We start from the raw sequence: 133,538 nt of genomic DNA on the forward strand, positions 1-133,538 counted from the left end.
TTCTTCTTCTGAGAAGTTTCTTAGGGCTTGGATCACTTTTTACAGTTTCAGAGGGTCAGGGATGGGCAGGGGCAAGCCTTGGTGGCCCAAGGGGGTATTACCAGAGTTCTCACACTAAGCAGCTGCACACTGGCACGGCCTTGAGAAGCTGCCAGCAACGCTGCTATGAGGCTGCTCGCTATCAGGCCTGGGCCACCGTGGCACCCTTGGTGCTCCTCGTTATCCTGAGCTCAAGAGCCAAGACCATGTCACCAAGGGGACAGTCAGGCCAGGCCTGCCATCTAGCACCTGGGTGACCCAACAGGCAGTCCAGCTTGGGGCACCAGCAAGGTGGCAGCAACACACGTACACACACACACACACACACACACACACACACACACACACACACACACATATAAGCGGGAAGAAATACTGCTTCAATGAACTTATCCACAGTTTTGCAATTGAAAAATCCCAAAAGAAGTTGTTTTCATTTCAGCATACACGTAAGTATTATGCTTCATGGGTTACTATCATTTCTATTATGAATCATGTATGCGGAGTACTAGGACATCTAAATGTCTTAGTCTGGCCCAGGTGACTCCCATCCTGAGCTGCCCAGAGATTCCTCAGCAGCCCAGCTGACCCACTCAGAGCCACTCAGTCAAGCCTTGAGCCAGAAGAGGCTGGTTTGGTCATTCATTTATTCAGTAAACATTGTCCAATGCCAAATTGTGCCAGGCCCTGAGCTGGGCACTGAGAATGTAAAGATGAGGAAGACAAACTTTCTAAGGATACCAAGGAGGAAGGAAGCAGGGGGAAGGGATGGATTTTGTTTTTTCTGCCCAAAACCTTCCAGGGGCCTCTTGTTGCTCTTAGAATAAGTTAAGTTTCCTCACAGTGGCCCAAGAGGCATGGCCTGATGTCCCTGCCTATCACTCCGACAGAGCTCCAGCCACATGGCCTCCTTTGTGCTCCTAGAACACATTTCATGGTTTCTCCCACCCCAGGGCCTTTGCATATGCTATACCTACCACTTGAAAGGCTCTTCCCTGGTTATCTGCTTTGCTGGCTCCTCATCTTTTGATTGAAGCTCTGATGCCACCTCCTGCATACCCCTTGCCCTTCTGGACCATTTTCTATCACATTACCCTAATCCTTCCATAGTACCACTTCTCCCAATCTGAAATTATAGCACCTATTTCCTATTTATTGTCTGTTTCCCCCACTAGACTGTAAGCCTCTGAGGGTGAAAAAGGGTGATAGTCACTGACATTCATACCATTGCCTGGCATATGATATGAACTTCATAGCTAATGTTGAATGGATGAATGAATGAATGTGGAATTTAAGGTTCCCAGGTATCCAGGAAGCAGGTAGAACTAAAGCTCCGGCCCTTGGTGCCCCACCACAGACTGACCATATCTGCGTCTAGACCTGGGGGTGGAGGGAGGGTGTTGCATATGCAGGCCTGGGAAGGGGAGAGCCCCAGTGGTGTCCAGCCTCAGGGCATGCATATTGCAGGAGGCTCCTTCCTTGCATATCAACTTGCTGCTAGACTGGCAGCTCCAGCTGCTGCTGAGGTTTTCACTGTCAGGGCCAGTGGTTGATTGGAGATGAAGGCTACGTCTGCTTGAGTGTGAGAGTGTCACGTATAGCTATTTACGCAGGGGTTGGCTTCCATGTGGCCCCTGGGTGCTACCATGTGCAGCTGCATGTCTGAGCAGGTTCTGCCCTTAGCTGGCAGGCAGTGCACACAGGTGATTTATGTTTTACACACCATCACTTCCAAGCCCAACTGAGGGAAGGAAGGGCCATTAGAGACCATTGAGTTCCACTCCCCCCATTGTGCAGAGAGAAAAACTGAAACCCATAGAGGGGAGAGGTTGCAAAGTTACATCAGGAGTCCACGCGGGGTCAGGTCTAACGCTCAGTGGGCAGGGAGGATTTATGGAGAACCTATGGTGTACCTGGCACTGCTCTGGGCACTGGGGACTCATCACACTAGAGCAGCCCACAGTCCAGGAAACAGGGCTTGGGGAAGAGGGAGCCAGACCTGGACATGAGCAATAGGCCCCAGAGCAGGAGGGGTCTCCTCTGTCTTTGTGGGGAGGGTGTCAGGGAAGGCCACTTAAACAAGGCAACACTTGCACTGAGCTTTGAAGACTGAAAGCTCAGCAGGCAGAGAAAGGGGAAAGGGCACTCCCAGCAGAGGATGCCATGTAAGCAAAGGCGCGGAGGCATGAAACAACCTGGCAAGTTTGGAAAATTGCAAATCATATGGTTTGGGTGGAGAGGGGAGTGCGAGGAGGATGGGCTGCAGAGATGAGGCGGTGAGGGAGGCAGGTTCTGATCACAGTGGGCCTTGTGGGCTGCGGTAGGGGTTTGGATTTTATCCTGAGGGCTGCCGGCAAATCACTGGAACAGACTTGGGTTTTAGAAGGATTTCTGTAGCAACCGAGGATAAATGAATTCAACCAATACATTCTTTTTTTAAAGATTTCTTTTTAATGTGGACCATTTTTGAAGTCTTTATTGAATTTGTTATAATATCGCTTCTGTTTTATGTTTTGGTTTATTGGCCCTGAGCCATGTGGGATCTTACCTCCCTGACCAGGGATTGAACCTGCACCCCCTGCATTGGAAGGCAAAGTCTTAACCACTGGACCGCCAGGGAAGTCCTGCAAATACATTTTGAATGCATACTTACTATGCGCCAGGCACCATGCTGGGTCCTAAGGATTCAATTCTGAATGAGGCACACCTAGTCTCAGTCCTGCAGTGAGATACACAGACAGGTGGAGCAGGTGGGACTATTGGCACACAGACTCCAGAAACACACTATTTCTGTATTCTCATTAAATCAGCTCCAATCTGACTCTCACTCTAGCCCTTGCCTAGAAGTTGGCAGAAGATGCAATCTCAACCATCCCCGGGGCCGTCTGCCACTTTCTCGATAGGCTTGTGCAAGGACCTGCTGTCCCACCCAGGTCTAAGCATGGAGCCCTGATTCCGGCTACACTAGTTACACAGAGATAGATGCCCATTGTACTAGTCCGTGTGGTCCCTTGAGGTTCAGCAACTCAGCTGTTCCTCTGCCACCCGGAAGCATTGAGGCTAGTACCTCAGTGCTTGGGCTCCAGCCTCCCCAGGTGCTCCACCTGACCCCCAGCTCCCATGATCTGTCAGGGTAGGGGCTGCCGGCCACAGATCCCCACCATTCAGACGACCCCCACTTCTGGCTCCTCTGCAGCTAGCTGTGCTCTCTCCTTTCTCTGCCCACATTGGCTGCCCTCTTCTCCCCATCCCCTTGGGAACACCTAGCACAGTCATTTCCAGAAGGTTAGCTTTTTCAAAATCAGGATGCACCGTCAGACTTCAAGCAGCTTTTATGTTCAACCCTGCACAAGTTCCCAGAGGCTAGAAAAATCAAAGGGTTCAGATACCAGCTTGGAACTGGGAAGGGAGCAAAATAATTAACATTTCAATAAATTATCCTGCCACAAAAAGTGGATAGGTGATGAGAGACCCGGGCACTGGGTCCTGTGGGAGCTCAGACAAGGGGCACCTAACTCATGCCAGAAGGTTGGGAAAAGCCTCTCAAGGAGGGAAGTTTTTGCCAGATGAGTCCTGAAGACAGCAAGGAAAAGTGTTCCAGGAAGAGGGAACAGCAGGTATGAAGGCCTCAAGGTAAGAGCCAACAGGGGTGTGTGAGGAACTGACAACTGCCCTGTGAGAATAGCTGGGACTGAAGGAGGTGGGGCTGGGTGATGAAGAGCCTCCTAAATCCCAAGCGAAGGTTTGGAGTTAATCTGACCATAAGAAGCCACTGAAAAATTTTAATCAAAGAAGAGACCCCAGCAGATTTCTGGTTTAGAAACATTTAATTGGCTATTAGTAGAAAATGAATAGGGAGAGGGTAAAATTTGAGGCAGGGAAAGCAGTTGGCAGGAGCTGCAGGGATCCAGGCAAAGGATGGTGGCTGCCTGCACCCCTGGTGGTGGCAGTGATGGACAGAAGAGGGCATTATCCATAGATAATTATGAGGAAGAAGGGACAGGACTTGGGGGGAAGGGGGGAGGGCAGATCTTCCAATGACTATCTGGGGCGAATCCCTGAGATGGGGCAGAGCAGGATGGTGGTGTGAAGGTGTCAGCAGAACATCGAGGGAGAAGAAGGAAGGATTCGGGGTGCAATGGAACCCTCCCCCCACCCCATCTCTGCATCCCGCGATTCCCAAACTTCCCACTAGATGGAGGGCTGGTGCTGGGAGACAGGCTCCGCCTCTCATCCTCTGCCCCTCACCCCCAGTGGGAGGGGCCTCCACTTGGGCCTTTTCAAACCCCGTGTGCCTGAACTCGATAGAAGAGCGTCTGTATTTGGGGCCATCAGCTGCCCCCACTCCCCAGGACTGTGGCCTCAGCCTCTAGGGCGCAGTAGTAGGGGCATCAGGCCAGAGACCTCTGCCCAGGTCCCTCCGCGCGCAGCTCTGTGCCCGCGTATACAGGGGTGTTTCCGTGCTCCGGGCTCCCTCCACCACTTCAGCTTCCAAAACCGCCTGGCTCCCACAGATAGATATGTCCCCAGCCTAGAGGCCTCCCCGTCAATGGCGCCATTGTTGCCCCCCGACGCTCTCCTTCTCCCCGACCCCACGCTGGGGGAGGGAGAGGCCCCCATTCCTCTCACTTCTAACCCGGCCCCCAAAGGCAGGCTCAGCTCCAGTCCCAGGCTGTTAGACGCCCGGCATCTAGACCTCCCAGGACCTTTGGGACCGGATACAGGTTGGCTCCCGGCAGAGCCAGATAGGAGGCGGGGCCTAGGGTGGAGTCAGGGAAGCCACCGGGGCCGTGGGTGCGGCCCAAGGAGGGATAGGAGCGTGGCCTATGGCGGGGTGGGGTCGGGATCTCCCGAACCTGGAAGCGTCCTCCCCTCACTCCAACACTCCCCACCCCCGCCCCGCCCCGCCCCGCCCCATTCACTGCGGTCGCTCGGGAGCCCAGCCCGCTCTGGCCCTCAGTCCAATAGCCAGACAGACCAGCCGTCGGGAAGCTCCCGGCCCCACTTAACAGAGGTCGTTTCTTGGGAGGCCGCGCCCAGCTCCCTGGAACTGCCAGGCCTTGCGGAGCAGGCGGGGGAAAGGGGGATGCATTTTCTGGGCCTGCACCTCCCCCCACACCCCAAGTGTTTCCGTTCTTTTCTAGATAGAATAGCTGGAGGTCCTGGGGTTTAAGTCCCGAGCTGGAGGACCTGGTCAGGCGCCTGATCCCCACCAGCAACCCCTTCCCTGCCCCTCAACGCTCAGGCCTGGAGCCTGCTCTAAAAATAGACTGAGGCGCGGGAACGTGCCTACGCGGGAGTGGGTCTGGGAGGCCTGAGTCACCCTGCCGGCAGGGCCTTCCCCCCATCTCGGGAACCTAGGCCGCCTTGACGGCCTGGCGTCGCTCTGATCCTGCTGGCCCGACTCTGCGCTCTTGGCTGTGCCATGTCCCCCTCCCAGGCCCGGGAGCTGGCCAGGCGATGGCGGCCCAGGCTGAGTGAGCGGCAGCAGCCACAGCCGGGAAGGATTAGGAGTTCCCGGTCCTGATTTATTTAGTTGTTTTTGTGTGTCTGGCGGCAGCCCCCATCCCCCAGCCGCCCGCAAGACAGTCACGTCTACACCTGCCCTTCTCTCCCGCCCAGGCCCACGGAGATGTTCTAGGCTTCTGGGTGGGGACCTGGGCTCGGAGCAGCAAAAAGTCCCAACTTGGATCTTACAGGTTCCGGAGTTAGCATCCCCATTCAACAGATGAGAAAGCTGAGCCCAGGTGAGAGGAAGGGGCCTATCACACAGCAGATTGTGCTGTGATAGCCCTGGATTCAAATCGCAGCTCCGACTCTTAGCTAGCCACTTCTTAGGGCTCGTTTCCTTACTGTAAAGCGCTCAAGTTGAGGATGACACCCATTCACCTGTGAAATGGGAATAATGATAAATACTTAGGATCGTCCTGATGATTAAAATAATTTTTTTACGGGAATTACCTGGCGGTCCAGTGGTTAGGACTTGGTGCTCTCACTGCTGGGCCGGGTTCCATTCCTGGTCGGGGAACTAAGATCCCACAAGCTGGGTGGTGCGCCCTTGCCAAAAAATTAGTTTTTAACAAGCAGCAATGACATGTTGAGTGTTACACGTGGGTTCAGTCCCAGCTCAGGAAGTTAGTTATCATCTCTGGCACCTATTTTTCTCCCCTTCTGCAAGTACAGAGGAGGATTAATGGGTGTGGTGAGCTCGCCCTGCCCACCCTACGCCTGGGGCTCAGCTAAGGTGGTTGGAGCCTGGTCACAGGGGTACTTAGATGAACGTGGAACACATGGGCCAGAGCGGGGGGTGGGAGGAGGGGCAGCATCCTGGCTTTGCATGGGTATGGCTCACCTCACCCTGTTCCCCTTTCTGAGGAGGAGGCATGTTTGGGTCATTACAGGTTTAAGAGCCTCAGACTTGGGGAATGGAAGGGGCTCAAGAGTCCCTAAGATCAACTTTTCTTTGTTGGCAAAGGGCAGGGGCCTTCCTAAAGCCAAACAGTGCATCACGGTTGACCCTGGCCCTGAAGCCAGCTCCCCAGTCCCAGGCTTTTTCTCCCCACCTTCCAACCACCTGTCCTCTGTCTTCCAAACACCAGTATCTAGCCTTTTCTGAATGGTCAAGGCTGACAATACTCAAGTTAGTTATATTTCTTTACATATTATTTGTTATTTAGGCCACTTAATGGGGGGAAAAAAAAAGTCTGATATCTGTTGGAAATGTCATTGACCTTTCAGAGCTACCTGAAATCAGCTTTGTAAATAGGAAGGGGATGAGCATGGCTGTGAGGTGCAGGGCAAGAGTCCCTGGTGAATTATATAGCCCTCCCCAATAATAATAATGTTAATAATGCACAGTTTTGAGCGTTTACTATGGACTTAGCTTAGTTTCATGCATTATCGCATTTAATCCTCCAAACAATTCCATGTGGGTGGGTGTTATCATTATCACCCCATTTTACAGATATGGAAACTAAGGGTTCAGAGAGGTGAAGGAAGAGAACAAAACCAGGAAGTAGCAGAGCCAGGATCAAACCCTCTCTGAGCTTAGATTTTATTTTTTGCCTTGATGAAAAAGTTCGGTTTTCACCCTGAATTTTCCCTTGCCCTGCCCACTCCCTCAGCCTCCCTTTCCAGCTAGGTTGTCAGGCCTCCCAAGCCCAGCCCTGGGCACTACTGGGAGGAGGTGGGGCTGGGCAGCAGCCAGAGTTTCTCTCTACCAGAGATTCCAGGTTTCAAAGAATTTATGAGTCCAACTGTCTGAGGCTTTTGCATGCAGAGCTTGCAAAAAGAGAATCCGGAAGTCCCCGAGTGCTCCTCTCCCCACCACGCCTCACCCAGGAGACTCCTTGGCTTGCTCTCCACGGAAGGGAGTTTGTCCTGGGCCCTCTTTCATTCCTGCAGCCAGTATTTATAAAGTGCCTAGTCTCTGTCATAGGCTCTGGGGATAAAATGGTAGCAAAAACAGCACTTTCTATGGTTTACAGTCTAGCAGGATGATAACTGATTATACCCCTCCCGCTTCCAAGCCTCTGCTCAGATCTACGCCTTCTGGGAGACTGTTCCCAGCTGCCTTCCCCAGCCCCTATTGGGAAGGAAGGTGAAGATAGTCTCAAAGCTAAACATGTGAGGGACAGGTGGGAAGGGAAGGCAGCCAACAGATTGTGTTTGTAGTGGTGGTAAGGTTACACTCTCTCACCGCATGTATGGAATCCCTGGCATCTGTTGAGCTCCAGGAACTGTGCTCAGCACTTGAAATTTGTCGTCTCAGGTAACGCTCACAGCATCCCTGTGAGCTATGGACAATTCCATTTTACCAACAAGGAAACTGAAGCTCTCTCTAAGAGATGAAGGGATTTGCCAAAAGTCACACAGCTAGTAAGTGGCAGGAGTGGGGTTTGAACCCAGTTATTCTGGGGCTGGAGCCGCCACTGTTAACCACTATGCTGAGTTCTTGTTTGACTTTTAGGTAAAGAAACTAAGACTTAGAGAGGCCTAGCGATTGGCTAAAGGTTGCACAGCACAGCAGGACTGTGAGTTGAGTTGGTTGGTACCCAAAGGGTTGCTTGGGTAAGGGTATATAAACTATCCTACCAGGGCCTTGGGAGGCCAACTCTTGCCCCAAAAGGGATTATTGGGGATGGGGCAGGGCCTGGAGGAAGCCTAGGGGCCAGGTCCATCTGGGGGTCTTCAGCGCTGCCTGTGCTCCACCCTCACCCCTCTCCACAGGCCTTGTGCCATGGGGCAAAGGACACTTGGGATGCCTTGGCAGATGTGGGCTACATCCCACTGTCCCTGCTGTGTTTGTTCTGAGATGTCATCTCTGTGTCCTGCTCTGTGCAGACCTGGGAAGGTGGCTGGTAGACAGGAGAAAAGGAAGCTTTAGTCCTTTGCTTAGTCCTTCACCCCTGGGAGCTTCCAGTCTGTCTGGGGAGGAGGGACTTGCCTGTGTTGGGGATTGTTACGCTGGCGAGCATTTATGAGCATATTTACTAGGTGCCAGCAGCATGAGTGCACTTTTCTCTTTGCCATTCTCTCCCTTAATCCTTTCAGCAAACCCTAAGTGACAGATATTGCTGTATTTCTGATTTTCCGAGGAAGAGGTTAAGTGATACCACCAAGTTACAGAGCCAGGATTTGAACCCAGGTACAGGCGATCTAACACCATGCTCTACTGCAGGGGTTCTCGAATGTGATCCCTGGGCTGGCAGCACCAGCCTTGCTTGGGGACTTATTTGAAAAGCAAACGCTGCTGAATCAGAAATTCTGGGGGTGGGGCCCGACAGTCTGTGTTTAACAAGTCCTCCAAGCTCCAGAGCTTCTGCTCTCCTGCTTTATAGCACCTTGGCTGGGGGGGCAGGGGGCAAGGGGCAGGTGACCTGACTAAGATCATGGGCCCTGGAGTCAGGCAGAGCTGAATTCAAATCTCTGTCCCACCACTTCCCAGCCCTATGACCGTGAGACTTAAATCATGAATCTTTGCCTTTCTAGCCTGTGAAGTGGTGATAACGGTGTCTCACCTCCTAGAATTGTTGCCGGGTTAAATGAGAGAGTAGATCTCATTTGACAGATGAAAAAATGGCGGCCTAGAGAGGGAAAAGGACTTGCCCAGGCCCCTGCTGTGTGGGCTCCTTTCCAGAGAGGACTCTGCCCTGTGGGTCTGTCCCAAAGAGACCAGTTCACATCCAGCTCCATCCTGGCTAGCTGTGTAACCTTGAGCTGATTCCTCATGTTCTCTCTGCCTGTCTCCTCGGGCTTAGAATGGGGATCGTAACAGTGCCTGGGCCTCCTGCCCTTGTAGTGAGACTAAAATGAGTTTCTCTGTGTATGGTGCCGGCCAGCACTTCAAAAGGGCTCAGTAAATGTTAGCTGCTGTTATTAGAGGCAGAGGCAGGATCAATCCCTACTGTCTTCTAACAGCCCCCCACCCCTGGTCAGAGCATGATTAGGAGTTTAGTGCAGGTCAGAGAGCGTGGGAATTCTGAGGAGCAGAATCTTCCCCTCGGGGGAGAGCATTTTGGACCAGATAATTCTGTATTGTGCAAGACTGTTCTGTGCATTGCAGGATGTTTAGCAGCATCCCTGGCCTCTACCCTCTAGATGCTAAGAGGTGTCCCCCCACCAAGTTGTGATGACCCAGAATGTCTCCAGACATTGCCAAATGTTTCCTGGGGAGGAAAACTGCCCTGGTTGAGAGTTACTGAGGTAATCAGGCAAGGTGGTTTGAGGTGCTTTAACACACCAGGTGGGTTAACACGGGATCCTACGGTTTACCTCTTCGTATGGCGGGGAGGCTGGGGCCCAGGGGCACAGAGTGGGTAGAGATAGGTCTGGAATCCAGGGCTCTTGTGCCTGTCACCTCTCCACAGGTCCCTCAGAACAGGTGGGGAGAGCCCAGGGGACAACCAAGCTGGGGCCCAGGATGCCTGGAGCGTTCCCCCTTCCTTCCCCAGTGTCTACCTGCCTGACCATTGCCACATCCACTGCAAAGCCCATCAGAGTCTGGGCTTACCTCTCCAGAAGCTCCAAACAGGTGCCTGGTGTTATGTGCTACTGAAGTAAGACACCCTCGTCGCGCATCTAAGAATGCTGTTGCCAGGGCCAAAGTTGCCAGGGCTGGGGGTGTCAGTGTGGAGCTCGCCATGGCCCTGCGGGGGAGGAGGGCATCAGCAAAGTGGAGCACCGCCCCACCTGCTGGGACCATAAAGCTGCCACCAGAGGTGAAAGATGGGTCCCCCTGCCACGGGGATGCAGAGAGCCGTGGAGACATGGTGGCAGGGCTGATTTAGAGCAAGGAGAGGGAAGGAGGGAGAATGAGAGACACAGTCAGAGAGTCAGAGATACAGAGCCAGAAACAGAGACACAGCCAGAAACAGAGACACAACCAGAGAGAGGCAGAGGGAAAGAGACAGGGTGAAGAGAAGCAGAGAACACGGAAGCTCCAAGACAAAGAGAGATAGGAGATAAGGACATAAAGACGCAGAAAGTGTGAGAAACAGACCCGAGACACAGAGGGAGATGCAGAGTTAGAGACGCAGATCCAAAAACAGAGGGCAACAGCAGAGTCAGAAACAGAGACAAAGATGAGAGAGAGCTGGAGAGGGGGCCGGAGTCACAGAGAGGAAGGAAAGAGAGCTAGAGAACCAGATGCAGAGAAAGCAGGCCAGATTCAGTGAGGGAGATGTCATGGTCTGAGTGCGGGTTGGAAAAGAATTTCCAGACACAAGGCAGAATGTAAGGAAGATAGAGTTTATTAAAGAGAAGGGTTGCTGCAAGAACAGCGGGCCGACTTCCTGGTAGCCAGGGCAAGTCGACCCTGAGCATGGGTTGCTTGTCTGTTTTTATAGCCAGGGAAACTGCGTGGCATCTGCTGACTGGGCAGAGTATGTATACTTTCAGTGTGCTGAGCGGAGATAAACGGGGCAAATGTCTTTTCTTATATGGGATGGGAAAGGGACAGGGCATGCTGCTTGGGAGGGCTCTGGGACATTGCAATGGTCGCACTGTGACAGAGTGATAGGAGTGCTGTAACTCTTTGTTCCGGCAATATTTGCCCTTTGAGTTTATCTTGTTCTTTGTCCTTGGAGCACACCACAAGAGACAAGCCGGAGTCACAAAGAGACGGGACAGAGACACCCAGAGAAACCCAAGGAGGCAGAAGGAGACCTTGGTCCTCTGATCTCAGTCTCTCCTCTGGGACCCAGAAGCTGGGCATGTGTGTGTATCTCTGCCCACAGGAGCATTCATGTCTGTGCTCCTGTGGGGGCCGTCTGTGTCTGAGTGCCCAGATAGTGCTTGTGTGTGTTCATCTGCTAATTCACCACTGGCTGCCTGTGGGGTGCCAGGCTCCTCTGCAAGGCAGTGGGTACCAGCGGATAAGGCCCCTCCTGGAGACTCTTGCTTATTAGTAAAGAAAGACAGTACACAAACAAATGCCGGAGCTATGCAGAGATTTCAAACAGAGTCACGTGCTAGAGAGTGACTCAGGGCTCCTCTAGACCTGGTGGTCAGGGAAGGCCACTCTGAGGGGTGACTTATGAGGTGAGACCTGGATGTCAAAGAGCCAGCCTCGCAAAGATCAGGGACAAATCCTTCCAGAGGGATGACTTGGTACAAAAGCCCGGAGGAGAAAACCAACTTGGTGAATTCAGGACTGAGAAGGGAGGCCAGTGGGACCACAGCTTCTGGGGGTGAGGTGGCTGGACAGGAAGGCAGAGGCCAGATCATGAAGGACTTGGTAAGGCCAAGGGAAGGATTTGGGGGTTTCTTCTGGGTGAAATGAAAACTGGAAGATTGAAGCAGGAGAGTGAAGCCAGTGGATCCAGGTTTGGAAAGGTCTTGCTGGCTGCTGGGTGGGAAGTAGGGGGTTGGGAGGCTCCTGCAACAGTCCAGGCAAAAGAGGATGGTGGCTTGGGTGAGACCGGGGAGAAGTAGGTGGATGCGGGCTGCATTTTGGGTGTAGAATCAACAGGATAGCAGGGATGGCAGGGGAAAAGAAGGAGCCAAGGATGACTCCTAGGTTGTTTGCCTGAGCATCTGAATGAATTATGGTGGTGTTTATCAGAAGGAGGAAGACAGGGAGATGCAGCTCTGTGGGGAACAGTCAAGAGGTCTGTTTCGGCTAAGTGTGATACGCCTGTGTGTGTATGTGTGTGCACCCGTGTGCCCATATGCCGGGGCCCAGGTGTGCACGTGTGCCTGTGGCGGTTCAGCTCACCCCTGCTTGGCTGGGTGGGAGCTCCTGGGCTTGACCTGGGACCAGGCCCTGTCTTGGCTCTTCACTCTCGCCAGCCCCAGGTGCTGCCCCTGCCAGCTGGGGATTCCCCAATGGCCAGCAGGAACAATGGGGTGGGTGGCCCTTGGCACTGCCGACATCTGGGCACACAACCCCAGGCCCAGGAGGCCTGGGAGCCCCGCCCGGCAGCGGCAAGCAGGCTCCGGGGCAGCTGGTGGCGATTAGCAGCGTTGATTACCTAGTGGCGATGCCATCTGGGGTTAGGGCACTGAGCCCAGCCCCACGGGATACCCTGCTTGCTGGCATGCAGGGCTTTCTGGGGCTGAATGCATGTAAATGTGTCAGCATCGCTGCCTGCGTGTGTGTGGATGTGCATTGGTGTGTACGTGTCTGAGTCGGGGTTTCTGCAGGAGCTGAGTCTGTGTGGCTACCTGTGTCTGTGTGCACACATGTGTATGTGCTGTAGGTCTGCAGGTTTCTCTGTTTGCATATATGAAGAATTATGCCTGTGGGCACAGGTGTGTGTTTCTATGTGTATGTTTGTGCACACACATGTCTGCATGTGCATGCATATGTCTCATGTGTGCATATCCAAGTAAAAGCAGTGCCAAGTACATGCATTCTGAAAATTATGCACCTGTGTTTGAGTACATCCAGGAATATATTTCTGTGGCTTCATCTGTGCTCACACATGTGTCTCTGTGTGTCTGTTTACGTGAGGAGTATCAAGTGTGTGCATGTGTCTGTGTGAACCTAAGTGTCTACATATGCACGTGGAGTCTGTACACATGTGTCGTGAGAGAACGTATCTAACTGCATGCTTCTGGATGGGTGCACATATGTGTCAGGGGCAGGAAGGGGCATAGGCCCATTTCTAGACTGCATCCAGCCGTCCCCTCCTGCCCGGGAGGGTCTGGAATATGAATGGAGGAAGGATATAGGAGTTGCCCAGGATGGCACAGTGGTTAAGAGCGTGTGCTATGGGTCCAGCCTAGCTGGCATGGGCCCCTGCCCCACCATCCACTAACCATATGATCTTGGGCAAGTTGAGTTGTTCCTGGGCTCCAGTATTCCCCATCTGTAAAATGGGGGTAAGCATAGAATTCTCCTTCTGGGGCTGTTGTGAGGATGAAAGGAGCTAGCCTATGTGAAGTTCTTAGCACAGAGCCTGACCTTGGGTGTTGTCTATTCATTCCCAAGGGCCCGCCACTGGCGCAGCATCGTATGGGCAGGCGGAGCCGGTGCCTGCCCACTCCTCAGGCCAAAGCTCCCAGAAAGCCCCACCCCTCCACTTCCCGCCTGCTGAGCTCAGCGCTTCCCAGGCCCCACCACTGTCGTAGCCACATCTGGGCCAGTTCTGAGCAAGGACCACAGTGGCACGTCTCCGTGGCCGTGGTTGCGAGTTTCCGCTGACTCAGCGCCTCGGGTTCTGGAGGCGGGAAACCCCAGGCCTGCCACCCCTCTGGTTAAATGGGGCCACAGGGCTATGGCTCCACCATGTTGCTTCTCCAGGAAGCCCCCACCCCCCATCAGGGCGCTCCAGGTGCTCCCCCCACACGCATTCCTACCACTCAAGGGCCTCTTGAACCTACTTCTCTGTAGTTCCTCATCTTGGGGCCCAGAAATTTGTTTGCTGCCTCCAGGGGAGACCCTTGGGAGGGTCACCTTGATCATCCCCCTGCCTCTGGACAGAACTGGATACATTACCTGCTTCCTTCTCCTCAGAAGTCCAATCTCTCATCCAACCTCAATTCCTCTCGGTTCCTTGGATCCTGAGTATAAAGCAAAACCCTCTCTATCGCTGGGCTGGTCCAGTCTCACCCCCTCACCCCGTCCTTGGCCCTCACCTCCTGCCAGCGTTCACAATAATAATGATAATAATGGTGAATATTTATTGAGCTCCTCTTTTGTGCCCTTAGTAAGCACTTTTACAGACTAACTTGTTTCCTGCTCACAACCCTGTGAGGTATATGCGGTCATTATCCCATCTTACAGATGAGAAAGTGGAGTCATAGTTAAATAGTAAGTTCAAAACCACAAAGCTAGAGTGGAGGACAGGGATTTGAGCCCTTCTAACCTCATGGAGTCAGGAGGAATAAGGGGACCCGCTGGGTTCCACTTGTCTGGAATTGAGTCCAGAGTAGAAGGGGTTAATTTAGCACGCGCGCACCCACCCACGTGCGCACACACACCCCAACTCCTGGAGGGGGCCCCCTCCCCCCAGTTCAGACGGTCAGAGAACAGACTAACTGGGAATGTTAGGCTCAGAAACTGGAAAAAGCTGACCAAGGAGGCTTGGGCAGCAGCCACGTCACGGGTGCTGCGGAACTGGGGAGGAGGGTCTCCATCCCCCCCTCCCCTCAGCCCCACCACCCTTCTGGAGGCCCAGCGAGGGAAGGGGAAGGGGGTGGCACAGGGGAGGCCCTTCAAGCTCCAGGCCTGGCTCTTAAAGGGCCGGACTCCCCGCCCACCCGCCTGCCGCCAGAGCCCCTTGCAGGGCAACTCCGGGCACGCAGGGTCCTGCCTTGCTCGCTCGCTCACCTGGCGGGGCAAGTGGGAGGGATGGTCTTGGGAACGCAGCGAGGCCAGGAGCGGGCCTTGCGTCCCGCCGCCTCTGCCACCGCTGGAGCCCCCTCCCGGTCCTCCCTCCCTCCTCCTGCCTGGCGGGCGGGTCCAGCTGTGTTCCATTAGCGGCCCTGGCAAGTCCCCAGCCCCCTGGAGCCTCCCCCTCTTCTCCCACCCGGAGTGGCCGGCAGTCCCCGGCAGGCGAGCGGGCGTGCGAGCGGGGCAGCATTCAGCCCCAAAAGCTCAGGACAGGGGAAACTGGGGACCCGAGGCCGACCAGAAGTAATCGAGGACCTTCCAGCGGGTCTGAGGAACCCAGGCCCTGCCTCCCGCGGTTGGCTGCGTTGGGCTGCCTGGATTACTCAGTGAGGTGGCGGGGATTCCCAGCCACGGTAAGTAGGGGTGGAGCGGGTTGCCTCGGGGCTCTGGACTGAAGGGCCTCTTCTGCCCCTGACTTGCTGTGTGACCTGGGGCAAGAGGCATCCCCTCTCTGGACCTCAGTCCCCTTCTTTAAAGCAGGATGAGCTCTACCTCCATTGCAGTTCTGACTCTCCCTGCCCCCAGATCTGTGCCTTCGTATATGGATGGGGTCATCTCCTTGGAAGCTTCTCTCTTATCCCTGTAGCCCCCTGCTCTGGCTGGGGCTAGAGGAGTGAAGGCGAGAGGTCAGGAGCAGGAAGGGGACAGGGAACCATTGAAGTTCACGTGCATTCACATGTCTCTCACAGTTGGCAGTCCTTCCACTGACTGGCAGGAGGGGGAGGTCAGGATAGGGTTTGAGAGATAGGATGTGCATACCACCAGAATGGGGGATGAATAGGGTGGGGGAACGGTTCTGCCCCAGGAGGAAGGAGATTGGGGTCCTATCTCCAAATATATTGAGGCGAGGGGTCCTTCCTGCTCTCATTCCCTATCCAGAACTGAGGGAGGGGAAACAGAATTCCTTTACAGCTGGAGGGAATGAGGTCAGACTTGCATAAGAACTTCCCGACCGGAGGGCCTATGGAGGAGTAGTCATAGGCTGGCTGTGTGCACGTGTATATGTACTAGCTGGTGTGTCTAAGTGTACCGTGAACATGTGTCTCTGTGACCATGCCTGTGTGCAGGTAGGACTGTATGCACACATGGGCACAAATATGTCTCTGTGTATATGTGCCTGTGTATCTGTGCGTGTCATGCTGACACATGCATGACTGTGTGCGTGAGCGAGCTGCCTGTCTCGGGGGAGGCTGGATGATGTATGGCTCTGCTGGCCGCTTGCTGAGCCCGCATGGATTTATCTGGGCCCATCCATCGGGGTTTAATAAAACTAAAAGACGAGCTTCCATCAGCAGGGGAGGTTGGCAACAAGGTCCTGAGCCCGTTGACCTGTTCCCTCGCCCGCTGCACCCATGGGGGAGGCTTCCAGTCAACCCTGTGATGCCTTCCAGGAGACTCAGCCCAGTTGTCAGCCCCTGACCTTGTGGGTGCCAGACAGGGCCGCCAGGCTGAGCTGGGTGCGGCTGGCCAGGTACCAGGCTAGCATATACCAATACAGTGCACAGGTTGATAAAATATTGAAATACTTCCAAGTGTCTTGGCAAATAGCCTCTGCCTCAAGCTTCCTCGCTATCCCAAGTGACCTGGCCTTCTAGGACCCTCTAGATCTCTCCTCAATCCAGCAACTGTCCACTGGCACAGCCAGATGCCACCTGGACCTGGTTTCAGCGCTCCAGCCAGCATTCTGCTCTGGCTGCTCAGTGTCCGTGCCATACCGGTGGTTAAATATTTTGAATATCACCTCGGCCCAAATCCTAGCCCAAGGCCTGTGGTTGGGCCTCTGAGGGGGACTGACGCCTGGCTAGACCTCCTGCAACCCCAGTACCAGCGCCTGGGCCCCATGGGCTGGTTGCTGCTTGCCCACGCATGGAATTGTGCTCTGTGAGCTCAGGAATCCACCTTCCTGCTCTCTATGGTTTTCAGGTGCTGTGGCTGCGGCCGACTTCTCTGGACCAGGATGTGGGCATCTTGGGCTCCTGGCTTGTGGCTGCTCAGTCTCTGTGTTATCTGCAGCCATGAGGCAGATACAGGTGAGATGACGTGAGGATCAGAGTGCCATAGGCCTGCCACTGGCTCTCTGAGGTGTGGGGTCCTGTGCACGTATGTGACCACGGGCCTGGGTCACGTGGGCCTTTATAGGAGAGTCCAGAGGCTGGGCTCAGGGTAGCCTGAGGTGTTTGCACACATGAGCCAGTGTGAGGTGAGCTAGAGAGGATGTGTGTTTCTGTCTACATATTTGTGTGTCTCTGGGCCTCTCTGTGTTTACATCTCAGAGTTGCTGTGTGCATCTGTACGTACTCCTGTGTCTCTGTGTGTGAGAAGAACCACCCACCCTAATACATAAACCCAACCTGTGCCCCAAGTGCTGGTGGGGCCAGCGTGGTGGGCAGGAGCCGGCAGCAAGCTCTCCCTGCAGAGGGAAGCTGCATCCCCAAACAGGCCAGGCCTCTCCAGTCCTTTCCATGGTGGAGAATCCATCTTCCAGCCCACGTGCTCCTCCTCCTCCACGGCGATCTTGGATAAAGGGCCCGCCTCAAGGCCCAGACGCCGGATGGGACAAAGCGTGTAGCTTTCCAGGGCCCAAAGCCAGAGGAAGTTGACCAGGCAACTTGCCCTGCCCTGCTAGGTGCCCTCTGGCTGTGTGGCTGAGCAGGAATAGAATTCCTAGACCCCCAAATCCATCCAAAAGAGGCAGAAAAACCAAGATGCAGATGTGAGTGGGGTACATGTGACTGTGGGTTGTGTGTGTACATATGTGTTTTTGCATGTTTGCATATATGCCTTACTCTCTTCTCCCTCACCGGGTCCCCTGGGGATTGGGGCAGATAATTTCAACATCTGTAAGGAATTTGGGCCCGTTGCCAAGGGGTGAGTCACCCATTGCTGCTGCTGATGCTAAAGACAGTGATAGTTTTTCTGGACAAACCTGGGGGAGAAAGATTCCAGGGGGCTCACTGGGCCTAGGAATCCAGGATTCCTTCTTCCAGCCAGGCATCCAGGGAGTCCAATGCCCAGCTTCTAGGAGCTGTATCCACTGGCTTGTCCCAGCTACCCCATCTGCATTGATGAAAAGGTTTTTATTTTATTTTTTTATTCTAGCCTCCGTCTCTCCCATTGTAGCACTCTCTCATTACTTCTGCTCAATCAGCCCTAGAGAAGAGGCAGGCCCATGGCTGCCTACCTGTCCCTTAAGGGTTTTGGAGACCTGACTAAGCTATCCCCTTCTGCATGAGCCTTTACCCCCTTAATATACCCTGTCTGGAGCCCCAAGGTTCTGGTGGGTCCCTTGAGCTTGTGGTCCACTCAGGCCCTCAGTCTCTTCTCACAGTTTCATAAGGTAGTTATCCAGTTGAAAAGTCAATCTGTTGACTCAGACTTGTGTCTGGCCTGCTTGACTGTTTTGGCTGTGGGAAGTGGAACCCCACCCATTGCTGAGAACATGTGTACCAGCAGCACATGGCATCCCTGGTGGCACAGGCATCTACAACTCACACATGTGCAGACATGCGCATGCACTGGTATATAACACAGTGTGCATGGACCTGACATTTCCTTGCCCCTGAAGTGCTCCTCTGTCTCCCACTTGGGTGTATGTTGTGGAGGGAGCACATGTATATACACAGCTCCCCACCCCATCTGAGCTGTAGGGCTGCCCAGAGTTTCTTTCATTCTCTTGCTGGCCTGGCCCCTGACTTGGGGGTCCTAGGGAGATTTGGGTTCTAGGAGTTCTGATCTTGCTCTGCTGTGAACTTACTTAGTAGCCTTGGGCCAGGCCTCAGTCTTCCCATCTGTGCACTGGCTCCCAGGGTAGCCAGGGTCAGAAGGCAAAAGGTGAGAGCAGCCCCAAGGCAGAGCCTGGGTAAAGATGCGGTGTGGGGAACATGAACTTGCTCCGTCCCAGGTTCCCCAAGAGCCCGGCTGTGCAGTCACCTCAGCCTGAGCCCCCCAGATGCCCCAGTGCCAATTCTTTTCCAGGGGAGCGGTGCCCACCTTCACAGCAAGAAGGACTCAAGTTGGAACACAGAAGCGACTTATCGACCAACGTGACTGGTGAGTGCTCATCTCATCCTGTTGTCCCCCCTCCACCATCTTCCTGGAGTGGCCAGTACCCCACTCACCTGCCCAGCTGAGCTTGTCATCTGGTGTCTCCCCTAAAGGCTTCAATCTCATCCGCCGACTCAGCCTCATGAAGACATCTGCCATCAAGAAGATCCGAAACCCCAAGGGACCTCTCATCCTGCGACTGGGAGCGGTCTCAGTCACCCAGCCCATGCGGTAAAGGCCCCAGTGTGACCACTGGGAATCAGTACTGACCTCAGCCACACTCCCAGCAACTCTGCATGTGGGGCCGAAGCTCAGGGGCACTCGTGGGTCATTGTATCCTGCTTCCTGTCAGGAGTCAGCCTGGTCTCCACTCCTGGGCCTTGCAGGGCGTGCAGAGAGAAGGGGACCGGCAGGCCCACCCTGTGTCCTTTCCCCATCTCTGGCTAGCAGTGGGTGAGGACAGGTCTGCATCCTGTGGGCACCAGTCCTGAGGACTCCAGGATGGAGGAGGGAACCTTCAAGAATTGTGTGTGTGTGTGTGTCGGTGCACGCACGCACGCGCGTGCACCCACACGTGTGAAGTCCAAACTCCCACAGTCCCTGGGTGGTCTGGCACCTGTTTGCCTCTCCAGCCTCATCTTCCAAAATGTTCCCTTTCTTTCTTTCTTTTTTTTTTTTTTGTGTGTGTGTATTTATTTATTTGTGGCTGTGTTGGGTCTTCGTTTCTGTGCGAGGGCTTTCTCTAGTTGTGGCAAGCGGGGGCCACTCTTCATCGCGGTGCGCGGGCCTCTCACTATCGCGGCCTCTCTTGCTGCGGAGCACAGGCTCCAGACGCGCAGGCTCAGTAATCGTGGCTCACGGGCCCAGATGCTCCGCGGCATGTGGGATCTTCCCAGACCAGGGCTCGAACCCGTGTCCCCTGCATTGGCAGGCAGATTCTCAACCACTGCGCCACCAGGGAAGCCTCCCTTTCTTTCTTGCTGCTCCAGTCGTGCTGAACCTGTTCATCTTTTTTCAGTATTTCTTCCCTTCCCCCAGGCCCGGTTATTCTCCCCAAGGCATCCTGGATTCCTTGGAAGCACTTACCACAATCCTAATGAAATAGTGCAACAGTCATTCTGAGGATCCTTTGTTTATGGCCTTACCTCCCGCATCACCCCGTCAGACTTGAAGGCTCCCTGAGGACAGGCCTCTTCTCTGTGTTTTCACCCCTGTTACCCCCGGCAGCCAGACCCACCACTGGCACATAGCAGGCCCTCAATAAACATCTGTAGAATGAATGGATGTGTATATGTATGTGTGTGGCAGTTTGGAGGTGTGTGCCTGTGCGTGTCTCGTGTAGGTTCAACAGTCCTGAGGGCCCAGGGTGGGCAGCAGGTGGTCTCTTACCTGAGCCTCAAGGCACCCTCCCTGCTCTACCCACAGACGTGTATTCCCTCGGGGCCTCCCCAGTGAGTTTGCCCTGGTGCTGACACTATCGCTGAAGAAACACACCCACCAGAACACGTGGTATTTGTTTCAAGTGACCGATGGAAATGGGTACCCGCAGGTGAGCCCGACCCCCGGCTCCACCCCCATTGCTCTTGGCATTCGAGCAGTACCAGTCCATACCAGCTTCTGTCCCAGCTTGTGATTTCTGGGGCCTCCCTGCTCCATCCCAGTGCCCACCCTCAAGGCCATCCCCACTCCACCTATCCCATTCTCTTAGGAGGTATTGCTCTGTGACCCCAGCCAGCTTTCGTCCCTTTCTGGGCCTCAGTTTCCCCTCCTGTGAAATGAGCTTGAGAGCCCTTACCTTTGTCACGCTGTGGCTTGGGGGGCTCTGATTCTCTGTCCTTGCCTTTCCCAATTCCACACAGATTTCCCTGGAAGTCAACAGCCAAGAGCGGAGCCTGGAGCTCCGGGCCCGGGGCCAAGATGGCGACTTTGTGTCCTGCATCTTCTCAGTGCCCCAGCTCTTTGACCTGCGTTGGCACAAGCTGGTGCTGAGCGTGGCTGAACGCGTAGCCTCTGTGCATGTGGACTGCACATCAGTCTCCTCCCGGCCTCTGGGGCCCTGGCGACCCATGCGGCCTGTGGGCCATGTTTTTCTGGGCTTGGATGCTGAGCGGGGCAAACCTGTCTCGGTGAGTGCTAGGTCAGGCTTGGACTCTGCTCCTACTTTCTGGGAGCCTGAGTGAGCTCCCGGGAACCTATATCTGACCAGGGCTTTCCCTTGCTCAGAATTCTCTCATGGTTCCCCATTGACCTCCAGATGCAGCCTGAACATATTAACCTGGCATTCAAGGTCTTTCATGATCTGGTCCCTATAAATGACTGCAGCAGCATCTTCTGTTCCGTCTTTCCATGCAGCTTTTGCTCTGGTTGATTCCATCCCAGACATCCATCTCACCTAATACTTTCACACCTCCAGCCTTTGCCTATGCTGTTACCTCTACCTGGAATGCTTTTCCTTGCATACTTACCTGCTGAATATCTACTGGTCCTCAAGGCCCAGCTTGAATGAAATCTCCTCTTCCCCTCTTCCTCTGGGCCAAAGCGAACATTTCTCCCCCCTCTCCCTCTTTCTTTCGCGTATAGTTTTGTTTTGCTTTTTGTGACAGCTGTATTCTTGATGGTCTCCCAGGCCAGACTGGAAACCTTCTGAGGGCAAACTCTGGGATGGAGCCATCTCTGTGCCTCATTAGGGGCCAGGACTCAGAGCTCTTTGCTAAAATGAAGTGACACTTGTGTGTCCCCTGCAGTTTGACCTTCAGCAGGCACACATCTACTGTGACCCGGATCTTGTGCTGGAGGAGGGCTGCTGTGAGATTTCACCGGGAGGGGTGAGTGGCCTGGCCCCAGCACAGCTGGGAGGGGTTGGGGCACTGCCCAGGGACACAGTGTGCTGGAAGAGGAGGAGGACCAGGAAGGGGATGCCTAGAGATCTTAGGATGATGAGTGGGTGAAGTGGGGGGGGGGGGTCTGCCTTCTGTACTGACCCCAGCCCTTCCCCCACACTGGGCAGTGTCCCCCAGAGACCTCCAAGGCCCGCCGGGACACCCAGAGCAATGAGCTCATCGAGATCAATCCACAGACTGAGGGCAAGGTCTACACCCGCTGCTTCTGCCTGGAGGAGCCGCAAAACAGCAAGGTTTGTAGGCAGGGCAGGCAGACATGGGCACAGGCAGGCACAAGTGGGCCTGCCCCTCCTCTGACCTGACTGGGGCCTGCGCCCAGGGTCAGTTGACCATGTGCCCCGGGGCAGGGAGGGCACTGGAAGCCCTGCCTCTTTGCTTCCCACCCCTATTGGATTCTGGTAGGCAGAGAGACAGCCCACTGTACGACCCTGTGCCCGCCTGCCTGCTGGCATTGAGAGTTGTGCCCATCTAGCTCTGGTACTACCCAGACCCTCACTGGTACCGTCCCAGACCCTGGTGAGGGAAGGACCAGGCTGGCACCCAAAGGCAGTTTCTCCAGGACAGGGATATCTGGGGTCAGAGGCCAGGTGCCACACTGCTTGCTTTGGGGCTCACTCATTCTCCTGGGCTCAGCCCGGGCAAGTGCCAGGCTGGTTCCATGCCCAGCACCATGGCCAGCTGCCCTGCCTGCTTTAGGTTCTTTAGGGGTGGCAGGGAAGCCCAGTTCCTCCCATAGCCCCACACCCTGGCAGGGCAGCCTCCCTGCCTACCGGGCATCTTGCCCAGCTTTTGGCTGCAGGAACACAGGATCCCATTGATTCATGGTCTTGTTTTCTCCGACATCACGTGGGTGGGGTGAAAAGGAAGGGGGGTGCCTGTTGGGGTGCCAGGGGCCTGAGCAGGCTCTTGATGACCTGGGAGCTGCCAGATGTCAGGCTGAGGCATCCCAGGGGTCCATGCCCCTGCCTGGGGGCCCCTATCTAGTGTGGGCCCCAGAACTGCCCCCTCCTCAAGATTTCCCCCTTATTCTGTCTGCTCAGGTGGATGCCCAGCTGACGGGAAGAATCAGCCAGAAGGCAGAAAGGGGAACAAAGGTAGAGACAGTGCGTGGGCGGAGGAGCCCACAGTGTCCTCAGTCTGCCCTCCCTGTCCTCCGTAAACCCCTTGAGTAAGAGACTCTCCACCCATGCTCTTCCCACCTGCTCCCACTCTCCTGGACAGAGCTTAAGATTTGTAGGTGCCAGCTCTGAGAAAGAAGGATGAACGGGAGCGAGACAGACAGTACCTGGCACTATCTAGGGCACCCGCTCCTGGTGGTTCTTGGGTAGGGGTGTTGGAAGCAGTGCTTTGTCCCCTCCATTCCCCACCCATTCTCATGCCCTCCCTCTTCTCAGGCCCACCAGGAGACAGCAGTGGATGAGGTAAGCCTCCCATCTAGACTGGCAAAAAGAGCTTGGTTGGAAAGGTGCCAGCATGAGCCCTTCGGACAAGGCTTTGGGGCCCTGGAACCTGGGCATGGGGGTGTGGGATGACCACACAGCTCCCAGCATTCCTTGGGGACCTGATGCTGGACCCTGTCTGCCTGCTGCTTCTCCTTAGGAGCGGGGTGTTCAGCCCTGGACACTCCTGCTGAGTTGGCAGCAAATGGCCACGGGTATCTTGGAGAGAGCCCAGGCCTTGGCCATGGGACCCTGGATTCTGGGCCTCACTCTGCTCCAACATGCTGTGTGACCCAGGGCCCACTGCTATTCCTCTCTGGGCTTCAGTTTCCTCATCTGAGAAATGGCTTGGCTCTGGGTTGGTGGGAGTTGAGGGGCGAGCTTGATAGGATTTCCATCTTTATGCTCCTCAACTCCACCCAGACACCTGTGATGTTCTTGGTGTGTGTATGGGGGCCAGTGGGGTGGAGAGGGCTGGTCCTGGGCTCTCAGACCTGACCTCCAGGCCCATTCTTCCCTTTCAGTGCCCACCCTGTGTCCATGGTGCCCGGGAGAGCAACGTGAGTGAAGAGAGAGTGTGCTGGGTGGGGTGGACGGGGCCTGGGAGTGGGCGTTGCCTAGAGGTTGGCTTGGCGGCTTCCTGGTTCAGGACAAGGGGGTCTTTGTGCACTTTCACACTCTCTGCCTGCCCACCCCCCAGAGCTGGCTTTGACTCACACCCGCAGTCCCACCAAGCCAGGGCCCCAGGGAAGGAAGCCTCATGCAATGTATTGGGCTCCAGGGTGGAATGGGGACGGGGTGGCGGCTGGCAGAATCAGAGCCTTGGTTGCTGATCCCAGCTTGGCACTCCCCTCAAGGACTCAGGCCTGCTCTGCTTCCCATGTCATCTTCGAGGCAGAGAAGGGGAAGGGTTGGCTCAGGGTGACAGCCCAGCATGGCCCCCCAAACCACGTGTTGGCTCAGGGCCTCCCCTCCTATCCCTCTCTAGCTGGTCCTGGCCCATCCTCCCTCTGGGGTCCAGAAGGACAAGGGAAAGGGGCTCAGTGAGAGCCCAGCTGGTACCCAACTGTGTCTCTTCCGTGGGCAGTATGAGTCACCACTTTCCCGCAGCCTGACATTCTGAGTTGACATTCTGCATTGATCCACAAAGGGCACAACCCCCGCTCCCCTCGGCTCTAAGCCCCTGGCCTTGGGGGACATCAGGAAGTACCCCCTCTGCTGCCCTCCCCTGTTTCCGTCCGGTCCTCCACCAAATCCAGTAAGGCTGATGGTCCCCAGACATGCAGGGGTTACCATGGCAACCGAGCAGCCATATTATCCTAGCAACTGCAGGGTGGAGCTAGCCAAAGCCAGGCAGGTTAGAGAAGGAAGGTCAAACCCCTCAGTAAGTTTGACAGCTTTGGGATATAAAATCAGCATGCTGGTTGGCCTGGGAGACAGAGCAGGGGCTGGGGTTTGGGCTGTTGGTTCAGCCACCCCTGTGTGACCCTGACTAAATTGCTTGCCCTCTCTGGGCCTCTGTTTTCCACTCCCTCCCTGAGATGATTACATCCTCTCTCCTCTGTCCCCTCAGGTCACAATTGGTCCCTCTGGCCCCCAGGTGAGTCCCAGATGGAGAACAGGACACCCCTGCCCTCTTCAGTGGTGCTAGTCTATCTCACAGCATGTGGCCCCTTGGCTGAGTGTATATATCAGGGCTACCCAAGCCTGCATATATGTGGGGTGATTAGATGTGTGTGTGTGTGTGTGTGTGTGTGTGTGTGTTGGAGAGAGTAGGGGGTTGTGTGTATGTGAGGATGTTAAGAACTGCCCTTTTCTGAGGGCCTACTGTGCATCAGGCACTGGGCCACCCATTGGCATCATGACCTTCCTGAACCCCCTCAGGCATCTTGCCGGGTGGGTACTATCATTTTATTTCAGGGAAAACCGAGGTCCAGCTGTGCCCACGTGGGTGACTGGTGTGATTTTGTGTGTGTGTGTCTGTGTGTGTGTGTGTGTGACTACGTGCATTTCTGGACACATGTTTGCACATGTGCAGGGGGGTGAACCCATATACCTGTGGGCCTGACAGGATCGCAGAGCTTGTGGGTGATGTGCAAATGTGAGATTGCACACTTCTGTGTGCCTGTGGGTATATAATGTCATTCTTGGAGCCACCTCCATGTGCGTGCTAAGTGGTGCACACTTTACCTGCAGTGTCACATTTCTTCCTCACCGCAGCCCCTTGAGGTAGGTGCTGACATGAATCCCATTTTATTGATGAAGAAACTGAGGTTCAGGCAGTTCACATAACTTGCCCTGAGACACATGCTTGTAAGCGGTGGAGGTAGGATTTGAACTAGGGCAGCCTGACACTCACCATCATGGGTGTCTGCCACTCCACATGTGTGTGTCCACGCACATGTGTCCCTGTGCCCCTGGGTGTGCTGTGTGTGAGCTAGCATGCTTGGGTTGGAGTGTGGGAGAAGAGATACCTTCTGCCTGAAACTACGGATTTGCCAAATATGGTCTTTTGGGGTGGGAGGGACAGGCGGATGAATGCGTATGGAATCCATATGCTGTGTGCGTGGGGGCGGGGGGGTTGGGGCAGGGCTGTGCTCATTTACACACCCGTGTGTGGTGGATGCATGGAGACCAGGATGGGGAGAGCTTCTTCAAGGATCTCATGTGCTCCTCTGGTCCCAGCCCTTGTTTTGGTCTCATCCACAGAGAGGGAAAGGTGAGCAGGGCCTGCCTGGTCCATCAGGACCCAAGGGAGAGAAGGGAGCCCGGGTAAGTGCCCCGGCCATGCCCACGGCAGGACGTTCCCACCTGTGCCCTGGGGTTGGGCTGGAATGTGAGCCATCATCCCATCATCTCAGATGGAAATCTGCAGCCTGGTCCAAATAGGGGATGAGGACCAGGGTCTCTCTAGGGGTTAGTGTGTGGAAACATGTATCTTCTAGGGGCACCTGCGACTATGGGATTCTTGGGCCCATCCTCCTCAAAACAGGTCTAGGATGGCTCTCCTAGGAGGCTGATCCTTTGCTCCCTACCTCTAGGGCAATGACTGTGTTCGAATCTCGCCGGACGCCCCGCTTCAGGTAAGGCCTGGAGGAGAGGCCTGCTTTAGGGCCAATATGGGGTCAGCCCCTGAGGAAGGGGCTGTGCCCTCAGAGCCCATGGGGGTGACCCTGGGCCCCTCTCAACACCTTATCTCCCTGTTCAGTGTGCAGAAGGCCCAAAGGGAGAGAAGGGGGAGTCGGGAGCCTTGGTGAGTATGAGACCAGAGACAGGGCAGGGCAGCGGGGTCCTGGCCAGCCTCCCCCTCCTTTCCTCACCTCTCTTTTGTGTCCCCTCCTTATCTCAGGGACCCTCAGGACTCCCCGGCTCCACAGGCCAGAAGGTAATGGGCCAGGATTTTGAGGGGTGGGTGCCAGGGAGGTCTGCGAACCCTACAGACAGGAGGAGGGAGGTGTCCAAAGTCATCCTAGGGGATGGTGTCACTGGGCCCAGAGCTGGTAGTACTCCCGAAGCCTCCCAGTCCTCCTGCCTTGTCCAAATTCCTGCCAGACCTGGAGAGAAAAGTCACAGACTCCCTGAGCGAGTGGCCTGGCTGGTGGCAGTTCTTCCTGTTGTCTCCCCTCCTGTGAAGCCATTTAATCTCTGGGGAGGCTGCGACCACGGCTCTAGAAAGCAGTTGTCCGTCCCCAGATGCAGCTGTCCTGGCTCTTCCAGCCCCTCCTCTCAGCCCCAGCCACTTTGCCTCTTCCTTCTTCAGGGCCAGAAAGGCGAGAACGGAGACGGTGGCATCAAGGGCTCGCCAGGAAAGCCAGGCCGAGATGTACGGTGCTTGGGACCCTTCCTCAGCACGACCCCCCCCCATCCCTCAGCACGTGGTCCTGAAATGCTGGACTGTAATCTTGGGAATCTAACCCACTACTCTGCTCAGACAGAACAGAGACCCGGGGAGGGGAGAACTGCGCCCCAGGAGGGGGCAGAGAAGGGCCTGACCCTGGGCATCCTGACTCCCAGCCTAGGAGCCCCTGACCTCCAATGTCCTGATGTTGACATCTAATGACCTCGGGGCACTGGGTGAAGTCAGTCTTTGGGACAGGGCAGGGAGGGTGGGCAGCTGGGTACTTACACGTCCCAGTGGGGCTGCTGTCCCCGGGAGGTGCCAGGCCTCAGCCATTCTTAGACCCTCCCCCTGCCCACAGGGCCGGCCAGGAGAGATCTGTGTCATGGGGCCCAAAGGGCAGAAGGTGAGTTGTGGACGTCTGAGGGGTGAAGAGTGGGTGGTGGGGCTGAGGTGGTGGCTCTCTCATACCCACCTTATGTCTGTGCCAGGGAGACCCTGGCTTTGTTGGACCTGAGGGGCTGGCGGGAGAACCTGGGCCCCCAGGCTTCCCTGGGCCCCCTGGGATAGGACTTCCTGGGACCCCGGTGAGTACCCCTTGCCCCTCCTGCCCTCTTTTCCTCAGAGACCCTTCTCCCTCCTGGCCAGGGGTGGGGAGGTAAGGCTTGGTCCCAGGGCGCCTGGTTGGGGGAAAGAGCCAGAGTGGATCTCACTGTAGTGTGAGGGCCCTGGGAAGCCCCTGCCTGACCCTGTTTCTGCCCTCAGGGGGACCCAGGTGGCCCTCCAGGCCCCAAGGGAGACAAGGTAAGCACAAGCAGGAGCAGGGGCACATGCGGGAGACCCCTGCTTAGCGGGAGGAGAGAGGAGAGAGGAGAACGGGGCCGGGGTGGCCGGGGCAGCAGGGACAGCAGGGGGGAGGAGGGAGGTGGCCGGCATGTTGGGGAAGGGGCTAGGGGGCTGGGCCCCTCAGTGGGCAGTGTCCCCATCCCAGTGCTTGCTGACGTGGGAGCCTTGGCCTGGGTTGCAGGCACAGGGACGGACAGGCCTAAGTCTGGTAATGACCGGAGTGGCCTAATTGGAGGGCCCAAGCTCATTTTAGGGCCTTATGCCTTGACAAGCAGAAAGCCCTGGAAATGTCTTTCTGCTGTGGTTCCTCTGGGGTCACCCGTGTCACCTCCAAACGTGCTGCACTGGGGAAGGGGCACATAGAGGCCTCTTGTTCTCCATTCCTTTGCAACCAGAAGGACTCAGGTTAGACATGGAGAAGGACAGGCAACAGGAAGGGAGTGTTCGTTGACAAAACCGACCAAGAGGAGATGGGAGATTTGGCGAGATTGTCCTGCCATCCAGAGAGGGAACTGGATGGCAAAGGGATGCATGGGCTGAGGTCACGGCCAGAAGCCTCCCCCTTAACCCTTCTTCTGACCACAGGGCAGCTCCGGAGTGCCGGGAAAGGAAGGTCCTGGTGGGAAACCTGTGAGTGACCCCAATCTGGTGGGGGAGGGGAGCCGCTGCCCACCATGCCCAGGCCTCATCTACCAAGGCCTCCAGAGAGAGAGGGGCTAGGTCCTCGGGCCCTTTCTGCTGTGGCACTAATGCTCACTGCTTCTCCAACAGGGGAAGCCAGGGGTTCCAGGGCTGAAGGGAGAGAAGGTGAGTCCCAGGCTTGGTTACCCCAGGTTGGGATGGGAGGGCAAGCCTCTCTCTGAAGGTGACACTGAGCATCAAGGGCGCTGGGCCTGGGACCCTCCTCGGGGGACCCCCACCCCTTCTTTGTTCCTATGGTGTGCGTGTGATTACTAAATAAAGGGCCTGGCTTTGGAGTTACACAGACAGGTTCAAATCCCACCTCGACCACGCACATGAACAGAGCAAGTCAATGAGCTTTTCCCTTTGCCCAAGTTTCCCCACCTCTAAATGGGACACAGTGATTTCTTATGGCTTGTTGTGAGGATGTAGTTTTTTTTTTTTTTTTGAGGATGTAGTTTTTTGATGTCCAGGAATCGTAAGCTGAATGACTGAGTCGGTTGAACGGAAAGCCCCCTCAGTGTTCCTGCTGTCCACTTTGCCCTGGCCCACCCCATGCCTAGAGCTCCTTGTCTTCCCCAGGGTCTTAGCCCCAACTTGTCCACTCATGCTCTCTCCCTTCTGCTAGGGTGATGGCTGCGAAGTGTGCCCAACGCTGCCTAAAGGGTTCCAGAACTTTGTGGGGCTCCCTGGAAAGCCAGGGCCCAAGGGAGAACCGGGTGATCCTGCACCAGCCAGGGTGAGTGCCCAGGGTGGCCCTTGTGGGACTCCACCAAAAAACCTGGGGGCATAATCATGGAGAGGAGTTGGGCAGAGGGGCTGGAAACTTCTCATGGCCATAGAGACACTGTGGGCAGAGAGTCTAGGCTCTTAGCTCCATGGGGGGTGGGGGCTGAACCATAGAGTTTAGGGCTGGGCTAGAAGGCCACCCCAGGTCTCCATAGCAACCAACCCGGGTTCTCCTAGCCAAGGCCTAAGATGCCTTTTGGGCAAGCTGGGGTGGAGCCAACCCTTATAGTGAGTGAGATTGTGCCCTCCTCCTGGGATTGGGTGTTGGTTGGAGGTGGAGGAAAGGAGCGGGCAGGGCTGGGTTATGGTCCTGGGGTGGACTCTGTACCCCACTCCCTCACAGACCCTTTTTTTCAGGAGGGCCTGGGAGCTGTTGGACAAAAGGGTGATCGGGTATGTACCGGCACTTCTGGCGGGGTAGCTTAGCCTGGCCTCACTTCCTCCATCTGTCACATGGGTTGATGAGCCCCGGCTCTGGGGTGCTGACCTTGAATCCCCTGGGACCCCTGGGTGTTAAAAGGGTTTGTGGTGTGTGACATTGCTGTCCTCATATATGGCTAGGAAATTTGGGGTGTCCCAACATACCCAGTCTCTCAGCCCATAAACCTTTTCTCCCTGCAGGGAGACCCTGGCATCCAAGGCCTCAAAGGAGAAAAGGTGAGGGACACTATTCTCTGGCTGACCCCTTCTGACTACTGGAAGCCTTTCTGATCCCTTCTCTTCCTTCCGCAGGGGGAGTCCTGCTTGTCCTGCAGCTCAGCCATAGCAGCCCAACATCTTGGGCCCGCTATAGGGCCCAAAGGAGATGTGGGCCCTCCTGGCCTCGGTTTGCCTGGCCTTCCGGTGAGTGACTGCTTCCTCCTAGCCAGGCCAGGCCAGCCCAGCCCATCTTTGCCACACTGGTGGCCTCCCTGGCTCCTTAGGCTCTGAGTCTCAAGGCAGAGACCAGGAGGGAGGCCCTGAGGCAGGTTCTCCAGGCCTGTAGCCCGGTGTCTCCCTCCACCCTTGCACTGCCCTGGGACTCCCTCTTAGAACCTCTGAGTGCCCATCTGTATAACAGAGGTAGTTGTCCAGCTACCTGCAGGGTTGTGGGATTTGTAATTCTGAGCTGGCCTTTCTCTTTCTGGGTGGACACTGGGACCCATGGAGTCGTGGGGGGATGCAGTGATTATGACTTGATTGTTTTTCAGGGGAAAGTTGGGGCTCCAGGGCCAACAGGGCTGAAAGGAGAGAAGGTGAGACCTGGTTAGATGTCAGGAACACCGGGGTCTTCTTGGCCGGGAGGCAGGGGAGGGGGCCCCTGGACGGGGAATAGGGACAACATAGACAAGAGATCAAACTGTAAATCCACAGAGAAATAAATTCATCAGTGTTTTGCAGACTGGAGTCAAAGAATTGATTTCTGAGAGCCCACATGTTCTCCAAGAAAGTTCCTTAGTGTTGTATTTTTAATTTACTGATAATCCAAAACAATTAAGTACATGCAAGACTACCTTATAATAAAATAATAATAACCCTTCTTTACCACTTACTTTGTGCCGAGCAGCATTCCAAGGGCTTGTAGGTGTATTGACTTGTTTCCTCCTCCCAAAACCTCATGGGGTAGGTACTCCATTATTCCCATTTTATGGATGAGGAAACGGAGGTCCAGAAAGGCCAAGTAAATTGCTCAAAGTCACATGGGTGTTTGGGTGCAGACCTGGGATTTGAGCCCAGGGAATGTGGCTCCAGAGTTTGTCATCTTCCCTACTCGGCTGGGTTACTCAATTTCAGTGCCATGTGAACGTTTGTATTTGTGGTTGCATTGGAGACAAATGACAGCGTTGAATTACTAATGCAGTGTTACTCAAATGAGGGGTCCTGTGGGTATACAAGTGTTCAAGTGTGAGAAACACTGGAATATACGTTCAGACTCCGCTCTACCAGGCAAACCACACCTGTCATTTCTCAAATGGAGCTTTGTGCCACCACCCCACACTTGTTTCCTCTTCCGGTCCCCCCATCTCTGTAAATGGCATATACCGAGTTCCTCAAACCTCCTCAAACCCCAAACCGTGCAGCATCCTTGATTCCTCCCATCTCCACATCATCTCCTCCATTTGACAGTTCTGCCACAGCACCTCTCTCAATTCCACCTGCTTTGCTTACCTCCATGACCGCCACTTCGTCTGGGTCCCATCATCTCTTACCGGGGTGGTGGCGGCAGCCCCTTAGCTGGCCTGCCTGTGGCCACTGCAGCTCTTAAACTTTTTCATCCAGTGGCTAATGGGGCTTTGTTAAAAAAGAAAAGAAAAGAACAAAACAAAACAAATAAAAACCTCAGGTTATATTATTTCCTTGCTTAAAATCCTTCTATGACTCGACTTTGTACTGAAGGCCTTCCATGCCTAACAAGACCCTGGACGCCTGGCCCTGCCTGCCTTGAAGGTTCATCTGGTTTTCCTCTCCCCACTTCCTGTGCTTTAGATGTGCTGCCCTCCTTACTTTCTGGAATATGTCAAGAATGTTCCCACCTCTTAGATTTTGTACTTGTGGCTCCCACTGTCTAGAACGTTTTTCCTCTCTACCTCCCCCTATTCTTTCATTGGCTGGCCTTTGTCTCGTCTTTCTGATAATAATTGTGGCTCACACTTCTCTGACCGTCCTGTCTAAAACGGCCTCCCCTGCTTACTTTGTCTCATCACCCTGTTTATTTCCTTCACAGCACTCATCGCTATTCAGTTACAATTATTTAAAAGTTCTTGGTGTCCCTACAAGGGTGTAAGCTCCACAAGTGTGTTTGTCTGTGCTGTTCACTGCTACCTACTGGCACCTCGCTGAGTGCACAGTGTGTACAGGCATCCAGCGAGTGACTGTTGGATGAATGAATTTGTGATCTTTGTGTGCTGGGCCAGAGCTGAGGGTGGGGCTGGGATTCTGCAGAGTGAGGCTGGGGACAGAAACAGGCTGGCCACAGACTCCCCTGGGGACCTTGGGGAAATCCCTTTCCCTCTCTGGGTCTTGGTTTCCCTAGCCAGGAAATGAGGGGGGGGTAGTTGGGGGTCCCAAGGGGTTATTTGTGTAGTTTGGGGTTTGGGAATGACCTAGAGTGGCCTCCTCACTTTGACCCTGTGTCCTCTGCTTTGCTCTCAGGGTAATTTCGGGGAGGCAGGGCCAGCCGGCAGTCTGGTAAGTGAGCTTTGGATGGCAACAGCTCTGGGGAGAAGGACAAGGTGGGACGCGGGGAGATGAGAGGCCCCAGCACGGCCCAGGCAGTTGCCGGGCATCACACACGGCTTCTTATCACACAGGGGCCTCCAGGGCCAGTGGGACCCACAGGCATCAAGGGGGAGAAGGTGAGTGGAAGATGTTCCCCACGCTGCAGCCAGTGCCAGCTTCCCAAACACACGCTCATCCTGCTCTACTTCAAACCCTCCGAGGCTCCCCACTGCCTGAGGGTAACATCTGATTCCTTAGCATGATGTCAGGACCCCTGAGGCCTTGGCCCCCACCTTCGTTTCTTACCTGTTTTCCCACAATGTCTCCTGAGATATCCCTTGGCAAGCACAGGTGCTATGTCAGGCCGGGCTACATTCCCCAGCCCCAGATTCCAAACCTGCCTGGGGTCCCCCAACTCTGTGTCCTTGCTTGGCAGGGGGAGCCTTGTGAGGCATGCGGAGCCCTGTCCAAGCACGAGGATGGGGACAGCCACGTGGTGGCCTTGCCTGGGCCTCCCGGAGAGAAGGGGGAGCCTGGGCATCCAGGCTTTGGCCTGCCAGGAAAACAGGTGAGTTCTGGGGCCTGTGGAGGTGGGATACAGGCAGGGCTTGAGGGGGACAGGGGCTGCCTGGGTCTCTAGGCTCCCTGTGCAGTGGGGAGTAGGTGAGAGTGTGTGGAGGGGTCAGTGCCTCTGTCCCCAGAGGGAGCTGGCCTGACAGGCCTCTGCCCTTTGTCCTGGGACACAGCATGGCCGGGTGTGCAGAAAGACCACCAACCTGGAACCAGACAGACCTGGGTTCGAAGTCCAGATCTGCCTTTTACTAGCCCTTTGGCTTGAGCCAGTTACTTCCCCTCTCTGTGCCTCTGTTTCCTATGCATGGTGTTGTTGTAAAGCCTAGGAACGATGTGTGTGAAGAACTTAGCAGCACACAATAGGCATTCAAGAAATGATAATTACCACTGTGGCGATTATTATCGTTACTGCTTTACTAATAGCAGTGAATGCTGACATAGTGTACATCATGAGCCATGCACTGTTTCACATATATCAGCTATATCAGCTTGTCTAATCTCACAAGAACCCTACGAGGTAGAAGCCTGTGCTCTTTTTATTGTCCCCATTTGACAGATAAAGAAACCGAGGCACAAAGAGGTTAAGTAACTTGCCCAGGATCACCCAGGCAGGGAGCCTGGCTCAAGTCTCTTCTCTTGAATATTGCTTCACTAGAATGAGAGCAGAGATTTTGATCTGTCTTGTATATTGTATATTCCCAGAGTCTAACACAGTGCCAGACACTTAAGGGTGTCTAGCATGAGTGAATGGGTGCTGGAAATGCTTTCTCCTCAGGGCAAAGCTGGAGAGCATGGATTGAAGGGGCAGAAGGTAAGATAATTTGGTGGGCACGGGTGGGCACCACCTCCTCTCAGATGCCCTCCCCACCTCCTATTCCTGATTGCCCTGTGCCCACTCTCCACTCCCTGCCCAGCCTCCAGCCCCAGTGAAGGGCTCTGAGTGCCTGCAGGTCCCAAGAGGGCACCGTGCCCTGCCCTCCTTGAACCCTACTCCAGCTGGATCACCCCTGCCCTCTTTGAACCCTACTCCTTACAGGGTGATGCTGGGAATCCTGGAGATCCTGGAACACCGGGCACCATGGGGCGGCCGGGACTGTCAGGAGAGCCTGGGGTTCGGGGCCCTGCAGGGCCAAAAGGAGAAAAGGTCAGTCAGGCAGGGGGCAGTTTTTTGCATGAGCAGAAAGAGATTAGGCTGAGAGCTAGTGAGGGGAAGGACTTGGGGTCAGGCTGTGAGCCTCAGGGGATGCCAGAATCACTGGGTGGAGGCGCCTCGGCTATTCTCCGAGGCAGGGAGGAGAGCTAGGCGTGTCAGGGGCCCATTTTGATATCCCAGGCTGAGGAGGGGTCAGTGGAGGGGCAGAGCTTTCAGAAGGGCACAAGGATCGCCTTTCCGATGTCTCCTCCCGGCTTGGCTGCCAGGCCTGGCTCACAAGCTCCTGGCTGTGCCCATCTCTGACCAGGGTGATGGCTGCACTGCCTGCCCCAGCCTGCAGGGGGCGTTGACCAACAGGGCAGGACTGCCTGGGAAGCCAGGCCTGAAAGGAGATCCAGGGCCGGAAGGCGTGGGCCGGCCTGGTAAACCGGTGAGTTCTGGCTACCTGCCCTCTTGTCCTTCCCTCCCTGGGCTTTCCTTCTCTCCCTCCTGCCCCCTTTCCCCCGAGGGACCCATGGCTCACCTGTGTCTTTTAGGGCCAGCCTGGTCTACCAGGAGTTCAAGGACCCCCAGGACTGAAGGGCATACAGGTGTGTGTGAGTGTGAGGGCCTGGGCTGCAGCTCTGTGTGGGTGAGGGTGCGGATGCGGAGATGCGTGGGGACGGTGGGCCTGGAGGGGGGAATGGAGATCAGCTGCAGAGCAGAGAGGAGGCGGAGGTGGAGGAGGTCCAGGAGGAGGGGCTGGGACAGGGGAGAAGGGTGAGTGGGGAATCTCAAGTGCAGGCTTGTCCTTCTGCCTCTTCAGGGAGAGCCAGGGCCTCCAGGAGTGGGAGTCCAGGGGCCCCAGGTGAGTCTCCAGCCTTACGTTTGCCTGCTTGCCTCCCAGCACTTCCCTTAGCCAGCTGCTCACTCCCACCTGCCCCCCAAACCTCAGAGCTCTGCCTGCCCCCAGATGCTCAAGGGCACAGCCCTGGCCTGCGGTTGTTTCTGTTGGGGACTTTGGTTTTGACCCCCTGCCCCTCTCTGACCCTCAGAGTCTCCTTGTGGAGCTCTCCTGAGTTTGGGCTGGCAGACACCCCACCCCAGACCAGGTCTGCCGGCGGGGCAGGTTGGCTTGGGCAGCTGTGGCCCAGTCTGCCTTTTCTGACTTGCAGGGGGAGCCTGGAGCCCAGGGTTTGCCTGGCATTCAGGTACGTCTGCCTTGGGCCTGGAGGAGACGGGCAGGCCAAGGGGCCACTCTAGGATAGAGATAACTAAGTGTGCTTCCATCTGCAGGGGCTCCTGGGACCTCGGGGGCCACCTGGCCCTGCTGGAGAGAAGGGTGCCAAGGTGAGCCTCTGCCTGCTTGGGCTCTAGACTTGTAACACTTCGGAATGTCCTGGCAGTGGGCATGGGGGACATGGGAGCTGAGGGATGTTTGTCAGAGGGCTGCCCAAGGCCTGGTCTCACCTGCTGGATTGTAGCTAGCTTCAAACTCTGGCCCTGCAACCTTTGTACCCTCTCTTCCACAGGGATCTCCAGGGGTGAAAGGAGCCACTGGGCCTGTGGGACCTGCTGGTGCCAGTGTCTCTGGGCCGCCGGTAAGGGCCCTCCCCCGCGCTCCACACTGGGGATGTTGCTTGGACCAAGGGCGTTGCCGCCGGGAAGAGGGCATGGGGCTGACCCTGCCCGTCCCAGCAGCATGGGGGATGGGAGGAGAGAGGCCTCAGCCTGGCCCGGCCTGGGAGAAGGAAGACCGCCCTGTTTGGGGGGAGCCCCTGAAGAATGATAGTATTGAACACCACCAGTTTTTGAGCAGTGACCGTGCTGAGGCCCTGTGCTAAGCTCTAAACAAACAGAGATTCACTTAATCCTCACAACAGTCCCGTAAGGGAACGGCTATGATTATCCCCATTTCACAGATGAGGAAACTGAAGGCCAGAGAGTGAGGAGACAGAGCCGGGACTTGAACCCAGGTCTGTCTGACTCAAAGCCCATATGTTCTGCCCGCCACCCTCCACTTCAAACCTTGGAGTCATTCGGGATCATCTAAAAGAGTGCTGCCCAATAGAACTCTCTACCCTGCCTGAGATGTGACCACCAGCCCCACATGGCTGTTGAGCACTCAAAATGTAGCTAGTGTGACTGAAGAACTAAACTTTAGATTTAATTTTAATTATTCTAAATTTAAGTAGCCGCATGTGGCTATTGGCTACCGCACTAGCCCGCACAGATCTATCTAGACCAGCAACACTTTCAACCTTGTTACCCTCAAGGACCTCCCTTTATTGCTGTCCCACCAGTGATTCGCATGTTCTGAAAGATGTGTCTGTTGAACAAATTGCATAGATTAGGTAATAATATACGCATTTCCTCATTTTTATTCATCAAAGACCTGTATAATAGCTAGCTTTGACTCCACATGAACCCACTAGAATTTTTTAAGATGATATAATTCTAGCCTAAATCAAAGAAATGCTACCTTTCAGCCAGCCTGTGTCATGCCAGGTTGTGGGCAAATGTATAATTTTTCCTAGGCTTTTGGTAATGTTGAAAATAGCCCGTGAACTGTATCTTTTCTGTCTTTATGGATCCCTAGAGACATTCCAGACCCAGTTTGGGAATCACAGATGGATTCCTCCTGAGGGTGCGCTGAAGCCCAGAGGGGCCGCGGCCTTGCCCAGGTCCCCACCGTCCGTGTGGTTGCCTAGCACAGCTGGGTAGTCAGGGTCCCCGCCTGTCCCAGGGAGCTCCCGGTAAAGGCAGAGGTGAAGGTGAAGGCGGCCCTGGTCCTCAGGGAGCTTTGAGTCCCACGTGCGAAGGTGGCCTGTCCCACAGGACAGCAGCCGTCAGAAAGCCCTGCTGACTTTTCCAGACCGTCTTCCCTCAAGTTGAATCCCATCCGGGAGGTTTCCCAATTCTGGCGCCACACTTACTAGTTGTGTGACCTTAGGCCAGTGACAGCCTCTCAGGGCCTTCAATTCTTTGTTGACAAATTGGGGCCGAAATTCCTGTCTCCTCCTTAAATCAACTGAGAGAACTTTTATGATGGAGAGAATTGTGTCAAACACTAAAGGGTAAGAGGACAGAGCAGGGACTTTGGGCCGCACAGACCTGGGTGCAGCCGTGCTGTTGGGTCTTTTACAAAATGTCTTTAAGCCTCCGTTTCCTCACCTGTATAATGGAACAATACCATCCTGCAGGGCTGGGAGTGGGGATTCCATCCAGTGCTCCCTGACAGGTGCTTGGCCCAGTGTCTGACACCAAGAAGGTGCTCGGGAAATGCCAGTGTTCTTCCTCCTTCCTCTTCGCCTTGTCTCTTGGGCCTCAGTCTCCTATGCTAGGACATGGGCACTGGGATGTGGGTTCCAGGGGAGCCTGGCGCTGCTTCTGTTTGTCCTATCACCCTCCCCTGCTGGCAGGCCAGATGGCTGGCTGCTGTCCAGCCTCGCCCACTGACCCTGGGCTCTCTCCCTTCAGGGCCCTGATGGGCAGCAAGGACAGACTGGACTTCCAGGAGCCAGAGGGATGCTGGTGAGTACCGTGTCGTGGGACAGCAGGAAGCGACAGCTGGCCCTTTCTCCACACCCCTATCTACTCATCCCCCTGTGTTTCTTCCCTGCAGGGTGAAAAGGGAGCGCAGGGAGAAAAGGTAAGTCCCAGGGACCTGTGACCAATACTCTGGGGAAATTAGCAGCCCCTGGAGCTCCGCCACCCAGGGGACCCTCCGCACTTGGCTGTGGCTCTGGACTGAAGGATGGGTGCTGAGGAGTCATCCTGGTCTCCTTGCCACCCACTAGCTCCCTGGTTGCTGGCCCAGGGCTCAACCAGGATCCCAGGAGACCCAGAGAGCTCCAAGGTCCCCATGGGAGGCAGCTGCATTTTCAGATGGACGCTGAGTTACAGGACAGGGGAAGGAACTGAGTTCAGAAGGACTAGTGAGAGGACAGGGATATGAGGGACCAGGAGAGAAGGGCATGGAAGCCAGGCTGAGCCAAGGGGAATGGGGCTGAATACTTATGCAGCAGCAGACAATGACGAAGCGAAAAATGCAGTAACACCAAGAGCTGTTGATGGCTGAGTGCTTGGCACATGGCAGGAACTCTATATACATTCATCCATTCCATCCTCATGACAGTCTATGCATTTGGTATTATTATCCCCATTTTATAGATGAGGAGACTGAGGTTCAGAGAGGTTGAACAGATTACCCAAGGGTACAGTCAAAAGAGGCCGATCCTGGATTTAAACCCTGCCCTCTCCATCTCTAGAGCCTGCCCTGCCTCCCAGCTGTTGATTTCCAGAGGGTCCTCCATCCTCGCCCCCTGCTGACAAAGGCTCTTTTCTTTTCAGGGTGAGCCAGGGGAGTGCTCCTGCCCCTCCCGAGGGGACCCCATCTTCTCTGGCATGCCGGTAAGTGGTGCCGAGAGCCTTCCCCCCCCTGCCTGGGGGTGAGGCCTGGCTTCCGGCCTTGTGCCCAAGACGCACAGGCCCCTGCGCCCCAGCCAACTGCGTCCCCACGCAGCCCTGTGCTTGGTGTGGACATTGCCTATAACCTTCTTTTGCGATCCCCACTCCCACCCAGGGTGCTCCGGGACTTTGGATGGGCAGCTCCTGGCAGCCGGGCCCGCAGGTGTGTGTCGCTTGCCTCCTCTGTCTCTCCTCTTGTCCGCCAGCACCCCGAGGCTTGCCCATCCTAATGCCGGCGCCCCCAGCGATGGGGCAGAACTTTCTTCTGGGTCTGATGGTTTCTTCTCTCCTTCAGGGTCCTCCGGGTATTCCTGGACCACCAGGCCCCCCTGGAATGCCTGGGCTTCAGGTAAAGAGGGAGAAGAGAAGAGGGAGGCAAGGCAACAGGGCGCATGCTCTGTGCTGGACCCCAAGTGTGCTGCTCCCCTGCCCCAACGCTTGTATGTGTCATTTCTCACTCCTTGTATGTGTCATTTCTCACTCCTTGGGTCACCAAGAGTGGTACGGAGGACGCAGTGGTCCCTGAGGGCAGGCTGTGTGTACTCCCAGACCTTTTTTGAGGAATGCCCTGTCGTTGTAGCCCAGGTACCCCACTGACACCTGTGTCAAGCTCGGGCCTTGGTCAGCTGTCAGGAACCCAGAACCTGGGTCAGCTGACAATCCTTGACACTGGTGCAGAGCTCACCATTTTGGAGCAGCGTTCAACATTCATTCATGCAACGAAATTTTTGCACACCTAGTATTTTCCAGGCACTGTTTTAGGTGCTGGCAATACAGCAGTGGACAGAAAGAAATCTCTGCCCTCTGGGAGCTTGCATTCTAGTAAGAGAGACAGGTGATAAGCAAGAGAAATAAATAAAATACAGTATGTTAGAAAGTGATATGTCCTGATGAGAAGGTTAAAGCAGGGAGTGAGGATAGAAAATGGGAGGAGCCCAGGGAAGATATTTGAGAAAAGTGTTGAAAAGAAGGGGATGTTTAAATCAAGACTTAAAGGGAAAAAAAGGGAAAAAGAAAAAATAAAAAGACTTGAAGGAAATGAGGAGAGAGCCTGCAAAGGAGAGTATTCCTGACAGATAGACAAGGGAGCAGGTACGAAGGCCCCAGGGGTGGGAACGTGCCTGCCATGTTTGGAGAATAGGAAGGAGGCCAGGGAGTGAGGGGCAAGCAGTAGGAGTTGAGATTCTTGTGGCATCATGATTAGAGTGTGTGTTCCAGAACCAGGCAGCCCGACTTTGAATCACAGCTCTGCTACGTGTTAGCTTTGTGATGCTGGGTAAGTTACTTACCCTCTCTGTGTCTCAGTTCCTTCATCTGTTAAGCGGAGATATTGTAATTACAGAACCTACCTCATGGGGCTTTTGTGAGTATTAAACAAGTTAATGCTTGCTAAATGTGTAGAACCTTGCCTGGCATATAGTGAATGCTCGGAAGGCATTAGCCATCATTATGACAACAACTACTGTTATGATTTTACATCCATTCTCTCGCATTTGTTTGAGCCTTACATCAACTCCAATAGGAAGGCGGTGGATCCCTAAGTCACAGCTGGGCACACTGAGGTTCTGGGAGGTGAACTATCTTGTCTGAAGTCATCGGCTACGAATTGGCAGTGCTGGACTGGGGCTTTCCCGTGCAGGGCACTTTCTTCTGCCCTCCACTGCCCTGCAGGGTGGCTCCCCAAGGTTTGCATGCCAGGCCACACTTCCTAGAGGCCCTAAGAGGCACAGACAGTAGCTTCTGTGTGTCTGGCTCCCAGCTCCTGGAAGAGTGAGTCTCACCTGACAAGGCAAAGCAGAACTGCGTGGAAGCTTTTTACAAACTACTCCCCCCCCTGCCCTGATGATTTTATATATATCCCCCTTCACCCTGGGCTGAGAATCTGCTCTGGTGGGCCCCCTTTGCTGATGGGAGCCTCTGTCAGTATTCCAATTCTCTGTCTCATTGAGAGCTCAGAATTAGAGCCAACTCTGGGTCCCCCACAGGCCAGCCACACCTTTACCAAGTGTCCGGGCTTCCTGCTGCACTGCCAGGAAACAGGAATCAGGCTGCAGGGGGCTTGCAGTTTGCCTGGAGAAACGTTGAGAGTCATTTCAAAGTGACCCATTAACAAGCGCACGCAGATGTCATGTGAACCCTGCCAAGGCATGCTGGGGGAACGAGGCAGAAAAGAGTGACTGCCACTGAGTTTGGTCCCAGGCACCAGAGTCCTCTTCTGGCACCAGTGCTGGAGACCAAGCCGAGGCTGCTGCTTGCGGGCACCTGCCCCGTGCCAGGCAGGGTGCAGGTCCCCTTCCCTGGTCGTCTCCTGCAGTCCTTTCAAGGAAGGGAGGGCCCAGCAGCTCCTCTCTTCAGGTGCAGGGACAGGCTCAGAGATAGACAGCATCCAGAGCTCCAGTAATCCCCATCCATTCCTACAGACGTTAAGAAGTGTGCGGCTCTGTAGCTAGTAGACAGTGCCTAGTAGCTCTTCACTTCTACAGTAGAACAAGTGGGAGGTATAGTTCTGGGCGCGCAGGAAAAGAAAATCACAGAGTATCAGGCTTGAACTAACACAGACAATGGAGGGTGGGGCAGGGGGTGAATGATCATTTAGGGGCATAATTAGAATTAACACGGTCACGGTGTTTCCCCTGTGCCGGGGGCTGTTCTAAGCACTTTGCCTTCTTAACTCGTTGAGGACTCGGAATGAGCAGGGCTGGGTGACGGCACGTGGAGGGGCAGGAGGGGCCGGGGGAGACGGACTCCAGGTCTGACTCAGGCCTGGTGGAGCCTGGCCTGAAATCGGGCGGGCTGCCAGGGAGGGTAACATGTTCTATTGCTGGGAGCTGGGACTTGAAGGGAGGCCAGCTCTCAGAGCGGGCCAAGGAAATCCCGTGTCGGGGGAGCAGGGTGAGCAGCAGTGCGTCCGCTCGGCATGTATCTGAGGCATGCCTCCTCCAGGTCGGGCACTGGGGGTTTCAAACCGAACACACTCCCTGCCTCCATGGAGTATTTAATATGCAGATGTGCATTGTGAGTCTGTAAGGGGAACAGAGTCTGGGTGGTAAACATTTAACGTGAGCATCCCTCGTGCCATGCTCTGTACTAAGCTCCTTATAGCCGTGATCTCCTTTAAGCCTCCCCACAAACTACCACTGTTTTACAGAAAAGGAAACTGAGGCACAGAGATTCCCCCCCCACCTCCCCGCAAGTAACCTGACAAAAGTTGTACAGGTAGTGAGTTAGAATTTGCACCTAGATGGGTATGACTCCCAGGCCTCCACCCTGCGTGTGCATGAGTGTTCTCGGGAATGTCTTTTGAGGAATGATGCAGAAATCGTGGTTAAGAGAGGGGTTCAGTGGTCCTCAATCTGAATCCCACCTCTGTGCCTTGCTTGTCCTGTGACCTTTAGCAAGTTGCTTGCCTCTCTGAGTTCTTCGTCTTGTTTTTAAGATGGAGGTAACACTTACCTCACCAAAACCACTGTGGTGATTGAGAAAATATAGTGAGAAAATATAGGAAAAGTACTTAGCACAGAAAGAAATAATAGTTATTTACTATATAGAAGACCCACTGCCCTGCCATGTAGGGGAAGAAATCATTTGGACTGGTTTTGGGGGGTGGGTCACCCCTCTGGGCCTCCTCAGCTCCCCCTACAAACAGTCTGGAGACTTCTGAGCTGAGAATAGACGTCAGCCAGGGCTCTCAGCTCTTCAGGATGAGGGGGAGAGGCAGTGGCGATGGTGAGAAAGAATCTGGGTGACCTACGGGCTAGAGAGAGGTGTCCACTCACCCGTGTCTCTTCTTGGCTGCAGGGAGTGCCGGGGAACAACGGTTTGCCAGGACAGCCTGGGCTGACTGCAGAGCTGGTAGGTACCGGCCTGGACTCACTGTCCAGCGCCCCCCCTGCTCTTCCCAGGGCTGAGCTTGCCATGCTAGCGCCCTTAGCTGCTGTGGGGGTCCCTCTTCCCTCCGTCTTCCGAGGCTGGGAGAAACCTGGATGCCACGTGGCTTCCCGAGGCTCTACCTGGTGCTGTAAGTCTCCGTCCCCCTTCCGCTCGCCCTCTGAGCCCTCGTGTCTGTCTCTTGCAGGGATCCTTGCCCATTGAACAGCATGTCCTTAAGGTAAGAGAGTCAGAGGGAGGGTGTAGGAACTGGCAGGGGTTCCCCTAAGGGGATCGCTGTAGTAAGCGCTCAGCTGCGTGGCACCACACACAGAGAGCTGCAGATGGAGCTGTTTGTGGGGACCGTGCATGCCAGGCGTCTAGCTGAGGGGGCCTAGTCAGGGGCCGGCTCGGAACAGACCCCCAGTCAGTGTTTGCTGAGCGAGTGTTTGAAGGAATCCTGTGAAGGCACCCAGGTGCCATGGGTGCTCTGGGCAGTGGTAACTCGGAGACCTGCCCGCAGCAGTTGCCAGTGAGGTCACACGGGGGCAGGGCAGGGAAGGTGAAAGTGCCCTTGGAGGGCAGTCAGGCAGGGATTTGCGAAGGTTATGTTCTATGATAGGACTGGGTAGGGGCCTGGAAGAAGGCTCCGGCTGTCCTCTGCTCAATCCAGAAAGAATCCAGGGAGGAGAAGGGATTTGAGAGGTGATTCTAGTGGGGCAAGAAAGGGGACTTGGGGCCTGAAGGGAGAGTCGGCCTGTGCCAGGGTCTGTCAGTAGCATTAAGACCATGCTCGAGGGCTGTGGCCTGGTCTGATCTCCCACGCTGGGCACCACGGGTGACACAGCGCTTCCTTGCTCAGTTACCTCTAGAGACCAGATCAGGACTCTTCCCTCCTCCAGCTCAGCATCCTTTGGGGTCCCTCCCACGCCTTGGCCTCCAGAGCCCCTGTCCTGGTCACCCCCTTCTAGTACTGGCTGGTCAGTGCCCTGGAGCTCCCACGACCCCAGTGGTCCTGGTCAGGACAGAGCATGGGGACCGCCTGCCCCGCCCCTGCTCTGGACAGCAGTCATCTCCAGAAGCAGCCTGAGGTCGGGTTATCCTCCTGGCGGCAGCTACAGGTTGGATCACGGCAGGGTTGTGGCAGTGAACCCCCGCTCTTCTGCCCTAGGCCTCTGGCAAGCCAGGGTTCCCCAAGTCCTGCCCCTGGGCAAGTGATTATGCGACTCCAAATGCAGGATTCGACATTTCTCTGTGTAACATGTTGTCTGATGGCTTCTTGATCAAGTGCTCCACGGAGGGCCCCCAACAGGAACTGAGTGTGGTCTGGAGAAGGGGTCAGATGGGCACCAACAGCCCAGAGGAAGCCTGGGCCTGTGGACAGAGCGCTTCCTTGGCCCTCAGACAGACCAAGGTCCGATCCAGGGTCCCACTTACCTTAGACAAGTCATGCTGTCTCTTTGAGCCTCGGCTTTCTCATCTCCAGAGCGCTTATAAGATGACCTGCCTCATCGCACTGTCAGGGTTGAATGTGATAATGTGCAAGGCCTGTCACCACTGCTGGCATCATGGGTGCTGAGTAAATGACAACCATTATCATTGAGCTTTGCAGCGAACAGTGGAGGTGGAGCAGCGCCTCCTCTAGGGGCCCGTGGACATCCCGCCGGGCCATGGATAGATGCCAGGCTCCCGAGTCCTCTGAAATTGTAGTCTAGTTTTCACTAGTAGGTTTCATTTTGAGGGGAAGCGGACTCACAGCTTCCATCAAACTCTCAGAGAGGTCTGTGACCCAAAGAGGTTAAAGCCTCCAGGTAAGAGGAGGACTTTCTTGTCAGGAAGACTTCAGGCCCGGCCCACTGGGGAGCCTGTAACAGCCGTGATCCACTGGGAAGTGCAGGGCAGGCCCCATCCCAGAGGCTGTCTGCGAAGGGCCTGGCTCCTCCTGCAGCTGTTTCCTTTGCTCCCTTGGGCAGAGAAGCTGGTGTTTGGAGCTGGCCTTTTCAGTCTAAATCCTCGTGGCATGTCCTCACACTGGGTGCAGGTTGCAGGAACAGCCGGGACAGATGGTCCTTCCCTGGGCCCCTCCGCCTCCTCCCACACGCCTGTCTGGAAAGTGGCGTTGGCTTGGCCCTACCGGAGCTTCTTCCTGGAGGAAACTCAAAGCCAGTGTTGGGATCGGGTCCCTTGAGGATACAGCAAAGCTGCCGCAGACATGTGGCTGGGGAGGAAGAGAGTGGGTGGGTGCCGGCCAGCAGGGTGCCCCTGGCTGAGTTCGGAGTGGGTTTCCCCCATGAGGCCCACCCTGGCCTTCTCCGACCCGGGCCCCACGCCACACACCCCCCTTTGTCTCATCAGAGCATCTGCGGGGACTGTGTCCAGAGGCAGACGGCCCACCCGGTGGCCCTCCTGGAAAGTGGAGAGAAGGGAGACCAGGGTATCCCCGGCGTGCCAGGCCTCGACAGCTGCACCCGGGTAAGAGGCTGGGCTCGGGGTGGCCTTGGTGCAGGGCGAGCTCCCGGCTGCCCCCCGCTGACCGGGCCTCTGGCTGTCTCCGCAGTGCTTCATGGAGCGGGAGCGCCCGAGAGCTGAGGAGGCCCGGGTGAGTGGGCCTCCGTCTTCTCTTCACCCCCTGCCCCGGGCCCCATGGGGCTGCTCACACTCACCGTCCATCCCGCTCCAGGGGGACAACAACGAGGGAGATCCGGGCTGTGCAGGGAGCCCCGGCCTGCCCGGTGCTCCGGGACTGCCCGGCCAGAGAGGAGAAGAGGTAAGAGCAGGGCCCTCGCCTGGGCTGGACCCCGAGGCGGCTGGAGTCTCCACTTCAATGACTCTCAGTTCCCGAGGGCAGTTTCCTTCCTGCCAAAAGTCTTCTCGGGCCCTCCGGTGGCTCCCTGACTCTCTTGGGAGTCTTTCAGGGGCCTTTGAGGCCTTAGGTCACCGGCGCCCCGCGCTGCTCTGGCCTCACCTGCTCTCCTGGCACCGGGCCTCCTCGCAGCTCTGGGCCCCGGGCCACTCTTCCTCCCCTGGCCTTGCTGCCCCCTCAGCCTGCAACTCTCCTCCAAGGCCCGCTCCTTCACCCCTTCAGCCCTTTGCTCACATATCACCTTCTCGGTGAGACACTCCCTGACCACCCTCTCTAAAATAGAACTCGCACACCCGTGCTCGAAGCCCAGTCCCTCTCTCTGCCCCACACTCCTCACTGTCTGGCATCCTGTGTATTCCCTTCATTTGGGAACACGCCTCAGGTGTCTACTGAGCACCGCCCGTGTGCCAGCCTCTGTTCTATGCACTGCTGTCCACCTCTCCCTAGAATGTAAGCACCACAAGGTGGGGATTTTAATGTTCCATTTGTCATTGTGTCCTCAGCCCCTGGACCAGTGCCCAGTACATAATAGCTGCTCGATAAATGTTTGTTGGATGATTGAATGAACCGAATGAAAGGTTTAACGTCAGCTTTAACATCCTGCTCTGACAGCACTGCCTGTTGACTCGGTCTGTGGCAGGCTGGGAGGAGGGCTGTGGAGACCTTGCGGCGCTGTGGGCCTGAGCCTCTTCATCCATGTTCCCTGGCTTCCTTTGCAGGGTCCGCCCGGCATGAGGGGCTCCCCGGGTCCTCCAGGCCCTATTGTAAGTATCTGTGGGTTTCCTAGCCTGCTTGAGAGGCTCTCAGAGGGGTTGTAAAGCCAGACACCGTTCTGCTGACTTGTCTCCGGGAAGCTGGGCAGGACAGAAAGAGGGAACTTCCTTTCCCTCTCCTTTCCCTTGTCAGAGCATCTGTGGGGACTGTGGCCTCCCGCCACCGAATCCCCAGAACAGGCCTGCTCCGCCCCGCTCTGCCTGTGGTCCTGCTTAGAGGAGGCCCTCAGGGCGCATCCTTGTTTCCGCAGCCCCGTCCCTGCTGTGTTTTGCACCCATGGCTCATGGTCTGGGCAGCCAGGAAAGCGTGTGGCAACCTTCAGACAGGGGCCAGGGGCTAAGATGGAGTGGCCCTCTATCGCTCTGTAGGGCCATCTCTAAGACAAGCCTACAAAGGCTAGACTAGGAGCATCTACCCTGGAGTCCTCTGTGGTGTTGATATGGCAGGAACATAGAAGTGACTAGGAAAGCCTGGAAGAACTGAAAATGCTTTCTTTGGAGGAAAAAAAAATGGCTGGTGGGAGCCTCTTAGAACCAGGGAGCCCCCACCTGGGGGCTCATGGAGGTCAGGTAACAGGCATGATGGGCTTCCACTCTGGCACCAGGATTCACTCAGACTCGGGAAGACTTGGGCAGGTGGTTTGACTCTGGGGGCTGTTGCGTATCTCTACTGATGGCAGAGCCATTCTTCCTGGAGCCGAGGCGAGGAGCAGATGTCTTCTGGGCCAAGACTTGGGATGAGTCTCTTTTCCAGCTGCCTTGAAAATATTCCCGTGACTTCCTCTCCCCGTGACCTCTCAGCCCCAGACTGTGACCCAGGGTTACTGTGCTTGTGAGATGTGACCTGCCTGTTTCTCCCACCAGGGCCCCCCAGGTTTTCCTGGTGCTGTTGGCTCCCCCGGATTGCCTGTAAGAACCTAGCGCTGCTCGACCTCCCCTTCCCCTGCCAGCCAGGTCTCTGTGGCTTTTGCTTGTCTCCCTTCCTGTCGTGCCCTGGCCTCCCTCCTCCGTGTTTGTCGTTGTCCCCCTGCAGGCTCGGTAGCTAACGACACAGGTTCCCTGAGGTCCCAGCAGCTTGGACGGCCTCGCAGTCTCTGACTTCTTTTCATTTCTCCCTTCTCCCTCTTCTCCTGCTTTCCCTCTCTCATCTTCTCCCTTCTCCCCCCTTCCGTTTCCCTTTTTCTCTCCCACAGTCACACATCACTCCCCCTAAATCCTCCGGAGCTATTTTACCTTCTTATTTTAAGCTGGTGCCTCTAGGGGCCTCTTTATCCCTGCCTTCTCACTCTGCCTCCTGCTTCTCCCACCTTTGGTGTTGACTGAAGATTTGCTGAAAGTAGTTCTTGGGGCCCTGCCAGGCACCTGGCCCAGAGCCCGGCAGAGACGCCAAAGCTTTAGGGCTTCACACTGCAGGCTGGCACAGGTTTGCTGCCCTGCTGCTTGGCAGGGCTGTCCAGAGGCACCCCAGGGATTTCAAGGCGGCCATGCTTGCAACTTTTCCCATCATCCTAGAGGAAACTTCCTCCTCTTCCTTTCCTCTTCTTTGGCTCCGGTCCCAGTCTGCTCTGAGGCTGGGCACGTGATGCCAGCAGTAGGGCTTCTGGGTGTCGTGGGGCCCTGCCCCTCTGTGCCCAGTGTCTTGGCCGCCTCCTTCTGCCAGGTGTCGTTAATTGCTCTGCCTTCGTCATCGTCACAAGTATGTTTGAGTCATCCTCATCCTCACTGTTGCTCCCTCCTGGGTCATGGAAACTAACCTCCTGTTTGTCAGATTTCGTGTTCCTGGGGCCTAGCTCCTCTCCTCCCAGGCCTGGTGATGGAGGCTCAGGGAGCAAGGCCTCTCCTTGTCACAGCTCCATCTGTCCCCACGTCCTCATCCTGGCCGGACCTTGTCTGTTTCTGCTTGCTTGGGTGAAGGGGCCATCTGTCCGTCTAGCCATCTGTCTTGTGTTGTGGAAAGGTTTGGATGCCGTTTCTTGAGGGCACGAGGGAGAAGGGGCAGACAGGGCCCCTTAATGGTGCGGTGTATCCACGAAGGCCAGGGCGAGGAGTGAGGAGGGATGGGGGCTCTGGCTTTGATTGAAATGGATATCCCTTTCCACCTAGAAAGTGACAGGGGCTGCTCTGGAGGGAGCCTTCCCATGTCCCTCCCCAGCATCCCTAAAAGAATGTGGTTTTTGGCTGGGGCGGGGGGTTGGAGAGGTAAGTGTTGGGAGTCGGGTGATACATTTTGGTGGGAAGCATCACTCTAGGGACCCCTCTCTGGACAGTTGCCCCTCAGGGGGAGCACATGTGTCACCCTCCTAAAGGTGCACCCCAGACAGTGGTCACCGTAGGGCACACCAATGACAGCCGCCTGAGAAGTACCTTCTGAGGGTCACCCGACTGGGTGGGCATATCTCTGTGGTGACCTGTCTCGGGGGGCATGCTCCTGAGAGGCACCCTTACGTGGGAATTTACACCTCTGATAGTTACCCTTCTGGGCACACCCCCTATGGTCACTTTGCTGGGGACGCTAGGGGGGGCCACCAGCAGCCCCCCACCTTTGCCTAGAATGGGGACAGAGGGCTGGGGGGCTGCAGGGAGGAGTCAGGGGCTGCATGGAGACTGCCCTCCCCTGCAGTTTCTCATGATTTTTCTCTCCAAGGGTCTTCAAGGAGAGCGAGGCCTCAGGGGCCCGACAGGAGAGAAGGGGGAACCGGTAAGCGAAGGCAGCAGGGGATGGAGGTAGATGAAGAGCCCTGGGGAGACGGAGGTTGGGCCCCCCGGGATGGCTGCTGGGTGGAAGATGGGAGGTGGACTCCTTCTTTTGAAACTCTTTGCCCCTCAGCCCTGATTCCCTCAGTATTGGGGGATCCCTCAGGATCAAAGGAAGTTGATCTCCATGTGCCCTGACTCCCTGTAAGGGGCAAACACCTCCATCCCTGGGGGCTTTCTCTCTCCCTCTTCCTGCAGCGTTCAGCATGCCCCTTCCACTGCCCCCACCCGGGTCCTCATCATCCCCTGCCCTGGGCCTTCTCCTCTGGCTCAGCTCCCAGCGTCCAGGACTGTGGTGGTGATCACAACCGAGGGGAGTTGGGTCTGGGGGAAACGGCCCAAGGTGGTGGCTGTAACCGGGGCACCTGCTGAGGGGCAGCTCCAGACTGTCGGGCCTTGGCCGCCCTCACAGCCAGGGATGGGGACAGAAATGTTGGGGGGCTGGTCCGTCATGTCTCCCTTTCTTTGCAGGGTCCTCCAGGGCAACCTGGCTACCCAGGTGCCATGGGCCCCCCGGGACTGCCTGTGAGTAAGGGGAGCCGGGTCTGGGGGTACCCGAGCCATGGGGTGGTGATAAGGACCGGCCCAGGCTTGGGCATCCTCAGCGGGCTCCCTCCTTTCCGAGCATTTCAGCTGGTGTCTCTGCCAGGCTGTCCGTCCAGAGCAGCCCCCACCCCATAAGCCCCCTTGGTAGTGGAGCTTGGCTTTCCTCTCCGCTTTGGGGGGCCCACCACAGCCGCTGCACATCAAGGGCCAGACTCTCAGAGCACCCGGAGCCTCCCAGACTAGGAGAGGACAGAGGTCTGCCTCCCCGGGGGCGGGGGAGAGTTGGGGAGATCCAGCGGAGGCGCCTGTTAGGTGGACGTGACCCCCGTTCCACTGAGTGGCAGTGGCAGGCCGCAGAGGCGCCCCTGCTCCGCTCCGCTCCGGGAGCAGCCCACCCCTCTGGCCCCCCAGCCTCGTCCGGGGCGCCTTCTGCGTCTAAGTGCCAGTCTGCGTGCCAGCTGCAGTCTCCACCCCTCGCATCGGCGCCGTGGCAGGCGGACCACGGGGCTAATTCCCTCTCTCTTTGCTGCCTGTCAGGGCATCAAGGGGGAGCGCGGCTACGCGGGTTCCCCGGGAGAGAAGGGAGAATCGGTGAGTGCGGGAGGGCAGCTCCCTCCGCGGGGGCGGGAGGAAGGGCTTCAAATGGCCGGTCCCTGTCCGCTGCCTGGAGAGCTTCCCAGCCGCCCCTGAACGGGAGACGTGACCCCGGCCCCCTGACTCGCTCCAGCTGCGTCTCAAGCAGTCAGCGCTGCCCGCTGGTTGCTGCGGGGGCGGAAGCTGCGAGGAGGAGAATCCCGGCAGGTTTCGTGGAGACCGGCGGAGGGGCCGCCTGGGGCAGGGGGCCAGAGTCAGCGGGCAGGGGACCTCCTCCCTCCCCCTTCAACGCCCACAGGCCGGAGAGCCAGGCCCCCCACACTGAGCACAGGAGCTGGGGCGGTCATCAGATGGGGACACAGAGGCTCACGAAGTGACGTGGGTCACCCAGGGTCCTGCAGCTAGTTAGTGAATTAGGGCCGAGCCTGCACTTGAACCCAAGTCTGTGACAAACCTCCCAAGTCTTTTGTCTTACCTTCCCCCTCGCACCTGCTGGTGAGGCCCCGGTAGGATGCAGCAAACCCCACTGTGCATTTATTCAATAACAAATCTTTCTCGTGGGCCTTCTGGGTGCCAGGCTCTGTTCTGAGGATGCCTTGGTGGATAAAACAGGCAATTGAGCCCTTGGTCCTCAGGGAGCTCACGTTCCAGTGGGCCAGGTAGATAACAGATGAGTAAACAGCTACATATAAATTATGAGAGGTAGGACCGGTGGAGAAAATCAAGCTGGGTAAGGAGCTGGAGCCATGAACAGGAAGCATTAGACAGAGGGTCAGGGAGGCCTCTCTGAGGGGGTGGCATTTGAGCTGAGCCCTGAATGGAGCTGCGGGGGTGTGTGGGAGCACAGACAACCAGCACATGGTTGTCTGTGCTGGCGAATCCCAGAGGGAGAAGCCACGGGTGAGGGTACCTCAGGGACAGATTCGAGCCATCGAATGATTTGGTAAGGTTTCAAGAGACCTAGAAATGGTGGGGGATGGTGGGCATTCTAGGTAGAGGAGACAGTTGTGCAAATGCCCAGTGGTATGATTGTATAGTGTTCAGGGAACGGCAGTCTGGCCAAGCCAGGCAAAAGATAAGAAAAGGAGAGGGAAGTGAAGCAGGGAAGGGTGGTTGGTATCAGATCACAGGATGCCTCAAAACCCAGCATTCAGTTGGCAGAGGGGAGCCATGGAGGATGTTGGAGCAAGAGAGTATTATAATCAGAGCTGTGTTGAAGCAGAGGAGATGGCAGCCTTTTGCTGGCTGGATTAGAGCAAGCCAAGAGATGGCAGAACTAGTTAAGAGGCTGGTTCAGTAGCTCAGGCAAGGGAAGGGAAGCCTGAACAGACCAGGGAGAAGAATCCTGCAGCTTAGAGGGGCGTCCCACCACATCCCTGCCTCTGCTCTGTGCCCCGTCCCCTGTCCCATCCCCTGATCTCCCGCCTGCCCCAGTCAGAGTGACCGATTCTGCTCCTTTTTGTCACCAGGGCCCACCAGGATCTGAAGGCCTCCCAGGTCCCCCAGGCCCAGCAGTGAGTGGGGAAGGGGACAGGGAGATGTGGACATGGGGATCCCTGATCCTGCCCTGGGGTCTGGGGACAGGAAGGTTGGGTTCTAGATGCATTGTTCTCTGTGGTGACAGGGTCCCCGAGGAGAGCGAGGACCCCAAGGGAACTTGGGTGAGAAAGGTGACCAGGTGAGTGGTGGTAGGGACCTATCTAGCTGTCCTCCCCCTGATGGTCACCCTCATGTACGGGGAGGGTGGGGAGGGGGTGCGGTGACCAGCTCTAGCCTCCCACCCCCCACCATCCTTGAGTTGTAACCTCTCACCTCATGCCCAGAGCCTCACCTGCTGGCCATTTGGGGCAGAGTGGAGGACAAGGCCCGTGACTTGAGGCAGCCTCACACTGTCATTCTTTCCACCTGGGTAGCCAGGCAGGAGAGAGAGGGTGGCACAGCAAACTGTCCCTTGCTTTCTTCCCCTAGGGATTTCAAGGCCAGCCAGGCTTTCCAGGCCCACCGGTGAGTGCACACACAAAGCCAGCTCTGTCCGATATGATCCCATCTGTGAGGGGCAGGCCTGACCAGGCCAGGCTGGGTGAGGGTGGGCCTAGGGAGGGGAGGGAAGAGGCACGGGAAGAACAGAGGAATGGCCTGGGGGGCCAGGCCTGATTCCAGGAGCCAGGACCTGGAGAGCAGGGCCTCCTGGGTGGGCCCCAGCCCAGCCGCCCAGCCGCCCAGCCGCCCAGCCAGACGTAATGCTCCTGGGTGGTGTTTCTGGGAAGTCAAAACGCATCACATTAACAGTGGTGAAGCACACCCAGGAGGAAGAAGGAAGGGGAGCTGCTTTCCAGCCCCGCTTTCATTCCTGCCTGCTTCTTTGTTGATTTAGGGTCCCCCTGGATTCCCAGGCAAAGCTGGAGCACCTGGCCCACCTGGCCCCCAAGCGGAGAAGGTGAGCAGGACCCCAAGTTGGCCACAGTCACAGCTCTGAGCCATCAGAAATTCAAGGACTAATTCAGTTACATCAAGGGTGGGCAAAGAGACCTCCAGGATGAGCCCAGCAACTGCTGTAGGGCAACAGGGCCGGGGCAGACCAGTGGGCCCCTAGGGCTGACAGCTGGGCCCAGGATGCCCACTGGCCTCTGTGCCGCCGAGGTTCCCACCCAATGGGAGAGCGTGGGTGGGGAGGAGGCAGAGGGGTGTAGTGAGAGGTGGGCCACTAGATGCGACAGGCCAGCCCCGGCCAGCTGCAGCTCCTCCAGGGGAGGGCGAGGAGTTGAGGGAAGGAGGGAAGCACATCCAAGACTGGGCACCCTGGACCCTTCAGCAGGAGGAGGTCTGGGCATTTGCCTTCTGGGTCTGACAACAGCAGGAAAGGGGAATGGGCCTCCTGGGAAGCCATGCTCAGGGTGTCCCCAAGGGCCAGAGAGGGCAGGCGTGGCCTGTGACCTGGTGACAAGGGTGGGAAGGAACAGCAGTTGGGGAGCCCCCGCACTGGCCGCCCCTGGGTTTGGCTAGATAAACTTTGGGACTAGCTCTGCCTTGCTCTGGAGGCTGACATCCTTGTCTCAGCCCATCCTCTGGGCTCTCCAGATGTGACAGGTGGGCAGTGTAATGAGGCCCCAAATTGACTTCTAAGCTTGGGGTAGGGGGATCATAGCCCACAGGGAGGGGCAGGAGATCTGCAGCTTCTTGGGGAGCCTCTTTCCTCTGAAAGCTGGAAAGGACTTCTAGAAGGGCCACCTTGGTCTAGGTTCTCACTGTTCGGGTGAGGAAATGAAGCCCAGAGAGGCTGAGGGCATCCCAGGGATGCACAGGGAGACAGTGACGGAGCTGAGACTTCCCTCCCAGCTCAGGAGCACCCTCAAGCCCCTGGCTGCGTCCCCCCACCCCAGAGCCAGCACCTATCAGCTATGGTTGAGGCAGTGACGGGTGCCACCTCCCTTCCCTTCTCTGTGGGGCACCTGAGTGGCGGCCCCTGCCAGAGTCTTCCGTGCTGCTTCTGTGCCCGAGTGCTGCTTGCTCTCCTTAGGCCGGTCATTGCAGAGACTCCCAAACCTCTGGCCAGCGGTTCTCCATCCTGACTCCCTGTGGGGCTGCCATTTCCTGGGGCTGTGCTGACCCCTCCTGGTAGCTGGTGGCATGGCAATGCCACCCTGAGCCCTTTTCCCCCCCTCTGTGGGGTCTCTAGCTGGATCCCTTCCCCTTGGTGACCTCCACAGCCACTGCTCCAGGGCAGCCACCCTCTCCCCACTGGGGAAATGCTGCCGCCTCCCCACTTAGCTACCTGCCTCCCCCTCTCTTCTCCAATAAACATTTGAATTCACACGTTCGCTCTCATCATTCCCCTGCTTTGAACCATCAGTGGCTCCCCAGTGCCCGTAGTGGTGTTTTTCAGACTTTATTTTGTAGTCCCCAAGACTTTTTGTCACACAAAATCTCATACGAATGCTCAGTCTATAAAACAGATGCAAGTGGAGCTGCTCTGGCTAAGGCAAGGGTAGGGGTCCTGGAGTCCCACCTCCTTGGCCTCCACTTTGTGCCCCCAGCCTCTCCAGGCTCCTCCAGGAACCCCCAGGCCCTGAGAAGTACAGTTTGAAAACTAACGGTCTGTTTGATAAAATCTAGTACAGGGTTTCAGGGCCCTCCTCCAGCCTCCTCTCCGCCCCCCCTCCCCCACATCACACGGGCTCCCCAGACACCCCAGCTAGACCAAGCATGTGAACACCTCCCAATCTTTTTTTTTTTTAAAGTTTTGAATTTTTTTTTCTTTTAAACTTTGGGTTTATTTATTTATTTTTATTTATTTATTTATTTATGGCTGTGTTGGGTCTTCGTTTCTGTGCGAGGGCTTTCTCTAGTTGCGGCAAGTGGGGGCCGCTCTTCATCGCGGTGCGCGGGCCTCTCACTATCGCGGCCTCTCTTGTTGCGGAGCACAGGCTCCAGACGCGCAGGCTCAGTAATCGTGGCTCACGGGCCCAGTCGCTCCGCGGCATGTGGGATCTTCCCAGACCAGGGCTCGAACCCGTGTCCCCTGCATTGGCAGGCGGATTCTCAACCACTGCGCCACCAGGGAAGCCCCCACCTCCCAATCTTTATCCTTCTCTGAAGTCCTCTGTGGCATGCCCTTTTCTCCTAAACCTACCCAAATCCCAGCCGTCCTTCAGAGCCCAGCACCTGCTAACTCTCCTGTGACACTTTCCCTGCCCCCGACCAGAGTGAGCTGCTCCCTCTCCTCAACTCCCAGGGCCCCTTTCTCACACAAGGCACATAGACTGTTGCAATGCCCTTGATGGTCCTGGGCCTGTGACTCTCGCTGGACCGTGAGCTCCTCGAGGGCAGGGCCCACCCTTTTTCCATCTGGGGGAACCAGAGGCCACATAGTGCTTGGCACCTGGCTGGGGTCAATGTGAACTGAATGTGTGCCCTCACTTCAGCCCACATTACCGAGCACCCACCAGGCCAGTCCTTGGTCAGCCCTGAGGATGGCGCTGGACCCAATAGGCTCTGTCTCTTCCTCGTGGAGCAGTGCAGAAAGGGGGATGCTTGGCAGATGAAGACAGATTTTCTTGGGGGAGTGGTGTGTGGGACACAGCCAGTTAGGCCAGAACCGAACTGGGGGGTTCGAAGCCAGCTGTCCTGACTTCCAGTAGTCACCAGCCCCCGTGGCCGGAGTCTCTTGTCCTGCTGGTGTGTGTCAGGGGGAGGGAGGGGGGCAAGGCCCCGCTGACTTTTCTGGGGGGCTCATTTCCAGGGCAGTGAAGGGATTCGAGGTCCATCAGGCCTGCCTGGTCCCCCTGGACCACCAGGATCTCCCGGGATTCAGGTGAGCATGTGCGCGCTTAGCCTGACAGGTGTGTGTGTGTGAGTATGTGTGTGTGCTCATGCACGCATGTGTGTGTGTCTGTGTGTGTGTTTTAGGGGTGGGAGTTGGGTGAGGGGTGGAGGGGGTGAAGAGGGTGGAGGGGCTGGGTTAGGCCTCCTACCTCCTAGGGCTCCAGCACAGGTGTGCAGGAATGCCTTTTTCCCATTTCCAGGGCCCTGCCGGTCTGGATGGTCTGGATGGGAAGGACGGCAAGCCTGGCGTGAGGGTGAGATGGTGGGCCCAGGAGGGAACCCCCTTCCTTCTCCTTCCTTCTCCAAGAGCCAAAGTCAAGGGAACCCTGATGAAGGGAATTGAATTCCACTGCCCCACACCTCTTTCAGGAGGTGCCCCACCTTCCCTCGGTCTGCCTCTCACCACACCCCACTTCTCTGATGGCACCAGAGCCCCCTGGTTTCTCTGTTCTCCCAGTTGCCTTAACCAGGTTGGATGAGCTGGGTCTCACCAAAGGCAGGCAGTGAAGGGAATAAATTTATACCCAGAAACTCAATCAGCTGAAGAAACTAGGCTGGGTGTCAGAAAGAATAGGCTGCAGGCAGGGAAGGACTTGAGTGTCCCTGGCTCCTTGGATCTGATTTTTCTGGGGCATCTGAAAAGGATGGGGCCATGGCAAAGGGCAGAGTATCAAGGTCAACCCCCTTCTGTACCCAAAAGAAGGAAAACTGAGGTTCAGAAAGGGACCGGGATTCACTCAGAGTGCACAGCCAGTCAGAGGCTGAGCCCGGCTTGGAATCTTCCCTGTGCCCCACGCGACAATCCCTCCATCCTTGGAGAGCTGGGGGAGGGGCTGGAGAAAGGGGGAGACTGATGAATGAGTGGGTACAAGCTGGACAAAGCTCTTGTCTCAGTGCCCCTGGTCTCTTTCCCTAGGGGGACCCTGGTCCTGCTGGCCCCCCCGGACTCATGGGACCCCCGGTAAGTTGAGCTGCAGGAAGGAGCTGGGAGCTGGGAGGTTCCAAAGCTGGGCAGGTGCCCTGATGGGTGGGGCAGCTCAAATCCACATCCCCTGTGGACATGTTATGACTTTGGATGGATTTGACTTGTTTAACCTGAGGAAAGAGGAGTGGGAAGTGGCCTCTGCATGAGGTGAGGGACGTGGCAGCTCCTACTTTTTCTTCCAGGGCTTCAAGGGAAAACCGGGCCATCCTGGCCTCCCAGGACTGAAGGTAAGGGCCTGGTGACTTCTGCCAACTGGGTTTTCTCGGCTTTTCTCAAGGTCTGACCCCGGGCAGATGTGGCAGTCTAGCCGGAGTGGAGTGCCACCTGACCCTTGGCTAAGATGCCATCCCAGCATCCAGGCCTTCTGAGGCCACCGGTGCCTGGCAGACTGGGTTGGGGCTTTGCCATCTGCCAGCCCGAGGGCATCAGAGGGCCCCTGGCCAAAGCCGGGGCATGTGGCAGGACTCCTCTGATGTGGGGTCAGCTTGGGGTGTGGGAGCCAAATGGAGGTCTGGTGAGCCTCAGTTGCCCCTCTCTCCTCCAGGGTGACTGTGGAAAGCCTGGTCCCCCAGGCAGCAGTGGCCGCCCCGGAGCAGAGGTAAGGGCCCGGGGTCTATGCGTGCTGCCTTTAGACAGCCCTTGGGTTCTGCTGAGTCCAGGACGCAGCCACCGCCTCCCCCTTCGCTGGCAAAGTGGCAGCCTCCTCTCCTTGCCTTCTGGGGGAGGTTTTGCCCAACACTGCACATCTTGACCTTCCTCCTCTTAAGTTTATAACCGGTTTTCTCTCCCTACGGGCTATTGGGTCATTAACCCATAAAGGCCTGGGCTCTACCTTCCCCCTCCAACCATACTCATGGGCAGTGCTGGTCCCCTGTCCCCGGAAGGCTTAGGCCTAGAGGCCAGGGCTCAGCGCAGCTCTTCTGGCCATTGGTGTTCCACCTGCTGTGCTCAGCGTTCTCCTACCTCACAGTCTGTGTGTGTAAGTCTGTTTCTGTGTTGTTTCTTCCTCTTTCTCCCTCCTGCAGGGTGAGCCTGGTGCCATGGGACCCCAGGGAAGACCCGGCCCCCCTGGCCACGTTGTGAGTTAATCTGTTTTCCTCTCTGTCTCTGTGAGAGTTCAGACTGTGTTGGGCTGGGTGGTGGTGGGCAAGCTGGTGATGACCCAAAAGAACTGACCGCAGCAGCAGTGCCAGCCGTATAGAGCAGTAAGGGGCTCTGGGCTCACCCATCCAGCGGTTCCCCGGCTTTTCGCCATTTTCTGGGCACATTCGAGTTTGCTTATCAAACAAAGATCATTCAGTTATTCAACAAGTAATTACTGAGCACCTGCTCCATACCAGGCACTGTTCCAAGCCCTGGGCTACGGTGATGAGTGAGATAGACAAGGTCCCCTGATCCCAGAGCTTCCACACAGGCACAACAAACAGGTTAACGCGGAAGGATCAGGCAGTGATGCGCTGTCATAGGGAGGGCCTGGAAGGCGACTTTACCGGAGAAGTGGCCTTTGAGCAGAGGCCCGAATGACAAGAAGGAGCCAGATGTCGAGCAGTCTGGTGGAAGGGCATCCCGGCAGGGGTGCATCTGCTGCAAAGGGCCTGAGGCAGCGAGGGCTTGGGGAGCCCCAGAGTCAGCGTGGCGGGAGTGGAGTCCGAGGAGGGTGCGAGTGGGAACGGGAAAGCTGAGCTGGGAGAGGACGTGATGCAGATGGTGGAGGACCTCGGGGGCATGGGCAGGATGGGGAGGGCGCGCAAATGACAGCAGAGATATCAGCGGAGGGATGATGGCGGTGGAGCTGGTGGCAGTGGACAGATCCCGCAAGTGTCTGGAGGTAGATAGAGGACTTGCTCATGACCTGGATGGGGAGGGGGCAGGAGGCGGTAGAAGGAGAGGAATCAAGGATGACTCCTGTTCGGCTCGGGCAGCTGGGTGAGTGGGTGGTGTATTTACTGAGAAAGGGTGACTTGCAGAGGATGTTTATTAAGCAATAATGGCTTTCCCGTCTACTTTACTCATCTGTAACACAGATGACTGCCAGTGGGCGCCTTTGATCAGTGTGACCATGCCGAGCTGTTGGGGTTCCAGAGAGCCCTATTGAGGCTGGCTGTACACTTTCCAGAAGGCTTTTGGAAATGTTAAGAACAGTGCAGAACCCCAAAAAAGGAATTCTCGGGTCCTCATCACTATTTTTATGGATCTCAAGGTGTCTAGAGACCTTGGATTGGGGACCCCAGGTCTAGCCCTATCCCCTCCACGTTACAGATGAAAGAAGGAATCACACACTCTGAATTGTGTCCGCATCGGAGACCCCCTGGGGGGTTGGGGGTGTGCAGGGTTCCTCTTCCCACCTCTGTCCATCCAGCCCAGCCCCCTGCTGTGTGCCAGTCCCAGTGCTGGACATTCCTGCCTTAGGAGGCTTGAGATGAGTAGAACAGAGCCTGTGCCTCTGGAACTTTCCATCTGGGAGCATGGAGGGAAGTGCTCTGAGAGAGACCTGGGTGACCTGGGGTTCAGAGAAAGTGTAGCTCTGACCACCAGGGCGGTGACATTTGAGCTGAGCCTCAGGGGCAGGATGTGGAGAGATGGGGCAGGCCGGAGCCCTCCTGTGTGTTTCAGGCTCATGGCCCTCCAGCGGTAGGTGAGCGGCAGGAGACCAGGGAGCTTGGGGCTTCTCTGCGAGGACGTTGGAGTTGGTGCTGAGCCCTTGCCCCTCACCCCTGCTGCGCAGAGGAAAGCTCCTGGTCTCTGCTCTTCCCAGAGAACAGAAGGAAGGCGGCAGGGGGTGGGGGGGGTACTCAGAAGACACCCAGGCCCACGTACCATGTACTTTACGCCCTCTGCACTTGGTTCTGGCTCCCAGATCATCCCCTCCGTGCAGGCCCCAGAGGCACCACTCGACCTGCGGCAGGCATGAGGGTCTTGTGTGTTCAGGGCCCTCCAGGCCTCAGCTCTGGCACAGGTCAAGTGCAAGAGCAGAAGGAAGGAGGGGTCGGGGAAGAGAATGGAGCAGTCATAACAAGGTTAGGGCGTGTTCTTGCTGTTGGTCCTTCGCTGCCTCCGGGGCCTTATTACTGGAGCCTCTTTCCATCCCACTGACTTGGCTCTCTTTAGGGGCCCCCGGGGTCTCCAGGCCAACCAGGCCCAGCTGGGATCTCTGCAGTGGTGAGTGGCGTGCTCCCCTTGTCCCTCCCTCCCCGGAGTTTGGCCCTGCTCTGCTGCAGGCTCCTCGCAAAGGGAGCCGGGTGGGGTGGGGGGTGAGGGCTGGAGAGCAGCGTGTCCGCAGCCCCCCTCCTTCCCTGGCATCGGCCTCTCCTGCGTCCAGACATCTCCATCACTGGCCTGTCGTGAAGACCTTTGGAGAACCCTGGAGGCCATCCCAGGGCCCTTCCCCAAGTTCAGGCAGCGCCACCTCCCCGTGTGCGGCCTTAGGGTGGGGGCCATGGTCCCTGGCGCACAGTGTCTGCCTCTGGCTGCGTGGGGTTCACTCTTCCCTCTCACCATCCCTGTCTTTTTCCCTAGGGCCCGAAAGGAGACCGAGGATCCACTGGAGAAAGGGGCCTTTCAGGTCTTCCGGGCCAGCCTGGTTCCCCTGGACACCCTGGCCCCCCGGTAAGACCCTACATCTTGCGGCACAGCCCGGGGGAAAGGGCCAGTGGGCTTTGTCAGTTGTGTGCAGCCCTGCACTTCCGGGGTCTCCAGGGAAGGAGAGGCATTTAGCACGGACGATGGCAGCTCGGAGATTGTGCCTGAGGATCATGTCCTATTTGGAAAAAAGGACAAGCTGTACAAGCCAGCACTGGGCCGACCACACAGCAGACCGCTGCTTCCCGCCGTGCACCGCTGTACAGATCCCCCCACTAGGTGTCGGACAGGGGAGACTGGCCCCTGTTCCACCCCCGCCCCCTCCCCAGGGGAGCTTGTTGGTAACCACAGAAAACCTGTACATGTCAGGCACCAGAAACGCTGTGCTACTGCTGGAGCTCTTGCAACAGCTCAGAAACCGCTCCTTAGTTTCAGCTAGAGTTTATACTAAGAGCTGTGATATATTGGTCACTGACAATGTGCTGAATGGTGACCTACGTGCTTGACATTTTGTCATTTAATCTGTACCGCAACCCTATTTAGTAGGTCTGATTGTCCCCATTTTACAGATGAGGAAACCAGGGCTCAGCAAAGTTAAGTAGGTTGTCCAGAGTCACACAGCTAGTGAGTGGAAGAGGCTGTCTGACTCCAGAACTTGTGTCCGGAGCCACTCTGCGACACTCTCTCTTTCAAAGGTTCCAGACAGGTGGCCACATCAGGTGGAAGTGACTGCCAGTCTCAGGGATGAAAAATCTCCCCGGGGACTGAGGCAGGGACCCAGGTCTCCTAGCCCCCAGGTCAGGGTGTTTTCCACCCAAGCAGACTTCCTTCTGGGGAGCAGTAGCAATGCCCCTGGGGCTGGTGCCCTGGAATGGGGTGGATGACTCTAGCCCATGCAGGAGTAATCGGTCGGCCCATCTGCCAAGAGGGCCGAGTCTTGCCTCCCACTCATCTGATTCCTGCTGCGGACCCTGGGCAGGCAGGTCCCGCCAACCCTCCATCCCTCCTGCCTACAGGCTCAGGAGCCTCCAGGGTCCCCGGATGAATCTGCCAGTTGCCTTGCAATCACAGATTCCTCTTCCCCAGCATCCCACTAGAAATGGGCAGGGCCCTGGAGGCAGCCTCTCCTGTTTTGGGGAAGGAGCGGACACTGAGGCTGCCCTGGCCGATCTCTGGGACCTCATCAAGGCCAGAGATTCAGAGTTCACACCTTCATTCAGCAAACATTGAACATACACTCAGGGCCAGGGAATGTGCGAGATGCCAGGATCTCAAGCAAAGAGCAGGGCAGGCGCAGTCTGCTCTTCCCCCATAGAGCTCAGTCAGTGGGGCGGCCGGGAGCAGGCTGGAGGGTGGGGTGGGGTCTGAGTTTCCACAGCCTGTGCCTAGAGTGTCGGGGGGAGGTGGGGAGGATTGTGACTCCTTGGTGGAACTGGGGCTGGCCATGCCTCGTGGGCGAGGTGAGGCATGAAATGCCAAGCTGGGTTGGCACTCACCACAGCTCCATTGCTCTCTACTCCCCAGGGTGAACCTGGTGCAGATGGTGCAGCTGGCAAAGAGGTACCGTTGTGCTGGGCTTCTCCTTTTCTCTTGGGGATGCTTCTTCTTGCCCTTAGCTTTGCCCTGACCCCTCTTCATTCATTCAGTAAATGCTCCCTGTATGCACAGACTATCTCCGGACAGATATACAGGAAACCGGGGCCCTTGTTATTCTGGGGAGAGGGATTGGGGACTAGGGGAGAAGGATGAGAGTGAGCCTTGTTTTTCACTCTTTTTTTTTTTTTTTTTTACCATATACTTGGTCAAAAAGAGCCAATAATAATAATAATACTCCAAATAAACATTTCTTGGGCACCAACTCTAGCCAGGCCCTACCTTTCATTCTGATTTCTCACCTCTTTTTGTCTGTGACAAGAGACCCAACCAACACGATCATACACGGCCACACCCCAGGAACATGAGTCTCCCTTCCAGATGTCCCCGCTCTTGCTGGCAGGGAGGTTGGCATCCTTTCTCACACAGAGCCCAGTGGACACGGCCTGGGGACCTAACACTGTGGGAGGTCCTATCACGGCACCTGTCTTTCTTGGACAGCTTGGAGACGCTGCCCAGACCTGATCCCTGACTTTTGCTTTCTTCTAGGGACCCCCTGGAAAACAGGGAATCTACGGACCCCCTGGTCCAAAGGTGAGTGGGCACTGGCCGGGTTTGAGAGGAGAAGCTCATGAGTTGATTAAGCCCAACTCTAAGCTCTGACTTTAGCCATGGAGAGGAGACACAGGAAGGCCAGTGGGCAGGGAAAAAAGTGCGCAGAACTTGGAGCAACCTCGTCTCTGACAACTTCTCACGTGGGGCTGTTCCAAGGTTCATTCACTCCTGATTGGTTGATTCATTCATTCATTCTGCGAGCATCCGCTTGGCCTTGCTTACCCACCAGGCCCTCTGTCCTAGCCTTGGGCAAACAGAGGTCCCTGAACAATAGGTGCCCACTTAGTCCAGTCACACTTACACTGGAGCGTGGCAGGTTTTACTGAAGAAGATTAGACGTAGCACCGTGGGATCAGAGGGAGGGAGCAATCAGCTCAGCCTGGGGTGTCAGGGAGGCTGCACAGAGAACAGGGACATTTCAGCTGAGTAGGAGGAGTGCACCGCGGAGAGAGGAGGGGAAGGCAGTCCAGGCAGGGAGGACTAAGACACATGGCCGAGTCAGAATTATAACCAGTGAGGTGTGGCTGGAGGTGCAACTGAGGCTGGAGAAGATGTGGTCAGGACCGCATGATGAATGGCCTTGAATGCCTGGCCAAGGAATTAGACCTTTATCCTGAGGGCAGTTGGGAGCCATCAGAATTTCTAAGTAGGGAGTAACAACATGAAAACTGTCCTTTAGAAGGACTGCTTTGGGGGCAGCGACATGGGGCAACCTGTCAAGATCCTGTGGCCACAGTCCAGAGGGAGACGCTGGGGGCCAGGTAGGGGGCTGAAGACAGGAGCAGATTGCTGAGACATCGTGAGGGAGACTTGACGGTACTCGGCAATGCTGGACTGTGCTTCCTGTCCTTGCAGGGTGACCTGGGACCTTCCGGGCAGAAGGGCCAGGCAGGGGAGAAGGGAAGAGCTGGCATGCCTGGCGAGCCTGGCAAGAGTGGCTCCATGGGACCTTCTGGGCCGCCGGGTCCTGCAGGAGAGAGAGGCCACCCTGGATCTCCGGGACCTGCAGGGAGCCCTGGTCTGCCCGGGGTACCTGGCTCCATGGTAAGGCGGGGAGGCTGGCAGCCATGGGCACTGGCCCACAGAGCAGGCATGCGGGGTAGAGCGTGGACCATTTTAGAAGCTCTTGCTGACACTCCACAGGAAAGAGCATGACCCCCTTATGGGTGGTTCTTAACTGTGTGGGTGAGTTGAGGGGATTGGGGACCCTTTCCCCAGAAAAATGCACTGACTCGTGAAATGTTTTGTACCACTTTAGGGGGTTAGGACAGTGGGTTAAGTATCTGTGGGAGGCTCCTGGGACCCTTGCCTCCCTCCCCATCCTTTACTTCCATGAAGTCCATCCCTAGGGGAGATGAGCCCCAGACTTGGAAGTATAATTGAGGCAGGTTTCTTCTCTTTCCTCAGGGAGACATGGTGAATTATGATGAAATCAAGAGGTTCATCAGACAAGAGATCATTAAAATGTTTGATGGTAATTGGCAGCCGGCTGGGTGGCAGTGGGTGCTGCTCGCCCTTCCCAGATGCTTCTCCACCCCGCCCCGGCCTCCTTTTCCTTAAAGCTCAATATCCTCCTCCCCCCCACCCCTACTTACCTTGCTCTCCCACTTACAGGCATATGTTCAATTAGGCTTCAGCCTTTCCTGTCACCTGCTCAGTTCAGAGACAGAATGATTCCCTCCTGCCCTCCCCAAGCCCCCACTGGAGCAGAGGAGACGGCCGAGAAAATTGATATCAAATGAGTCTGCATAGAGTGAGCTCTAAATAAAGGGGCAAGCAGCAGCTCTAAGAAGGCTACTGTGGTTTCATTTTAAGCTTGTTTTCCTGTTCATTTGTTTGTCCAACATTGACAGGCTAGGGACTGGGGAAAACATGGACCTTTCCAGAAGGGGCTAGACATCTTGCTTGGGAAGCAGACCTTGAATGCCAAGCAAGGAGTCTGGACTTTATTCTGAAGCCAGTGGTGAACTCAGGAAGGCCATTGGAGAAGAGAGATGCTGTAATCAGATCTGTGCTTCAGGAAGCTCACGGTGGAGAGCGAGGTGGGGCTAGGGCACAGGAGACCACTTAAGAGATCCACCCACACGTTCCTTGCTCTGACATCCCTCTGAAGAAAGGCTGTCTTGGATTCCATGCTGGGGGCCTGTCTGTAGCATCTGCAGTCGTTCTGAGTCCCTGGGGGCGCCCTGTGACCTGTCCCCGTCCTTTCTTACAGAGAGGATGGCTTACTACACCTCCAGGATGCAGTTTCCCATGGAGATGGCAGCAGCTCCGGGACGACCAGGGCCCCCAGGGAAGGACGGTCCCCCGGGCCGGCCAGGTGCCCCGGGATCACCTGGGCTCCCTGGTCAGATTGGCAGAGAAGGTCGGCAGGGCTTGCCCGGGTTGAGAGGTAGGTCTGCCGTCCGGTTACTGAGGTGCATACCTAGCTCTTGGGGGCAAACACGAGCATTGCATGAGGTCTGTTGTGAATATGGCATTTGCGTGTATACGTGTGTTTCAAATAATCCTACTGGGTGTGTCATTGTTCTACTCAGGGATGGGGCCTCTTATTTTATTTCTTTTGTTCCAGGATTGCCTGGTACCAAAGGTGAAAAGGGAGACATTGGTGTTGGCATTGCAGGAGAAGTTGGTCTCCCCGGCCCCCCAGGTAGGAAAAGCCAGCCTTTGAGACCATGAATCTGGAGCAGTTGAGATCGCCTTTCTTTATGTTCCTTCTATAACATAGTTGTGTAGAATCTGAAGTAACCACAGGCCTATCAACCATCATTTAGAGTAATGCCACTGCGTGTAAGATACTCTACGAGGGCGTGTGTGTGAGTGTGCGTGGGGAGGGGGGCGGGTGTTGGGGATGCGGTGGAAGACCCAGTGCCTGCCCTCAAGTCCTAACCTGGGCTAGCACCACGCAGTGGAAGAGAGCTGGATGTGGTGGGGCCAGGGAATGCAAGTCCAGGTCCTGCTCATCCTCTTACTGGCTCTTTGACCTTGACGAGCCTAAGAGAGAAATGACTAAAGCTTGATAGCCTGGCTCTGAGATGGAGCTTCACCACTTACCAGGTGGGTGACCTCTTTGAGCCTGTGTCCTCGTCTCCAAAATGAGATAATAGTTTCTTTCTCATGGAATTGTTGTGAAGATTCAATGAATAATGCAGAAAAAGCACTTGCCTTGTGCCTGGCACGTGGAAACTCTGAATAAAACTAGCCAGTAGTATTATTGTTATCATTAAACTAATGTAAGGATCAGATCAGGTCTTCATGAAAATATGGTGTAACCGGAGAAATATTTATAAAATGTAAGGTATTATTTACCATGACTATTATTTTTTCTTTTCTTGTGATCTGGGTTTCCTGATTTTCCTTCTCTGACTCCTTCCTCCCTAGGTCCTCAAGGTCCTCCAGGATACGGCAAGATGGGTGCAACTGGGCCGATGGGCCAGCAAGGCATTCCTGGCATCCCTGGCCCCCCAGGCTCCATGGGCCCGCCGGGCAAGGCCGGCCACTGTAGCCCCTCTGACTGCTTTGGGGCCATGCCAATGGAGCAACAGTACCCACCCATGAAAAACATGAAGGGGCCTTTTGGCTGAAATCACCATTTCCATCAGATGAAGGACTCCATTGGGAACAAATGGCTAAAACTTATAGGATTCTGGATGGGTTGTGAATGTTTTGGGTTTTTAATTGCTATTAATATTTTTTTATCAATAAACAAAGAAACAAAACTATCTGCAATCTCACTTCCAGTGGGGTTTCTCTGGGGCTGCAGCTGCATCTCCCTGTCATCCTCCTCTTGTCACTTGGTCCCAGGGTCAAAAGAGGGCACTTCCTTCATCGTCTGTGGTCAACCAGTCAAGCTGTGGGATGCTGCTGTATAGGGGGCCCCCAGCTCAGCTCTCCTCTCCAGATACTTCTGAGTCAACCTTTGGGCCTCTGGACCTTGTGTCCTATCCTTCATGGCACACTTCTCCAAGTCAGAGACGGGGCATCGCTCAGCCTCTTCCCATGCGTGAGCCAAAGGCGGGTTTGAAGACCCTGCTTGCAGCTCATAAAGGCCCCTCCCTATTTGCTTCTAAACACTAAAGAAACCAGTGTTTGGTACCCCACCCACCTCTTCTTGGGTGTGACCCAAAGCCAATCCAGGTGCCCCTTGGGAACTGCCACTTGCTGCTGAGGTGCATTCATCTGCCTGGCAGCACCTCCAAGCATGCACGGTCTCTTCTTGCTGCTCCAGTAATTCCATGATTAGAAAGCCTGTGCAAACAGGAGGAACGATAGGCCGCAGCCCCTGGCCCAGGCAACGAGGGACTGCTGCTTCTCCAGGAAATGACATGGAAACTCCTGCCTGTACCAGTGCATGGCCCTGTCACCAGCTCTCCTGGACGGCGCATGACATCTTTTGTTATTCTTTGTTAATCTAGCTCGTGTGGTGCTTTTCCTGTACCTCTTAGTCTAGGCCTTCAGAAACAGATTGCATCAGTGCAAAGGGGTCATGGGCAAGCCACGATCAGATCTGAATTCATTGTCCTCAAAGTCCACTGGGACTTTGGTGATCTATCTGCTGCCTCCTTCTCCATATGTAAAAAGGCTAGGAAGAAAAAGAAAAAAAGACAGCAAGTTGAATATTACAGAAACGTTCTAGCTCAAGCTTCTTCCTTTTCTGCTTTTCAGATCTCTTGTCCTGATGGACTGGTTGCTCTGTGAGAAATCAACAGGGCACATCCAGAGGGACTTCCAAAGAAAGCCTTTTTACTGGCCCCAGCTTTCTGGAAGGTTTATTCAAGTTGGATAAACTTCAAAGGGATCACAGAGCAGGCTGAGAAATATACCCAGAGTCCAGATGCTTATCCAAACTGCCTGAAGCCTTCAAACCGGCCGTAAAATCTCTCCTGAGCTGGTGTTTCCAGCACAGTTTTGAAAATTCCCTTCTCCCACTGAGCCCCAAATACCGAGAGCTTTTCAGAACTTTTGCCCTGTTTTTCTTCCTGCCAGGAGCAGAGGTGTGCCGATGGCCAGGGAAATGCAATCAGGCAGACTTCTGAGTATGCCAAGTGCCTCACATGATGTTTCTAGATAAAGGAGGAGCCAATTCTTATTTTATCTCTCACCAGCAATTCTCAGTTAACCCTGATTCTAACATAAAACATTAAAAAGCAAACTCATCCTCTTTGCATTGAAGTAGCAGCCAGTTTTGGACAGCGGATGAGGACAGATGTTAAAGTGCTCCCATTGGAAGGCCAGCTTCCTTTCCACCCAGTCTGTGAAGCACTAACCGATGATGGGCCTCATGATAAGGAGCACGTTGGTGTGAGTAGAAAGAAAGGGAAGCAAGGACCAGCTGTTGAATTGAGCAGGTTGGCTTTGAAGGCCAGAGGGGGAAAATCGCTATGAGGAAACATCAAACTCAAGTCCTCTGAGGACCACCAGGGAACCGATCCTTACAGAGTAAATGATGTTTTCTTCACTTTTCTTCTGGAGTCAAATTCATACTACTCTTAGGGGGTTCTGCAACAGGCTAGGTTTAAGCTTTCATGATTTGAGTGTTTGTCTCCCTGGAGTTTGAAATTGCTGTATTCTCTTGGACCATGAAGAACCAGATGGAAAGCTGAATTTTATAGTCTCTGTTACCGTGGTCAGCAAAAAAAAAAAAAAAAAAAAAAAAAAAAATCCATGGATTTTGCTGGTAAGTTCAGGAGCTGGGTAAGCTTTTAGAGAAAGGGAGGAGGGGCGCACCCCTTCCCCTCCTTTCAGGCAGCTCTCTCACTTTCCTGCCTGTCTTCATTTCTTAGTGTATTTATTCCAGGCTTTGAAGGCAACACACAGATCATTCAGATTGGCAATATCTAACTTGATGAGTCCATTTCATCCTTCTACTTTGTGCTCGGAACTGTACCAGGCTCTGGGGATTCAGAGGCAAACTAGACAGATAGGATCCCCGCCTCCACAGTGTCTAGGGGGAGAGCAGAGAGTTAAACAAGCAGTTATAATAACGTGGGATGATGGGGCAGTACCAGGCGCCAGGGGAGCACAGAGCTGAGAGACCTAACCTTGTCTAGACAGAGATCTATGTAGGCAGAGGGAACAGCACATGTCAAGGTCCAGAGATGACTGAGGACAGCACGCTGAGTGATGAGAGACAGTGCATGCGGCTGGAATGTGGAGTGAGAGCGGGAATGACATGGGAAGCAAGGGTTTCACGTGAGGCTGTGTCGAGCCAGGTTTGCCTAACAGGGAACTCTTAATTTGAGAAACCCTCTGCTCTGTAAGATGGAGAAAAGGCTGCTGCATGTTTATTCTGCAGAGAAAAATCCCCAAATTTGATGCCTTCTGGAATTTGTCTTCTTTTCTGTCATAATATTTTTCCCTGTCACAGAACTCAATAGAATCTACTTAGACTCTTCACATGTGGTCCATTAACCCCCCTATAAGACTAGATCTTTTTGTCGTTGTCCTGAATAGTTTATGGGAATAGAACGTATCAATGCAGCCTCCATATGATCCTATAATGGAAGGGGAGTGTGGCCAATTGTCTGCTGTTCTCATTTTTCTGTTGGTTCTGTGGAAAGCTACAAATCACCCTCTGATCCAAGGCATGCAACTGGAATTTAAATTTTGGAACTGGATCCAGTCAGAATCAAAGAGAATTAATTCCATAATAATTAAGTGGGTATTGGTATTCCTTCTCAGTAAGCAATACTGGAGCTTGGTGCTGAGACAGGAGGCCTAGAGGGAATGATGTGTCTCCAGGGGTGGCCATAGTTTCCAGTGGACGGTCCTTCCATTACCAAGCTATGCCTCACCTCTAATGGGTCAACCATGGGGCTTCCATGAACTCAGGAAAGTACTCTGTGCTCTAAAAAGGGCTGGAATCCAAGTTTCCCCCTTTGGCTAAAGCTGACACAAAAACAGGAACTTCTCCACCCACCTCTGTCTGCCTCAGGTAGCTGAGGTTTTGGAAATGAGTTAATTGTTTTTCAGTCTTTGGAAGATCCTGATCTCCATTTTACCCAGCCCTCTCCAAAATAAACACACCTGGTCCTGCTGCAGGTCTTCCGAGGCACAGCCCTGGACTTGGCTTTGGCTGGTCTCTGACTGCCTGAGAGATGACTTGGATACCCTTGCCCCCAAATAGCACAGACATCCAATAGAATGTCCTCGTATGAGCCCTGTGATGGGCAGAGCCCGGGGCTGGGGTGTGAAATTCTCATAGCTTAATCCTCAGAACCTAGAACAGAGCCTGGCAAATGGTGGGAACTCAACAGGTTAATGTTTGTGGAGTAAAATGAGCGTGCCTCACACGGCTCCAGTTTGCAAGCCAGGTGTCACTCTTCTCTCTCCCTTGACCTTCAACCCAGACTGCAGGGCTTCTTCCTTTCTGAGATTTTGCAATTCGATTCCACCAGTTTTTTGAACTGTCTATGTGGGCGGGGGTGGGGGGAGGCTGGTTTACAAAGGTAAAGAAGATAAGACCTACCAACTCCTAAGTACTGAGTAGTTAAAAGGTTGTGGACCTGGCTTCAAATCCTGCCTTCTGCATTTCCTTTTGATAGTTGGGAAGTCACTTAGCCTCTCTCAGCCTCAGCTCCTCATTATAAATGGGTAATAGTATCTATGTCAAAGGACTGTGGTGAAAATGAAACAACACACTGTACTTAGCACAATGTTTGGCACCTAGTAAGCATTCAATACAGGCTACTACTACTACTAGTAACTATAATAGTTATTGAACTCACGCCAGGCACTATTCTAGGCACGGAGGATAGAGGAGTGAATAAGAAAAGGACAATCCTACAATTTACATGTAAACTTTAAAGAGGACAATTCAAGTAATGACAAGTGTTACGAAAGAATGAGACATAGTGATACCATAGATGACTAGAATGTGTGTAGGGGCAATGTTACTGTATTTGTGGTGTCAAAGAATGTCCCCCTCCCCCACCCAAGGAGGAGATATTTGAACTGAGACCTGGATGGCAAGGAGAAGCTAGCCAGTGAAGAGCCCAGGGAATGCCATTCCAGACAGAAGGAAGAGCTAATCCAAAATCTAGAGGGGGGCATGAGCTTGGTACGTTCCAGGGGTGGAGACCAGGCCAGCACGGTTGGAGCGACCTGAGGACTGCTGTGGCAGGAAGTGGGGCTGCAGACGCAGGCAGGGTCTTGGTTATGTAGGGCCATAAAGGTCATAAGGATGAGTTTAGGTGTTCTTATGAGTTATTGGAAGCCTCTGAAGGAGTTTAAGCCCAGGAGTGACGTTATCTGATTTATATTTAAGACGATTATTCTGGCTGCCCTGCGAAAAATAGAATGTGGGGGAAAGAGTGAAAGCAGGGATGTCGATCAGGAAGCTATGGTCATGATCCAGGCCACAGATGATGGTGTCTTGGACTAGGGTGACAGTGCAAACCTGGAGAAAAGAGCAGATGTGGGTCTATTTTTGAACTAGAGCACGGGGAGGTGGGAGAGTATGTGGAGAAACAGAGGCCACACAAGAATGATCCTAGGTTTCTGGCCTGAGAGGCTGGGTGGATTTTTGGAGATGAAGGGGAGGAACAGGTTTTGGGAAACATATCAAAGAGAACTCTTGTACAGGCAGGCTAGAATATAGCACGGTGACAGTACCAGGTGCACAGGGAGGCAGGCGAGAGCGTGGCCAACTCTGGAGCTGCGGGGAATGTGGGACGGCTAGGTGCAGGATGGGACTGGAACTGAGCTTTGAAGGACTGGACTTGGGAGGGCTGCTGGTTCAGGGAAAGGAGTGGTTTGAGCACAAGTCTGGGCATGAACAGGTGCCATAAGCTCATTTTTCAGATCTCTTTACATATTGGTTTCTGACAGCTGAGGAAACTGAGACTCAGAAGTTAAATCACTTGCCCAATGTCATAGACTTAGCAAGTGGTAAAATCAAGATCCCCATTCCAAAGAAAGGGGGCTGAATGGTGGAACTGAACACAGGAGTACAGAGCAGCAGACAGCAGGGACTGTAAGACAGGACTGAAAAGGTGAAGGTTGGGCCAAATTGTGAAGGGCCTGGGGTGACAGTGCAGAGGCTGGGCCTCATTTTGCAGGTGTAGATGAAGAGGAGCCATTGTAGGCTCTCCTGTGGGCAAGCAGCATGATCAGCACTGTGATTTTGAAAAGTGCCTGGTGTTGACTGAAAAAAATGCACAACATGAGAGTTGTGAGTTAAGTTTTATTTGGGGCAAAATGAGGACTACAGCCCAGGAGACAGCATTGCAGATAGATCTGAAAAACTGCTCCAAAGAGACTGGGGGGAAGGTCAGTATATATGTGATTTTGGTGAAGGGGGAGTACACACAATCGAGCACATACTTCTTGCAGAAGGTTACTGCTAGTCATGAGGGGCAGATGTCATCATGGAGGATTTTATGCTTTTCTAGATACGAGGAGATGAAGAATTGGGCTCATAAAATCGTCTCCTGAAAATATCTATCTGAAAACCTGTTCTGCCAGTTTTTCCCAGAGCACAGAGTGCCTCATTCCTGATCTCCACTCTGAACTCCTTTCAGGGGGTGTTGAAGGTCAGCAGCTACAGCAGCTCTTAATTTGATCCTTGTAGAGGTAGATGGCAAGTGCCAATCTGTAGGTGACACTGGCGAGATGGTTAGATGGGCCAGAATGGAAAGCACCTCATAACACTATTAATTAGTTTATTTTTAAAAACTACAGGTCCTGGAGATATAATGACAAACAAAACCAGACACAATCTGTGCCCGCATGTAAGAACTAACAAATTAAATAAGCATGCAAACAAGTGGAGAGCCTGAACCACGAACAGGCAAGTACATGACTATGACGTCACTTAGTAACCAGGATTTTACTTACTTTGGCACCAGTCCTCAAGACTTCCCTGATGAGAACTGGGACATTCACTGACCCCCGTTCTAGGCTACACTCTGCCCCTAACCCATAGTGAACTAGGGCAAGTCACTGCTTCTCTGGACCTCAGTTTCCCCATTTATGAAAGAAGGGGCCCTAGATGATCTAATTTCCTTCCCATTCTGATGGTTTGGAATTTTCCTGTCCAAACACCATAGATCCCACTCCAAAGCTACTAACTGACACGTGGTGCCTTGACATTAGAACGCAGTAGCTTCTTGTCCTTGCCTCTAGCCTTCCCCGGAGGCCTCCGTCTGTTCCCCGTTGTCACGGTAACCGCCTGGGCCTTCCTCTGGTGGAAACTTGGAGTGACGACAGCAACTACGCCACTATCATGCGTCCCATTTGCCAGGTTAAAACATGGCCACCGCTGCAACACCCCACCCAAGCTTCTCCCTAAATACCCGGGCCCGACCAGCCCTGGAGCCTACTCTAGGGCAGGAAAGAGAGGAACAGGTGCGCCAGTACAGCGAAGAAGATTTCTGGGAACGTCTCCAGATCCTTAGCTTTTCTGGCGTCTCTGGGAGGCACCAGATCGCCGCCCTATAGCGTCACTTCCGTCGACCCATGCGCCCAGGATTGATAGTGGCGGACATCCAATCAGAATAGGGCCCGCCCCCACGCCCAGGAGGAGGCGGGTTTGAGGCGGAAAGTCCCGCCCCACGGCGACGTGAGACGTCAGAGTCGCCATGGCCAGCTACCCCTACGGGCAGGTGAGTGTGTGAGGGGTGGGCGAATCCAAGTGGGTGCCTCGCCAAGTCCAGGCCCGGGATCCCCTGCTTCTCTTTCTCCTCACCTCCTCCGCGCCTTTCCCACGCTGAGGTTGGCTTCAACGAGGTTTCGCGCAGGAGAGAAGGGAAAAGGGATGGTCGGTCGCGCCTGGCTCACGTCACGCAGGACTGCACGTCTGGGAGGTCGTGTCGCGCCCCCTTTGACGTCGCGCACGGGAAGATTTGGGGTTCTTGGACCCCACAGAGTCAGGCTGGGCTTGGCCTGGGCCCCATAGCTTCCCAGGATCCCGCTGGGACCCCAAGCGGGGTCATCAACGCCAACAGAACGTTTAGAGCGCTGGTTCTGTCGGTATCTTTTGGGGAGTCGATAAAAATACACCCTTGACGTACTGCATCTGAATAATCAGGAGGACCTGTGGTTTTAGCAGGCTGCACAAACGAGCTTGTTCGACTACTGACTGAGTCCAACACTTCCATTTCACACATAGGAAAAGTGAAACCCAAGGAGACGTGGAATTTATTTGAAGTCACCAGGCAGTTAGGCAGCAGAACCGGAGCTGTCAGCAAATGCCTTTTCCCCACTTGCCAGCCCATCTTGATCCAGGCAAGAACACCACAGCAAGGTGATTCTGTGGCCAGAATCCGTTGTTGGATAACAAGAGCGTTAGAGTAGTGAAGTGCAGTCTGGAGTCAGAGGAAGGTTCACACCTTGGCTCCATCACTTAAATAGTTTTGAGCCATTGAGCCCTTTCTGAGCTGAAGTTTCCTCCTCTGTAAAATAGGGCCAAATAATAGGATCTACTTCATAGAGCTGTTAATGAAGACTAATGAAGTGATGCTTGTAAAGCATGTGGTACTACGAAGAGTGTGACAGGTGTTACCTTTTAGTATTTTGATTTTTACTAGATTCCTTGAAGGCCAGTGCTGGAAGGGCCCTCAGAAGAGTCCCTTCATTGTAGCTCAGAGAGGGCTCCTGAGTTGCCCGAGATCACACTAACTTAGGAGATAAAACCCATGCAGGAAAAATTGGAAAACAAGGTCACATGGGATATTGCTAAGCACTGAGCTGAGTGTAATCACATATCAGAAGATGTGGCAAGAGCCCTCGTAGGGAGTGCAGCCCTGTACAGTTTTTGCACACAGTATTTGGACATCCGTTATCTCAATCATGAAGGCTCTGTAAGCAGGCTAGCAGGGATTATTCCCCCCAATTTATAGCTGAGGAATGAGCCCAAAGAGGTTAAGTGGCTTGCCCAAGGTCACACATAGCAAGTGAGGGAGTGCCCGTGCTAGAACTTAGAGTTTCTGTCATTGCATACTTAGCAGAGGTAAGAAGGAGAGAGGCCAGCCTGGGCTGGGGTTAGGAGGAAGTATAACCTAGCAGTGTTTCCCAAGCTCAGTTGCATTTGCTGAGGCTTGTGAAATGTTAATAAGTATTACTAATAAAGGAGTATTCTGTGGTTAAATAAGTTTGGGAAATACGCTGTTAAATACAGCTTAACGAGTTTTGTTAACCTGTTAACCACAGGCCATCTCAGAATTCTTAATTTGTTAATAGACATTGTAAATTTGCCAGAGAGGGATAGAATATGAAGTGTTTCTTAAACTTACTTAACTATGGAACCCCCACCCCCACCCCACCCCCTTTTAAGTCTGGTCATATGTTGGTGACACTGGTATTCTTGAGGAACACAGTTTGGGAAAACATTGCCATAGTACTTTGTTTCTCAGTGGATGGTCTACATCAGAATCACCTAGGAGCTTGTTAAAAAAGCACATTTTGGGGTTCCACCTCAGACCTATTCTGTACCCAGGAAAGGCCCAAGCGTCTACATTTTAATAAGCTTTTGGAGACAATTTGTATGCATCCTAGAAGCAGTGACATAGAAATTAAGAGCCTGAACTTCCAGGTTAGACAGAACTGGGCTAGAATCCTAATTCTACTATTTAATAGTTATACACCCTTGGACGCATCATCTAAGGGCTCTGAGCCTCCGTTTCTTCACTTGTAAAGAGGGAGGAATAGTACTTCATAGGGCTGAAAAGAGGATGAAATATGATAAAGCCTGTAGGGAGCTTGGTGCATTGCTGATACCTAGTGTGTGCCAGAGCGTGGTGGCATAGCTCTTGCTGCTGGGATCACTGTTATCATGCTGTGCTGCCTGGGCTTATGCTCAGTGAAATATTGAAAAGGAGCGCAGAGAGGACTGTGTCTCGAGTAGAGGAAGAAATGCTTTTCTCCCATCATACCTTCTTCGTTCCTCCTATCCAGCTCCTGGTTCACAGTGTTCCAAGAAAGGAAGTGGGTTGTCTGAAAACATCCAAAGGCTTAGTCAGTGCTGCCTCCCCTCCACCCAGTACATAGCCCTGGAGGAGTCCAGCCTCTTGTTAGGAGTCAAAACTACTGTAATTTTCTGCTGCATCCTGCCCCAGGGTCCTCAAGCATGGACTGGGTGTTGGAGGAGTAAAACGCAAGTACCCTTTAGTCCTGTGGGGGAGCCAGCCTGATGGATTTCAGTGCTTAAGAGCTTGGTCTCTGAGGCCAGAGAGATTTGGCTTCAAATCCTTGCTCTGCCATTTCCTTGCAGAAATTTCTGCAGAAGTCTGAGGCTCGGTTTCCCCCTTTTTAAAAATGGGGTCATAAGACTACCTACCTCAAGGGTTACTGCAAAGATTAAATGAGATAATCCACATAAAGTGCTTGATATGGTGTTTTGGCATATAGTAAATACTCCAAGGGGAAGAGTGATACAGACACGTAAATTGTAGAATCTGTGCGATGAGTATTAAATGGGAGTAAGTGTCAGGCTAGCACAGGAGGGACACCTAACTTAGTCTTGAGGGAAGGAAGTCTTCTTAAAGGAGGTGACATTTAAGCCAAAAACCGAATCTCCAGTAGGAGTTAGCTGGGTGAAGTAAGGCATGGTATTCCAGTGGAGGGAATAGTATTCACAAAGGCCAGGAAGCAAGTAAGAGAGCCCAGTATTTTGGAAGAATTTAAGGAGATCAGTCTAGTTGTAGTGAAGAGGGGGGGGGGGGGAAAGAGTAACAAATAAGACCAGAAAGGTAAGCAAGGACCAGATCCTAAAGGGCATTATGTGCCTTTTTGAGGAGTGTGGACTTCATCCTGAGAGTTGTCGGGGAGCTCCTGAAGAGTTTTCTCCCATTCGTGCTTTGAGCGGTGACCGTGGGGCACTGTCAAGGGGGGTTGAAGGAGGAGAGACAAGGCAGGGAGACCAGTTTCAAAGCTGTTGAAGTAATCGAGGTGAGAGAACAGTGACCTGGTGAACATGGAGCTGGGAGGTAGAAGTGAGAAAACTTGGTGCCTAATTGAGGTGACGGAGGAAAGGAAAGAGGAGGTGTCCAGGAGGGCATCAGGGTTTCCCTTCAGTGCAGTGGCAACACAGAGGGAGGAATAGATTTGGACGGAAGGTCCAGGAGGTTGTTGGATATGAGGTCTGCAGCTCATGAGAGATGAAGCTGGAGAGAAAGATTTTGGAGTGTCAGCAGAGGTGGTAATTGAAGTCTTGGGACAGTTCTTGGCTCGCTGTTTATTGGCTGCAGATTTCTGGCCTTTAAATATTTTAGGAGGTTCTGCTGGTGAATGCCCAAACCACTCCTTCTGTAGTCTTGTGATTGTTTAACACCTTAGAATGGGCTCTGACCTCCTCCAGCGGGCTGTGGGGTAGCTCCAGAGCACAGGCTTGTGTTTGCAACACAGCCTTGTGTTTGAAACACAGGCTTGTGTTTCCCCTCAGCGCTCAGCATGGACCAAACTTTGACACCTCTGGGCTTCACAAGGGTCTTGGGGTAGAAGAATGAGCCCTCAGAGCCAAAAGAAAATGTAGGACTTTCTGAGTGGGTTATTTGGGAGGGGGTGAACTCCCCATCACTTGCAGGAATGTAAACACAGATTCCAGATGGTGCTACAGAGATTCCATCATCGACTGAGAGGTTGGACTGGGAGGTCTTTGGGGTCTCTTACAATACTGTGGCTCTCGAATTGGGTCTAGGTGCAGGGGTGAAAACAGAATAAGATTCTTCTGAGTCTCCCTGGTTTCTGGGCTTGAAGCCTCTGAAAGATTACCTAATCCAACCCTTTCCCCTTCAACCCCTCCCACTGTAGAAATCCATCATATCTGACACATATATTTAGGACAGTCTCTGGCACTGGCACGTGGTAGACACTCACTCATTTATTGTGAACACCCAGAAGAGGGTAGAGTGGTGGAGTCATGCAGACCCTGTTTTGAAGCTTACCAGTTCTAGCTGCGTCATCACAGGCACATGATTAAACTCTGCACCTTAATTTTCTCATCTGTAAAATGGGGATCATAGCACTTACCTTATCATAGGACTGAGGATCAGTGACAGCCTTAATAAAATGTTAATTGCCCTTTCCCCCCACCCAAATTTATCAAATGTAGTTTATTTGCAATCAGTAAAGACCTAGGGTTAGTTTTCTGTAATGTTTTGGAAACCATGGTTGCTGAGCTCTTCCTGTCTTTTTTTTTTTTTTTTTTGGACAGTCTTGTGTTTATCAGCATGAAATGCTCTTGGGAAAACTCTTCAAAGGGTTGGCAAATGGCATGGAGTAGTATAAAAGAACATGGAATCAGAGACTCTGGTTTTCATTTCTGGTTCAGACATTTACTAACAACTCAGTGGCCCTGGGAACCCTCTTCCCCAGCCTGGATTCTCGTGGTTTTACTTTCTTCGTCCTCTGGTGCAAGCTAGAAACCTGAGTCATTCTAAACACTTCCCTTTCCTCACTGCCCCCTCCATCGCTTCTCTAACCTAATTAGTTGCCAAGTCATGTCTAGTCTATCTCTGAAATAGCTTCAGAATCCATCCCGTTCTCTCTGAGTCTGCTGTCTGGTTCAAGCCCTGCCTGTCCAGCACCTGGGCTGCCGCCTCCCCCGCTAGTTCATCCTCCACACCCGCCGCTGCTTAGTTCTTTAAACAAGGCCCGATCACGTTTCTTCCCTGTTGGAAACCCTTCTGTAGCGCTCTGTTTCCTCCGGCATAATGCTCCAAATCTTTTGAGTGGTATTCATTTGTTCACATTTTTATGGCGGCTTGCCGGTGCCAGGCTCTGTGCTGGACCCTGGGCTACCGTGATGAATGAGGCCACTGTCTGCCCCTGGGGAGCTCACTGTTGTGTGACAGAGAGAAACTTCTCTAAGGTGCACCAGCTAACTGAAATGCAGCAGGGCAGGCGATTAGACAAGGAGCATGTAAAGAGCTTGGCTTTCTGAGTTCACTCTGCATTCTTGCCCCTGCCACCTGCCTTTTAGCCCACTCCCTGACTACTCCATGCTCGCTCATAGGTCTGTGCATTTGTCTTTCTTCTTCCGTCTGGAATGTCCTTTGCTGCCCTCCTTTTGGAGAATGCCTGTGCATCCTTCAGTGCCAGTTCCAGTATTACTCCTGCCTCTTCCAGGAAGCCTTCCTGACCCACTGCCTACATGTGTTCATTTGATTGCTCATTTATCATTTGACAAACAGAACCAATTTTCCTGCCCATGCCTTCTTAATAGCATCTAAGTAGATTTTTCTGATGACACTGATCAGATTGTATCATAATTATCTGGAGCTCCTCAAGGCCAGGCCCTGTTTAGTTTCGTGCCCCCCGGCCTAGCACAGAGCCTAACACAACATTGTTGCTCTGTAAATGCTTGCTGAATGAATGAAGTCTTTTAACAGTTGTGCACCTCAGTTTCTTCATCTGAAAATAGGCCTACTAATACCTTCCTTTTTTCTGTTAGAGGATTGTTGGCAGAATTTTGCCAGTAGCATTTGTGTGTATGTGAAAGTGCTTTGTAAACTGTACACGTAAGGGCTTTAATGCAGGGCAGAAAGGAAAGGGTTTAGTTGCGGCCAGGCTGCACCAGACCTCTGGATTGTGATAGGACCAAGGTCAGAAGACCGGCTGGCAGCACTAGCTTGGTTGTCGTGGGGTCGTTTCCTGGGGGAAGGGCTGTGCCTTCGGTGTCCTAAGCCAGGAACAGTTGATGGGTTTGCTCACACGACTTCTTGTGGAGCAGCAGCTTCCTGGCTTGGTGTGCAGCCTGTTCTTCGGGTGTGCCCAGACTCTGCGGAGTCCCCATCCCCTTTTCTAGCCTACACTGGAATCCTGTGCCCTATTGCTTAAGGAAAGAGCACCGTGGCAGGAGGTGGTGGGAGTAAATGGACTGGGGTGTGGACGGAGAGTGATCTGCCTCTGCCTTAAGCTCACAGCGTTTCTTAAGCCAGTCTCTTCCCCTCACCTGGCCTTAGTTTCCCGTCTGTAAACTGAAGGGGTTAGGTTGAAGAGGTCTTCTGGGCACCTCTCCCATCACACCTCTCCAGCTCCCTTAGGAATCTTTATTATTCTTTAAGTCCTAACCCAAATGCTGCTTTCTCCTGGAAACCCTCCCTGATTTCACTCTCCTTTGTGGTCCCATGGCACATGGCTTATGTGTCCATTTCAAACACCTGTTTCCTTATGCTGTTTTGTTAAATGTTACAGAGTGTGTTTCAGTGCCTCTCCTATTAACTGAGCTCCTTCGAACATTTCACTCTCCTTTATACACACCCCCCGCCCCAAGAGTTTACCTGCCCAGGGATTTGCTGATAGTAATAATAATAATTAATATAACAGTAGAGCTATGATTTATGCCGGACGCTGTTGTAAGAACTGTTTCTTGTATTAATGGTTTTCAAAGTGCCTTTTGAATCACTGGGGGGGTTCTGCAGGGCTCACTCACAGCCTAGCAAGGGAGGGGCCTACGTGGTCAGGGCTCTGGGACCCCCACCTCCAACCAGAGCAACTTTCTCTTGTCAGTTTTTAAATATTTTTATTCATCAAAAGGTTCTTTAGGGAATTCCCTGGTGGTCCAGTGGTTAGGATTCGGCGCTTTCACTGCCGTAGCCTGGGTTCAGTCCCTGGTTGGGGAACTAACATCCTGCAAGCCGCGTGGCCAAAAAAAAAAGGGTTCTTTAGCTAAAAATTTAACTAACAAAATTCTGCTGTATACATTTCTTGTAATCTGCAGAACAATTCAATGAGGAAGGGATTATTATATTTTACTTGTGAGGAAACAGGCTTAGAGAGATTAAGCCACTGACCCATGGTCATGAGCTCAGCTGATGAGAGCAGAGTTTTGAATTGAGATTTGCCTGTGACTTCATTATCTGTGAAGGAGTCTTGCTACGAGCTGTGGCAGCTTCCAGGGCAGAAGACCGTCCACGATGCTGAGTGGGGAAGGTGGAAGGGCGTGCTTCCTGCCCTCCCTCAAGAAGCCTCTCCTCCCCGAGCAAGCAGACTCTCTTGAGATGAAGTGTGACTTTGGCCTTAGCCTTGAGGGTAACTGTCCTGGAAGCTACCAAACGCAACTAAAAGAGAAAATCCAGGCTCGTACTGGCTAGGCCACTGGTGTGCCTTACAGGTTGATCTAAAACGTGTCCAGATGGTACCATCCTCACAATGCTCGGAGCCGGGCACAGTTGCTCTCTGTGCCCTTGAGCTCAGCCTGTCTGCAGATGTGTTGAGGCTGTGCTCCACTAGGCCATTTAGGGAGATGGAGCTGAACACTCTGAGCCTCAGGGATCCCTGGCTAGTGGCGTGGGGACAGGGACAAGAGAGGGAGGAGTGCTCCCATGTGTGCTCTACTGTTTACATGGCCTGGGCTTAGCAGCCAGGAGACCTGGACTCTGGCCCCAGCCCCTCCACACGGTTGTTGTGTGATTTTTCTGGACTTGAGTTTCCTCCTCCACAGAAGAGTGCTACTATTAATAGTTACTGTGTATTGAGTGCTTACTTTGTGCTAGGGCCTGTGTCAGAGCCCTTCACGTGACCGGCCTCATTTCATTCACATACTAACCTGGAGGTAGGCAGGCACTCTTAGAGCCAAGGATATTGAGGCTTAGAGAGGGTAAGTCATTAGACCAGTTAGTAAGTGGCAGACCGCAAGCTTGAACTGGTCTTTTTCTCTCTTAACCATGGGCCTATATTGCCTTAGGAATAGGGTCTTGCCTACCTGTCTCACAGAGCCATGAATGAGGCTGGGGAAATGGTTTTGCATCATGAGCTAGAGTAGGGTAAGGAAGACATGCTGTGGATGAATCCATGCTATAGATACATCATTTGTGACTGAAGAGGGTCAGGGGCATGGGCTGGAGATCACATTTGCACTGTGAATTCTGCGGATAGAGATGGGGGTACCACAGGGTGTGGATTTGGAATTCAGTTTGATTAATTTGCCCGCTCATTCATACAATAAATATTTATTGAGCATCTGTTCTGCACTGGGGGCTGGGGATAAAGGGATAAAGTGGCAAACCAGACATGATCCCAGCCCTTGTGGAGCCCCTTGGTGTGCAGGGAAGGGCAGGTATCCAGCCCTACCTCTGCAGGTCAGTGGCAGTGTGACCTTGGGTAAGTTTTATCTCCTCCAGAAGCCTCAGGTTCCCCATCTGAGCAATGGGGTCATGATTCCAATCCAGTTCAGCCCATAGGATCAGTTGAAAGAAAGGCAGTGGCAGTGCCTTATAACTGTAAAGTGCCATACTGTGGCTAGTTTCTGGCCCTGTCATTCTGACTGATATCTTGCTCTTCTTGCAGGGCTGCCCAGGAGCTGGAGGACAAGCACCCGGAGCCCCTCCGGGTAGCTACTACCCCGGACTCCCCCATGCTGGAGGGCAGTATGCTAGCGGGGTAACCCCTGGTGGCGGATATGGAGGAGGTCCTGCCCCTGGAGGGCCTTATGGACCACCAGCTGGTGGAGGGCCCTATGCACACCCCAACCCTGGGGGGCTCCCTTCTGGAACTCCGGGAGGACCATATGGTGGCGCGGCCCCAGGGGGCCCCTATGGACCACCACCTCCAAATTCCTATGGTGCCCAGCATCCCGGGCCTTATGGACAGGGAACACCTCCTCCAGGTAAGTAGGGATCTTGGACTCCAGGTGCCTCTGACCTTGTTCTGAGTTATCCAGGGCCCTTCCTTGCCCTCCTTGTGGATGTGCAGGCAGCCTGGTCTCCGGCATCTTAGCATCTTGTCTCTAGCTTAGCTTGCATTAGCAGAATGAGAAGTCTGTTAATTAGCTTTGCTGTGGTAACGACAACTCCTAAATCTCCGGCTCACAATGGCAAATGTTTATTTCTGTTCCTTGCTCACACTTATTTACTCTTGGTTACATGTCGGCAGCTGCAGGCTTGGCTGCTGAGGTTCTGCTCCACGTGTCTTTTCTTTCCAGGATCCAGGCTGGAGGAGCAGCCCCTATTTGGGATACACTGTTTTTGTGGCAGACAAAAAGAGCAGGAGAGCTAGCAGGAACGCACGATGCCTCCTAAAACTTCTGCTTTGAAGTACTTTATATCTCTTCCACTCACGTTTATTGGCCAAACCACATCCTCTGGTCAAGCCTGACGTCAATAGGATGGGAATGGATACTCCTCTCACTGGAGGGGCTCTGCAGGCCACCAGGCAGTGGAGAGGATGTACCATGCTCTTGCAGGGAAGCAGGGGAGGGAGTAGATTAGCAAATGATTGGAGATAATACTATAGTCTACTGTGGGGATAAACCCCATTTCTGTGTAAGAGAGACTGACTACTATATGTAGAAAGGTAAGATAGCATAGTTGTTGAAAGCTTGGGCTTTTGAGATCAGATCACTTACTGACCTGACCAAATTACTTCATCTCTTTAAGCCTCAGTGTCCACATCTGTAAAATGTGTAAATGTCACTACCTCACAAGATTGTTAATAAAGATTAAATGAGAAGTTGCAGGTAAACACTGGGCACAGTGTATGGCAAATGGGAGGGGCTTAGTAAACAGTGTTCTGTGAGAGGACTCGTTCTGGAGCATTCTCGGCAACAAGGTATTTGGCATTTAATGTGATAGCAGATGTGGCAAGGGCTGTACCACTGAAAGATGCCGAGGCAGTCAGGAGAGTGATGGGATGAGATAGGGGAAGGATAAAGAGCAGAGACAGTAAAGCTGAGGTACTGGACAAATGGGGGCTGGGGAGGGGGCTTGGCAACTCAGTGGAGGCAGAGAATCTTAGGTGGGGCTTCAAGCTCAGTGAACATTTCTGAATGGTTTCAGACAGGGGGTTGGGGAAGGTGAGCTCCCAGACCCCTGTGTCCTCCCAAGCTCATTCAGTCAGCCTCTTCGCAATGCTTGTTCCCAGGAGACCACACCAGCAGCGAGGCAGCTTGGAACCACTCTGGTGCACCTGAAGGGCCTCCAGGGAATGGTACTGCTGGGAAGCTGCAGCGTCTTAGCATACATACCCAGCAGGTGGCCGAGGGAGAGGCTCAGACCTTGGGGGTTCTAAACACTGTGAGCCAGTGGCATTTATCTTGTCAGAGCCGGAGCTGCTGGCTATTTGCTTTCAGCTCAGAAGCTTCCTGGTGGATTTCCTCCTCCTTTTAAAATTTTGTTTCCGAGCCTACATGAGGTCACTGCAGGGAAAGAAACCCCTGGCTGTGAGGCTTATCCCTCCAGGGCCTGAGGCCAGAGATAATGGGGCTGCAGCAGAGAGGAGAAATGTGCTTCAGACTCTTAACTGCTCACCCTCTGCAGCTTCCTCTCTCCTCTCCAGTGCCGCCGGTGAGCCCCTGGAGCAGTGCTGCTTTTTTCTTTTTTTAAATATTTATTTATTTATTTATTTGGCTGCGCGGAGTCTTAGTTGCGGCACGGGATCTTCGTCGCAGCGTGCAGGATCTTTTTTTTCAGTTGTGGCATGCGTGCGGGATCTAGTTCCCTGACCAGGGATCGAACCCGGGCCCCCTGCATTGGGAGCGCGGAGTCTTAGCCACTGGACCACCAGGGAAGTCCCTGGAGCAGTGCTTCTTAAAGTATGATCCGTATATCACCTGCAGTGGAGTCACCTGGAGGCCCCACCTTAACCCCGCTGGATACAGGGTCTAAATGATGAACACCATGCTCTGCAAGAGAGGTTTGACCCTTAAAGGTGCCTCATTGCCCACAGGGAAGATCCTAAGGGCACTCGACTCCCAACGGGCCTTTCCAGACCCTCTCTCTCCCATCAACCCCAGACCCCTTGGAGTACTCTGAACACACTCTGTGCCTTTGCCACATGCTTTTTCTTTTCCCCATCGTAACTCTTAATCATCCTTTCAGACCCAGTTTAAATAGGCCTTCCTCCGCGAAAATGTGACTGCACACATTCCAGGCCCTTTGTGAAAACTTTATTTTGCCGTTCTCTCATTTAATCATCATAGCAACCCTGGAGAGTAGGTCCATTTTAGAAATGGGGGAATCAGTACTCAGAGAGTGAAACATTCCTCTAAGCCACACAGGTTAGTAAGGATCTTTGCTCTCTTTGCTTCCAGAGCCTGAGCTGTTCTATGCTGACTGCGCAGACCACATGTTACAGAGACTCTCCTGCCTCTGGCTGTGACCTCCTCTCCCCCATGGCACAGCAGCTCTTTTAGGAAAGAGGGTGGGGCCTGTCTGGATTTCCCATCCGAGGAGGTCAGACTAGTTCCTCAGTCAGGCAAACCTTTATCCTTCTGGCCTTACTTTGGGGACTGGGCAGTGGTTTCTGTGCTGTCTCTGATACTGCCTTGTGTGAAGGAGCCCTCAGTCAACTCAGCAGGTTTACCGATACTGTGTAACTCTGGCTTTTTCCCAAGACAGTCTTCTGTGCTTCTCTGCTTTCACCTGCCACCTTCTCCCCTCACCCCCAGCCCACCCTGCATGTCTTTCCAAATGAATGATCCTTTCTTCTGACGTACACACAAAGCTCCCAGACACACAAAGCTGTTTGAACCACGACAGCAACACTAATAATCAGCGGTTATATAGTGCTTGGATGGTGCCAGGTGTTGATCTAAGGGTTTTCATGTTTTAATTATATCTTCATAATAATAACCTTATGGAGTAGATGCTATTGTGCTTATCATTTCACAGATAAGAAAACTGTAACACAGAGAACTTCAATAACTTAACCAAGGCCGCACATGGGAGAGCTGGGACTTGAACCAGGAGGCCAATTCTAGCATGAATTGAGCACCTCCCCTTTCTGTGTCCGGCTCTGTGCTAGCCCGTGGGGATTCAGAGATGAGTTAGGCTGGGATCTTCCCCACAAGTTGCTCCAAGTGTAACCTGGAAAGAGTAGGAAAAAACATGTACACAGTGGAGTGATCAGGGCCATAGAGAGGAGTACAAAGGAGAGAGGAAGGAGGCCTGTCCAGGGATGGAAGAAGAGGAAAGGCTTTATAGAAGGAGCAGCATTTTATTTGGGTTTTGAAGGGTGGGTGGGAAATGGATGCAAAGAGATGAGGGAGAAGAGGGTATGAGACAGACAGAACCTGGTGAGGTGAGTAAAGGCTTCATAGGGAGCTGTGAAGGTCTGGGTAGGACCAAGTGTCTTACGTACTGCATCTAGGCTGGAACAGGCGGAGGGGGACAGAGTAGGGATAGAGTGACAGGTAGATGGGGGTAGACCACATTGTGGGGAAACTGGAATGCTGGACTTTATTTTGTAGACAATGGGGAGCCTTTGAAGAGTTCTGAGTTGAGGTGGGGGGAAATTGGTGAGAACAGAGTGGAATTTTACAAAGATTACTCGGCAACAAGTGCTAAGTGGTGGAGAGTCGCTGTCGTGAGGATTTGGTTAGGATTTTGGGTTTGTTCCACAGTCAGGTGAGAGGTGTCTGAATCAGGGCAGGTGTAGTAGGAACAGGGAGGAGTTGATACCTGTGTATGGAACTGGCAGCTCTTTGGATGTGTGGGGTGAGGAGGTGTCAGAGATGTCCGCAGGGAGGTTTGGAGATGGGGACAGGCATCGGAGGTGATGTGGAGGGAAGAGACATGGAGCTCTGTGGCCATCCACGTTCTGGTAGCTCTTGATAGAATATGCCAGCTCTCCTGGTGCCAGAGATGGACCAGACCTGGTTCCCACCCCAGAGAGCTCCCTGCTGCCTGACTCTCAAAATGCTTGTCTCTGGGCTGTGCGTGTTAGGTGCTCAGCAAACATTTTTGGGGAAGAGATGATCCCCCTTTTCAGAGAATTCTTAATCTGCCAGACAAGTCCCTGTTCCTTAGAAACTTAAAATCAAATAGAGAAGTGGCTGGAGCACTGTAGGAAAAACCTGAAGGATTTGTAGAGTAGAAATCAACCGCAAATACTCGTGAGTTTACACAGAAGGTCCTCTTCCATTAGAGTAAGGATGTTGTCTTGATGGAAGACAGGGAGTGGGTAGGCAGATTTGTGAGACTTTTGAGGTAGGGAAAACCTGTAGCTGGGGAGCACTGAGGCTGACCCTTCCCAGCATTTCTGCGGATTGGTCTTGAGACCTGCGTCTGCCTCCCCTGGTGGGCACCCGTTCCTGCAGGTGGCACCCCTCCCGGTGTGGATCCCGAGGCTTACTCCTGGTTCCAGTCAGTGGACTCCGATCACAGTGGCTGTATCTCCATCAAGGAGCTGAAGCAGGCCCTGGTCAACTCCAACTGGTCCTCGTTCAACGACGAGACATGCCTCATGATGATAAGTGAGTCCTAGCCCTTCCTCACGGGCTCCGGCTGGGGCAGAGCCACCTCCTGTCTGACGGTAGGTGGGTGGGAGGCCATTCTGAGGAGAAATCTTTTGGCCAGGGAGGATTTCTGGCAGGAAACTGGGTTCAAGGTGAGATTCCTTAGAGAGCTCTTTTCCTTAGATCTTTTCTCAAGTTCTAGACCTTGCTGAATCATAGGCCAGCTCAGTTTCTCATTCTGCAGAATGGGACTCCCTGTCCTGGTGGGAGATGGCAGGGAGGGGGTCAGCTGCCAAGCCTGCGGAGAAGATGCAGTTCTGGCAGGGGTGGAGGCTGGTATAGTACTTGATGAGGGTGCATCTTGAGTACTGGCATCTGGGCCTCAGGCCTGTGGTTCTGTGGAGTGTCCTACTCCAGCCTGGGGAGAAGGGAGCCTCAGTGGTATCTGAGGACCCTTGGCCCTTAGTCTTGAAGCCTTCTTTCCCTCCCTGCCCAAGACATGTTTGACAAGACCAAGTCAGGCCGCATTGATGTCTACGGTTTCTCAGCCCTGTGGAAGTTCATCCAGCACTGGAAGAACCTCTTCCAGCAGTATGACCGGGACCGCTCGGGCTCCATTAGCTACACAGAGCTGCAGCAAGGTGAGGGCCTGGCAGGGACTCAGCGCACAGGCACAGCCGGATGTTTCTCTTTACTCCCTAAGACAGAGCAAGGGGTTCTCTCTAGCCTCTGGCTACCACGTGTCCAACTGCACTGCAAAACGCTGCCCTCAGCACAGGCCCTCTCCCCACCCCTTCTGTGACCTGGCTGGGCCGTGAGCCCAGTCCAGGGCAGGGAAACGATCAGGGCTGGACTCTCCAGTGATGGGATTCCTGGCAGCACCAGGTGAGACAGGCCCAGCTGGCAGGGAGCCTTGGGGATGGAAACTCAGCAGCCCAGGGCACTTTGAGACTGGAACATGTGGCTCGTGTGGCTCTTTCCTCTCTAGTTTCTAGCATGCAAAATGGAAAGAGCCCTGTAGAAGGGCTCAGAAAGGTGGCTTCTGTTGCTAGCCTTGCTAGAAGGCAATTTCATTCCCAGCTTTGGGACCCGGACCACTCTAAAAGTTGCAGTTGGCTAAGATGACCTGAGGCCATAGCTCCAGGTCTGGTTCCAATTCTGACTCCAGAGGATGGTTGGTTAGTGTGGGGATGAGAACTGGACAGGGAGCTTTGCCACCTGAGAGGGAGAAAGGGCTCCCCAGAGAACCCAGCCCCTCGCCCTGGCCGTGGATTTCAATCAGGCTAAGGAGCCTGGGGGCGGGAGCGGGGGGAGGGGGAGCTCCCTGGTGGAAGGGAAAGGAGGTGACCCGTTCTGAGCACCTACTGTGTTGTCAGGTAATGGCCCGGTGATGGATATTTGTAAGGGTGATATTATCACAGGAAAGCTAATATTTATTGAATGCTTGCTATGGGCCAGGTACTGTAATAAGCTTTTTTCATATATTACATCATTCTTTCTCCCCATGTGATAGGTACTGTTTCTTATTCCCCACCCTTAGATGAAGGATCTCTTATTATTACCCTTTTACAGGTGAGAAAACTGAGGCTTAGTCTAGGTGACTTGCCCAAGGGCCACATAGCAAAAGGGGAGCTGAGACTTTAGCCTGAGCTGGTAGATTATACAGAGAGGAAGAAGGAAGCATCCCAGGTGGAGGGACAGGAGGAGGAGCAGCATGGAGGCTGTGACCTTGGAGCTGCCCAGCAACCTCGCCTGGGGAGATGGTGATGATTTTATTACTTTTAGCAAGTAACACTTACTGGGTGCTTATTATGTGCCAGGCACTACACCAAATCCTTTGCATGATCACCTCCTTTAATCCTTACTAGAACCTACAAGGTAAGTATTATCCCAATTTTAGAGATGATAAGACAGAGGATTAACAAGGGTTAATAAGCAACTTGCAGAGGGGCTGCCTCGACTCCAGAGCAGGCCCTCATAGCCTCATGCTGAGCCGCCTCTGATGTGTGTCTGCTCGGGGCAGGGTGACCCGAGGGGGCTCAGGCTTCTGTCTGTAATAGAGATGAGTCAGAGATGGGCATGGACAGACTGGTGTCATTCTGGGACCCTGCGGGCCCCTAATTGAACAGACAACAGAGATTTTGAGAAAGAGGGATGGGGGCCTTCCAGCTCAGGGGAGCATCCAGAGCCCCTGTTGTGCTCCTGCCATTTTGCACAGCCCCTCGGGACATCTGTCCTGTTTCTGCTTTGGTGCCAGTCCCCTCGAAGTTCCTGAACTGCTGTACTCGTGGAGCTGGTTGATGGCGGTGCTCACGGCAGGTTTTCGTGTCTGCTCTTTGTGCCCCTCATCTCCAGCTCTGTCCCAGATGGGCTACAATCTGAGCCCCCAGTTCACCCAGCTCCTGGTCTCCCGCTACTGCCCGCGCTCCGCCAGTCCTGCCATGCAGCTAGATCGCTTCATCCAGGTGTGCACCCAGCTGCAGGTGCTGACCGAGGCCTTCCGGGAGAAGGACACAGCTGTGCAGGGCAACATTCGGCTCAGCTTCGAGGACTTCGTCACCATGACAGCTTCTCGGCTGCTATGACCAGCCCATCTGTAAAGTGGGGAGTGCACCAAGGGACTTTTCCTGGCTCCTAGGGTGGGAGAAGCATGTGGGCCACTCTTCATTTCCTGCCCTTCCTAGAAAAAGAATTCTCCCTTGCCTGATTCAGCATTGTTCCCAAAGAGGGCTGGGAGTCTGCGTCATAGCCACCAAGTAGTGGGGAGCTGGGCTGAGGCCACACAGGTAGGGGCCTGACCTAGGAGAGGACTGGAAATTGAATGTCCTTTTACATCCCTGAGTATTTAAATGGCACAGCCTTGCGCCGGGTGCAAGAGATGCTGGTCATTGCAATGGGGTTAGTGTCCAGTCGCTGACTCCAGCCTCTAGCTTTTCCTTCTGTGCCCTGACGCCAGTGGTAAGTGCTCATCAGCCTCTTACCATTAGCACCTGCGTTCCCTCACCCATGCTGTCTTGTCAGATGAACCCAGTTTCTCCAAAATGGAATCTGACCAGGGTGAGAGATTTGCCCGTGGGACCAGTGGCTTGGATTCCACCCGCCACAAGTCCGTGTGTGTTGACTTCTAGCTGCCTGCTCAGGGAGCTTGGGCAGTCTGCTCTCTGGGCATCTTTGGCCAGGCTACCCCTCTGCAGCTTGGACCCCCTCATACTTGCCTGACATCCTCTGCTTGGCTTCAGTCCCCAGGGGGCAAGTTGCTACCTCCCACTGCCAATGCTTTTTTTTTTTTTTTGTGGTTTTTTTCATTTGGGGCCAAAAGTTTGGTGCAACTGTAAGCTTCAATACAAGAATAAAACTCTGGAGTTCCACATTTTCCACCACACCTTCCCAGTTACAGGTTCATATGCTTATCCATTCAGTCACTCATTTATTCTTTCATTCAACGAATATTTAAGTACATAGTATATACCACGCCATGCAGAAAGAAACAGCTCAGGGGGACATGCCTCCACAGGGCTGCTCTCACTGGGGTGAAGTTAAGTGTAACTTAACTTCAGGTTAAGTCTAACCTTGCCAGGTTCAGTCCAAGAAGCTGACCGTGTGTTTTATAACAGTTTTAGGGCTGGCATTCTGGGCTAGAAGCAGCCACCCCAGACTTTTCACAGCCTGGCCTTTTTATTATCTCAAACCCTAGTTTTAATCTTCCAGACAAACTGCATTTATGAAGTCATAACTTTCTCCCCATTTTTATTAAGCGCAGACATCTGTACTTGCCAGCTGGATCTTCAGATCAGCTTGATAATCAGTCTATACCAAATGTCTACAGTGATCTGACAAAATTTCAATCAGAAGCCAAGACACCAGACGTTTTGGTTTGATTGGGGGACCTTATGATGGGTAATGGTGAGCTAATCCTTTCATTTTGGGGGATGAAGATAAGAAAACAGGCTCTCCTCCCTGCTTGGCAGCTCAGTGAGGTGTGGCAGGTATGTCAGGCTTAGCCAGTTCAGCCCCGGTTCTCCTCTGGGCTGCTGTCATGCTAGAATCCTAGAGTTAGGTGGAATCCAGTTCCCAGAGGCCAGCCCCCATGCAGAGCTAGAACCCCCTCCATTACCCCACTTTGAGTCTGGCCTCTGCTTGCCAACCTCCAATGACAACTCAGTGCCTTTCCAGGCAGCCCATTTCCTCCTAGACTAGGAGGACTTCTTCCTGATGTGGATTCCAAATCCCACCACCTTGAAAACACTACCCATTGGCTATGGTTTTCTCTCTTGGGCCACCCAGGACATAGTTCACCCCTTTCTGCTTGCCAGTCCTCTAGATATCTGGAACGTGCCACCACATTCCCCCAGGTCCTCCCTTCCCTAGGCCAGACAGTCCCGGGCTCTCCAGAAGCTGTTCACTGAGCTTCATTCCATGGCATCCTGGTCACCTCTGAGTTCATCTGAGTCCCCCAGAATGGAGGCCCGAGGCCCACCATGGTGCTGGGTTCAACCCACAGAGAATAGAGTAGAGCTGCAGCCATCAGGGGAAGCTTCTGTTGTTTCTTTGCTCCCACTGAGCCAAGTGTTTACTGAAACCTGTGTCTAGAACAGTGTCGATCATACTCTGTCACCTTTGTGATCAGCTGGGGCTGAGGAGCCCAGGACCTGGGTTCTTCCTTGTGGGCATGGTTGGTTCTGGGCTTGGGGGTCAGCCCTCACACCTCATTCCACACACTGCCCCTCCAAGCCTGGCTACCAACTTGACAAACAGCTTTGGATCCTAAGGCTAGCGGGAGGGGAGTGGAGAATGGGCGGGACACCCTGTACCCTCTGGCAACAGCTGCACATCTGTGGCAATGTTCACGTGAGCTGGGCTGGCGAGTCATCTGGAGAGCAGGAGGACGTGCTCAGACCACTCCCTCCACCTGCTCTGCCTACGAGGGGGGGTGCTAAAGCATTCCTGGGCTGGGCCCCTGGCAGGAGCCGCAGTTTGCCCCACTTCTTGACGGGTGAGGTCATTAATCAGGTTAAGCAGACCCAGCGGTGCGCATGGCCGAGCTGGCCTCTGCCAGATGTCTCCCGCTCCTCTCAGCAGAGAGTCCTTCAGACTGCTTCCCACCTCCTGCTCTGGCAGCAAGGATCAGGGCTCCTGGCAGCCCTCTAATCATCTTGGTGGCAGATGGAGCACGTCTAGCCCAGTCTCTGGCTTTCTCTTTTAAATCTGTGAGTTCATAGAAAATAAATGCAAGCCCTGATTTCCAAGAAGGTGAAGATAACAGTAAATCGGTCTGTTAACCCCGCTGTCTGCCCACCCTACCCCCCTTACCTTCCATAGACTGCTGGGCTCGTGAGCAGACAGATGTGGCCAGGATCGAGGTCGTGGCATCAGAGGATCGGAGCCACGTGAGGGGGCAGGAGCACGTGTGCTCTGAGGCCTGCCCAGGAGCCATCTGGGATCCCGTGTGTTAGGGGATCAGAGGTGGGAGGGGTCAGCAGATAGCAGCATTCCAGCGCTGCCTTGTCTTCTCCCCTCCCCCAGCCTCCCCACCTTCTCACTCCTAACCTAAGAAGCACAGATTTTGTGCAATGACAAGGAAAGGGAACATTCAGTGCCAGGCTTTTAATTACAGTTGCTTCAGGCTGCTGGCCTCCATACCAAATGGCCTCATGGAGAGTGCCCTATCACTGCACGACCGACGGGGTGCAGTCTGTGGTGTGTGCACTTGGCACCTGGTGAGGGTGGGGCTCTGTTCCCACTGGGGAAGGGCTGGGCTCAGATTAGTTCACATGGGCCTCAAGGAGCGCTGCCAAGTGCAGCCTGGGCTTTAGAGCCCCTGGACCAGATGGAAATGCCTGCTGGGACCCTTATAGCAGACTCCAGGGAAGACCTATGATTGGGTAGGAGAGGGGTCTTTGGGAGGAGGGCCAAGCTCTGGAAGGATGATGGTGATGGATGGTACTGTGCGGTATAGCCAAGTGGGAGGAACACAACGTTAATCTTGTCCATAACGCTTTACAGTTTACAGAGAGCTTTCCACTTTCTTGAGCGTGCTTAATCCTCACATCAATCCGCTTAGGGGACGCAGCTCAGAGAAGGGAAGTGACAGTGCCCAGAGTTAAACAGGCAGAAAACGAGGCGAGGAGCCCTGGCCTCGCACTGCAACCAGCAATCTTTCCACGAGGAGTGGGGGCAGGCCCCCCAGTAGCCAGAGGAGCAGCCCAGGCAGGGGATAGGTTGCACCCCCTTTTGCCACCAGGATGGCCCTCGCTCAGGGCAGCACCGTGGTGACACTGGTGAGCACCACGTGCTCCGAGACTTTGGAGACAGAGCACCGGCTCTGCAAGGACAAGGACTTGTGGCTGGCAGAGGAGCGAGGGCTGGGGGCCTTCAGAGAGCCGCAGGGACCCAGGCCAGGCAGGCAGCAGGAGAAGGCGGCCTTAAACTGCTCCCGGAATTTGCCTTGGTTGAGAGACAGAAGACACAGCCATAAGGAGACAGAAGTGGCAGGGAGGGGCCTTGGGCCCAGGGACACCCACGCAGCTCCAGCCAAGCTGTCTGTGAGGGGGTGGGAGGGAAGGGTAGAGCTGAGCAGGAGAGAGCCCCAAGGCGACCTCGTCACTGCCAGGGAGAGTGAGGACAGAGGCCCTGGAGCAGGTTCCCAAGGAGAAATGCAATTTTCATCTGATTCCTTGACTGCGCTCTGGCTCTGAGCCTGGCTGAAAACGTTTTGTCTGGCTCAGGGAGCTCAGGTCACCTCTGCCCTCGTTGGCGGGTGGGTGGAGGGGCTCAGGGCTCACCATCTGTGGCTAGGCTTTCCCCATCTCTGCCCCATGGTGATGAAAATGACAGCAGCAGCAGCCCTTGCACAAGGCACTGCGCCGGGCGCCTGAGTTTGTCGCCCAGCTCACCCCAGCACCCTGAAGGCCTGGAGTCCTGTAGCCTCACTCCACAGAGGCACGCAGAGGTGCAGTGGCTTGCCCAAGGTCACCAGCCAGAATTTGGGCCCCATTCTCATTCCAGAGCCTTCGCTTAAAGGGTAGGGGACAGCGGGGAAGAAGGGACCACCACAGCCACCTGTACAGTCAGAGGACACCAGGCAACAGATTGTGCTGGAACTGAACAACCGTGTTGCAATCACCCCGCAAGCCTGGCCGGTGCCCAGCAGAGGGCCGAGCACACAGTAGGCGCTCAGTAAATGTAGACCAAACGAAGGAATGCACGTCAGGAAGTCTGCCTGATGTGTCCTCTGCCGCTTGCTCATCTCTTCTGTTCTCTCCTCTGAGCTGGAAACCACCCGGCTAGCCTTTGTTGAGTAATTCTTTGGTCTCAGTGAGGGTTACAGCATTGACCCCAGCCCCTTCTTTAACCTTTCAACCTTTTCTCAAAGACTGTCCAGGCTTGAGCAGTCATCTGGTCAGTTCCCTAGGCCTGGTCCGAGTCAGAGGTCTGGTGAGTCACACTCTGCTCAGCCCAGGCGGCGGCCCGGGGTGGGGCCTTTCCGCCCTGAGACCAGGAGGTAGTGGAAGGGGGTGGGGGCTATGGGACAGCGGAGAGAGGAGGCCTGGGCTGGGGGACAGGGGACCAGGGATGCCTGGGCTTGCAGGGGGGAGAGTGGGAGGGTTGGTGCTGGAGGCAGGTGGATTCAGGGGTAGCCCCCCCCCCCAGATTCGGGCCACTCTGCCAGTACGTGTCTAGCTGGGCATGGGGAAGCTGTTCCCTGGCCCTGGGCTGCCTCGCTGGTGGCCCTCCCTTCCCCCTGATGCCTCGATTATGCAGTCATCTTCTCAGGCAGGGGCTCCATCTGGAGCCTGTGTTGACCAGACTGGCTGATTGGCAGTCCTGCTGTGCATGCATCAAGCAGGGGTGGAGGTGAGCTGGCCCAGCCCCTGCGCTCCCACCCGCTCAGTGGTCTGCATAATCTGCAAAACTGGATCCTGGTGCTGCTCACCTTCTTTGGCCACTATTGGGAGTGTGGCCTGTCTCCCACTCAGAGCAGGGCTCTTGGGCGGGGACAAGTCTTCCCCCTGAGTGGGAGTTGCCAGAGCAGGGTCATGATCGCCAGGAGGCAGCAGGTGTATCCTTCCCCGCATGCTTTATTCAGCCTGGGTTGAAGATGGGGAGACTATGGTCCTGGGGACTGTTGCCACCCTCAGTCACTCTGCGTCCCCAGCCCACTCACCACTGAGGAAGTTGTAGATGATGGGGTTGGCGGCGCTGTTGGCGTACACCAGCCAGTGGGAGAAGGTGAAGCAGGCATAGACGGCTTCTCGGTCGCTGGCTTGGTGGAACATCCCAAACACCCTAGGACCAGGGGGCAGGCCACTCAGAAATGGGATAGATTGTGTGTGTGTGTGTGTGTGTGTGTGTGTGTGTGTGTGTGTGTGTGGTTATGTTGGGCAGGAGTCGCCGTCCTCATCTACCAGACAGGAAAACTCAGAAAAGGAAGGCGAGTTGACCAAGGTCACATAGCTCATGAATGGCTGTAAAGTACGAGAGTCCCACTGCCCCTTCTGTCCACCAGGTAGCCCTTTCCTGGGCCTCTGAGTCTGGGGTCCTGACCACAGTTTGGGGTTCTTGGGCGCAGAAAGTATGACCAGAGTAGGCCTAGGAACAGGGACCAGGGTACCTCTGCTCAGTCACCAGCTGTGTGATCCCCTGGGGCTCCCCCTCCACTTTATCATCCATCCCCGTAGCAGCATGATGAGTCATAGACATCATCCATTTTTCAAATAGGGAAACTGAGGTTCAGAGAAGCAAAGTGATATGTCCAAGATCACACAGCCAGGAAGTGACCAAGCACAAACTCACACTGAGATTGTCTCATGGCAAAGAGCCCAGGGTCTTGCCCTGCCCCCCTCCCCACCCCCACCCCATGGCCTCTCACTTGCTATTCTTCCAGACACCTGTGGGTGTGGTTCCTCCCTTCCTTCAAGTCTCTGCCAAATGTCACTTCCTCAGAGAGGGTTTTTTTTTTTTTAACCATTACATCTAAAGAACATTTTTTTTTAACCCCACCAACCTCTGTCACTGTCATTCTCTATCCTCTTTCCCTATTTTTTCTTCAAAGCAGTTATCACTGGCTGACATTGTAATACATGTCCATTCTCTCTCCCGCCAGATGTCGCCTCCACGAATGCAAGACATTGTCCCGTGCACTCGTTCACTCCGTTCCCAGCCCTAACAACCTGATGATTGAGTGCCCAGACGAGAGAATTTTCACGATAGCCCTAGGAGGCAGGCCGGTTATTATTCACATTCTACAGATGAGGAGATTGAGGCTCAAAGAAGAGAAATTACTCCCCCAAGGTCACACAGTGCCTGAGCGGTGGAGCCAGGTCTTTCTCCGAAGCAGAGAGAGCTCCTTCCTCTGACCCCACCACCTCTCCCCACCCCCAACCCCTCCCCACGCGCTCTCACCTCTTGAGGACATTGAGGACACTGATGGGCAGGTAGCAGAGGGCAAAGACCAGCAGCACCACCATCAGCATCTTGGCCGTCTTCCTCCGAGCTCGCATTTGCTTTACCTCGGCCAGGAAGGCACGGGCCCGAGGCGGGGGCTCTGCGCCCACGCCCTGCCCCTGGTCCTCCAGCTGGTCTGAGGGCCTCTTCCAGTTCCTCACCAGGGCCGACGTGGTGCCGGGGATCTGTCCAGCACACACAGACAGCAGCGGTGGGTACAGCTCCTTGGATGGGTCGTTCTGCTTTGCTGGGCCTGCTCCAGGCTGGACCCTGGGGCAGGGGGAGGTGGGCAAGGGAACAAACCCTTGCAGCAGGAAGGAGCCTAATATTCATGATAAAAGCCAACACTCTGGACTTGAGTGTACTTCCATTTTCCATTAGCTCATCGTGAGACCACCCACAATATGCCTCTTGGGACGGTATTATTCACCCTTAGTTATAGATGAGGTAGGGGACCCTTGACAAGTCCCCAGGTCACAGCCTGGGGCCTGAACATCCTTCCAGCTACCCATCCATCTTCCTTAAATCACCACCTCCATCTGTGGTGACAGGGGTGGTTGGATGACTCGTGCCTCCCCTAGTCCGTGCCTGACTCTGGGAGGCCTGAGCAAGGGGCGTGCAGGTGGACAGCGTGGAATGGCGTGGGCCTCAGAGCACAGGTCCCAGCCTAGGTCAGTGCCGATAGGCCTGTGGTGGTTCTAGGCTCCTGGAGCAGCCACAGATATTCTCAAAGCCTCTCCCACACTGGACACCTGAATCACCCCACAACAGAAGGGCATGGGGCTAGAGTTCAGGAAACTTGGGATCCAGGGCCAGCTCAGCCATTCACGAGCTATGTGACCTTGGTAAACTCACTTTTCTTTTCTGAGCCTTGGTTTTCCTGTTGGATAAGGATAGCGACTCCTGCCATCTTGATCGGGGGACTGCGAGGAGCAGATGGCAAGTGTTGGTGGGCCACAGGGCTGCTCGTGTTCTGGCCAGCTTCCTCTCCCCGCCCGGGCACTGACCCAGGACTCGTCCCGCAGTGCCAGGGGCCTCTGAGCACCCCCTCCCATGGCAAACCCCACCACCACCACCACCACCAAAACCTGCTGTTGGTCAGTTTGTAACAGAGGAAAGAAGGAAGGCCCTGGAACCAGAAAGGCTCTGCCACTCATCGGCCGTGGCAGATTGGTTGCCCTTACTCAGCATTTGTAAAGTGGGTAATATTGCTTCTTTGCTTAGATAGTTGTGAAGACATTGCAAGCAAAGTGCCTAATTTGGACAGCAGCACGGAGGTGTTATTGCTGTTGTGGCGCTGAACCGAGCATTGGAACCCCACAGACCCGGGTTTTAGTCCCTGATCGTCCACTCGCTGGTGAGGGATTTGGGAGAAGTTGCTTTGCCTCTCTGGGTCTCAGTTTTCTCACATATTAAGGTGGGGATAGGGACTCCCCTGGTGGCGCAGTGGTTAAGAATCCGCCTGTCAATGCAGGGGACACGGGTTCGGGGCCTGGTCCAGGAAGATCCCACGTGCCGCGGAGCAACTAAGCCCGTGCGCCACAACTACTGAGCCTGCGCTCTAGAGCCCGCGAGTCACAACTACTGAGCCCACGTGCTGCAACAACTGAAGCCCGCGCGCCTAGAGCCCGTGCTCTGCAGCAAGAGAAGCCACCGCAACGAGAAGCCCGCGCACCGCAACGAAGAGTAGCCCCTGCTCGCCGCAACTAGAGAAAGCCCGCGCGCAGCAACGAAGACCCAACGCAGCCAAAATAAATAAATAAATAAATTTATTTTTTTAAAAAAAGGTGGGGATAACGTATGGTGGTGAAGAGGATGCAAGACTAGCTGGGAGTGCCTGGTACAATAACTGGCAGCTACTGATATTAGGAGGATGTCAGTTACTATTCGGTTCCAGGGCCGGCACTAGCACTTTTGGCCTTGAGTTTGACATGTGCCTAGGCCTTGCCTCTCTGGTTGCAGCCAGGATGGCATGTTCTGAAGGCAGAGGACTGTCTACTCCCTCAGACCAGTACCCCTGTCCCCTCCCAGCCCAGACGGTGACACCAGAGTGCGCCTCACCTGGCGGCCCCAGAGCTTGCGGAAGATCTGGAAATAGGCCATGGCCATGAGGCCTAGCGGGGCCAGGTAGGTGACAATGAAGAAGCAACTGTGGTAGATCTTGGGATAGAGATCATCTGCAGGGGCCAAGAGATGCAAGGGTTGGGCTCAGTCTGGGAACCCCCAGCCTGCCCTGCTTAGCAATACCACCCTGCCCTGACTAGGGCCAAAGTAAGCAGCTGGGCCCCATACAGGTGCCACGGCAGAGAGACCCTGGAGTTGCCCAGCCCAGTGGTCTCCATCCTGGAGGCACCCCTGGCAGATGTCTACACTCGAGGAGGTACCCACGCCGGAGGTATCCCTGGTAGATGCCTGCTCTAGGGTGTCCTCCCAGGAGATACCCACCCCTGGGTGCCCACCCCAAAAGTGCCCTGATAGATGTCTGCTCTGGGGGGGTGTGCCCCGGAGGTGCCCACTTCAGGGACACCTGCCCAAGGCTCCCGCCGTTACCTGCCCAGCGTTCATCACAGACAGAGAAGAGCCGGGTGCGGTTGGCTAGCTCGGGCAGCACACTGCTGCATTCCATGACAGCAGCCTGGGGCACCATGACAGCCAGCGACACGGCCCAGATGCCCAGGATGGAGCCACGAGCACGCCGGGCAGTGCTCTTGAACAGCAGGGGGTGGCAGATAGCATACCAGCGGTCCAGGGCGATGAAGCTGAGAGTCAGCACTGCCACTGACACAGACACGGCCTGCCCCATGGGGACACAATGTCAGTCCTTTTGGGGGCCACCCAGAGACATGGGGTGAGTGATGGAGCTCACAGCCCAGAAATACCAGGCAGCCAGGTGCAGTGCAAATCCTGACTCCGCCACTTACTGCCTGTGTAGATTTGGGCAAATCACTCACCCTCTCTGAGCCTCGTATGCAGAATGGGAATGTATCATCCACCTGGCAGGATTCTCGTGAGAATAAATGAAATTATGGATGGAGAATGTCCAGCTTGAGACCTGGCACATAGTAGGTGCTCCCCTACTATGAATAATAATTTACACTTTAGGAAATAACTACGTGGCGGACACTGTTCTCGTTATCCTCACAACAACCCTTGAGGTGTGTCCTCTTACCCCCAAGGTACAGGTAAGGAAACTGAAGCAAGAAAGATTAAATAACTTGCCTAAGGTGGATTTCCTCACCTGCCTGTCTTTATTCTCAGGGTTGCCAGAGTTAATGGGTTGAGTGGGAAACCTCCAAATAATGGGAAATCCAAGAGGCATTTCTCTCTGCCCCGGGATCCCATCCCTTCCCCAGGCTGTGAGGAAAAAGAGTCCTCATTCTGGGAGGCAGAGATGAACCTAGGCCAGAGACGTAGGGGCACTGGCTCCAGGAGTGCTCCCTGCCCTCTGGGGTACAGGGAGAGGGTCGAGGGATGCAACCCTCTGGCCAGCTCTCCTTCCAGCCCAGCAACCCTACAGGACAGCCTGACGCCCACCACTGGGAGAGGGAAGGCCCCGGCCAGGATCGGAAGGGGCGGGGAGGAGACTCTTGCCAGCCCGCCACCTCAAAGCTGCCCCCCTTGGGATCAGGGAAGAGGCCCATTCTCTGTCACGGTGGGCTTGCGCCTCTCTCCTCCACTGTGTGCCCGTGTACCTGGAAGTGACTGTACATGTGTCCGTACATGCCTGTGTGTATGTCTATGGGTGTGACCTGGAGGGGATCTCTGTATGAGTATATGGGGCTGTGTCTGTGTCTGTGTCCTTGAGTGTCGTGCCTGGCGGCCTGCCCTTGCTAACAATAGAGCATGACACTGCCAAGGTACTGAGCCATGATGTCCTGTCTAAAAGGCAAGTTTGAGGTTCACTGAGACCTATGCAAGGCCATGGTTTTTGTACTTGGTATGACAGGGGGGTCATGAAGGGCACCCAGGCAAAGCTCACCTGTAGATAGGGGATGACCTTGCAGAGGGCATGGCCGAAGAGCCAGGATTCAGTAATGTCTACCAACAAGCTAGCCGGCAGGCAGATGGCCGTCACCAGCACGTCGGCCAGGGACAGGTTGACGATGAAGTAGTTGGTGACCGTCCTCATGTGGTGATTCCGCCACACGGCCAGGCAGACTGCAGGGTGGGAGCAGGATGAGATGAGGCCGGCGGCAGAGCCACGCCCAGTCTAGCTGGGTCCCATCAGTGAGACCCTTCCCCCACAGTACCCAGTAGGGACGGGGGGAGGGGGAGAGAAGCAAGGCCCAGGACCCTTCCCACTCCCCAGGGGAAGCCCGAAGCACCACAGGGACCTAGAGACCTACCCAGCGTGTTGCCCACCAGGGCCACGAGGAACACAGCCACGTAGGCGGCGATGAGGACCCACTCGTACTGCTTCGGGTACAGATAGTCACGCCACAGATAGCGGAGAAACTCGTCTTCATAGTCTGGAGGCACCGGGGACGGTTCCCCGCTGCCAGTGGGGACCCCCATCTGGGGCCCTGGGGTGGCCGAGGGCTCCATGAGCTCAGGAGCCACTACAGCTGATGGACGTCCCAGGCTCTCCCAAGGGCGGGGCGCCCCCAGGCCAGGCCTTAGCCACTTCCCTCAGGGGACCCAGAGTCTTGCACTCAGGTGTTTGTGGTCCCAGCCTGAAACCTTCTGAAGGAAGGAAAAGGGAACATTGGGGAGAGTGCCAGGCAATTTGCAGATAAGCTTCCTCTTAATTCTCACAGTCATGTGGGTTATGGAGAGCCTGAAATCGATGGAGACAGATCTGCCTTGCATCCCAATTTCATACCAGTTGGGTAACTTACCTCTCAGCCTTGGTTTCCCCATCTATCCCGTGGAGTAATAACTGAACCGGCCTCACAGGGCCCCGCTGAGGAGTAATGAGCTGTAATGAGTGCCAAGTGCTTTACCCAGAAACTGGCACCGGAAGCCGGCTTCACGGTCATTGCCGGTTACCACTATTAAGAGCCCTGCTTTGCAGAGGGGGAGATAGAAGCTCAGAGAGGTTGAGCCCCTTGCTCAAGGTCACAAAGCTGCTATTCCAGGTCTGTCTGAGTCCACCAAATACCACAGATTGGAGAGGGGAAGCCATCCTGATTTAAATGTTCTCTCCTGAGTCAGTTCACAGGCTTGAATTTTTGGTTGAAAAACTGGTCAAGGGAGGCTTTTAGAGACCCAGGCCCCGCCCACAAGACCTGCCAGACCCTCCCTGGTGAGGGGACACACACACACACACACACACACACACACACACACACACACACACACACACACACACAGTGTGGGTAGAGGTGCAGGGAGGAACTGACAACCTCTCCGAAAGCGAGGGGAGAGCCCCAGGCACAGGGGCTGGGCCCGTCAGCCCCCAACCCCCGCTAGTCCCCCCTTGAATCCCGTGGCCGCGATGCGCCCCGGCGGCCGCCAGGGGTCGCTGGACCGGCGCGCGGGCCGCCCTCTTCATTCATAAATCCGGCCTCGCACCCCGCCCCTCCTCGCTAGCTCAGACCCGTCCTTCCCCCGGCTGAGAAGGGAGGACCCCGGACGTATGTAGGAGGGTTGCCGATCCCTGGAGACACCCCGGGGAGCATGAGGGGTCTCCTTCATACCCGCAGCGGGCGCCGGCGGACCCTCTTCCTCAGCGGGACCTCCCTGCATCTCTGGGGCTGTGGGGGCTGCGGTGGGGGGAGCGAGGGCGCGAAGCGTTCTTTAGGAGCCTGCCTGACGGGAGGAGGGCAGAGCATGCCGGGGACCCAGCCTCCCAGCACCCAGGTTATCTCCCGAGACTCTTGGCTCCCGCCGAGGGTCCTCTGGAACCCCCCACCCCGAGCCCGGGGGTCCCCCAAGCCCCACACCTGTTGGCTCCGGGACCCCGGCGTCCTCGGCTGCTGGTCCCACGATCTTGCACCGGGACTTTGCCTCCCCGCCCCGAAGGCCGATCTCCGGGGACTGGGGTTGGAGGGGAGGGGGCCGGGGCAACCCCCTCCCAAGGATGCGCTGCCTGGGCTCGCTTGGCTGGGCGCGAGCGCTGGCTCCGACGTGGGCTGTGGCTGGGCGCGGGCTCCGCCAGGCTGCGCGCCGCGGGGGGGGTGGGGGGGTGCCGGGGCGGGAGGGGCAGGGAGGGGAGGGAGCCCCTGGCCGGTCTCGGCTGCAGGTCTCCCAACCCAGAGACCGGGAGGGAGATGCTCGTTCCTCATCGCCCCAGACTTCAAGCGTCCATCCCACCTCCATTCATGTTTCCATCCGTTCATTCATACCTTTCGCATTCATTCAACATTTCTGCCTCCGGCTACTCTGCTTTCAGAGCGCACCTACTGTGTGCCGGCGGGCCCCGGGCAGCTTCGAAGAGCCACAGTGCAGAAGTGGATCCCAGCTACACCTCTCCCCGCTGCCTCACCTAGCTGATGAGGATGAGGGCACAGGTGGGTCACTGCACCGCCTCCAGCCAGACCCCGGCTGTTGCTGGAGCAGCTAGCTCCCAGTGATGCCAGAAGGCCCTGCTCGCCCTTCTCCCAGCCTCCGATTCCATCTGCCCTCCAATCCTTTTTGTTCATACCTACTTTCCCCCCTCCCAAGACAGGGACAGTAGGTGGGGGCAGAAAGGGCGGGCGCCAGAGGGGCTGATGAATTCAACTAACATTTTCTAAGCTGTGTGCCAGGCAATGAGCTAGAATAATATAGCTGCCATTTGTACAGTCCCCACCATCTGCATGATCTCATTTAATCTTCACATCAACCCAGTGAGGCAGCTGTTACCATCCCCATTTCACAGATAAGGACCCTGGACTCACATGATTCAGTGACTTGCCCAAGGTCACACAGCAGAGGCCGAGATGGGATTCAAACCTGCACTCTTCTCCAGGTCTACCTTCCTCCCACACCAGACGGAGGCTGGCTGGAGGCAGGTGGGCTCACAGCCAGGCAAGTCCTCTATAGAGCGAGGAGAGCTGCCAGGGGGCCCAGGAGCTGGGGGGCACAGAAGGACAGATTGATCCAACCAGGGCGTCAGGACAGGCCTCCTACAGCAGGAACACACCAGAGACCTAAAGAATGAGAAGGAAGCCCTGCAGGGGGTGATTCAAGGTGGAGGAAACAACAGGGGCAAAGGTGAGGAGGTTGGACCTTCCAGGAGTCACAAGTGGGTGAAGGGTGACCTTCTAAGCATCGAGCCATCACCTTGGCTATTATCTGTCTCAGGACGGGACCTTCCTAAAACATCAGATTCACCCTCCCCTCTGACCCTCAGAGATTCACACCCCTTCCCTCCTGGGAGGTAACTCCTGAGATGGAACTTCCATCTTCCCTGTTGCAGCCAAAGCCTTTTTTCAAAGGAGCTAGAGATGTACCATTAGGCACAGAGTGTGTGGGAGAGAAGTTGGGGCAGCCCAGGGGACGGGTCAGGGACCTCCTTCACCTGTCCAGGGCAGGAGGAAGGACTGAAGCTGGCCCTAGGGCAGAACCCTGTCCCTGGACGCAATCCGCACAGTGAGTGATGGGTCAGAGCATCCTTGCGGTAACAACGCTCTCTCCTGCCTGCCCTAGGTGCTGGCAGAGGTAGGGGAATGGATCAGGGGACGTGTGTGTGTGTGTGTGTGTGTGTGTGAGAGAGAGAGATGGAGTTTGAGTGTCTGTGTTTAGAAGTAAGGGCTGTGACTGTGTGTCTGGGGAATCCAGTGTGTTGCTGTGTGTGTGTTTGTGTCTCTGAGCCTGCATGTAGGTAGGGGACAGGCTCTGGGTTGATGACTGGGGGGCATCCTGGGTGGGATATGTCTGTATGGGTCTTGATTTGTCTCTGTGTGTACTGGTGTTTGTGTCTATGAGGGATGTGTGTGTGTGTGTGTGTGTGTGTGTGTGTGTGTGTGTTGGGGGGTGTCTGTCTCTCGGTGTGTCTGGGTGTGTGACTGTGGCTTTGACTAGCATTGGCCTCCCAGCGTGTTCTCTTGTGAGTGTGGGAATGTGAGTGTGGTGTGCCTTTGCGTCCATGGCTCTGCGAGCGAGCATGCGTGCGTGGAACTCAGTACGTCTGCCCCCACGGGGATGACTCATCTAATCCCCCACGTGAACCACCCCCCATCTAGAGCTGTGACTGTTTGCTAGCTAGGGGCTAGGGAGGGGGCCGCGGCACACGCGGGGAGGGGAGGCACATAGCGCGGGACAGTCAAATGACAGCTGCAGCCGGATGTGAAAGGTACAGACCCCTCTGTGCCTGTGTGGGTGGCGGGCAGCAGCTGAGCCCAGCACAGACCAGGCTTAGAACCCAGCCCAGACCTCAGAGTGCCATGATTCAAGGCCTCCCAGACACCCTGGGTTGGAGTGAGCAAGGGGCTTCCCAGGTGCCCCCAAGTCATTATAATGGGGGTGCACGTCTGTGTGGGGACGGAGTCAGGCGGAGAATCCACCCACACACCCGCAATGCCCAATGTCACAGAACCAGTCCCATCTCCCCTTAAGAGGGCTCCCACACGCCAAACCCTCTCTTCATCCCTTGGTACCCCAGAGATGGCTGCTCCCCAGGGCAAAGGATCCTGTGTGATTCCTTGTACCCCGAAGCAGCAGATATTTTTTCCTCCCCTATCAGACCCTGGCCAGGGAGGAGGCTCTGGGTCCCCAGGTCCTGAGTCTGGCTCTCTTAGCCACGGCCTGAGAGTAGGAGAAACCAGTTATTTGTCCTCTGCGGGCATGGGGTAGAGACCCTGGTATGCCTGCTCAGAGAAAATCCTGGGGTCCCAAGGGGGGCAGTGATGCTCCAGGAGACCCACAAGAAGCTGCAGTTGTTTGGTTTGGGGGCTCAACAGCACTGGACTCTGGGAGCTTCTGGCAAAGCATCTGTGCCCAGGAGAGGGACCCAGTGACCTCATATCCTCCATCTCCAGGCTGGGCCCTCAGCCTGGCATCTCCTTCTCCCAGGGAGGGCCAGCCTGAAGCCTTTGCTTTGCCTGAGCTGTCAGTCAACCGAGACCACACGACCTCTTTCCTGGAAACAGCCAGCTCCAGCCTTGTTGATCTAATCCTGAGCCTCTGAGCTACAGGTCCCTGTCACATCCATCTTCAAGTGTCAGCCCAGGCACTGGCCCCAGGTGCTGCCTCCCCCTCCCTCCCAATTCCATTGTGACTTACAGTAACCTCTGTCTGGCCAGCACTAGAATAATCGAAATGTAATTGCGTTTTCGACTTGCTAACGCTGCCACAGGCCCAGGATGGGGATGGGAATACTCTAGGCAGGGCAGAGGTGCTTCTTAGAAGAACAGAGATCAGAAAACAAGCAGAAGTGTGGGGTGGGGCGAGGCGTGGGCCAGCTGTGACTGGGCTGTGAGCCCAGAAAGGGGGATTCTGAGGGCTGAGTCCAGGCAAGCCACTGAGGCAGCTGGGGTGTTTTGGTCCTTGGGCCCAACAGTACTGGCCTCTGGAAGTTCCTGACAAAGTGCCATGCCCACGGGATGGACTGAGGGACCTCATGTCCTCCATCTCCAGGCCAGGCACTCAGCTTTTGTGCCCCTTGTCTTGGGGAGGGCCGGCCCTCCTTCAGGGTTTGAGTGGCTGGAAGGGAACCATCATCCACCAGAAGAATGAGGGGCCCAGGTCCCGAGGTCAGGCATCCTCGGTGGCTTCACAAGCTAGGGAGCATCTTCAAGCCAGAGGCAGGAGCTAGAGCAAAGGTGCTGGAGACAGCAGTCTTCTGTCTGCTCACTCACTCATATACCCACTCAACAAACACTGGTGGCAGGTAGGTTGCAGAGCTGGGGTCCCTCCTGGTTAGGCTGGGGAGACCCCATGTAAACATGGGTGGGGGTGGGTATCAAATGTGTTAGAGTGGGAGCCTGTGGAGTCAGGGCCGGGGGTAGGATGGGGCTGGGACCAACAACGGATAGTGCATGTGGACCCAAAGGAAAAACAGACAAACCCCTCAGCCTGTTAAGCCTAGTGTTGAAAGAAGGTTTGGAGCACAGGCTTTGGAGCCAGAAAGAGTTAGAGTGGGTTAGAGTCCTGGCTCTGTCGCTTACTGCTGTGTGACCTTGGACTAGTCACTTCACCTCTCTGGTGGGCTGGGTCATGGCCCTCAAAGATATCCATGTCCTAATCCCCAGAATCCATAAATAAGTTACAAGGCAAAAGAGGCTTTGCAGATGGGACTACGTTAAATATCTTGAGTTGGAGAGAGTATCCTGAGTTAACCAGGTGGGCCCAATATAATCACAAGGTCCTTATATGAAGGAGGCAAGAGGGCGAGGAAGAGAAGATGTGATGACAGAAGCAGAGGTTAGAGTGATGCCAATGCTGGAAGGGTCCACGAGCCTCTAGAAGCTGGAAAAGGCGAGGAACAGATTCTTTCCTAGAGCCTCTGGAAGGAACGCAGCCCTACCAGTTCCTTGACTTTAGCCTCATAAGACTCATTTTGGACTTCTAAGCTCCAGAAGCATAAGAGAAAAAAAATTGTGTTGTTTTAAGCCACTAAGTTTGTGGTAATCTGTTACAGCAGCAATAGGAAATAATACAACCTCTCTGTGCCTCATTTCACTGGTTATGAGACCAACAGGAACCTTTACCATATAGAGTTGTGTAAGGATTCACTGCGAACAGGCAGGTGTGCAGAGCAGCAAGTGCTGGGCACCAGCAAGACAGACAACCACACATTCATTCATATGATATTTTAAAAATAATTTAATATTTTTAAAAGTCAGAGGGGTCTTCATGTGAAGAATCAGGACTTTGCCAGATATCCTTATGCTTATCCCGTTATTTGGTATTGCTTTTATTTTGAGTCATGTATTGCTGCTGGAGGCTGTTAAAGATCCAAATCCTAAAATAATAAGTAATATTAGTAATAAACAATGATCATAAGAAATGTGTGCTGGTGTGGTTATTTCAACACAGGAACATACAAGGAGAAGCAAAAGAAGGAGATGCCTGATCTTCCTGGGAGGCGTGTGAGTGAGTGTGTGTGTGTGTGTGTGTATGTGTGTGTGTGTGTGTGTGTGTTTGTGCAGACTGGGGGTGGGGAGCAAGTTAACTATGACCTGGATCACCAGACATTTGAGGAAAATCTTAAACATGACACAGAAAAACCAAGATAAGCAAAAATGTTCCAGAGGCAACTAGGGGCTAGGTCTTGAAGGATGAATAGGAGTTCACAGGTGGGTTTTGAGTGAGACATGCTGGGCAGGAGTGAGAGAGGAATAAGGGGCAGGATTCCAGGCAGAGGGGACAGCATGAGGGGTGGGCATGGCCAAAGGTCTGTTCTGGGGTCACAGTAAACGCTAGTTTGGCCTGAGGGTGATCCCAGGAAGAGAACCAACGAGAAACAGGAAGATGGGTGAAGGGCTCGCTTTCAGTCTAGGCTGAGGAGCTTGGACTCCATCCCAGAGGCAGTGGAGTCCCTGAACGGTGGGAGTGAGGGTATGATGTGGGCTGATTGGCAGCCATACCCTCCAACTGAAACACATTTGAAATGAATAAAGAGTATGTTTTCCTTGTAAAAGATTCAAACCACTCAGAATAAAATAAAATCATTATTTTTAATTATGTAGAGTAGCTATCGATTCCTGTATAAGAATATAGTTACTATAACAAAGATTCCCCAAATGACAGTGCCTTAGAAAGATGGACATTGACTTTTCTCTGCAGGCTATCCAGGGCTGGCAAGGTGACCCTACAATCATCAGAAACTCAGAATTCTGCCAGGACAGAAAAGTATCCCAGTTTTTTTTTGTTTTTTTAAAAAATTATTTATTCATTTATTTATGTCTGTGTTGGGTCTTCGTTTCTGTGCGAGGGCTTTCTCTAGTTGCGGCAAGTGGGGGCCGCTCTTCATCGCGGTGCGCGGGCCTCTCACTATCGCGGCCTCTCTTGTTGCGGAGCACAGGCTCCAGACGCGCAGGCTCAGTAATTGTGGCTCACGGGCCTAGTTGCTCCGCGGCATGTGGGATCTTCCCAGACCAGGCCTCGAGCCCGTGTCCCCTGCATTGGCGGGCAGATTCTCAACCACTGCGCCACCAGGGAAGCCCAGTATCCCAGTTTTGAGCACAGGTTCTGGTGCCAGACTGTCTGCGTTTAAATCATGGGTCTGCTGCTTATGAGCTGTGTGACCGTGGACATACTACTTAACTTCTCTGTCCTTGAATTTCTTCGTCTGTTAAATGGGGATAATATAGTTCCAGTCTAAGGTAGGGAGAATAGTGTTCCCCCAAAGATGTCTACGTCCTAACCCGTAGAAACTGTGAGTGTTACCTTACATGGCAAAAAAGGGCTTTGCAGAAGTGATTATGTTAAGAATCTTGAGATATTATCCTGAGTTGCCTGGGTTGGCCCAATGTAATCACAAGGGTCCTTCTAAGAGGGAGGCAGGAAATCAAAGTAGTAATAGGAGATGCAATGATGGAAGCAAGAGACTGTAGTGATATGATGAAGGGATCACGAACCAAGGAATTGCAGGTGGCCACTCGGAGCTGAAAAGGCAAGGAAATGGATTCCTCCCTAAGTCTCCAGATGGAAGGAGCCCAACTGACACATTGCTTTTAGACTTCTGACCTCCAGAACTATGAGTTCTGTTTTAAATCACTGCTGTATTTTTTTTTAATACTTGTTTTTTTGTTTGTTTTTTAATTTTTTAAAAATTTATTTTTGGCTGCATCGGGTCTTTGTTGCTGCACGCGGGCTTTCTCGTTGCAGCGAGCGGGGGCTACTCTTCATTGCGATATGCGGGCTTCTCATTGTAGTGGCTTCTCTTGTTGCAGAGCATGAGCTCTAGGAGCGCAGGCTTCAGTAGTTGCGGTGTGTGGGCTCAGTAGTTGTGGCTTGTGGGCTCTAGAGCAACACTGCTGTAATTTTTTACAGCAGCAACAGGAAATACACATCCTCATTAGGTTAAATGAGTTAATACATTCAAAGCACTTAGAAAAGTGCCTGACACGTAGCCTACACATAAGTGTTAGCTAGTATTATTAATGGAAAAACTCTTGGCTTGGGTCAGAGATGGCCAGTCTCATCCGTATTCCAGCTAGTAGAGAGGCCTATCACTTCTGTTACATCCAGTTGGCCTGAATTTGGTCACCTGGTCACATGTAGCTGCAAGGGAAGCTGAGGGATATAATTTTTCTCTGAGTAGCCATGTGTCCGGCTGAAATGTAGGGGTTCTAGAACTAAAGGAAGGAGGGAAGGTGGCTATTGAGGAGTTAACAGTGTCCTACTTTGAAAGATGAGAAGTTTAGCAAAGGTAGTTTCCCCCCAGAGTTTGGATAGCTACTCATTTTCCAGCTCCTCTTTTTTGTGTTCTTAATTTTATGCAATATCTCTTGACTCTTGGCTGTGTAAGATGAGACATCCTTGATCACTCTTTTCCTCCCTCTTCTTGCTAAACCATTACATTTGCATCTGGTCCTGTACCCATAATTAAAATGCTCTGTTTTTGTGTGTTGTCTATCTCTGAGCTTCAAAAATGGAAAAATCAATATGGTGTTTTTAAAAAATATTATGACTATGTAAACATTATTCTCTGCAGAGTTAACTAGCATCCTGAGACCTATACAGAAGGAGCTATAATCTTATGGTTTAAATGCTCTTGGAGAAGAAATGCTCCAGGCTCCAAGTTCAAATGTATTTTTCTACATTCCTTCAGATACTCAAAGTCATGTTATATTTTAATTTGCTTCACGTTTGGGCCATGACTTTCTTACACAACTTTTTGTTCTGCAGGAGTTTTTAACTGCTTTTCTCTTCTCTTCTCGTGAAAAGAAACATATGCCTTTTTAATCAGGTCATTAAAATCTTCCAGCTTCTTAATTACATTATTTGTTGAATGAAGCCCATTTTCTTCTTAAGGACATTCTTCTCCAAACCCTCTGACTTCCTGTTCTAATTTTGACTGATGGTTTTATGGACCTCTGGTATTTCTATTCACTGCACTCCTGGGTTAATTCCACTTTTTCATGAATCTATTAGCTCTCTCTTTCTTGGGTTTTGTCTCTGTTTTGCTGGAGTATATCTTCAAATAACATTATTTTAAAATTTATTTATTTTTATTTATTTATGGCTGTGTTGGGTCTTCGTTTCGGTGCGAGGGCTTTCTCTAGCTGTGGCAAGCGAGGGGCCACTCTTCATCGCGGTGCGCGGGCCTCTCACTATCGCGGCCTCTCTTGTTGCGGAGCACAGGCTCCAGACGCGCAGGCTCAGTAATTGTGGCTCACGGGCCCAGTTGCTCCGCGGCATGTGGGATCTTCCCAGACCAGGGCTCAAACCCGTGTCCCCTGCATTGGCAAGCAAACTCTCAACCACTGTGCCACCAGTGAAGCCCCCAAATAACATTTTTAAAAGGGGTACCTGGGAGAAAAGCTATCTGAATCTTTGTGTGTCTGAAAATGTCTTTAATTTGTCCTATGCTTACTGAACGGGGAGGTCAACCAGGAGGCTTCACTTTAGGGCATGTGGAAGGGGGGCAGATAGGAAATTAGACACTGGATTCCCACCCTGGGCCAAATAAGAAGGGATTTACTCTAGACCCCGATACTCTGAATAGGAGCCCTGGTCATTTTTTCCTTTTTTAAAAAATTTTTACTTATTAAAAACTGAGATATAGTCGATGTACAGTATTAAAAGTTACAGGTGTACAACATAGTGATTCACAATTTTTAAAGGTTATATTCCATTTATAGTTATTATAAAATATTGGCTATGTTCCCTCTGTTGTACAATATATCTTTGTAGCTTATTTATTTTATACATAGTAGTTTGTACCTCTTAATCCCCTACCCCTATCTTGCCCCTCCCTCTTCCCTCTCCCCACTGATAACCACTAGTCTGTTCTTTATATATGTGAGTCTGTTTCCTTTTTGTTATATTCATTAGTTTGTTTTATTTTTTAGATTCCACATATAAGTGATATTGTACAGTTTTTGTTTTACTCTGTCTGACTTATTTCACTAAGCATAATACCCTTCAAATCCATTCATGTTGTTGCAAATGGAAAAATTTCATTCTTTTTTATGGCTGAGTAATATTCCATTGTATATATATACCACATCTTCTTTATCCATTCATCTGTTGATGGACACTTAGGTTGCTTCCGTATCTTGGCAATTATAAATAATGCTGCTATGAGCATTGGGGTGCATGTATCTTCTCAAATCAGTGTTTTCATTATTTTCAGATCTATACCCAGGAGTGGAATTGCTGGATCACATGGTAGTTCTATTTTTAGTTTTTTGAGAAATCACCATACTGTCTTCCACAGTGACTGCACCAATTTACATTCCCACCAACAGTGTACAAGGGTTCTGTTTTCTCCACATCCTCACCAACATTTGTTATTTGTGGTCTTTTTGGTGATAGCCATTCTAAAAGGTGTGAGGTAATATCTCATTGTGGTTTTAATTTGCATTTCTTTGATGATTAACAATGTTGAGCATCTTTTCATGTGCCTGTTGGCCATCTGTATGTCTTCTTTCTCTCTCATTTTTTAATCTGTCACTCTCCCTGTATGTTCCTGATGTGAGTGCATTTGCAGGGGAGAGCTGGTGGCTGACACTGGCTCGTTATTTACTAAACAGGCCTTTACTTGAATATTTTCCAAACTTTGGTTATTCGCATACCACCATCTCATTTTTTGCCATATCTTATTACTATCTGCATTATTATTTACTTATGGTATTATTTTTCTTTAAATTGACTGTCCTAGTTCTACACTATGCCTGTAAAATTGCAAGTGTGATGTTATAGTTATGTCTCTTATTGTTTGTAATTATACAGTTATATCTTCTAATCTATATGAAAATAAACACATAACTCTTAAGATAACAGAGGTTTACATAGTGGAAAAGAATATATATATATACACACATATACATATATATGTAGATATATAAACTGAATCACTTTGCTGCATGCCAGAAACTAACACAACATTGTAAATCAACTATACTTCAATAAATATAAAAATTAAAAAAAGATAACAGAGGTTTATTTATTTACCACTAAATATCATCCACAGCAGTGGTGCATGTACCATACTTTAGGAAATATTTCTTTAATTACCATGTTGATTACCTTCTAATCAATTGCCTGAGCCTTCTCTGTGTACCTGCCAGTTTGGGTCTCCAAGTGGGGCTCCTTTAAAGAGTTCCTCTCCTCCTTGGCCTGATTCTGACATGCTGGGGAATAAAGTAAAAGAGTAATTATGGGAGACAAAAGATCGCTTTTATTGTTGATGATGTAAAGTGGGAGGCCTCAGCTTAGGGTGTGAGTTGAGGGATCTGCTAACTGAACCCCCGTCACAGCCGTCATTGCCTGGTGAATAGATGGTTTGACCCCAATTTCCCATGTCGTGGGCTCAGAGTCTCAGTTCTTTCTCTCCCTTTTACTCTTAGTGTCATGTGACTATGACAGTCAAGTATCTTGGGCTCAGGTACATACTCAGAGAGCAGAGAGTCCATAACGTATACCAATTGCTTCAAAAAGTTTAAAATAAGAGAGAAAAAACAACCCACTATGTTTTATGTGTCTAGAAGAACCTTGATACTCAACCCAGGCAAGGACAGTTTGAGACAGGAAGGTCTTAGGTCAGTCTCAATGATGCATATAGATGCAAATACCCTAAGCACAATATTATCAAACTAAATACAGCAATATATTTAAAAAAACATAATGACCAAGTTGGGTTTATTCCAGGGATGCAAGAATATTTCAACATTTGAAAATTGTCATTTTTAAGTCGCAGTATTAACAGGTTAACAGACACAAAAATCCTATGATCATGTAACACAGATGGAGAAAAAGCATTTGATAAAATTAAGCAATTTATTAAAATTCTTGGCAACCTAGGAATAGGAGGGAACTTCCTTAACATGATGCATAATAAAGGATCTTTCTCAAACCTGCAGTAAACATACCACTTAATGATAAAAACTTAAAAAACATTCCCTTTAAAGTCAGAAACCTAAAAAGGATGTTCACTATCCCTCTTTCTCTTCAAAGCTGTACCGGATTTCTTAGCTTATGCAATAAGAAAAAGAAACAGTAAATAAATGGTATAAACCATTGAAAAGGAAGAAACAAAATAGTCATTATATATTTGTAGGCCATGTGATTGTCTACCCAGAAAATCTAAGAGATCCTACAGACAAATTCTTAAAACACTTGAGAGAATTCACATTGAGAGGCAATTTTCCACGGGTCTGTTGCATTCCTGGATGACTTGCAAACAGAGGCACTAACTGCCCTTTGTTTGGTCTTTTTCCTGACAATCTCTTTAAGAATGTTTGTATGTCAACCATCTTTGGAATACAAAGTGTCTCCCTCCGGAACAGAAGGCAGATTTGCTTCCTGTCCAGTGTAATGAAGATAATGTCTCCCTCTGCAGCAAAGATGAGACATTTGGGTCCCCTCAACTCAGGGGTCCTCAGCAATTATGCAAATGCAATCATTGCATGAGCTGCATCCTTGTGGGACTTCGAAGGCAAGTAGAACCACTGACTTAAACATGAAGCTAATGCTGCTTGCTGAGCCACAAGGAACAAAGTCCTTTGTCTCTGACCCAGGAGGCTCACGTCTTCTGCCAGCATCCAGGACACAGTGGTAGCTAAGGGTCTGAGTAGGGCGAAATCCCAGGCCCTTCACATTCTTGGCAGTTCTGCCATCTCATTTCTAAATACTTGCAACATACAGAAAATGCTATTTATAAAAGATACCATTCATAAAAGCACATAAAACTCTTAAGTGCTTAGGAATAAATCTAAGAGATGTGCAAGATTTTTATGGAGAAAATTAGGAAACTTGATTGGTGGTCATTCAAGAGACATAGATAAATAGAGAGTATAACTTGCTTGTAGAAGGAAAGACTCAACAGTAAACATGTCAGTTCTCCTCAAATTAATCTATAAATCTATTTCAGTTTCAAAGGGTTAAATAAAATGTTTTTAAAATTAATGTTTTTCAGAAAAAAAATGCTTTCAAAAACATGTCAAGCTTATCCTGAAGTCATATGAAAGAACAGCCAAGAGTAGCAAAGGCAAATTTGAAGAAAATGAACAAGGTGAGGAGAATGACCCTCCAGATAACAAGACTTATTATACAACTAAAGTAGTTAAGACAAGGAAAGATTGGCAGAATGATGTACAAATAAATAAATGGGGCAGAAATGAGAGCTCAGAGGCAGAGCCATGAAGACTGGAGGCTCAACATATGTTAGAGATAATATTTAAACCAGTTCCCTCCAATAAATGGTGGGAATTTGGTTTTCCATGTGGAAAAAAAGAGACTTGCACCCTCCTATCATTCTGGTTACCAAAGTCAATGCAGAGGGATACTAAATGTGAAAAAAATTTTTTTAACTTTTTTTTTTTAATTTTATTTATTTATTTTTGGCTGTGTTGGGTCTTTGTGGCTGTGCGCGGGCTTTCTCTAGTTGCGGTGAGTGGGGGCTACTCTTCGTTGCAGTGCGCAGGCTTCTCATTGTCGTGGCTTCTCTTGTTGCGGAGCACAGGATCTAGGCGTGCGGGCTTCAGTAGTTGTGGCACGTGGGCTCAGTAGTTGTGGCTTGCGGGCTCTAGAGCTCAGGCTCAGTAGTTGTGGAGCACAAGCTTAGTTGCTCCGCGGCATGTGGGATCTTCCCCGGCCAGGGTTCGAACCTGTGTCCCTTGCATAGGCAGGCAGATTCTTAACCACTGCGCCACCAGGGAAGCCCAAAAATTTTAAACTTTTAAATGAAAATCTTTTCTAGACGTTATGATGTAAAGATTTCAAGCTACAAGAAGCAAAAACAAGAAAATACAGATAGATTTGACTACATTCAAATTCCAAAGTATTGTATAGTAAAAATATAAACAAAATTAAAAGCCAAGACACATGGCTGGGAGAAGATGTATATATATATATATATATATATATATATATATATATATGGTTCATACAACAAAGCATTAGTATCCATGTTACATAAAGAACTACAGATCAATAAAAGATTATAAACAACTCATAAGAAAAGTGAGTAAAGGATATAAAGAGGCAAACCACACAAATATATAAAATGTTTATAACCTTACTTGAAATTTTTGGAATACAAATTAAAGCAACAATGAGATATAATTTTATATCTCAAATTGGTAATGTGAAGATTGGCAACGTTTTCAGGCTGAATATATTGTGTTGGTGAGCATGTGGAACAATGGGCATTCCTGTTAATGCTAAAGAGGGTTTAAATTTTAACCACTTTGAAAAACAATATGGCAAAATCTAGTAAAGTTCAACATGTGCGTACCCTCTAACCTAGCAATTCACTTCTGGAAATAAATTCTAACTCTTGACAAGTATAAGAATGTTCATTACAACGCTGTGTGTAGTGAAAAATTAAAAACAATAGAATAGTGCATAACTAAATCATGTTAGAGCTAAAAAAAAAAGATAAAGATGAATGCACTGAAAAATCTATATATGTATTTATTGACAGGCCTGCCCCTAACATATATGAGGCCAAGGGCAAGAATAATCTGGAGGCTCAAGCCCCATGCCTCTTCTGTTCTCACTCTGGGCTCCATCCCACACAGTGAAGAACCTCACACATCAGTCAATTTGTCTAAACTCTGTCCACCAAACCCATCCCCCCAAAACAGTCACCCTGGACACCCCTTAGGATTAGGGGGTACATGGCCTCATGGTCAACCTCAGGAGAAAAACTAGTGAAATGACTGCTCTGGCCTTGGAAACAGGTTCTGGGCCCCTGGAGCAAGGGAATTCCAGGATCCTGGGTACCCAGACGTGGTTTAGAAGGGCGAGGGAAGGCTCCTGGGTGATCCTTGACACTTTAACCGCTAGAGGAGGGCCTGAATCTAAGGGAGGTGCTGTGTGTTAACTTGGACAAATCTCACCTGTAATACTGAACATAAAAGGCAGAATGATATGTACCATGTGATAACTTTATATGAGGTTTAAAAATAAGCAAAACAATACTATCAACTGCTCAAGGATACAAAGAAGAGGAGCAAAATTATAAAAACTCAAATGGAAAGGGCATTGTATATTCTTGCCTCCTTTGTCATAGATTAGGTGACCATAGGTGCGTGGGTTTATCTCTGGGCTTTCTATCCTGTACCATTGATCTATATTTCTCTTTTTGTGCCAGTACCAAACTCTCTTGATTACTGTAGCTTTGTAATATAGTCTGTAGTCAGGGAGCCTGATTCCTCCAGCTCCGTTTTTCTTTCTCAAGATTGCTTTGGCTATTCGGCGTTTTTGTGTTTCCATACAAGTTGTAAAATTTTTGTTCTAATTCTGTGAAAAATGCCATTGGTAATTTGATAGGGATGGCATTGAATCTGTAGATTGCTTCGGGTAATATAGTCATTTTCACAATATTGATTCTTCCAATCCAAGAACATGGTATATCTCTCCATCTGTTTGTGCTTCTTTGATTTCTTTCATCAGGGTTTTATAGTTTTCTGTGTACACGTCTTTTGCTTTCTTAGGTAGGCTTATTCCTAGGTATTTTATTCTTTTTGGTGCAGTGGTAAATGGGATTGTTTCCCTAATTTCTCTTTCTGATCTTTTGTTGTTAGCGTATAGGAATGCAGGAGATTTAGCCTCTTCAATAAGTGGTGCTGGGAAAACTGGACAGCTACATGTATAAGAATGAAATCAGAACACTACCTTACACCATACACAAAAATAAACTCAAAATGGGTTAAAGACCTAAATGTAAGACCAGACACTATAAAACTCTTAGAGGAAAACATAGGAAGAACACTCTTTGACATAAATCACAGCAAGATCTTTTTTGACCCACCCCCTAGAGTAATGAAAATAAAAACAAAAATAAACAAGCAGGACCTAATTAAACTTAAAAGCTTTTGCACAGCAAAGGAAACCATAAACAAGATGAAAAGACAACCCTCAGAATGGAAGAAAATATTCGTAAATGAAGCAATGGACAAAGGATTAATCTCCAAAATATAAGAACAGCTCATGCTGCTCAATATTGAAAAAACAAACAATCCAATCAAAAAATGGGCAGAAGACCTAAATAGACACTTTTCCAAAGAAGACATATAAATGACCAAGAGGCACATGAAAAAGTGCTCAACATCACTAATTATTAGAGAAAGGCAAATAAAAACTACAATGAGGTATCACCTCACACTGATCAGAATGGCCATCATCAAAAAATCTACAAACAATAAATGCTGGAGAGGGTGTGGAGAAAAGGGAACCCTCTTGCACTGTTGGGGGGAATGTAAATTGATATAGCCACTGTGGAGAACAGTATGGAGGTTCCTTTAAAAACTAAAAATAGAACTACCATACGACCCAGCAATCCCACTACTGGGCATATACCCTGAGAAGACCATAATTCAAAAAGACATATGTACCCCAATGTTCATTGCAGCACTATTTACAATAACCAGGTCATGGAAACAACCTAAATGTCCATTGACAGATGAATGGATAAAGAAGACGTGGTGCATATATACAATGAAATATTACTCAGCCATAAAAAGGAATGAAATTGGGTCATTTGTAAAGATGTGGTTGGACCTAGAGTCTGTCATACAGAGTGAAGTAAGTCAGAAAGAGAAAAACAAATATCGTATATTTATGCATATATGTGGAATCTAGAAAAATAGTACAGACGAACCTATTTCCAGGGCAGGAATAAAGATGCAGATGTAGAGAACAGAAGTGTGGACAGGGGGAGAAGGGGAGGGTGGGATGAATTGGGAGATTAGCTTTGACATAAATATACTACCATGTGTAAAATAGACAGCTAGTGGGAACCTGCGGTTTAGCACAGGGAGCTGAGCTTGGTGCTCTGTTATGACCTAGATGGAGGGATGGGGGTAATGGGAGGGAGGTCCAAGAGGGAGGGGATAGATATATATACATATGGCTGATTCACTTTGTTGTACAGCAAAAACTAACACAACATTGTAAAGTAATTATACGTCAAAAAAAAAAAATAGGACATCTACTTCTGGCAGTATGGTGGACTAGGTACTCTGAAAGGCCTTCCTACTCCAAAAGAACCAGATGCTGCAAACAAACAAACAAACAAAACCCAATAACTTGTTATTTTATAACCCAGCAAGTGAAATCCCTAAGGAAATGAAACAAAACAAAATTGTGACCTGAACGCACATCTATGAGGGGTACACATTTAGGGAGGGGTGATATGTAAAGGTGAATGCCTATTCAGCACCACAGTCAGGAGCACAGATGGGGCCAGTAGCAAGTGGGGAGACCTGAGTCTGAGATTCCAGCTTGAACAGGGACCCTGGAAGTGTGTTAAAGTGATTTCAGGTCAGCGGCTCTCCCTAGTTCCCAGATACAATTATCTCAAAATAAATACTAAAAAAATCGCCACCAACAGGCCTACATTAAAAGAATGTCTAAAAAAAAAAAAGAATGTCTAAGTGTGTACTTTTTTTGGGGGGGGCCGCATGGCTTGTGGGATCTTAGTTCCCTGACCAGAGATTGAACCCGGGTGCACGACAGTGAAAGTGCCGAGCCCTAACCACTGGACAACCAGGGAATTCCCTAAGTATGTACTTTAGAAAGAAGAAAAATGATGGAAGAAGACAAACCTGAAATGCAAGGAGGATTGTTGAGAAAAGAAAATGATAAACATGTAGATAAATCTAAACAAATGTTTTATAATATAAAAAGCAAGATGGCAAATTTGTGGGCTAAAAAAAAAAAGGACAGACTGAAATGAAACTTGCTTGCAAGGTAGAAGGGGACAGCCACTGCAGTTGAGTATGCCAAGGTTCTTGTATTGTTTGGAAAGTGAGCTGGAATATTAAATTCAGGCTTTGTTAAGTGTGCAATGTAAAATTTTAAAAATAAGCACTCTAAGAATAGAGTCAATGATTTCAAAGGAATAAGAGTTAATTTTCAAGCCAGTAGACAGGAAAAGTGGAGTAAGGAAACAGAAACTCAGGGTGTGGCCAAGACGGTGGAGTAGAAAGACCCTGAGCTCACTTCCTGCCACAGGCACACCAAAATTACAACTATGTACAGAGCAACTGTCGATGAGAACAACCTGAAGACTAGCAGAAAAGATTTTCCACAACTAAATATATAAATAAGGAACCACAGAGAGACTTGTAGGAGGGGTGGACACGAGGTACAGTCAAGACCCACACCTCCCAGTTAGGCGACCCACAAACAGGAGGATAATCACAATTGCAGAGGTTTTCCCCGAGGAGCAAGGGGTCCAAGCCCCAGATCGGGCCCCCTTGACCAGGGTTCCCACTGGGAAGACGAGCCCCCAGAACGTCTGGCTTTAAAGGCCAGTAGGGCTTGTGTCCAGGAGAGCCGGAGGGCTATAGGAAACAGAGATTTCACCCTTAAAGGGTGCACACAAAATCTCACAGGCTCAAGACCCAGCACAGAGGCAGGAATTTGAAAGGAGCCTGGATCAGACCCACTTGCTGATCTTGGAGAGCCTCCTGGAGAGACAGGAGGCAGCTGGGACTCCCCCTGAGGACACAGACACTGGCAGCAGTCATTGTGGGGAGCTTGTTTTACCACCAGGACACTGGTGCTGGCAAGCACCATTTTGGAATCCTCTCTCTAGCTCATTAGCACCAGGACCCAGTCCTGCTCACCAGTGGGCCAGCAGCCTCCACACAAGGCAGAGCCTGACAGCCAACTGGTCCAGGGACCAGCCTCACCTACCAGTGTGCCTACAGTAGTCAGTCCCACCACAACAGAAGGGCCCATGTAGCCCTCGTAGGGGGCACCACTAGAGCACATAGCTTGAGTGACCAGAGGGGAGTGTGCTGCTGAGCCACATAAGATGTCTCCTACATAAAGGCATTTCTCCAAGATCAGGAAATGTAATTGACCTACCTAATACATAGAAATAAAAATAGAGGGACTTCCCTGGTGGTCCAGTGGTTAAGACCCTGAGCTTCCACTGCAGGGGGCACGGGTTCGATCCCTGGAACTAAGATCCTACATGCCGCACAGCATGGCCAAAAAAAAAGAAAAAAGAAAAGAAGAAAGAAAAAAAAAAGAGGAAAAGAAAAGAAAGAAAGAAAAATAGAGAATTAGGCAAAATGAGGCAACAGAGGAATATGCTACAAATGAAGGAACAAGATAAATCACCAGAAGAGCTAAGCAAAGGGGAGATAAGCAATCTACCCAAAAGAGGGTTCAAGGTAATGATCATAGAGATGCTCAATGAATTCGGGAGAAGAATGGATGAACATTGTGAGAAGTTTAACAAAGAGCTAGAAAATATAAAGAAGAACCAAGCAGAGCTGAAGAATACAATAACTGAAATGAAAAATACACTAGAAGGAATCAATAGTAGATTAGATGATACAGAGGAACAGATCAGCAAACTGGAAGACAAAGTAGTAGGAATCACCCAAACTGAATGGAGAAAAGGAAAAAAAATTTCTAAAAATGAGGATAGTTTAAGAGAACTCTGGGACAACAGCAAGCATACTAACATTCGCATTATAAGAGTCCCAGAAAGAGAAGAGAGAGAGAAAGGGGCAGAGAATTTATCTGAAGAAATAATAGCTGAAAGCTTCCCTAACTTGTGAAAGGAAACAGACATCCAAGTCCAGGAAGCACAGAGAGTCACAAACAAGATGAACCTAATGAGGTCCACACCAAGAGACATTGTAATTAAAATGGCAAAAATTAAAGATAAAGAGAGAATCTCAAAAGCAGCAAGGGGAAAGCAACTAGTTATGTACAAGGAACACCCATAAGGCTATCAGATGACTTTTTAGTGAAACTTTGCCAGCCAGAGAGAGTGGTGTGATATATTTAAAGTGATGAAAGGAAAAAACCTACAGCAAGAATATTCTACCCAGAAAGTCTTTCATTCAGATTTGAAAGAGAGTTAAAGAGTTTTATAGACAAGCAAAAGCTAAAAGAGTTCAGCACCACGAAATCGGCTTTACAAGAAATGTTAAAGGGACTTCTCTAAGTGGAAAAGAAAAGACCACAATTAGAAATATGAAAATTACAAAAGGAAAAATCTCATTGGTAAAGGCAAACACAGTAAAGGTAGTAGACCAACCATTTTTGAAGCTAGTAGGGGGACTTCCCTGGTGGCATAGTGGCTAAGAATCTGCCTACCAAAGGAGGGGACATGGGTTCAATCCTTGGTCCAGGAAGATCCACATGCTGCGGAGCAACTAAGCCCGTGCGCCACAACTACTGAGCCTGCGCTCTAGAGCCCGCCAGCCACAACTACTGAAGCCCACACGCCTAGAGCCCATGCTCCACAACAAGAGAAGCCACCACATGAGAAGCCCGCACACTGCAAGGATGAGTAGCCCCTGCTCGCTGTAACTAGAGAAAGCCTGCACACAGCAACAAAGACCCAACACAGCCAAAAAAAATAAAATAAAATAAAATAAAACAAATAAAAAATAAAGCTAGTAGGAAGGTTAAAAGACAAAAGTAGTAAAACCATCTATATCCACAATAAGTAGTTAAGGGATATGTGAAACAAAAAGATGTAAAATATGGTGTCAAAAACATTAAACTGGAGTAAAGATGCAGAAAACAGAAGTTCAGTCTACTCTCAAAAAAATAAGAATGGAGAACAAAAAAACAGAGCAAAAGTGGGACAAATAGAAAGCAAATGGTAAAATGGTGGAGACAAGTCAAATACATTAGTAATAATAGTAAGTCAACAATACACAGTTTGAAGTGGGATAGTTCAAAACACCTTTCTCCATTATTGACTGATATTTCTAACTGGAAAAAATTTAGTAAGGATATGGAAGATCTAAACAACACAAGTAACAAGCTTGATTTATTGACACAAAGCAGCTCCAACACCCAGCACTTATTCTTCCCAAGTATGCATGAAACATTTACAAACACTGACCACATACCAAGCCATAAAACAAGTCTTACTGTCAAGAATCAGTCATACACACCATATTCTCTGACCAAAATGCAATTAAGTTAAGAATTGATAACAATAAACAATTCCCACGTGTTTGGAAATTTAAAAACACATTGCTGGAAACAACCCAAATGTTCATCAACAGCTGAATGGATAAATAAGTTGTAGTATAGTCATACAACGGGATGCTACACCCCCAAATAAATCACACACAAACCACAGTTGTAACAGGCAACAACATGGATGAACCTCACAGAATGTTGAGTGAAAGAAGTCAGAAAGAGTAAATACCCTAACCTAAATGGGAAGGAAATCCAAAAAAGAGGGGATATATGTATAGTTGATTCACTTTGCTGTGCAGCAGAAACTAACACAACATTGTAAAGCATCTATACTCAAATAAAAATTTAAAAAATTAAAAATAAATTTTAAAAAAAAGAACGAAAAAGATATGATAACTACACATCCAGGGGAGATTTAAAAGATGAAAAACAGAATAATCTGAACAACTATTTCTTTAATGTTGTCATTTATTTCTCATTTCCCTTTCTTAAGTCAGTTTTGATGTTATATTTTATAGACACTTATCTATTACATGTACATTTTCAAATTTATTTGCATAAAATTGTTTCTTATGGTTTAAAAAATCTTTCTCTAGTCAATTCCCTCTTTTCATTATTTATTTGGGCCTTCTCTCTTTTTTCTTAATCAGTCTTGCTAGAAATGTATCTATTTTATTAGACTCTTGTTTTATTGATCTGTATTGTTTCTTTGTTTCTGTTCTTGTTATCAATGTTTCTCTTATCTTTACTATTTTCTGCTATTTTTTAAATAACTATTACTTTGCTCTTTTATTGAGGTATAATTGACATATAATGCCATATTAGTTTTTTTTTACATCACTTTTTTTTCATACACACACACTGTATTTTATTTTTACAAGAGATAAACTGACACCAAGCATTGTAAATTGATGACCACAACAAAAGCAACAATGATTGCAATTACCAAACACAAAACACACTCATACTATGTCATAATATTGACATTCAGTCCAGTAATCCTCCACTGTAACAGCTCCTTTACTTTGCAGTGAAAATTGATTTGTATATTTTTTGCCTCTGAGTCCTTGTGGGATTTTTTTTTTTATTCAAACAGAAAGTCACGAAAATTATAATCATCCTCATCAGTTCACTCAGTCCCACGTAATTAATTTGTTTTTCATCTTGATCTTTTGTTAGCACTTTTATGAGTTCATCAGTTTTTCATTAGAGTTCTGAAAATGCTTATTCATTCAGTTCAGCAGTATAGTCAGTTACCAGAAACCTGTACTTGTCAGTCTTTTCCATGAATTCCTTGAAGATGAAACCCTTTTATAGGAACATATTTGTAAAAGCATCAGAATACACCCAGAACTGTCTGTAAATGACAAAAGACTTAAAAATGACCATGGTTAAAGATTTGATGAAAGTTCATAATAATGCAATTGACAAGGAAATTTAGTTATTTCTGAGATATACATTTTAAAGTAATAACTAGAATTATGACTTATAACATTATACCAGAACATATAAGATCTTTAGAAATTTCATGTAATGTCTGAAACATTTATATTAACATATTTCCATACAAATAACCCAATGAAAGTTTAGTATTAGTTGTTTTTTGTTTGTTTGTTTTTTTATATAGCAGGTTCTTATTAGTCATCAATTTTATACACATCAGTGTATAAATGTCAATCCCAATCGCCCAATTCAGCACACCACCATCCCCACCCCACCGTGGTTTTCCCCCCTTGGTGTCCATATGTTTGTTCTCTACATCTGTGTCTCAACTTCTGCCCTGCAAACCGGTTCATCTGTACCATTTTTCTAGGTTCCACATATATGCGTTAATATACGATATTTGTTTTTCTCTTTCTGACTTACTTCACTCTGTATGACAGTCTCTAGATTCATCCACATCTCAACAAATGACTCAATTTCGTTCCTTTTTATGGCTGAGTAATATTCCATTGTATATATGTACCACATCTTCTTTATCCATTCGTCTGTCGATGGGCATTTAGGTTGCTTCCATGACCTGGCTATTGTAAATAGTGCTGCAATGAACATTGGGGTGCATGTGTCTTTTTGAATTATGGTTTTCTCGGGTATATGCCCAGTAGTGGGATTGCTGGATCATATGGTAATTCTATTTTTAGTTTTTCAAGGAACCTCCATACTGTTCTCCATAGTGGCTATATCAATTTACATTCCCACCAACAGGGCAAGAGGGTCCCTTTTTCTCCACACCCTCTCCAGCATTTATTGTTTGTAGATTTTTTGATAATGGCCATTCTAACTGGTGTGAGGTGATACCTCATTGTAGTTTTGATTTGCATTTCTCTAATAATTAGTGATGTTGAGCAGCTTTTCATGTGCTTCTTGGCCATCTGTATGTCTTCTTTGGAGAAATGTCTATTTAGGTCTTCTGCCCATTTTTGGATTGGCTTGTTTGTTTCTTTAATATTGAGCTGCATGAGCTGTTTATATATTTTGGAGATTAATCCTTTGCCCATTGATTCGTTTGCAAATATTTTCTCCCATTCTGAGAGTTGTCTTTTCATCTTGTTTATGGTTTCCTTTGCTGTACAAAAGCTTTGAAGTTTCATTAAGTCCCATTTGTTTGTTTTTGTTTTTATTTCCATTACTCTAGGAGGTGGATCAAAAAAGATCTTGCTGTGATTTATGTCAAAGAGTGTTCTTCCTATGTTTTCCTCTAAGAGTTTTATAGTGTCCGGTCTTACATTTAGGTCTCGAATCCATTTTGAGTTTATTTTTGTGTATGGTGTTAGGGAGTGTTCTAATTTCATTCTTTTACATGTAGCTGTCCAGTTTTCACAGCACCACTTATTGAAGAGACTGTCTTTTCTCCATTGTGTATCTTTGCCTCCTTTGTCATAGATTAGTTGACCATAGGTGCGTGGGTTTATCTCTGGGCTTTCTATCTTGTTCCATTGATCTATGTTTCTGTTTTTGTGCCAGTACCATATTGTCTTGATTACTGTAGCTTTGTAGCATAGTCTGAAGTCAGGGAGTCTGATTCCTCCAGCTCCGTTTTTTTCCTTCAAGACTGCTTTGGCTATTCGGGGTCTTTTGTGTCTCCATACAAATTTTAAGATGATTTCTTCTAGTTCCGTAAAAAGTGCCATTGATAATTTGATAGGGATTGCATTGAATCTGTAGATTGCTTTGGGTAGTATAGTCATTTTCACAATATTGATTCTTCCAGTCCAAGAACATGGTATATCTCTCCATCTGTTGGTATCCTCTTTAATTGCTTTCATCAATGTCTTATAGTCTTCTGCATACAGGTCTTTTGTCTCCCTAGGTAGGTTTATTCCTAGGTATTTTATTCTTTTTGTTGCAATGGTAAATGGGACTGTTTCCATAATTTCTCTTTCAGATTTTTCATCATTAGTGTATAGGAATGCAAGAGATTTCTGTGCATTAATTTTGTATCCTGCAACTTTACCAAATTCATTGATTAGCTCTAGTAGTTTTCTGGTGGCATTTTTAGGATTCTCTATGTATAGTATCATGTCATCTGCAAACAGTGACAGTTTTACTTCTTCTTTTCCAATTTGTATTCCTTTTATTTCTTTTTCTTCTCTGATTGCCGTGGCTAGGACTTCCAAAACTATGTTGAATAATAGTGGTGAGAGTGGACATCCTTGTCTCGTTCCTGATCTTAGAGGAAATGCTTTCAGTTTTTCACCATTGAGAATGATGTTTGCTGTGGGTTTGTCATATATGGCCTTTATTATGTTGAGGTAGGTTCCCTCTATGCCCACTTTCTGGAGAGTTTTTATCATAAATGGGTGTTGAATTTTGTCAAAAGCTTTTTCTGCATCTATTGAGATGATCATATGGGTTTTCTTCTTCAGTTTGTTAATATGGTGTATCACATTGATTGATTTGCTTATATTGAAGAATCCTTGCATCCCTGGGATAAATCCCACTTGATCGTGGTGTATGATCCTTTTAATGTGTTGTTGGATTCTGTTTGCTAGTATTTTGTTGAGGATTTTTGCATCTATATTCATCAGTGATATTGGCCTGTAATTTTCTTTTATTGTAGTATCTTTGTCTGGTTTTGGTATCAGGGTGATGGTGGCCTCATAGAATGAGTTTGGGAGTGTTCCTTCCTCTGCAATTTTTTGGAAGAGTTTGAGAAGGATGGGTGTTAGCTCTTCTCTAAATGTTTGATAGAATTCACCTGTGAAGCCATCTGGTCCTGGACTTTTGTTTGTTGGAAGATTTTTAATCACAGTTTCGATTTCATTACTTGTGATTGGTCTGTTCATATTTTCTGTTTCTTCCTGGTTCAGTCTTGGAAGGTTATACCTTTCTAAGAATTTGTCCATTTCTTCCAGGTTGTCCATTTTATTGGCATATAGTTGCTTGTAGTAGTCTCTTAGGATGCTTTGTATTTCTGCAGTGTCTGTTGTAACTTCTCCTTTTTCATTTCTAATTTTATTGATTTGAGTCCTCTCCCTCTTTTTCTTGATGAGTCTGGCTAATGGTTTATCAATTTTGTTTATCTTTTCAAAGAACCAGCTTTTAGTTTTATTGATCTTTGCTATTGTTTTCTTTGTTTCTATTTCACTTATTTCTGCTCTGATCTTTATGATTTCTTTCCTTCTGGTAACTTTGGGTTTTGTTTGTTCTTCTTTCTCTAGTTCCTTTAGGTGTAAGGTTAGATTGTTTATTTGAGATTTTTCTTGTTTCTTTACGTAGGCTTGTATAGCTATAAACTTCCCTCTTAGAACTGCTTTTGCTGCATCCCATAGGTTTTGGATCGTCGTGTTTTCATTGTCATTTGTCTCTAGGTATTTTTTGATTTTTTCAGTGATCTCTTGGTTATTTAGTAATGTATTGTTTAGCCTCCATGTGTTTGTGTTTTTTACGTTTTTTTCCCTGTAATTCATTTCTAATCTCATAGTGTTGTGGTCAGAAAAGATGCTTGATATGATTTCAATTTTCTTAAATGTACCAAGGCTTGATTTGTGACCCAAGATGTGATCTATCCTGGAGAATGTTCTGTGCGCACTTGAGAAGAAAGTGTAATCTGCTGTTTTTGGATGGAATGTCCTATAAATATCAATTAAATCTATCTGGTCTATTGTGTCATTTAAAGCTTCTGTTTCCTTATTTATTTTCATTTTGGATGATCTGTCCATTGGTGTAAGTGAGGTGTTAAAGTCCCCCACTATTATTGTGTTACAGTCAATTTCCTGTTTTATAGCTGTTAGCAGTTGCCTTATGTATTGAGGTGCTCCTATGTTGGGTGCATATATATTTATAATTGTTATATCTTCTTCTTGGATTGATCTCTTAATCATTATGTAGTGTCCTTCCTTGTCTCTTGTAACATTCCTTATTTTAAAGTCTATTTTATCTGATATGAGTATAGCTACTCCAGCTTTCTTTTGATTTCCATTTGCAAGGAATATCTTTTTCCATCCCCTCACTTTCAGTCTGTATGTGTCCCTAGGTCTGAAGTGGGTCTCTTGTAGACAGCATATATATGGGTCTTGTTTTTGCTTCCATTCAGCAAGCCTGTGTCTTTTGGTTGGAGCATTTAATCCATTCACATTTAAGGTAATTATCGATATGTATATTCCTCTGACCATTTTCTTAATTGTGTTGGGTTTGTTTTTGTAGGTCCTTTTCTTCTCTTGTGTTTCCCACTTAGAGGAGTTCCTTTAGCATTTGTTGTAGAGCTGGTTTGGTGGTGCTGAATTCTCTTAGCTTTTGCTTGTCTGTAAAGCTTTTGATTTCTCCATTGAATCTGAATGAGATCCTTGCCGGGTAGAGTAATATTGGTTGTAGGTTCTTCCCTTTCATCACTTTAAGTATACCATGCCACTCCCTTCTGGCTTGTAGAGTTTCTGCTGAGAAATCAGCTGTTAACCTTATGGGAGTTCCCTTGTATGTTATTTGTCGTTTTTTCCCTTGCTGCTTTCAATAATTTTTCTTTGTCTTTAATTTTTGCCAATTTGATTACTATGTGTCTCAGCGTGTTTCTCCTTGGGTTTATCCTGTATGAGACTCTCTGCACTTCCTGGACTTGGGTGGCTATTGCCTTTCTCATGTTAGGGAAGTTTTCGACTATAATCTCTTCAAATATTTTCTCTGGTCCTTTCTCTCTCTCTTCTCCTTCTGGGACCCCTATAATGCGAATGTTGTTGTGTTTAATGTTGTCCCAGAGGTCTCTTAGGCTGTCTTCATTTTCTTTCATTCTTTTTTCTTTATTCTGTTCCGCAGCAGTGAATTCCACCATTCTGTCTTCCAGGTCACTTATCCGTTCTTCTGCCTCAGTTATTCTGCTATTGATTCTTTCTAGTGTAGTTTTCATTTCAGTTATTGTATTGTTCATCTCTGTTTGTTTGTTCTTTAATTCTTCTAGGTCTTTGTTAAGCATTTCTTGCATCTTCTCGATCTTTGCCTCCATTCTTTTTCCGAGGTCCTGGATCATCTTCACTATCATTATTCTGAATTCTTTTTCTGGAAGGTTGCCTATCTCCACTTCATTTAGTTGTTATTCTGGGGTTTTATCTTGTTCCTTCATCTGGTATATAGCCCTCTGCCTTTTCATCTTGTCTATCTTTCTGTGAATGTGGTTTTTGTTCCACAGGCTGCAGGATTGAAGTTCTTCTTGCTTCTGCTGTCTGCCCTCTGGAGAATCTGTGGTTATTCCATGCAGGCTATTCATAAAGGCTAACTCTTCAATCACTTCAAACTCAGTATTGACTCCTGAGGGTGAGATGGCTGTGCGTATATTTAGAATGTTCTTCTTTCTAGGAGCTCTTGGTTTCAAATTCTCTCCTCTGTGCACAGCAATTTACCTTTGTGAAGTGACTTCCAACAATTCTTCTCAGTTTTCATTCTCCTTAACGTGGACTGGCCTTTCCTGATAGACTGCCATCATGTAAAATTCTCAATAATATTCCCCTGGATGTTTTTCTCTCCCTGCTCAGAATTTGTATCTGCAACTGCACATGTAGGTGGTAACCATTCTCAGCAGCATCACCCTCAAATGCCAGAGACCAGTGACAAATGCATGAAGAATGTGTGTCGCAATCAGAGACCAATGATTACCTAATGTCTGCTAGTGTTGGAGGGTCTCCTGCAGAGGTGGAGGGGGACTGTGGCTCACCGTGGGGACAAGGACACTGGCAGCAGAAGTTCTGGGAGGTACTCCTTGGCGTGAGCCCTCCCAGAGTCTGTCACTATTTTCTGCTATTTGAGAAGGATGTTATTATGGTTTTTTTCCAGTTTCCTATGTTGGATGCTCAGCTCATTAATATGAAATCTTTACTAATGTGCAGTCCTTAATAAATGTATTTAAGAATATGCATACCCCTCAAGGACTGATTTAGCTGCATTCAAATTTCAAAATGTAATGCTTTCATTGTCAGCCAATTCCTAATTTTGTATTTTTTCTTTGTCCTATTAAATATTTGGAGGTATGATTTTAATTTTCAAACTTAGGGTTATCTTTTTGTGATGGTTTTCTCATTTCATTTTATTGTAATCATAGAAGATGGCCTATACAATATCAGTTCTTCCCTCTGTGGGCAGACTTGCTTCATGATTTAGTATGTGATCAATTGTTATAAAATTTCCCTTATTGTATGAGAAGAATGTCAATTTTCTGACTGTTTGAACAAGCTTCTTAATTATGCTATTCAAATTTTCTGCATATCTATTAATCTTATGGCTGCTTGATTTAGTAACTATGGAGAAAGGAAAGATAAAATCCTTGGGAGGGTTGTGAATCCATTCATCTTTCTTCGAAATTGTCTCAAGTTTTGTTTTGTATCAAACTATGGTATGTGGGCCAAATTTGGCCCACTCCTTGTTCTTATAAATAAGGTTTTATTGGAGCACAGCCATGTTGTTTTGCTTATGTGTTATCTATGGTTGCTTTCTTATTACTATTGCAAAGATAAGTTGAGATAGAGACTGTATTACCTGAAAAGTCTAAAATATTTACTATCTGTCCTTTTTTAGGAAAAATATAATCTGAGGGCCATGCTGTTAGATTCAAAGAAGTTCAGAATTATATCTCCCTGGTAACATTTTACCATTTTGTTAACCATTATGTAATGATCCTCTCATCCTCAAAATCATGCCTTTTGACTTAAAGTGCATTTCATCTGATATTTCTAAAGCTACACCAGTTTCATTTGGCTTATTATTCATCTGATGTGCCTGTTAGGAATGCATTTAGCTGCAAATAACAAACCTCAACTACAAAGGCTGAAACAAACTGGGGTATATTTCCTTTAAACAACAAAAATTCCAGAGTTAGACTCTTTTTTTTTTTTTAAAATGTTTCTTTAATTAATTTATTTATTTATATTTATTTTTGGCTGTGTTGGGTCTTCGTTTCTGTGCGAGGGCTTTCTCCAGTTGCGGCGAGCGGGGGCCACTCTTCATTGCGGTGCGCGGGCCTCTCTCTGTCGCGGCCTCTGTTGTTGCGGAGCACAGGCTCCAGACGCGCAGGCTCAGTAGTTGTGGCTCACGGGCTTAGTTGCTCCGTGGCACGAGGGATCTTCCCAGACCAGGGCTCGAACCCGTGTCCCCTGCATTGGCAGGCAGATTCTCAACCACTGCGCCACCAGGGAAGCCCCAGAGTTAGACTCTTGTTGGCATTATTTTAGCTGCTCTGTGATGCCATCAGGTACCCAGGCTGGCTCTGCATTTCTTCTTCATCAGCATTAGCTTGTGAGCCTTTGTGCTCACATGTGTTATGTCAAGACGGCAAAAAGACTGCTACTCATTCAGACATTGTGTCCATGTACCAGGCAGGAGAAAGGGAAAAGGAAGGAAACATTTCCCAGAAGATTTCCCTTATACATCTCATTTCCCAGAACTGGGTCACATGAGCACATTTTCCCTAATCATTGACCAAGAGAAATGAGATTCCACTATTGGCTTAGACCAAATCATGATTCATCTTTTGGAGCTGGTACTTTTACACTACAAGAAATAAACTGGGTACTGTATAGCACAGGGAAATATACTCAGTATTTTGTAATAACCTATAAAGGAAAAGAATCTGAGAAAGAATATATATATATATATATGTGTGTGTATGTGTGTGTGTATATATATACACACACACATATATATGTGTGTGTATATATATGTATATACATACATATATATTTATCTGAATCACTGTGCTGTACACCTGAAACTAACATGACATTGTAAATCAACTATACTTCAATTTTTAAAAATAAATTTATTTATTTATTTATTTTTGGCTGCGTTGGGTCTTCGTTGCTGTGAGCAGGCTTTCTCTAGTTGTGGCGAGCAGGGGCTGCTCTTCGTTGTGGTGCGCGGACTTCTCATTACGGTGGCTTCTCTTGTTGCAGAGCACCGGCTCTAGGTGCACAGGTTTCAGAAGCTGTGGTGCGCGGGCTCAGTACTTGTGGCTCGCGGGTTCTAGAGCACAGGCTCAGTAGTTGTGACACATGGGCTTAGTTGCTCCACGGCATGTGGGATCTTCCTGGACCAGGGCTCGAACCCGTGTCCCCTGCATTGGCAGGCGGATTCTTAACCACTGTGCCACCAGGGAAGTCCTACTTCAATTTTTAAAAAGAAAAAAAAAAAAGAAATAAACTGGGCCTGGGGTAAAGGCACTCCTCCTGGACCAACAGATCTCTGCCTACTGCCTTAAAAAAAAATCAGGATTGTACAGCAAAGAGCAAAAGATTTGGGGCATGCTGTTGGTCAGAAAATAGACTGTGTCTGTTATACCTGGGGTATATTTTTTCATATCTTTGCTTTCAATATTTCCATATTTTTGTTTTAAGTGTATCTCTCATGAACAGCATGTAGCTGAATTGTGTGTTTTCATTCACACTGATAATCTACTCAATGATGAAATCAGTTCATTTACATTTAGTGTGATCGTCAGCATTTAAAATTTTATTTCTATATCTTATTTTGTGTTTCCCATTTACCATGAGTATTATCAATTGTTATCGATTGCTCTGTAACAAATTACCCCAAAACTGAGCAGCTCAAAACAACAAACATTTACTATCTCACACAGTTTCTTGGGGTCAGGAGTCTGGGAGCCACGTAGCTAGATGATTCTGCCTCAGGCTCTCTGGGAGGTTGCAGTCAAGCTGTCAGCCAGGGATGCAGCCATCAGAAGGGTCTGTTGAGGATCAGCTTCCAAGTTCACTCACATGGCTGGAGGCTGGAGTCTTCAGGTCCTCACCACATGGGTTTCTCCATAGGGTAACTTATACATGTCTTCCCCAGGGTGAGTGATGTGAGAAAGGTGAGAGAGATAGCTCAGAGAGAGAGCAACCAAAATGGAAGCCACCATTCCTTTCTAATAGGGTTGCCAGATTTAGCCAATAAAAACACAGGATACCCAGTTAAATTTAAATTTCAGATAATATTTCAACATTTGTATGGGACATACTTATACTAAAAAATCATTCATGCTTATTCAAAATTCAAATTTGACTGGGCTTCCTGAATAACATCTGGTAACCCTTTTTATAATCTGATCTTGGAAGCAAAACTGGCTACAAAATTTGGGAGGCCGCTTATTTAAAAATTGTTAGGAATTTCAAGTCAGTGAGAGCAGAGCATTAAACAGAGCATGGAACACTTCTGAGGAAGTTACCCTGTGTGAGAGCACAGGCTGTACTCCCAGAAAGCCAGCCCTGCTTGGAAGTGACATACCATCACTTCTACCACATTCTGTTGAACAGAAACTAGTCACTAAGTCCAGCCTACACATTATGGGAGGGGATAACATGAGGGTATGGGTCCCAGGAGGCAGTGATCACTGGGGCCATCTTGGAAACTGACTACCTTTGCTTCTTCCATTTGTCATTCCCTGCCTGGGGGTGAACTGATTGGACCGTCTGCATTCCCTTTGTTTCCTCTCTGCTGGTTTAGAATACATTCTATTTCTGTTCTTTCATTAGTCATCCTTAAAATTTTAACGTGCATACTTCAGTTAACAAAGTCTAAAGTTAATCAATTCTTCTAGAACAATCAAGGACCTTAGAATGCTTTTGAACTCTGATCATAGCTTCCTGCCTATAATTTGATTGTTTTCCAGTTTTCAGTCTACCTTGTTTATTTTATCCCCCAAGTCAGCTTTTAAAATTATTTTTATAAAGTCCATGCTTGTTTGAATTTCCCACATTTAATCTTTTTTGGCTTTTTGCTCCCACTTCTTGTAACCTAGTCCATCCTTTTGGGTTTACTTCCTGAGTTTTTCATATTTTCTTAATCTGATATCTTGCCAGAACACTAGGTCCTCATGGTGTTTTTTAGTGATTTTTTTGAAACCTTGGTTGCATCTCTAGTCATAGCCTTCTTTTTGTTCCCAATATTGTGTATTTTGTGCTAATAATTTATTTTATTGACTTTTAAAGAATTAGTTCAACTTTTTGTTATTTTCCATATCATTATTTTCTCCTTTATTATTTCCTTTCTTCTATTCTCTTTGGATTTTCGGACAGTCTCTTCCTAAAATCTTGAGTTGGATGCTGAATTCATTTGTTGCCAATCTTTCCTGTTTTTTTAAAAAATATATTTATTTATTTGGTTGCACTGGGTCTTAGTTGTGGCAGGCGGGCTCCTTAGTTGCAGCATGTGGGTTCCTTAGTTGCAGCTCCTGGCCTCCTTAGTTGCGGCTTGCTGGCTCCTTAGTTGTGGCTCACCAGCTCCTTAGTTGCGGCTCACGTGCTCCTTAGTTGTGGCATACAAACTCTTAGTTGCGG

The 133,538-nt window shown here is 51.4% G+C and overlaps 3 protein-coding genes across 5 annotated transcripts; 2 read left to right on the forward strand and 1 right to left on the reverse strand.

Annotated features, from left to right (window-relative positions):
- Window positions 1-14,798: 14,798 nt before the first annotated feature.
- COL16A1 (collagen type XVI alpha 1 chain) lies at window positions 14,799-66,003 on the forward strand. Of its 2 annotated transcripts, XM_061184567.1 has the most exons (72): window positions 14,799-15,231; window positions 16,802-16,908; window positions 18,854-18,928; window positions 19,036-19,153; window positions 20,348-20,471; window positions 20,782-21,048; window positions 21,667-21,747; window positions 21,930-22,055; window positions 22,863-22,916; window positions 23,217-23,243; window positions 23,786-23,821; window positions 24,835-24,861; window positions 25,971-26,033; window positions 26,303-26,344; window positions 26,470-26,514; window positions 26,611-26,646; window positions 27,022-27,084; window positions 27,461-27,505; window positions 27,591-27,686; window positions 27,865-27,903; window positions 28,531-28,575; window positions 28,717-28,752; window positions 29,255-29,365; window positions 29,773-29,808; window positions 30,037-30,072; window positions 30,148-30,258; window positions 30,606-30,650; window positions 32,548-32,583; window positions 32,706-32,750; window positions 33,050-33,181; window positions 33,962-33,997; window positions 34,223-34,330; window positions 34,647-34,769; window positions 34,876-34,929; window positions 35,145-35,186; window positions 35,494-35,529; window positions 35,615-35,668; window positions 35,851-35,919; window positions 37,799-37,852; window positions 37,944-37,970; window positions 38,672-38,731; window positions 38,904-38,951; window positions 39,084-39,137; window positions 42,587-42,640; window positions 42,864-42,896; window positions 45,011-45,127; window positions 45,213-45,254; window positions 45,336-45,422; window positions 46,238-46,282; window positions 47,156-47,200; window positions 48,936-48,989; window positions 49,517-49,570; window positions 50,129-50,182; window positions 51,655-51,699; window positions 51,810-51,863; window positions 52,154-52,189; window positions 52,560-52,622; window positions 55,425-55,496; window positions 55,708-55,761; window positions 56,424-56,468; window positions 56,675-56,719; window positions 57,037-57,090; window positions 57,518-57,571; window positions 59,601-59,651; window positions 60,009-60,098; window positions 61,596-61,631; window positions 62,214-62,258; window positions 63,135-63,323; window positions 63,687-63,753; window positions 64,495-64,671; window positions 64,852-64,929; window positions 65,661-66,003. In XM_061184567.1, exons 2-72 carry the CDS (start codon window positions 16,836-16,838, stop codon window positions 65,861-65,863), a joined length of 4,878 nt encoding a protein of 1,625 aa, XP_061040550.1. In that variant the 5' UTR covers window positions 14,799-15,231; window positions 16,802-16,835; the 3' UTR covers window positions 65,864-66,003. The 2 variants fall into 2 exon arrangements, with proteins under 2 accessions (XP_061040550.1, XP_061040551.1); XM_061184568.1 differs by lacking the exon at window positions 47,156-47,200 and having other exon boundaries at window positions 14,800-15,231.
- Window positions 66,004-72,798: 6,795 nt separating this feature from the next.
- PEF1 (penta-EF-hand domain containing 1) lies at window positions 72,799-89,764 on the forward strand. Of its 2 annotated transcripts, XM_061184570.1 has the most exons (5): window positions 72,800-72,883; window positions 81,507-81,825; window positions 86,254-86,409; window positions 86,889-87,032; window positions 88,747-89,764. In XM_061184570.1, the coding sequence occupies exons 1-5, from the start codon at window positions 72,860-72,862 to the stop codon at window positions 88,974-88,976; spliced, it is 873 nt and encodes a 290-aa protein (XP_061040553.1). In that variant the 5' UTR covers window positions 72,800-72,859; the 3' UTR covers window positions 88,977-89,764. The 2 variants fall into 2 exon arrangements, with proteins under 2 accessions (XP_061040554.1, XP_061040553.1); XM_061184571.1 differs by lacking the exon at window positions 86,889-87,032 and having other exon boundaries at window positions 72,799-72,883.
- Window positions 89,765-92,644: 2,880 nt separating this feature from the next.
- HCRTR1 (hypocretin receptor 1) lies at window positions 92,645-100,455 on the reverse strand. Its single transcript, XM_061186878.1, has 7 exons — window positions 100,182-100,455; window positions 99,815-99,993; window positions 98,386-98,629; window positions 97,897-98,012; window positions 95,794-96,020; window positions 94,556-94,677; window positions 92,645-92,835 (listed from the first exon to the last, which is right to left on the reverse strand). Exons 1-7 carry the CDS (start codon window positions 100,378-100,380, stop codon window positions 92,645-92,647), a joined length of 1,278 nt encoding a protein of 425 aa, XP_061042861.1. The 5' UTR covers window positions 100,381-100,455.
- Window positions 100,456-133,538: the final 33,083 nt, after the last annotated feature.

Source organism: Eubalaena glacialis, chromosome 3 (genome assembly GCF_028564815.1).
Source record: "Eubalaena glacialis isolate mEubGla1 chromosome 3, mEubGla1.1.hap2.+ XY, whole genome shotgun sequence".
Lineage (NCBI taxonomy): Eukaryota > Metazoa > Chordata > Mammalia > Artiodactyla > Balaenidae > Eubalaena > Eubalaena glacialis.

What these genes read in the sequence shown, in the direction of transcription:
- PEF1 (XM_061184570.1), top strand. Translation starts at nt 72,860, where the DNA reads ATGGCCAGCTACCCCTACGGGCAG. An exon ending in ACAGGGAACACCTCCTCCAG is followed by an intron (nt 81,826 to 86,253) that starts GTAAGTAGGGAT and finishes CCGTTCCTGCAG; the next exon opens with GTGGCACCCCTCCCGGTGTG. An exon ending in CTACACAGAGCTGCAGCAAG is followed by an intron (nt 87,033 to 88,746) that starts GTGAGGGCCTGG and finishes CCTCATCTCCAG; the next exon opens with CTCTGTCCCAGATGGGCTAC.
- COL16A1 (XM_061184567.1), top strand. Translation starts at nt 16,836, where the DNA reads ATGTGGGCATCTTGGGCTCCTGGCTTGTGGCTGCTCAGTCTCTGTGTT. An exon ending in TTGGTCCCTCTGGCCCCCAG is followed by an intron (nt 24,862 to 25,970) that starts GTGAGTCCCAGA and finishes TCTCATCCACAG; the next exon opens with AGAGGGAAAGGTGAGCAGGG. An exon ending in CCGGGGTACCTGGCTCCATG is followed by an intron (nt 63,324 to 63,686) that starts GTAAGGCGGGGA and finishes CTCTTTCCTCAG; the next exon opens with GGAGACATGGTGAATTATGA.
- HCRTR1 (XM_061186878.1), bottom strand. Translation starts at nt 100,380, where the DNA reads ATGGAGCCCTCGGCCACCCCAGGGCCCCAGATGGGGGTCCCCACTGGC. An exon ending in AGGTCATCCCCTATCTACAG is followed by an intron (nt 98,630 to 99,814) that starts GTGAGCTTTGCC and finishes CCCATGGGGCAG; the next exon opens with GCCGTGTCTGTGTCAGTGGC. An exon ending in CTGTGATGAACGCTGGGCAG is followed by an intron (nt 98,013 to 98,385) that starts GTAACGGCGGGA and finishes TGGCCCCTGCAG; the next exon opens with ATGATCTCTATCCCAAGATC.